Raw genomic sequence first — 144,179 nt, 5'->3', positions numbered from 1 at the left:
GTTATTCTGTCTAACCTGAAAAACCACTTACAGGATGTATTTTCTGACACAGTCTGGGACTGTTGGAGGAGTTTTCCAAGGCAGTGTCTAAATCAAGACCAGTTCCCTTTTTGTCTCATTGGTGTGCTTTCTATTTCCTATATATTTCAAATTATTGATATTCATAAGGGGATGGTAAAAAGTAAAACAAAAAAAAAAGACCCTGAAATTATACAATTGATATTGTATGAATATTGTGGGATTTCCTCTGAATGCAGTTGATTTTTAAAATTAAAGTGTGAGGAAAGCTTTTGTTTCAAATAGCTTGACAAATTCTCTTTGTTTCACATGTCTAAAGTCTCCTATTTTTTATTATCTCACCTAATACAAATCATCTGAACTAACCTGAGACTCTTGCCTAAGCTCCTTCTTAATATCTCAGGTAAAACAGGCGAAAATCCGGAAGACTTGGCATCCAAAAGGGTCCAAAATTAATAATCTAATCCAGGCAGAAAACCTAGTTTTTCTAGAGAGGTTTGTTTCCCTTCAGTAACTGCAGGAAAGACCTAAAAAAATCTATCTAATGGTTAGTTGAGTAGGATTGGGTCAGAGAAATGCCCCAAAGGAGCAGAAAACCCAAACTGCACCTCAAAGTGATAAACAACTCTGCCCGTCCAGATATTGGTTGCCTTTCACTGGAGTCAGGCAAATTTGATTAATTATAATTAATTCAATAACAGGCTGAGTCCTGCAGCTCATTAATAATTCCAGACCCTGCAGGATGGCAGGATCACTGCTCAGTGCTCCCTGGCCCCATGCTAGATATTTAAAACCATTTCCGTCAAAGGGTTATCGTGGAAAAGCATAAAAGTTTTCCTTCTGGAAGGCAGAACATTGTGGGATTTTAATTCCTTTTAACTCTGCTGCTGGGCTAGCTGGTTTCTCACTTTAGATCAACTCTTTCAGGCTGAAATCTTTGCAATACTTGTGGGTTTTGTTTGAAACTAACACTTTTCCATCTCCAAGGGTGTGAAGCAGCACTCGTGGAGGAAGAGCTTCATGTATTATTCACCTTTTTTGCATTCTATCAAACTGGTTTAAATCAGATGCTAAATGTTGCATGAGTATTGATCATGACTTTATCATCCATTATAAATACCCTTTCTGTTAGTTCACACTCCTTGGGCAGAATTATGGAGAGGGAGAAGAAATGGACATTAAATTTGGTTGATTAATTTGTGTGTTGTTTGAAAGGAATATAGGATGTGCTCAGTTCCCTACAATCTCTGTAGGTGCTGGAAAAGAATATCAGATCCTCACTCTCCAGGCCTGATCCCAAGATGAAAAAATGATATCCCATTCCACAAAGAAGTTAATTTACATTTATAAAAGGAAAAGCAAGCACTCCACTTAAAGTTAGAAGCATTTAATTATTGATGTTTGTCTAATTTTTTTGCTAAAGAACTGTATGTTCTTCTGGCTTTGGTAACTAATACATGTTCAACTACATGAGGCTCATGAGTTTATCTTTGTTAGCTCAAATAATATGAGTGAAATGTGACTAACAAAAATATCCAAAGAGCCAGTGCTATTCTGGGGGAAATGCATGGCTCTTGATTGTGAGTGAAAGACACTTATCAAGTCTACTCAGTGATTATAAATGAATGTAAATAGTTCTGCAGGATATATATAGCAAAGCCATTTTGCAGAAAACTGAAGTTCTATCACAGCAGAGGAATTTTTGAAGTAGGGAAGAGCGGAAAAAAAGCAGTGAAACTATAAAGCTAAGTCAAAAAAGATTAATATATTATTTGTGTTTCGATGAACTTTGGAGAAAATTATAATCCTGAGTCTCATCCGGTTTTAGCAGTGAAGATATTTTGTATCAGAGGCATTCTAGGGCTCAGAGCCAGATAAAATTCTCTCTATTTGAATTTGAACGTCAGATGAAACAAATCTGAACATGGTTTGTAAGATATCAAGCAGTTCAAACGGCAACAACTCTAAAGAAAAAGGTTATATTTTCAAGACAAAAGGATTAGGAGAAAGTCAAATCAATTCTGAAATAACAAAAAAAAAAAAAATAAAGAACAGAACCAACCAAAACCTACATTAGAATCTGTATATCTGCAACAAGACTTTTGCTCCACAGGGTTTTCAATTTCCTGTGTTCAGTATGTGACCTTATAAAAATGATAACAAGATTCAGCTTCTGAAAAATATACAAGCATCTTATCTGTTGTTTTCTGAAGGCAAACACCAGAATTGGGAGATGTGTTAAAAAAGTCACACAGTGTGGTTTTGTGCAGTTGGTTTTGTTTGAGGCAACAGGAAAATGTTCTGTTCTTGCTGAATTGTTTATGAGAAGTGATTTTATTCTCTTTGGCTCCTGAAAAGCACAAAAACTCAGTTTGCCCAGTGACTTCTCTTAGTTACTAGGCTGTGGATTGGCTAACTTTTAATAAACTAATGGCTCCTTATGAAAGAGTTTTTGTCAATTTACAAGAGTGAGATGGAAGAGAGTACCACACTTAAGGGAATTCTCCCTTTCACTCATCTCGTGGGTTTCTTGTTTCTGTCTGCAAACCAAATATCCCTGAATGTGTGCAGAATACTGTGAATCTGTGCTTGAATATTTCCAACATTTCCAAAATCATGTGTAAAACTCAACACCTTAGACTGTGTCACATCCCAATCCACTCCTTTTCTGCTTCTCCTTCCAGTCTGAGATGAGAACACTCATCAGCTGAGATAAAATCCTCCCTCATCTCCCCAAATATTATCCACATCCTCTGTGGCAACAGTGTTTTGCTTCCTTTCCTTTGGATGCAGAAGTGTTTTTCAGCTCAGTAGGAAATCAGGAGAGCCTTTCACGCCTTCCTCTCTTATTGAGAGTTTGACTTTGCCAGGCTGCAGTGGGGATGGAGATTCAGCTCCAACTCAGCTGGAAGTCACCTTTTTTAGCAAAATCAGACCCTAAAAGTGTGCCAGGAGTGCATCCACTGCCCCCTCACTGGTTGGGAACAGAAAAATCAAGAATTTGCAATGAACTGAAGAGCCAAGTGCTCTCCAGATATTCCTTAGGTATTTATTTGCAGGAACAAAACTGTAATTTCCCAGGAAAATGACTTCTGAACTTGAGATGTCTAGAGAGCTAATGTGCTGCTGAGCAAGGTTTTAAGGATTACAATTAAAATACCTAAAAGCAGACTAAGTCACACTTTAAATGCTTTAAGCTCTTTTATGGTTTTTTTTTTTCCACATGGGGAGTTGGGGATGAACAAGGATTTCAGCTTGGTTTTTTTACAACCTACATTATCTACCCAGTCAAGCCCAGAAAACAGAATAAGCCTAACATATTTTTAATTGTGATTTATTTTTTTAACGGGATGAATTGTTTTAAAATTGTCATGAATCCTGTGAACATTTCACAACCAGTAAGAAATCCTTTTTAAAAACTATCAGTCTGGTTAAACTTTGAGAAATCCCTGGCACATGCAGATAAAGGTTTCAAGTGTAGTTCTGTTGCCTTTGCTTCATACTGTGGAATTTTCTGTATTACAGCAGTTTGGTGTGTTATTCAGGGTAGCAGAGTGGATTGTCCATGCTGAAGTTGGTGATATTTAGGAGTTTGCTGGTGCAAAGAATTGTTCCAGCTGCTTCATCTTCTGTTCTCTTCCTCAGCTCAAGAACAATTTCCAAAACTTGCCCTTGCATATCTTGCATCAGAGGGGAAAAACCTTCAGCCATTCAGTTTTTTGCATTTTGTCAGCACTTTACATACAATTTTGTCTCTTTAACTACATTCAGCCATATCCAGTAGATAACAAGTTCTGAATAATTTGGGACATTTATTCAGGATGTCACTACCCAACAGAAATTGCCTGGTTTCAAATAACATTCCTTGTATGTTTTCTCTGGAATTTTTGGCCAACATGGGAAAGAAATCAAGGTACAATTACACTACTAATTACCTGTGCCTGTCTCCAAATAAAATGGGAAGCTATTAAAAATCTTCCCAGGGAAATGATGGTTTTAAACAGAAGATAATTAGTGCAAAGGTGAGAAGAGGTGATTCCATTTTCCCATTTGCCAAACTTGGTGCAGAATGGAGGTGAGTTTGAGATGTGTGACTCTCAAATACAATAAAATTCTGTACTGAATTCCAGCAACAACTAATTAAGTAATTTACAATTTTTATTACATTTTTAACAATGATGAAACATGAGCTGTCATGGAGAGGTACCAAATATAAGCAAGATACAGGCATAGAAATTCAGCTTTGATGAGTGGTTTTTCTGACAAGACTGAGGAAGATAGAGTTTCTAAAATAATAGAAAAATAGAAGAAAAAATAGCAAGGGAAGAAAGCAACTGTCAGGGTAAACATATACTTCTTTAGATGAAGCTTTGCTCTACTGAACCTCATCTGTCTACAGGCTTGTGTATTCCTGTTCTGAATTTTGTTGTACTTCTGGGGTTTAGTTTGGATTTGTTCTAACAGGGAATCTGCTATGTTGTAACTTGGTTTTCAAGATGCTTTTAAAAATAATTTTAAAGTGATTGAGGGTGCATTTGTCAGTTTATATTTTAGGTGAATCCATCTTCCAAAAAGATAAATCTGGGATATTTAAAACGATGTGGCCTTGTGTACAAGAATTCAATCTGGTTTTAAAATCACTGCATTAGCCTTTGAGAGCTCTAAACCAGCACATCAATAATGCTAGCAAAATACAATTTTTTCCTCAGAGTTCTGTACGTTTCAGGCAGACTAAATGCAGTAATTAATATTTGGTCATGTTGTACATTGATTGACCAAAGCTATTTGAGGCTCTCGGTGGTGCTAATGGCTGCTGCAGGTTCTGATGCAGAACATTAGGCAGCTGATCAGCTGGAAGGAGAGCCTGGGACCTTCTGTCAGGGAAAGAAGGACAAAATTAATTGGGGACACTCTCATCCTTCCAGCTCCTACAGGGCTCAGCAGGAAGAGATTATTGGTTGTTGTTGTCAGCATGGCTAAGTGAATTCCTACCTTACCTTTCCATGTGCTGCAGGGACACAGCTCTGCCTTGAGTGTCCTGGAATTCTGAATCCTGTTGGAATTTCGAATATCAATTTTTTATATTTCCTTTTAGAAACAAATCCATACAAGTTTCTCTTCATTTAAACACTTCAGTGCTCAGGTGGTGCTTTCATCTATTATTTAATATTTTACTTGCATGAACAGCAACATGCATGTACAACCTACATACTTTTTATTAATTTATTGTAATTCTTACTAAATGTTATTAAAAGAACTGTGTGGATATGCTGACCTTCCTTATGTTCACACATTGCTTTCCTTGGTGACTCACTCTGCCAGAAACTCCCCAACACAATGGAGGAGGAGAAGCTGTCGATAGGTCAGCTTAAAATTGTATGCTATTTTGCAAAGATCTGTGTAGGCAATTTTTGCTTTTGAAAAAGAAATTAAAAATCCATACAGCAATAGAGCTGGAGTTGATAACTTCTGACTTAAAAAAAAAAAGGTGCTGGCTGAGGATGAAGGTAGATCAAAGAGGCTCAGGCCAATAATCTGCACATGGACTTCAATCTAGGAGGCACAGTTTATTTTTCCAAAATATCACATTTTCCCAATTTGAGTTTTTAAAGAAATAAATAATACAGAGTTTTGTATAATGTGCTTCTGTAACAAATTACTGTATTTTTATAGTATCTACTTCTAAACTCTGATTCCCATTTCTATTCTTCTAAACATCATTTATTTACCAAAAGAAGCTCCCATAATGATCTTGGCTCAATCTTTGAAGCTGACATATCTCCTTACCATCTAATGAAACACAATATTCTCTTTATCACCCATTCTCTTTTCCTTGCTGCAGTTTTGTTTTATCAGAAATCAGTCAGCAACACGACTTGCAATGCACTCTGGAAAACCCTTAGTGACCCTAAGGAAAAGCAGGAGATCAATGGGCACTGGTGGAGATTCACTTCAAAGCAGCAATGGGTGTGCAAACCCAGCCTGTAAAAGCTGAGCCTGCTCAGAGCACAGGGTTTGAATGAAACAAAACAAATCCCTTCCCCTGAAGTTCAGCCTGATTAGCAGAGATGTCTGTGTCAGGGAGCCATTGTCCCACAAGGAGGTGTTCAGGAGTTTTTATTTGGGAAATGACATATGGAGCTTGCTGCTGCTTCTCTGGAGATGTTCAGTGAAATGTCTTGGAATAAGAGCAGAAAGAGTCCCCAGAAAATAAAGCTCAGAGTGAATGAAGTGATGAGAAATCACTCTGATTGGGGATGAATGTGGGATCTGCATTTAGGTTTTCCTTAACACATCAATAGCTATACAAGATTTAGCATCTAAGAAGTTGCCTCTTTGGGATTCCTTTAAAAGAGCATTGTGACAGGTTTCCAGGAAACTTTCCTAATTATAGATCACTAATTTGTCTTTGAGTGAGGATAAAAATAAAAAGATTTGAATACAGAACTCTGAATAGGGATGGATGTGTCCCAGCAGTTGGTACAATGTAGTTGCTTCTGATATGAATTAATGCAAAAGAAAGAATAACTTAGATAGGCAGTAAAGGCAGAAGAGAACACCGAAAAATCTAAAAGTCTCTTTGAGTATTTGATATAACTCTTTTTAGTGCAAAAATCGATTCCTGGAGTAAACTTTTCATTTTTTCTCATCTAATTTTCATCAAATTTCATAACTTCATTCAATTGTAATCTCGGTGTTACCACCATTATCAGAGCTCACTGTGACAGAAATGCACAAATAACCTCACATCCTTAAACCCAATGAGTTTATTTATGTGTTTTAGAAGATTCAAAGGGAGGATGGGTAGAGCAGAAAAAGGAGGAATTGTGCATAGAGAACCATTCATGTTTGGCTCAAAGGTTCCACTTCTCCCTGCTCTGTGCTGTGCTTGGTGTCTCTGTGCCTCAGTAGCCACAATTCTGCAGTGATGAATGCAGGAACAACTGGAAGAGAACAGATGGTGCCTCTGATCCTCTGGATTTCCTTCCAACCAGGACTGTGCACTCTTGTAGAAGATTCTGCTGCACATCTTTCCACCTTGAATCACTGAATTATATTCAACTCTAAAACTTGCATTGCATTTAATTCAGGGAAGCATTATCAGTATAAAAGTAAAAAAAATAATAAAATCGTAATTATTTCTACAATCTGTTGAGTTGTTCTTATAGATTTACTTTAGTTATTCTAATATTTTCTTCATCTACTGACTTCTCCCTTATATCTCTTGGTAAACAGCATGCAACTCCCAGCATCATTCATTGCTTTACTTAGTTTTGCCTGCTGTTTCAAAACTTCATGTCCAACTGGACTGTAAATGTAGCTTAAATAGAAATGCTGAAAACATTTTAGTTCAAAAGAACAGCTCTGCACTCTGATTATTTAAAACTCTCCCCAGTCTCCTAAGTTTCAAGAACATATGGCAATTCACCCATGATTATTTTTGCTAAAAATGATTTTAATTTAATGAGTCAATGAAATTAAAGATTTCTTTTTCTGGCAGCTGGCTCTCTCAAAATTCAAGGTCAATGCACAGTGTTGACATAATTGCACAGCCAGCTTGTCCACGTTCTACAGGTGTCAGTCACATTGAAAACCAACACTAATTAGATATTTTAATGTGGAGCAGAAGTCATATTCACAAGCAGAAGCTGTGGAAACAATGACAAGCTTATTCGAATTCACTTTTGGGATATCAAGTCCTTCTACTTTGAGGAAAGCACATTTTCCTTGTTATTACTCTGTGCATCTATTTGAATGTTGTGCTGCATCTTTCTGTTCATTAATTGCTTGACATCATTAAGACTTAAGTGATTCCTAATGATTCATAACTCAGCTTTCAGCTGGAATACTTTCAGGACATCAACAACAAGATGCAGAACTCAAATCCCAAAGCCTCCAAATAGCATTTAATTTGATAAATCTGGGGGTTATAGTGTGAAAGGAAAAGTCTAATAGCTCTAATGCAATCAAAGGAAGGAAAAGAAACTAATGCAGAGAAATGAGAAAACCAAGAGATTCAAACTTTACTTAGTTTAGAGTCTAAAGGTCAGCAAAATTGTATGATTTTTGGAGCTGGTGTTCTGCCAAGTGCCTGAGAGAAAAAAGAAATCACTAAGCAACCCAAAACCTGAGATAAAAGAAAAAAATATAAATATTTTTTTTAAAATCTGACAGTCCTGAAGGATGGAACAGCATTGCCCTGAGGTAGCTCTGCCACACTAAGCAGGAATTTATGGCATAAAAATGTCCTTGTAGTGCAAGCCAGCCCTGTTCTGTGCCACATCCCTCTAATCACATCAGCAGCACTGAACTCCTCCAGCAGCAGAAATCGAGGGCAAGAGCAGCATGAGAAATTAGAGCCAATGGCAAAGCTGGGGGATGATGGTTTGGATCTCACTCACCTGCACTCTGAGATATCCATAATGAGACAGGTCTGGGTCTGCTCTCCTCTCTGCCATTCCCAGCAAGGTTTGACAGAGGAAATAAACACCAGGAGGTAACTAGCAAAATATTCTGGATAACATCAGAAGTTCTGTCCTGGGCTGATTCCAATAACATACAATCATCTGTCAGAGAAAAAATCTTAGGTCTGGTTTTGAGTGCTCTTGTTGACCTTTTTTATGTATAGTGAAATATAAATCCTTGCAAACACAAGCCTGGAAAGAACTCGTGTGAAAATTCAAACAAAAGAGGGTGATCCTGGAACCGATAAAAAAAAGAAAAATTTAAACTTGAAAAGAGCTTTTCCTACAATGTTTTATACCAGAAAAAAAGTAGTTGTTTACTTTTTGTCCTCAGATGGTGAGATAGTTTTGTTTGTAAATAAGATGTCATTTTTTAACCAGAAAAACATAAATGCCGAATTTAATTGTAACAGCTGTCATTTTCCTCTGATATTCATCTTGTGAGCCATTCTGCTCACTACTAGAGTTATCTGTGCTCAGCTAACATGTTTCTCTTTCATGCATTCGAAATACATAATGTCAGAAAGGATTGATGAATTTATTTTTCACATCTGTTATTGGAAATTTCTTTTTTCTCTTTTGGGGTTGGGGATTCTCAGCTGTTTGAGTGCAGGGGGAGAGTGCAGGGTATGGAAAATGATCTTTTTCACCTTAGTGTCTCGGACTGGGTGGACTGAGACTAGAATTTGGCTCCACAATGTTCTCTGCTGACAACTGAGTATATTAAATAGTGGAATATTATTTAATTAATGGGCCTTTGCTGCTCCTTCCACAGTTAAAGTTCTGAGCCTTTGTGACAAATGGATAATGCACAGTAAGGACCTGGTATTGAATTTGGCTCCAGTTTCCAAAGTACTTCAACGTTTCTTTTTTTAAAATTATGTAATCTAATGTATATTTTATTAATGTAGCCTTTATTTGAAAGCTGAGCTTTTCAAAGGAATGATATGCTGTGTTGAGCTTCAGAGCTACTTAGAGGTCTCAGATAAACTGTGAATTATCTCTGTGGTAACACATTGAGCCTTTCACTTGAAGAGAATCTTTGATCCCATCCCCTTTCTTTTTTATTTTTTTTAAACACTATGTAACCATCTGAACTTCCAGAGACCTACAATCTAATAAATGCTAAATTCTCTGGTCAAAGTTTTGTTGGGAAAGAGATGCCATTGCAAATCACAGCCGTTTCATATTTGCATGAGTTATATTGCTTTAGCTTCAGCTATTGCACAATATTTTGCTGTGGAGCTCTGGGGATTGCATTTGTATTTGGCAAAATTTTCTGCTTTACAATCTCTATCAAAACTGGAGAGAGTTCACAGTGACAGACATTTCAGTCACTTGTATTTATTGGGGTTTAGGCAAAAGGTATCATCCTTTTCCAGACCACTGCAGTGACAGTTTGTATTTTATGTATATCCATAACCAGAACTATCCCCAAAGCCTGAGTCTTCTGTTGTTGGTGAGATTTTGTGTTGTTTGGGTTTTTTGAATTTTAAATTGTTCTGACTCACCTTTCTAGATGCAAGTGTAGTGTAGATATTTGGTGTGTGTAGCATTCCCAAAACAATCATTTGACTCCCACAAAACGTCTTTCCTCAGATTTCTGAATGCCATATAAGATCCAGAGCACTGAGGCTGGCAGAGTCCCAGGAGAGCTTGGGCAGCACTGTCAGGGACATGGTGGGGATTTTGGGATTGTCCTGGGCAGGGCCAGGAGATGGACTTTGATCCTGATTGGCCCCTTCAGTTCAGGATATTCTGTGAAATATCTGGGGGTTCTGTGGTATGAAAGGTCTGGTTTTATGGTTCGCTGCAAGGATTAAGTCTTTGTTGTAAGCCAGGCAATGCAGGTGAGTTTGGCTCTCCCCATGGCTGGTGACAGCAAACCCTGGAATTCCCTCTGTTTGTTCCTGATGCTCTCCAGAGTTTGAGTACAAACTCCCACATTTGCAGACTGATTGATCAGAGGACTAGGATCAGTAGTGAAGCAGCAAGAGGATCAGCTTGGTGAAATATTCACAGACAATACCATAGCTCTGAGCTTCACCTGAATCTGCCTGGAGCATCCAGTGCCACATCAGTGGAACCAGAGTTCCCAATGGCATCGTTGGGATTGGGACAGAGCAGCTCTGCCTGGCTCATCCTTACCCAGGCAGGGTCAAACAGACCCTAATCCCTCGTTAAAAAACCACTCCTAGGAAAACATCAAAGAGTAATTAAATATATAAATATATAGAGCAGATTTCATCAATCTCTTTTCTTTGGAAAGTGCAAACCTTATTTATTAGGAACACATTTCTCTGTTCTGTATTTGCACACAGCAGGCGTCTGTACCACATAAGGGCTTAGAGTGTAATTTTGTACTGCAAAGTAATTTAAGCAGGGACACAGAATTTGGTAGTTTCACACTTACAAAGGCAGCTAACAGCCTTGCAAAAGAATCTCATTGGCAAAACAATTGATTTCTAACTTCTGGAGCAGAGAACCTTCGCTGCCTAGATCATGTACAATAAAACTGACATCTGAGGGGAGAGCAAAAATATGCTCAGCTTTCCTAATCCCTTGGAGGCTTGTGAAATTACTGTCTGAAAACTATAATGAGAATGGGATAATTTGTGACATTTCCCACTGCTGTTAGAAGGTATTGATTTTATGACATTTTCATTTCTTATTATGTATTACGAGCGCAAGACATCCGAATGTTAATATCAGATGTGCAGAATAAACAAGGATGGTGCCAGGTAGCACTTTATTTATTTCAATTATTTTTCAGTTTTATGCTGTAGCTATTTTACCAAATCCCTGCAGGCTGTTAGCAGATAAACAACCATTCCTAAGCTCTGAGAATTCAGAATTAGAGCAGGCAGCCAATACATAAACTTATTTCTTCCATGAAGTCTACCAGCCAAGTAAGATAACTTATCATCACCATGCTGAGTTTTGACCTCCCCTGTTTTATGTAAGATATTCAATTTTTCAGCCACATTGTCTGTCTAATTTAGACTGTTAATGCCTTAGGGTGTTGTCATCTTCCTCCTCACATAGGAGAGACCTGCTGAAAATACTGATGCATTCAAATAGATCCAACAGTTTCTCTTGCATTCAGCCCTGCTGCATCTTCCCTGCCAGCTCTTTCTGAAGGTTAAATTCCCTTTCCTCGTGCTAAAACCACCAGGACAAGGTCATGGAGAAGAGATCTCATCAAAATTATCTTGGAATTCTTAATTCTTTTATTGACCTCTTAGCTGTAGAAGAATGCAGCCCCATAAGTAGCTTTGCTGACAGCAGTGTCTGGGATCACTGGAAATGTAGAAAGTTTATTTGCAGTTTCGGTTTGGTTTGGTTGGGATTTTTTTAAGTTTGCTGTAGGGGAATTCATAGGGAATGGATGGTATTGTACTAAAATAAGAACTAAGGAGTAAAGCAAAAGAAATGGCTATTTTTATGCCTTGTGAAGTTGACTAAGTTATAGATATTGTACATGAACTATATTTATATCAAATTTATAGAGAGCTTTCTCCCAGAACAGAGTAGTGAAGAGAAGGGAAAAACAATATCGTAATAAGGTCAGAGCATGAGAGAATAACTGAATTGTCCAGAAAATAAAGCCACACAGGGATCTCCAAAACTGGGATATTGAAAACATTCAAAATACCATTCACAAAGTATCAGTCCCTTGTGGAGAGTTTAAATGATCCAAGCTTACTTTGTCTGAAATACAGCTTTTATAAAGAAAATACTAGAACCGGGGAAAAACTTTCCTTGGATCCTTTAACAATAGGGTCTGAAATTTCAGTGTTATTGAAATCCCTTTTATGTGTACTTCAAAAACAAAATCAGTTTGGGTTTCTTTAAAGAAATGGATTGTGTCGATTTTATCTGATTTATACAGTGTAATCATATTTATATCATAATTTTCTGGGTTTTAACAGTACCCTTGTAAATATTCAGTTCTCTTTCAGTATAAATACTTCCATTTCTGGGGGTCACAATTCGATCTGAGTGCAAATTGCTTTAAGCAGCAGGGGGCCAAGCCATAGATATGTATTCAGATTTGGACTCAACCACTAAAATGGAAAATTTAAATGTTCAGAGAGAGTTTTCCTGCTGTTGTGGAGCTGGAGAACAAAAGCCATCAAACACACCCAAATTCCACACTGCGCTTTCAGAAAGAGACACCGAGAGAGAAACAGAAGGAAAGAGAGAGAAAGGAAAAGAAGAAATAATGTTGATGTGTATTTCTTAGCTGGAATTTCTCACTAAAACCACAGGACTCAGTTTGAGCTCGTCTTGCACAGGCTCAGCAAGGCATATTTGATTTTTATAATTTCAGCCTAATGCTGCTGTTTTCTCCCTGCATGGGGAATGTAAATATCCATTCTTTGGGTTGCCCCAAGCCCAGTGTGCTCAAGGTGTTTGCCTGCACATCCCTTGGGGTTCTCTCCACTGACTTTTGCAGAAATCTCAAAGAAAATAGAAAATCTCAAAGAAATCAAAAGAAATCTCAAAGAAAAAAATTGCCAGGAGTCCCATTAGGAAACATTACCAGGCCTGGGGGGATGAGGGAAGAACAGATGAGTTAGTTATCATTCCAGTGGAAAAAGAGCTAATGGGAATTCTTACTCCTTGGCCAATGGAGAATCCACAGAGGAAACTTGCATCTGCCTGGTGATGGGAAAAAACATTGATTAATTAATGCCCTTTTGCATTAATTGATATTGCAGCAATCCAGGCATCAATCATTTATATCTCCCTTCTGTGATATCTTTCTATATCAGATTTTTGTGCAGCTATATTCCCATGGATAGTGGGAAGTGCAGGAACTTCTGCCCTAACTCTGCTGGAAGATTCCCACATGCCCCCAAAATATATTCAGAGTAATTTTCACTCTTTAAAGATATTTATTCTGCATTTCTGGTATCTGGTTGGAATTACCAGGAGTGCCCCAGAGAATCCCTCTTCAGTGGTAAATTGATTGACCAGATCTCCTTTCACTTACTGTGAGACTCTAATGTGGAATTTAAAAGTTTTCAAAAACGGAGATACAAAGCAAAACTCAAATGGAAAAAAGTGCTTAATACAGGATAAAACCCAAATTCACAGATATGATCATAATAACTAATACTACTGAAGCATTGTCACTATTTCTCTAATCAGGAAGGAATGGAAGTAAATCCTGCAAAAGGAGCAGTCTGGGATCTCTGGGTATGGATCTCCAGCTCCATGGTGCAGTGAATATTTAAGAGGAGGCAAAGACAAAGGTTTTTATGAAAATAACACCTATTAGGAACATCAATGTGTCAAAGTAGAACAAAAGACTGGTTTCCTTTCATGGTAAAAGGAAAAAAAAATGCCTGAAAAAGTGTGAGAGAAAAGCGCCATGGGCTGGAAGAGAATGGATTTGGAAATTATTTGCCATCTTAGATGATTTCAGCAAACCAGCCTTTTAGCTCTGTCTGTCTTGAGTATTTGAAACTAAACATTTTGTGGAGGAAATGAAAATAGGTTGATTGAGCACATTCTCATCCTCCTGCCGTGCATCCTGTACCTCACTGTGACACCCTGGGATGGAGAGTGGCCACAGAGCAGAGGAAATAGATGGGAAATCATTTCAGGCCCTGATCTTTCTGGTGTGTGATTCTGATCCAGGTTAGCAATCACAGCAATTGCTGCTGGAAGTTGTCTGCAGCTCACCCATTCCCTAGGCTGCCAGCAGGAGTTGGGGATTTGTGTTCTCCAGCAAGGCTTATTTTATAAATCAGTTATTTATAATGAACTCCTGCAGATGAGTCTTGTTTCTCTAACTCCTTCATGTGCATCATGGTTGGTGGAGACAGGAGAGAAGAGCTTTCCTGTAAGCTCTGTCAGTCACTCTCTGCCCTGACGTTTGGCACAGTCTCTGGCTGGAAGCAGAAGCTCCCAGAGCTGGCAGAGACACTGCCAGTTGTGTGCTTACACTGCAGGCAGGGCAGAATCACCCACTTTACATCTCCTTTTACTCTATTTTGACAATTAGGAAGTTGAGCAAGAGGAGGTTCTGGAGGAGCTTTAGTGCTTCAGTTGGAATGCAGAGTTGAGAACTGAGGAGTTTGTGTTTCTTCACACCTTGTCTGAGTTCAATCTGAACTGAACTGGAACTGAACTAACAGGTTTTCATCAGAGATCTGCTGAAGTGTCTGCTGTAAATTGAACCAGGTTAAATCTATGAGAAATTAAGTAGCTATTTCCTTGGGAATGGCCATGTTCTTTCTGCAAAGTTTCATTTCAATAATTTAGAAAATATAGTATTATCAGTTTTGTGCAATATTTATGGTAGTATGGCATGTGAGTGAAGAAAGGAAAGAAATATTTCAAACCCTGAGAACATTATGGAAATTATTCTTTGCGATAGTTTGGTCTTTTCCTTCTATACCAAGCTCTATTTGCATGACCTAATATTATTATAATAATCAAAGCAAACCCTCCCCAGAGATGAAATGGCACAGAGCTCAGTCCCTCACTGAGGAGATTGGTAACTGAGAAGCTTTCACTGCACATATTTTCCATGTTAACATCCCAAACTCCAGCTCCTAATAAGCCATCCTTTTCATTATGTGATTTCCTCATTGTGCCTATATAGCATTTAATATCTTTAATTCCTATTTGTTTTCCAGCTGAAATGAAAGGTTACCTAGCAACTTAGAGAGTGATTGTCTACCTCCCCACTGACAGATGCAGTGACTAAATAAAGGGAATAAATCTTTTTTTCTAGTTCTTTAATTAAATGTTTACAGCTATTTGAACCTTGGGAAGCAACTAAAATGTTTCCCACAATGACAAACATTCAGCAAGACCTACTTCCCCTGACTTCGACAATTTCTGTTCTAATTCCTAAATCAAGTTATTGCAGCAGAAATCATTAATAGAAGAAATTAAAATTATGATTCTTTTAAGAAACCTTCTGGGTGACTTCCAGAGATTCAGTTGAGTTCAGGCTACAAAGGACTCCATCATTTGGCTTTCACAGAACATATTTAGCTACCACTCTAATTATTGACTTCAACTTGTTCAGGCCTGTTTCTGTAAATATGAATTCACAAATATTTGAAAGCAATATGTAATAAGGTGAAAGAAGTCAAAAATATCTTTATTCATGCCCCTTTCAGAAAAGATACAGCCGCTTCTTAGCATCCATAATTTGAGTTTTAATTTGAAATAGTTGAAAAATGTCCCCACTTAGTGATTTTTTTTTAAATACCCAGTGTGTGTTGTATTTTTGCATACCTTGTACCTTCCCCAGCACTTGGTGGAGGGAAGCTCTTTACAACCAGAGAGAGCAAACATCAGAGCTGTCATTTGTTAAATTGGGTATTGTCTCATTAAATGTCTGAGGCGTTGAGGAAGATTAGGAGGAGACTGACAGATTCAGCTGCACAATCCCACAGCAAACCTGAGCTGAGCTGCTGAGGGTGAAGGGACACTAATTTGTGACAGCCACATGGATTGGATGTCACTGAGCATCCCAGGCACAGAGCAAATGTCCTGAGCCTGTGCTGAAAGGAGGATGAGCAGATAAGCCAGGGAGGATGAGAGAAACTATTTTCCTTCATGACTTTGTCTCTTTCTGGGCTCAGGGATATTCTTATCAAACAAACCAGTCCAGTGAAATGAAATGTACCTCTAACACTCTGTCAAAATCTGAGTCTCAACCAAACACTTCTCAGGTTCAGAACTTTCCCTTTTTCCATTTTTTTGGCTGTCATATCACAGGGAATGGAACTATGGCACTGTTATTACCAAGGTGACCATCCTGGGCTCTAGAACCAGATCCTGCTGTGAGATATTCAGGTGGAATTCTAGGCCAGAGCAAGAATAGAACTGAAATGAACATTTGCCTGAAATCTGCGTCTTACTTGGACTATGTCATATATTTAAATATCTGCAAATATTTAAATAATCTGAATTTTTACTTTATCCAAATACAATTCTGTTTTTCATTCTGTTTTTCATTCCGTTTCTCAGGACGAGAAAAAAACAAACCAGCTACTTTAATATATTTCCCTTTTCTTTACCCTTTTCAGATGGCAGAGAAGGAGCAAAGAGAGCCATGCTTTTTCTTGGAAGATAACAACGTGCAGTGCAACTACTGTCAAATTTAGAGGTCAAGTGTTTAAAGTGCTGTGCCCTGTGGGAAAATGTGCTTGGTGCTGTTGGTAGGTGGAAGTAATTTGTTAGAGCTGGAATGTGGCCACAGTGGTATAAATCAGAGATAACCTGGTAGACCATAAACACCTTTATGGAGCTGTGGAGTGTATTTTTAATTTGGCACTGGTGGGCTGTGAACAGGCAGCTCAGTTGTCCTTTTGGGTGTTCCCAAAGGTGAGGGGGGAAAATGTGTGATTAAATGTTTATTTCACTGTTTAGGAAAATAAACTTGTTTATCCACAAGGAAGCTGCACTGGAAATTAGGGAAATGTGGAAATAGAGGAATTTCACCATAAGATTTGTAGGTTTTCAGCTTGTCACTGTATTTTAAGTGTAGCTGCACTGTCTCAGAACAGTTTGTATTTAATGTCCCAAATGAATTGGGGATTCAATGAGGATAGCTTTGCTTTGACACTAGTGGAGAAAAAAATTAGGCAAGCAATTAGTCACTTTTTCCTTTTTTTATTCTGCCTGGTTTTTGCTGCAACAGGAGCAGTCATGATCCATACAGATATTCTTTTTTGACTGAAGGCTGCTCTTGGTGTGAGGTCAGATTGCAGCTGGTTTTAAGAAATTATAGTTAATAGTTCAATTTAAACAAGATTCACAGTCATAAAACCAGGCAGCTGAACAATTGTTTTCTAATATATACAGTCTCTCTTGGTTCTCTATCAAAATGCCTAAACACTTCTTTTAAAAGAACTTCTGTAAACAAAATTTATTTAAACAAATTGTCCTTTGTGCTAATAGCTTTTAAAACAAATCTGTTTATGCGATTTGAGTGTGAAATGGCTTTTAAATAAGATATGTTTTATGGATTTCATAAAATGTGTGTTGGTTTTGGTTTTATGGGGCAAAATATTTTAGTCACCAATAGAGGAATGATCCTTGGCTGATAAAGAGCAGATAGGGATTATGATTTCATGTGGTTAGGAAGTGATAAGCAATAGTTCTGCTTTGCAGTAATAATGACAGTTGGATGCAGTGTGTAGAACTCAGAGCATTCTTCTTTTCAATCATTTCCAGGAATATGTATCAAATCTTTGCTAATTTCCTACTGCTAATTCTGCATCAGCTGAGTTAACCTGAAGTGCTTTTACTGCTCTGCCTGGCAGAAACTCCTTTTGTGTTATTGTTTCTAATGCAAAACAAGGGGAAGAAAATAAACACGGAGTAGTTGGACAAAGTTTCTCCATAGAAAAGAATATTTGTCAGAGTTGGGGTTATTTTATTAATGTCGTGAATTGTTTGACTGTTTTGCAATAATCATAAATGAAATTTAACTCTCTAAAGGCTAAATCCTCTGGAAAGGGCAATAAATAGTTAATTACTCACAAATCTGAGCATTTCAGGAACTCTAGGATTCTGATACTGCCACAGACCTGAAAAGAAGGAAAAAGTGGGAAAACCAGTATTTTTGACAAATTTGAAAGGTCCTTTGGCTAATTAATAATGGCTTGTTTGGCAAGATTCTTCACAATTTAAAAAAATAATTTCAATTGAAATTCCCATGAAGATTTGATTAAAAAGTTAGCTACAGCACGGGGGGAAAATCACTTTATGGAATTAATCTGTCCAATAATGACACTTACTCTAATTTAAAATACATTAATATTTTGATATATCTAGTTTTTGATGACATAATTTTCCCTCAAGTACTGATGATGTCTGAATCTATATTGTGAATGAAACCAACTTGTTAAAGGAAATAATATTGTTCAACAATGATATAACAATAATATATTAATAAATTAGATATTAAATAATCTGTACTCCTAGTGTAAGTCAAATAATGCACATGTTATTTAGGTGAAGAAAGAAAAGAAAAATAACTTAAGTCAGAATTAGTTGCTCCTTCTGTCAGTGATTTAGCATACATATGGAATAGTGTACTGTAATTCTACATATGCCTTAAGTTACAGAAACGAGAATCAAACAGCTCATAAGTGGAGTCATCCTGTAAGCAGAAGAACAATAAAAAGACGGGTGAGAAAATTAACTAGAAGAAAAGAATTTCCTACATTAAAGACAATATCCTGTACTTTTGTTGTACCAAAATCAAATGCTTACAAGAAATGAGCACAAAATGAAACATTCTAGTAGATAGATGTTGATCTTCACCAATAATTAGTTTTTAATTTGAAATGATATCTCAAATTTCCATCATAATGGTTTGTCTAGTGCAAGCTTGTGAAGATGGTGGAATGCATCAGTGTGAAAAAGGTATCTAAATATCCTCCTTTCTTCAATAAAAAAGTCATTTTAGTTGAGTTACTTGCAGGTCTTTAACTTCAGAGAGAATGGTGAATGATGATTTTCTTTGAAAAAGAGACAGACCACTTTTAAGTCCTTAAAATTTTCTTCTGAAATCAGATCTGTGTAGGGAGAGTCATATCAACACAAAATTTCATTATGCAACTGGAGCAGAAAATCACATGAAAGGATCATTATCATTAGTAGTAAGAATGGCTTGGCAAAAAATTTTACTCTGATAATCACAGAATTGGGTCAATTGTGTCTTGTAGATTTGTTGATTTCCTTTACTCCTTCTGGTCCCAAAGATAAAAAAGGAAATAAATGCTGTTTGCTGGTTAACACAATTCACACTGAATTTCAGTGGAGAAAGTCCATGCCATGCAAAAACAAATAGCTCTTAATCAAAAACAAAACATAAACTATATTATCTTTTGAGAGAATCTAAATAATGCTGTCCTGCTTCAGTGAAATGATGAGCTTTTGACTTTTCTGTTTACAATTAATGAAGGTTTTTGTCTCTCTTTTGAAATTTGGAGTTGCCTAATGGGGAAAGCCAGGTACTGTTATAGGAATATTTCCTATCCATTAAAGCAAATATTGTGTGAGATACTGGGGTTTTTAGCAAGGCTTTGTCCCTTCAGATAAAACCATGTCATCTGTTTTTGCAGGTCTCTTCATGATTAAAAATGTGTGTACATAGCACATACAGGTTTGTGTGTCTGTGAATACACACTTATAAATAAATAGTACATTTTCCTAATTGCTTTCCACTTGCAGATATATTTATCACTTCTCACCTGTGATACTGCGGAAATTTGCATCTTCTTACTAACAGTGGGACACAGAACAATCAGGTGAGAACTTTTTATCCTATTCTGCAGAATTAATCTAATTCTTTCTGCAAGCACCACACCCTGCATCCCTGCAGCAGTTTTTTGGCTTCTCATGTGCACCATGGAAGTTCATTTTTTGTTTTAAATCTGCACCATGCCAATTCTCCTGGCTTTGATTTTAGATGGAATGACTAAAAGTTCTCTGTTTGCCTCCCTGCATATAACCTGAGCACTTTATCAGGATTTTTGCACTTAAAAATATGTTATGTGTGCTTGTGAGTGGAAGTTTCTTCCTTAATAAGAACAGAAGAGAATTAACTTATTGGTGTTATCAAGAAGGAAATATTTTGATTTTGGGGCTTTTCTGTCACTGAGGCCAGTTCCAGAATTCATGTGGTGTTTAAAGCTGTGGCTCTGGGGATGCCTTCAGCCACAGGCAGACAGAACCTCCAGAACTGGCTTTGTGGTTCTGTTTTATATTTCCTTTATGGCTGTACTCTGCTCATGTGAATCCCCCAAACTCCTCATCTTGCTGACTGCTTCTCTGATGATGGATTGCTGCAACTTGTCATCAGTGTGCTGTGAGAACCTGTTACAGTGTTAGACATCACTGGGGACCCTTCTCTCACGACAGGTTACTATTATATATCATTAAAATGATGGCTGGTAGGAACAGGCATCCCAGAGAGGGAATCTTAGAATTTTATGTGGGGAAAAATCTCCTGGTTTATAGGTGAGTTGGGACAAAAAAACACAATAGGTGGGAGTTGTCATATAAATAATATTAAAAGTAAATGTTATTTTTTATATAAATTGTGTCTAAAAGGAGTGTCTAGATCATGAAAACAAACTCCTGCACAGCAGGAAATGTGTATAAGAGAGGTTTTTATGCATAAGACCTACAGTGCTGTAACTCACTGGATTCTGACAGGTATGGCCAGAATGTGCAGAGCCAAGTCTAAGAATCACTTTGAAATCAAAGGACACTGTAGAATCTTTCAGAATCTAAATAACTACAGAACTCCCATTATGAATCTGCCCATGATGTTATATTAATACAGCTGCAGAACTTGCCCAGTGTCTCAGAAATAATCAGTTCAGGTGATGACAATCTTGAGAAGCTGAGAGGAAGCTGTGGCTTCTGCTCGTCAGAGCTCCCAAACATATGGAAACTGTGCATGGAAATAGAATTCCCAAGGAAGCTGCCAAGAATTAGCTGGAGTCATCCAGGAATAGAGTTGGACATGATGTGTTTGTTATAACCTTGGTGTCTCTGCTACATCAGTCTCTGCTTTTCTTGCCAGGGAGGATTTTGTAATTACAGAACCATGACCACCTTTCTAATGCAAATGTATCTCCTGCTTTGTGTCAAAAAACTGGGTTGACCCTCAAAAATAAAAATAAAAATGAGGATTAGACACGAATAAGGCTGCAGATGTGGGATGGGATGGGATGAGTGTCTCTCCCCACCCCATGGGTGAGAGGATGCAGTGGGTGAGGCTGCTGGAAGCTCCTGTGCCCTCCTGCTCCCCAGGACAGCAAAATAAACCTTTTCCTCTGTAATTGCAACAGAAATATTTGCTTACAAGCCAAACGGTTAAAAACCAAGACAGCAACACTATTCCTTCCCTTAGAGATTGTTGTTTTATATCTGCTGAAACCATTAAGCCTCATTGCTTTCCTATTATCTCTATTAGAATTAGATATTGGTAGATCTGCTGCATACTTAGTATTGTGTGATTCTGAAGTGGATAATGCTGACATTAGAGAGCTGAGATTCCTTTTTGTTTGCTCTTGTGCATGATGATGATGATGATAGCATTTTAAATCTAAATCCAAATAAACGTGGCCTTGGATAATGCTGATTAAAGTGTTTCAAGTAGAAGACTTTAGATTATTTTCAGATTCACTTTAGATTTTTTGAGTTGTTTTGTGTTCTTCTTTTTCCTTAATTCAGTTTTTTATCTCACTCAAATGTACACATTCTTGCTAAAAATAACCCCAAACCACACAACTAAATCTTCATCCATAATAGCCTGGTTGGGTCAATCCCAGATTTTAAGTATTGCAGCCTTTAGGAAAATTCTGTTTATTCTGTACACATGTTCTGTGTCTACAATACACAAATAATGTACATATTGTTGCTAGTTTTGTGGAACAAATCTGTCATTTCTTCTTTTGGTGAATGTGTAATGATATTCATATTAATATTGATCTGAATTATTCTGGAAAGGATTATTTCATTCTGAATAAGATGGTTGTATTTACTAAAATATAACATTGCCTGTGCCATTTTCACTTTGGACAAAGATTGCTTTGCCTGATGAAATTAAAAAATCACCTTTATCTATCAAAGCCTCTTCCCTGGGGACATATGTGTTCTGAATGGAATACAAGGCAAGGTGAAGAGTTAGACGGTAAAATAATACAAATCATTTTATAATCAGATAGTTCAGATAATATGTTACTTACATGTGTTTCACACCAGGATGACATGAAAGCTTCAGTGTCAACTCAGAGTTTATAAACCAAAAATTGGTCCTTAGGAAGCACCATTCCTTCCAAATGCATTTCTTATATATTCATACCCTATAATTTCATGATCACTGAAGATATAACAGAGTGTTTCAAAATGTGGAAAGATGACCTCGAGTTCCCACAAAAATGGGGATTTTTTACAAGTTTCTCTCAAGTGTATAACTTTATGAATGTTTAAAATACTGTGGAGGGTTGGATACTCTGTAAGTAGAAAGAGATTTTCTAGTAATCTACGCAAGCCTGGACAATTATATAGTAAAATAATTATGGGATAAGAGTTCTTTCATTACTGTTATCTAATTTATTTTACATGCACTGACCTGTCTCTTTTTTATGCTAGATCTAATAATACGATGAGTTGCTTTTGAAAGTCACTGATAATGGCAAAGATAAATATTTTTTGAACAGTAGTTGGCAGTTTGGAAGATGAGTATCTTCAATTTACTGCTCTTTAGGGTGAATATTCTCACATTCCACTGGAGTATCTCACGTGTAAGTCTGGCTCACTTCTCTACCTTGAACTGGAGTATTTCCTAGGAGGGTTTCACAAACACTTTATTGTTGCTTAGTTCAGGATGAACAGGGATTCTGCTAATAGCTTCCCCTCTTAGAGCTGCTCTGCTCCTCATAAATGATTAAACCCTTTTTTAGCCCTGACTTAGGAATAAACTGCTCAGACTGTTTAGGAAGTTCAACCCTGTGCATGCCTAATGTGCTCAGGTCTGGTTCGTGGCACACGTGGATCTCACAGCAGAAAAACAAAATTGGGGAAGTCAGCAATGAGATTTGTCACTTCCCTGCTGTTGCACATTTAGTACATGTGAGCTGTGCACTTGTGGCTGTATTTTTTAAAAAAATTATGAGACATTAAACATCTTCATGGCAGTTTGCAGCACCTACCTGGCAATAAAAAGCCATGTGGTCCTTGAGCTTCACAGGCACGAGTGATTCAAAATTTTATTGCATAAAACTGCAATAGCTGAACAGCTGGAACTCATCTAAAGGTTCCTCTACCCTGAGCATCAGTTTAGGTTGATTTTCATCATTTTCTGTGTTGTTTGCCATCTGGATTAAAATTGATATTAAATATTTGGCTGTAGTCTCAAATCCTCCTACATTTTCTAAACACCATATTACATGACCTATCAATGCCACCACTGAATAGAATTACACTTGTATTCAGGCAATCTCAATGGCTTTATTTGCCTGTTGCAAGTGTTTGGCCTTTCGTCTGCTGACTTTATATAAACTGTGTCAATTTAGAGCTTTGACTCCAGCCAATATTGGAGAAAATGGGACAAATTTCTGAATTTTGAGCAACCTGGTCTAGTAGAAGGTGTCACTGCCCATGGCAGAGGGTGGAAACAAGATGCTCTTGAAGGTCCCTTCTAATCCAAACCATTCTGTGATTCTGTGAAACCTCCCTTTAAAAAAAAAAAAAAAGTCAGGTAATTTTTAACATCAGAAGAATAATTTACTGAAACCTCTTCTAGCAGTTATGTATATTGATCTTTTCACGCAGCAGCAATGCAATGTGAGTTTGAAGTAGGTAAAAATGAGGATGTTAATGCTGTAATCTTGATGGAAGCTGAGATATTGGAGTCAGGTCACTTTTGAACTCTGTGCAGAGTCTGGCAGAGTGGGATTCGCTGGGACTGTCAATACCACCGAGCTTGATCCTGGTTTGAAGCACTTTCAGAGATGCACCAGGGTTTATTAATAAGGATTCTCTTGTTCTTTTATTGATCAGTGGTGCAGATCACACCACCACCATGAATTTACTTGTTAAGCACTAAGCCACTGACATCTAAGCACTGCTTAATGAAAAGACTTTCCTGAGTCACAGATCTGCAGGGAAAAAGAAAAAAAAAGGAAGATTAAAAGGGTGAGGGACCAGGGATACAGATAAAACTGGTTGGACTTCCTGAAACTAAGAGTACTTGGATACTGAAATAGTATGATTCAGTGTCTGAAGGGAGGGAAAAATCAAGGGTTTAGGGGAAAAAGGTGTGAGTGACTTCCGTGCTGTGGCTTGGATGTAATGTCAGTACAATTATGTAAAACTGAAATACATGAATTCTACTGCAAGTGTCTCTCTGAACTCCTTGCTTGACCCCATGTACTTATCTCTGATCTTAAAATCATTTCTATGAGCTTGGCACTTGTGCAGGGACTAAATCGGAGAATATCTGTGGTGGGGGAGAGATAAAAATTGCTTTACACAGCTTCATCCCTGTGTTTAGCACTTAGAGGGGAATCCAAACTCCCATTTTGTGCCCATTTTCCAGCAGCTCATCATGGTTTAAGAGGCTTCCAAGAAGGGTAAAGCAGCAAGGCAGTTCTTTTTCTGACCTGTACAGCTGCAACTCTTTGTTGTGATGCTCTTTACTTGCAGAGTAAATGGTTTTCTTTCCTCTTGGAGGAGCTGAAGGTCAGGATTGAGCAGTTTGAGTGCTGAGTGCTGTTTATTTTGGGCTCCAGGTCCCAGTCTGCCCACAGTCCAAGGCTGCTGCTGGTGCCTCAGCACAGCTCTGCAGCTCTGAAACTCCTGCAGCACCCCTGAGCCATTGAGGTTATCATGGAAAGATGTGCTGAGCTTCAACACCACAGAGAAACCAGGGGGTGCTGCCTCACTTTGAGATTTTTGCATATTTTGGATAAAAATTTTACTCACCTGCCAGTATTGAGGAGACTGCACTGCTAAACATCTCATATTTAGCACAGCAAGTGGCATTGTGACTGAAAATGCAACCAGGACAAGGACAATGTGAAGAATCACAGCTTGTGGGTTTTTTAAGTTTAAAAAAACCAGTCAAACTTCCCCAATACTATTGCATCTCACACCACATCCTCATGCCATGATGAGGGGAGTGGAGAGAGTGAGGTGCTGTCAGTGATTTTAATTTCTGTTTTTAATTTAAATGACATACCCTGATTTTTGCTGATGTTGCACAAATAAGTAGGTTTTGGGACAGAATTAAAACTTTAAGTTGGGAATTTGAAAATACTATTAAGAGTATTTTGTAATTAATATTGTATCACCTTGGTGGAAACACAAGGCAGGAATTAGTGTCTCTTGAAGGGCAGACACCATTTCCACCTGCTGGCTTTTCCTCCCTGCTTTAAGCCATATCTGTTAACAGAAAATGTAATAACTTGGGATTTCTAGAAGAAAGTGTTGCCCATCTTTAGGCATTACCTGCTTGGACCACTGGAAACCTTTCCTCCCAATGCATTCTGCTAAAATTCCAATCTTTGGCCATCAGCTCTGGTATTTGCACAGCCCCACCAAAGCATGCTGGGGAATCCTTGTGACTCTGTTGTTTACAGACACCAGACTCACCACCTTTGCAAATGTAGATTCCAGCAGCAGCTATTTTCACAGTCACTGACTCCATGCCAGTGTCCAGAGAAAATCTAATCAAGGTGCAAATAAGGACTCAACATCACTTATGGGACTTGGCAAAACATCCAGCTAGAGATTTTTAGATCCAATAAGTGCACTGAGGCATAATAAAGAAATTGATTTTTTTTTTTTTTTAAACATAGCCTCTGATCAAAGAATGCCTGTGATAAAACAGATCCAGCAATCTTCCATCCCCTGTGTCAATGCTTTGATCTCCAATGAGAACATGCAAAGGAGAACCTGATGACACATCAGAAGTGCATCTGCTTGGCATCTTGGGCTGCAGAGCTCTGTCAGTCTGCTCAGAGGCTCTTCTCTGCTGCCTCCCTGCAATAGCCCCTGCTGGAGGTCAGCATTGAACAATTCACACTTTCCCTGAGTTCTCAGGCAGTTTCTGTGGTGAAAATCAAGGAGAATTTCCTCGGGATGTAGTTCTCCTGACAAACTCAAACCAGACATTCTCGTGTCTTTATGAACCAAAGTAGAGCTGGAATGGTTGGATATTCAGCCCATGGTCTCTAGATAAATCACTGATGTGTAACTCATTTAGATTTCCTCTCCAGTCAGTATAGAGAGAAGGACAATTTAGAAATCCTACATTATTCATATAATCTAAGTTAGACATTTAAACTCCCTGAAAAGTTAAAAAGTGCAATAGAATTTCTAAGAAATGTTAATATGCAGGAGCCAAGAGTTCTGCACTGCTGTGGTTTGAAAGTAACTGCAGTTTCTCTGTTGTAATTGGTACTTTCCAGGGGAGAAACTTTCCTTGAGACTGGGATTTAGTTAGCTAGAGAATAAAAATAACCTATAATGCCCCTTGTCCTCCTTTATCTTCCTTCCCCAGCAAGGAAACTTTTCCTGAGAGTTCTCTTTCTTCAGTATTTACACATAAGACAGTAAAAACTAACTGCAGCTCAAGTCTCTGAATGCATCTTCCCTTTATTGGACACATTACACTCCATTTCTGGGTGTAAAAATAGATCAGTTCCCAAAACCATGGCTGTGGTTAAACAGAATTGTGATTTTTTTGAACAATTTGAACTACTGTCATGGTTTAACAGTGTTTTGGTTTCCCCTGTCTGTCAGCACCTCACACTGCCAGAAGTCACCAGTTTTACTATGTTTTGGACTTGAATTTTCGGGGCAGAGAAATCAGATATTTACTTTCCTCCTGAGCCTGTTTACAGGCAAACTTTACAATGGTTTTGAGTCTATTTTCTCCTCACTTCTGAGGGCAGAAAGACTGCTGCAGAAATTGATGGAGGGTGTCAAAATCCTCTCAAAGACAAAGAAAATGGAGAGTTTACTTTATTGACCTTAATAGTATTTCTCCAGTTCACCTTGCATATTGGAAAATACTTAATCCATAGACTTGACAGGCTGCAAATTCCTACAAAGTACAGGGAAATAATGATGTTCAAGAAAGCACTCTTTGATAATTGTATTTTAAAATTCAAGCCACAGACTGTGATTCTGATATTTTTGGTCATTAGCGGAGCAGATTAAAAACAAAACAAAAACATGCATCTGGGAAAGGTAATGAAATATTCTGTTTGATGTAACAATTTCCTGTTTAACACCTCCACTTTGTGGTATTGATTTCTGTACATCACTGCCTGGATAATAATGTTATTGACTAAAACAATCCTAACAAAAGTATCAAACCAGTATTTGATGTTTCTGTGAATGTTAAAATGACAGCACCTTGCAAAAAAAAGAAAAAAAAAAAAAAAAAAAATCATGTCTTTGATAAGAAAGGTTAAAATCTGGTTTGATGTGTGCTCTGGGCTTTCCAGCACATTCTGTATTTCATATTGAAAATGAGTAGAACTCTGGAAAAATGATAATTTTTATAGAGTTTTGTATTTGACCAAAAATGCTGAGGAAAAAACCTCTAAATTCACAACCCCAAATCCTTTTTCTACAGCTCATAATTCTATTTATATAAAGAGACCCCCCAATTAAAACAAAGCACAGGGAGTTGAAGATGCTCCTGTCTTTTGGACTTTTCAGTGTTTCCCTGAGGTTTTTTGGCAGCTGAAAATGAGATTGCTGGAATGTGTGCCTTCCTTCCTGTACTTTTGTGTTAATCACAGGGGGGAAATATCTACTTTCGAGGAGACAGACTTTTAATATTTTCAGAGAATGAGAAGAGAAATGGTGTGAATGAGGCACTGGGTCTTCCTCATGCAGTCCTTATTCCAGCAGGGATTTCTCTGCTGAGGTTACATTTATCCCATCAGCCATCTGCTGTTTCTTGGTTTTCCTGTATTAAGATTTTGCCCTTTCCATCATAAAGACCATTCTTCCTTTATCACTGGAAGTTTGGTGATGCAGATCAACTTTAATTTCTTCTTTTTTTCTTTTTCTTTTTTTTTTTTCTTTCTTGCTTGAGGTCACTCAAAGATCACAGGATTTACTGCAAACTCTCCTCTCACAGCCGTGAATGTTTTCTGTGTTGATCACTAGTATCAAGTGAGAAATTCACCTCTGAGGCATCACTGTGCCATGGGTAGCTAAGATGAATTCTTTCTAACCAAAAAGCAATGAGGGTCATCCTTTCTCTACCCACAAATAGTAGAATTATTTACCAAATCCTAAGGTGCTGAATCGATTAAATATTAATACAAATGATGCCATTGGAATCTGAAAGTAGAACTTTTGTTTCACATCCTGACCTTGCCTTCCATCACAATTTTTCCCAATATTTGAGGAAACACTGGATCTGAGACAGAGGTCTTTTTCTCTTAGCATAAATTAAGAAGTAATCAGTGGATCTAAATCAGATTCCCAGATATCTGCAGGTATTTTAATTGAAATAATGTGGCTTAGCAGCACAGTTTAGGGTGAGAGAAAGCAGGAGACAGACTTAGTGACAGTTTTGCTGTTCAGTTTTTCCTCAGCAGATCAGTCAGCTTATATTAAATACTTATCACCAAACTGTTGAACTGGGTTAGCTGTAAAATACATTCTTATGGAGATTATCCTTCCTGTTGCTTGTATGATATCAGAAGTGAGGTTAAAAGAAAAAAGGCAAATGCAGTGTTTCTGCCAGGTTTGCTTCAGGTATTTTGGCTGCTGGAAAGGGGTTGGTGTAGAAGTAATGGAAGGACAGAATACAAAACAAGGCTTGAAAAAAATCACTGGAAAGAAATATAAAAAATTCCTGAAAATACTTCACCAAAAAAAAATTGGTTTTCACCATTTTTATAACAAGCTGACTTGTTCACCTGTGATTAAAAAGGTTTAGAAATTGGAAAAAGTGCAGCAGTCTTTGTCCTTCAGTGTTGGAGACCAGGAAACTTCCCCTGTTCTTTATAATCCTTTTGCATAAAGGGCTGCTTATTCCTCGTCCTCCAGCTGCTCAGTATTATGGACATTCCTGAATACTGGAAATTTTAACAAAATTCAGGCATGAAAGCAAGTCTATAAAACCTTTGGCTGAGAGACAGGCAGAGAATCTGATTGCTCAAAGGGATCCTGAAAGAACAGATCCAGAAAATCCCAAAAATTTAGTGCTGAAGATATTCCCATGTTCCACAGGTTTTTAGTGCTGATTGATAGAAGGAGTGGGGCACAGTGAGGTGGGGAATTAGATAAATGGGAGGGAATTCTGTTCTGCATGGCAGATTCCCACATACTCCTCATCTCCCAGGGGTAAAGGTACAAAGAACAATCAAAGCTGATTTTCATTCTGGGTTTCTTTCTACAGTCAATGGGAATTTAATGGGATAGGATTAGGGTTCTACATTTTGAAATATTGTAGAAGATACTGACTGGATGGCTGTATTTTGAACTCCTATGGTAAATGAAACAGTTTGTAATAATGCGACAAAATTTACAATAGAATTATAATAGAATCTAGCTAATTAAGATGTTTGTCTTGATATAATTTCTTATTATTCACTGTGTCTTTTTCCCATTAGACTGCAATAGAACAGCTCTGCAACATTTCATCAATAGGATGTAATTCTTTGTAATAGCTTAAGTGTTTCTAGATTTATCACTGAAATAAAAAAATACCACACTTCCAAACTGCAGACATTATAAAAGGAAATGAATGGAGATCCTTTCTCCTGCATCTTTCCTTTTACAAATCCACATTGTTATTAATGCCATGCATTAATTCCACATGACTACATCTTTTCTTCAATGAGGATGAGATGTTAAAAAGCATTGTGTAGTGGCTCTATAACCAGCATTTCCAATTTCCTCTGGTCTCTGTCCTCACTAAATAAATTTCATTTCAAAGGCAGAATGCAGTAGTGCTTTCATCTGTCTCTGTACTATCAGTGTAGCAGAGTTAGATACAGCAATTCTAAAATCGAAGTGTTCTAACATAGATATTTGCACAGAACAAGTAAGAAAAAGATTTTTCAACTTTTAGCACTGAATTGGGTCACATCTTTGGAGAGTTTGCTCATGACCATTACAAATCAGTATAATACGGAGGGCAAATTGCAATTTAGGTTTGTCCTCTGACTGTTGGGACAATAATCCCATTGTGTGGTTTTGTTTCAAGTCAGGGATGGTGCTCAGTTCTTAAACAGACTGACTGAGAAAGCCCTGTGATGTCTAGGCAACAGGAGGCACACAATTTGTGCTCCTGATGTGCCTCGAGGCAATCCATTTTGACCTTTTGTGTATTCTGCACAGAATAAAAATAAGACTAAACCTTCCCAAAGTGTTGCTCGCTGCTACACTTCATAAGTAGCAGCATTCTTTTACCAATTCTGCTGTCTTTGAGTTTCTTTTAAATTCATCTCGATAGGTGCAGAAAGCTTTAAACACCTTAATGGAATATACACCTTAATTAAACACCTTGATGAGAAAAATGTAAAGGAATAGTGCAATCTGTGGGTTTTGAGGTGACTTTAGGAACATAACCCCCACTCCCCTCCAAACATCAGAATGCATTGGTACTGCTCAGGAATCTTTTTCTTGGCTCTTCAGCTGCCAAGCAGCTTAAAACCCAAATAATTTGAAAGATTATAGATCATATTAGATACTATGAACAAGTGTCATTTGCCACTACTTTTCCAGTTTTGCAAGACTACAGCCAAAAAATAGAGGTTTTACAAATTCCTCTCTGTGAATTATGTTGGGCTTTGATTTCTCCTAAACTTTTAGCTCCTTTTCTTGTTTTCTTGGCTAAGTTTAAGCTCTGTTTAGAGTTCCAGTCAGACCCCAAAATACACTGATTTTGGTTCAAAGGTTGCAAAGGAGTGATGTGCTGCTGAGGAAAGCCAGCTCTCATTACCAAAGGTACATAATTCCTCTGCTTTTGCAATCTTTTGTCAGCATAAATGGAAAAAAGAGGCTTATCATATGATCAAATATCAGGGTTAATGCTAAAATAATAGGAGAATGAGGCATGATTCTAAAAAGAAAAAAGGCAAATATGTCAGCCTTACGTTTGATAATGAATGTGAAGGGAAAAAAGAGTGGGTTTTCCCTCAAATTTACATTGAGCCAGACCCACTGAAATTGGACTTTTTTTCCCCCTATTTATACACTTGAGCTAAAGAAGAATGGGCAAGGCTCAGCCCTTGATTTCACTGGTTTTGACCTTAAACAATGGGCTAAGGACTTCACTGTGCATTTGCACTACAAGGTGGTGAAAAAACTCTTTTTTTTGTTTTTTACCCACATCTGTCTCGGGATGAGCTTACACAAACAATGTAATCTTTAATTAATATTACAGTGCAATCAATGCACTCTCCACAATCAACTTTAATTTAGAGAAAGCTTTATTTCTTCATTTATTTCACACATATCTGAAGACAAAGACTTGAGAAATCAGGAATTCAATATTTGTCAACTGAAATAAGTATGTAAGCAGCAATTTCCAGCTTTAACAATTCCAGTTCCTGAGACAGAATTCCTGATGATATGTTGAGTGCATGAGCGGAATACTTTGGTGTCTCAAAGTGCAGATTGTGTGGAGCACATGACAAAATGGCCTTGAGAGGAAACTCCAGGTACCCCAAACCCTACAGTTTGTGGGGTGACAGGAACCAGGGCAAGGATTTGGATGGGCAGCAAATAGTTTGTGAGTTCCACATCTGTGCAACACTTTTTATTTCCAGAACAAAATCATATTTTAAATTAAAAAAGCCAAATGGCTTTGAGAGGAAATTCCAGGTACCCCAAAACGTACTGTTTGTGGGGTGAGTGACACCAACAGGAGCCAGGAAAGGGTTTGAATGGGAAAACCAGTGAGCTCCACATCTGTGCAAAGTTTTTTTTTTTTTTTTATTTCTAGAACACAATCATATTTTAAAGGAAAAAAGCCAAATGGCTTCGAGAGGGAGGACTCCAGGCACCCCACACCCTGCAGTTTTTGGGGTGACAGGAACCAGGGCAAGGATTTGGATTGGCAACAAATAGTTTGTGAGTTCCACATCTGTGCAAAGTTTTTTTTATTTCTAGAACACAATCATATTTTAAAGAAAAAAAAGCCAAATGGTTTTGAGAGGGAGGACTCCAGGTACCCCAATCCCTGCAGTTTGTGGGGTGGGTGACACCAGCAGGAGCCAGGAAAAGGATTTGGATGGGCAGCAAGCAGTTACTGAGTTCCACATCTGTGCAAAGGTTTTTTAAGTCTAGGCCATGGTAATATTTTAAAGAAAAAGCCCAAGTGAAACCCAAACCAAAGCCTGATTGGCTCAGGCAGCCCCAGCTGGCTCTGTAGGGTTAGTGTCCCCAAGCCACCTTGTCACCAGGCTGGGCAGTGATTCAGGGCAGAGGCACTGGGAAGAGAGGAGCTACTTTATCTCCATTCTTGCTGCCAGAAAACCCCTGCTCCTTGGAGGGCAACCATCCTGCTGCTGCCCCTGATTTATGGGGTGACAGCCAGGCTGGGGCTGCCAGGGCTGTTTGCAAATATTGACATTTTTGTCCCTCCATTTAGCTGCACTGGGCTGAGGTTATTTCTAGTCTGGTTGTGCTTTATTCCAATGACCTTCGGCTGAAAACTTTCTGAAACACACAATTCTGTAATCAGAGAATTAGCACTGGTCTCTTGCTCAAAATTCTTGCTTAAAACTCTTTCTGTGCTCATAAATAAAATTATTTAGGTGGTCCAGCTCACTCTTTAGTGGCACTAGTAAATATTATGAAATACCCACACACAGTTTTATGTAGCTTCAGCAAAGTCTGCAGGAGCATCCCAAGAGCAAAGAATGAACAACCTGGAATCCTTCAAAGTGGAACAATTGCTGTATATTATGTATTTTATCACATATTGCCTTAGTTCTTGTTTGGCCTGGGGAAGAAAGGCTTTTTTTCTCTGTGACAACAGTAACCTTTGAAAATCCAGCCCCAATAAAAGGAAGATGTGCTGTGTAGTTCCTTGAATTAGGACAGTAATTTCAAGGGATCAGAAACTGTACAATAAGAAAGTTTACTCTGCAAGTATTTTACTTAAAACACAACATCTTGTCAATTAAGAAAGTATAAGAAAATTGCATTTTTTCTGATCTAGGTGTTATGAACAATGGGCACTATAAGATTTTGACATTTCAAATTAGAATGTAGTTTTATTGAACTTACTAGTTTAGAACAGAATTTTATTGAAACAAACTTTTATCTTTTTGTTGTATATTCCAACAACTAGTTTGTAAAAAAATATGGAAATATGATGTAGAAATATTCTTGTGTATTTTTTTTTTCTTGGATATCAGTTAAAAAGAAGTTGGTTTGCTGTACTTTGTATGAATTTAGGGACAGGAGTGAGAAACCTGATTGGGTGAAGGAGTGGAGCTGTAGATATGTGATCCACTGCAGGATGTTTGTGCTTTAATGAGTCTAAATTTTGAGTCAGTGGAGTTCAAATGTCTGGGAGCCAAGTGAACACAGAGCTCAGCATTTCCTACAGTGGGTGAAGCTTTGGGTAAAATTAAAGCTATAAGATTTTTCACATGTGTAAATAAAATAGAATCAGTAATGGATAGAGGAGGGAGAAAACTTAAAAATGTAATATTTTGGAAGGAAAAAGTGAAATACTGAGGAAGTTTTCTTGAAAGTAATTTTTTTTTTAATTGCACCATGAATAGGTAAATACTTTTCCAGACCTGATTATCTTTTGTGGGTGTGGAAGATGGAAAAGCAGCTAACTGAAGCCAGGAGTGGCTCTGGCAGGATGCAGAGCTCATCCAGAGTCAGCAGTCCCAGAGCAGGGACAGTGGTGGCTCAGGGGGGATGACTCCCCTGCCTCTCACACAAAGCATTTCTTCACCTGGGCAGAAAAGCCTTTTTCTCCAGCTCTTGTATCTGAAAAAAACATGACATTGTCCTTCTGTAGCCTGGAAATTGCTGCTTTGAAAGCCCCAGCAATTTACTGCAGCAAATGTTTACCTCTATCACAGCAACTTGTCTTTTTGGCTCTCTTTTGTTCACATTTTTCTATTGAAATGATACATTGTGGAGGTTTATTTTTGCTGTTTTATGTTTGTCCTGCTCCCCAGCTCCAGGCTGGCTTTATCAGAAAGGAAAGGCATTGCTGGGCAATATTCAGAATCAGGATTTTGATGACAAAATTGAAATTAAATGCAAAGCAAGTATGTAATTCTTATCTTTATTAACATTCTCAGTTATTTCAGCCTGGCCTATTTGCAGTTCCTAGGACCTGTTCCGTCTCCTGGAATGAGGAGTTCAAAGCAATCCTTTGCTTCTCGGTGTTATCCCAAATTGCAACTTGGTTTTCTCACTCTGGGGCTAATTCATTTGGGGCAGAGTGCTCTGTTTCCATTTTCCTTTCTTTGTACCTGTGCTCGTTCCACTGGATTTTCCTTTTGGATTAGAAGTAGCAAATGTGTTTGATGGCTCCCAGTGGAGTTAAGAACTAAAAGGTCCTAATTAATGCAGATTTGATGGTGCTGAGTGACTTGTGCTTCCCTTTGAATCCAGTCAGGATTCAACTTTCAGCTGCTCTCCTTCCCAGAGGAAGTTTTTTTAGAGCATTGCTAATACATTTATTGCAAAAAGGAGCTTTGTACAAATGTATTTGGTGCTTTGATGTGGCACACAGTGATTTTTCTGGAGGGACAAGGATGCAGGTCAGAGGATTAGTTATTTTGCCTTTCTGGCTTTATGGGACCAAATTCCCTCAGTGTTGATTACATGCTAGTATCACATGGAATATTAATATCAGGAAATCAATTTTTTAATAAGATGTTGCAAAAAAACCTTACAGATATATTATTTTTCATGTTGTAACACTTTGGATTTCATTGTCTCTAGCTTCAATTCATTTTAACCTCAGGAGTGTTTGTTTTAAATAGACATTTGCTGTTCAGTTTCCATCTTCTGGAGCTCTACTGATGCAGCTGCTGATCAGAAAATTTAATTTGGGGGCATTATGTTGGTGTTTAGTAATTAACAGATATTGCAACACATATTCCAAGTGTGTACTGTGGGTTTCTGGCATGGACTATTTTGAGACCAAATACTTTTGTCTCTATGCCTAAGAAAAAAAAAAGTCTTTTGAAATAAAAGTTCCTGATCTTAATTTATACAATATGGTGACTAGCAGAAGCTATTTCTGGGCTTTTACAGAGGTACAGACACTGAGGAATTGCCTGGATAAATGTAGGTTTATATCTTTTATCTGTTCAATCAAAGATCAAAATGCAAGATTTAAAGCTCAAGGACACTCTGTGGATTCGTGACATTTCCTAAAGGAATGGTAGATAATAAACTGTGACTGGATTAGCACAATGAGCCCCATTGTAAATGCAGAATTTCCATGGGTGACACAGATAAAACCTTGCCCTCAGTATTTTTAGTGACACCTAAAAGAAACACCTTTGTTCAGTCTCCTTGTTTGAAAGCTCAGAAGGAATAAAACACATTTCCAACCATAATTCTTTGTGAAGAGTGTTCAGAGCTTGTCATGATATTGTTTAAAAATATCCCAAATATCTGCATGCACATAAAAACATATGTAGTGCTGTCCATACAGTTCCCTTCTGCCTCAGGGTGTTTTATGTAGTGACACTATTATTTATTGCTCTCCATAAAAACTATCTGTAAACACTTGTTGCAGTTATTAACTCGAAAGTTTGTGAGAATCTTCCTTTTTTCTCATTAGAGAAACTATGTCTGGCAGGAGAAGCCTATAAAACACATGGAAGAATATCTGTTAAATAGGTAAAAACCCATTAAAAATACAGGTGGAGATTGCCATGACTTAATGACTCGAAGGAAAAAAAATATATATTTGCATATTCTGCAAGTGAATGAGGAGTAAACTTTCCAAATGTCACAAAGCAGACTGTTATCAATATATATCAACATCCTCCAGCTACTCGCTGGCAATAAATGTCAGAAGAAATTTTTACAGCTTTTACAGCTTATCTGCAATTTGTAATAAGCTTTGTGCTTCGCCCATTATTTTATGAGGGAGAACAACTGTCAGCTGTATTTGGAATGTCAGGGATTTCATTATTTTCTTGTAACCCCTCCAGCCCTGGCCAGCCCTGCACACAAAGTCCGTGCAACTCGCTGCTCTCATCACTTATTCTTTACCTTTTTTAATTAATAATTGAACTTACGGTTCTGATAGCCTCATTATCACTGCTCTGTTTCATTAACTAATCATTACAGCAATGCAGTTTATGGCTTTTGCAGGCGAGGAGGAATCAGGAGCTTTGGGTTACCAAGCAAGAGCTCTGATTTGCAAGCAGAGCCTGCAGCACTGTGAATTTTTATGTCATTAGAAATCTTTTCATCTTTCTCGCTTTTTTTTTTTTTTTTTAATTTAAAACAGAAGAAAAAAAAATTTAATTCTTTCTCAGAATGATTCATATCCTGTGGATTTTTCCTATTAGGCAATGAAGCTGTGATATTAAGATTGAGTGTATAAATAATTCTCATAATTCACACAGAAGAAAGAGAAATAATTACCTCTGAACATTTCATTATGAATGGAATTCTGTCAAAAACTTTAAGAAGGGAGCATTAATACAAATTAAGGTCTTAGGGACTCATATTTTAAATACTTAATTCTGTATTTTATTTAACTTTTACCAGACCAATAAGAAATTTTTTTTTAATCAGCAAAATGAATTGCTGAGCTAGAAAAATATTAACTATAAAATGTAAAATTCCTATGATGAACAAATATTTTATATTTTATGATTTCTGTCACGGAAGAATGGCTGAACTCGTATGAGTTAGCAGCTTTGTAGAGCTGACCATAAACTCAAATGTCCTAAACACTTGCTTAGGAGCAGAATAAATCTAATTTTGAGTGATTTTGCATAGTCTCTGTCTGTGGTTTTGCTACATTACATACTGGAAGATGCAATTAGGCTGTGAGATTTTATTCCTGAGAAACTTTAAATCCAATGACAGCAGCTGGGAAAATGGAAATGGTCATTCTTGGAGGTGCTGATGTTTGTCTTGAACAGAAACCTTGGAGGTTCCAGAGCTGCTGTGGTAATTTCTGCTGACTGGGGAGCCTGAGCTGCTTTTCTGCTCTTCAAAAGCATTTCTGCAGTCCTACAGAATCCTATTTGTGCTTGTAAACAAATTTCTGAGCCTAAAGAGAGATGGAGAGGAATATTTCTGCTATTTACAATGTGATTTTTATCTCAAAGCATATCATAAAATTCAATCTTATCCTACCAATGAATTTGTTTATAGAATGAACAGCTAAAAGTTCTGAAATACCAGTGAGATTCCTACAGAAACTCATGCAATATCTTCTCATATATTTTGCTTAAATTCCCAATAATTTGAAAGCAACAGCATCTCACCTTTTGCTTCCCAAAACCATATTTTTATATTCAGAAATTGCTATTGACTGAGGAGCTGAGTTATTTACCTGGGTTTTCAAATTTGAAATTAAACACTCCCTAAACATCCTTGATCTCTTCATGGCAACGTTCACCTCTGCTGCAGTCAATCCCAATTTGGGAGTGACAAATCAAAACGAGAGCACATGTCCCTTGCAGAGCCATGGAGAAAAGCCAACCCCGAAGGTTTCTGGGCACCTTGCTCCTCTTTTTTCATGTGCAGAGGAAAAATTGCATGGTTTTGCCTCCCCACCTTGCAGAGGAGCTGTTGATCTGCTCCTGCTGGAGGCAAAGCAAGGTTAATGTGGTGTTTGGAGCTGCTCTGGGATCCAAGGGGTTAATTGAGAATTTGTCAGAACTGCCTGGAGAGAACTCTCCTGTGAGATGAGATGAGATGGGCTGAGCAGGAATGCTCAGGTTTTGGCAAGGTTTCTTCCCTGGCTGATCTTTATTTAAATGCAGGATTTAGAGGTGACTTTTTAGCTTTACCTAAGCTCCCAGCTCCTGAGCTTGTCATGGTTTCTGTCTGAGGCTGAGTTGGTTCATCCCAAATGCTGAATTTGGCTCTGGTAATGCAGAACAAGACAATTCTTCATCTTCCCTTCTGCTTCAGAGTATTTCTGTTCTAATATCTCATTATTTAGTAACCTGCACTGAAATCTGCATAATTTTTGCACGTTACTTGTGAGGTGGTGATTATTTACAAAAGATAATAATCACCTTAGGTTATAGTAGAGAATTTTTAACAGCTAAAAATCTATTTATTCCTTTTATTTTCCTACTGGTCCGTTGTGTTCTACTGATCCCTACAGTGTGCCATGTGGCTCTCCAAGCCTGAAAACCACTGCTTTTAGCACTGTGCAAAATCTTGTCACCCCCAAATTTACAGCACTGTGTGCAGGTTTGTTTGCCACTTTTCAAGAAAGTATGATCAAATTGGAAAAGGCAGGGATGAAAGCAATTAAAACAATTAAGGAGATGCTGCAGCAGCTTTCCAAGGAGAGCCTAAAAAAGTCCAGACTGATTTGTGGATTTTGGTTATGGAAACAAATGCTGGGATTGAGATGCAGCAAGATGAAGCAAGCAGGAGGTTGTTTTTAGAAAAACTAAAAGGCAATAATTTTCAGACAGTGGAAATCTCAGTTCTAAGCTCGCAGATCTTGCTTTTTCTGCAATTATAGTTGTAATTTTTCAGCAGTTTCAGGTATTTTGAACAAATTAAATAGAATCAATCTTGTTCTCCCAGCTAACTAAAATAATGAGATTTTCGTTTCCGCACTGCACTTGAAGTTGGTGTGGTTTTATTTGAAAAGTGAATTAGTATTGGTAATTAATTGTATTCGTAGGCATTCAAAATTGCTGCCTAGGTTCTGCAAAATTATGGTGTTCAATCTCCCCTATAAAATTGAAATTAGTGATTGAATGTAGGTAATGATAAGAGTACTTTAAAGAACCCCAAAAATTTAGTTTAATTGTTAAAAAAAAACCAAACCAACACTGTTTTGATTTTGAAAATATAAAGGAAAAAAAAGGTACAATGGAAATACCTACTGAGATATTAACAACATTGTCCTTATCGAAATACCACCCTAACTGGAGGAGAGGTTCAAGACAAGCCTTTTGCTCTTTTCTATATAACTGAATTCCAATTAAGAGGATGAACCATGATGATATTTGAATACAAAACTCTCTCATACAATTTTGAGAAAGATGCAGTGAAAAACAAATTTCTTATAAAACTTTGGTAGGTAAAGTTTTTGCAATCACCTCCCATAGCTCTTTGCTGATTTATCTCATCCTAGTGCTGTCTCCAACAAGTAAATGCAATTATGTAATTCAGGGAGACATTTTAAAGGTGGCAGTAAAGCCAAAATTCAGTGCTCTGAGGTGCAGTTGGTTTGAACACATTTTAGCTGTTAATATTTTCCTGAGGTTTTACACAGAACAATGGAGCTCCAGTATCTCACCAGATCCATTTTTGGTTATATTTAAATGCTCAACAGCTGTGTTTATAGCTGTATGCAAAATCTTACCTTGCTTATGATCTTTTTTTATTAAAGCAGAACCATTTTAAAAGAAAATAACATTTTAAAGCATCTCATGAAAATCCACTCATGAAAAAAGCATCTATGTAGTTTGCTTTTACAGTTCGGAATGTGACAGGAGGAATCTCCAAAGGCTTTGTTATTAGATTTTATACAAAAATTTAATCTGTCTCAGGCCTTTTCAGCCCATGGCTAAGCATTTCTCTGGACAGAATCGAGTTCAGCATGAGATGTCTACAAGTTCAAAGCATTTGAAGTTTATTCAGCATAACTGTATATTTGTATTGCCTTCTGGTTTTCACTTTTAGGGATGCAGATTTTCCTGCTTAATCAAATGATGTCATATTTCACAGTGATGTGCAGAACAAAGAAATGGCTTTTAATTCTTTTTGGTTTTGCTGTGGATGTTCACATTGAGGTATTCTCAGTCTAAATATTTATTTCTGTCCCTCAGCTGCTGCCAGACTCAGCTGAAATATTGGGAAATAGAGGAAATATTCACCCCTGGGATTGAAATTTTGCTATTTTTCTGTGTCCTTGGGTAATTTTTACAAACATTTGTGGCTGTGAAGACCTCCTGTTTTGCTTGGGTTTGTTATAGTTTGTATCATGAGTGGCAAGGCAAATATACACAAAATAATGATGAAATAAGTTAAAATAAAGCCAGGAGGGTGACTTCTCCCAGTCTGTCAGAGAAAAGGCCAAGAGTGGAAAGAGTGACAACCTGCAGCCACTTGGAGAGTGGATTTGAAATGAACCTAAACTCTACTTATTAATAAGCATATTGATTAATATTTAGGGCTATGAATTCTTAATTCCTTTTGTGTTCTTCAGAATGCAGCTTTGGATAAAAACTGTTTGTTTGCTTTTTTTTTTCCCCACATTCACATCTCTCTATTTTGCTCAAACAAGCAAAGCTGGAAAAAAACCCAGCCTGGGAAGGGTGGCAGAGTGCCAGCATGGCACACAGGGGGAAAACAAACTTAAAGTCATTGGGAAGCTGCAGGACTAATTCCACCAAAGAACAGACTTTTGAAGACATTCCAGATAAAATCCTGGAACAGATCATGATATTTTCATTTTTAATACGCGTAATAAAATAAAAATACAGACATCCATTTCCACGCTGCAAAGATTTACTCCAGCTCTAAATTAACAATAACTGAGCAAGGCTGGGGAGCACTATTCCTTTTCCCTGAGAAACAAGAGCATAATTTTGAAGTTATTAAAAGGAATGTCAGTGTGTGACAATGAAAGCTCACATCTGCAGCCTTGCAAATGGTACTGAAGTGAATATGGTGGGAAATCAATGATCTGAAAGCTTGGATCTGATGTTGGTCACAAAAGGGTTTTTTTCTGCCATACATCCCTTGCTTAACACTGCCTTAGTCCAGGAGGTGGCCTGGAATATCTGAAACGGAGCCCCAAGGCAGCTGAATGTGAGAAATCTGCCTGGGATGTTGTGAAAATATCTCATTTATTGATAGCAGCAGTCAGGTTTTGCTAAGGTGGGAGAAAAGTTGAAAGAACAAACTCTAAGAACTGCATGTTATTTCAAAATATGGAGGTTATATATTGATATTAATGTCGTTTTGAAGCCCAAATTTAAATTCTAACTACACAGATACATCTCATGTTAATTTGGGGGGGAACTGTAGACAAATATGCAGATAGATAGAGATATATCTATATATCTATATATATCTATATATATATATATATATATATATACACACACACAATCTGAAATCAAAAATGTTTCATAGACTTTCAGCATTTAAGTCCCATGGGAACTGTAAGAGAAAAGCACATTGGGGTTTCTTGGGTATTTTAGGAAAATTAACTCACTTGTATGAACTTTTTTTTTCATTAAAATAAACTCTTTGATGACTATTACCTTTTTTCTGAAAACTCCAGCCAGTTTGCTAGAAACCTTGCCTGACTTCATGATAGTCTGAATCTTTCCATTCATAATTGTACTTCAATTTTTGGGCTGCTGCAGCTTCTATAATCAAAGTATCTGAGCCCAGATTTGAAGAACAGAGGAAAGCCAGATTAAACCAAATGGAGGGAATGGTGAGCATCATTTGACCTACTGAGCATTTTGGTTAAAAAAAAAAAAAAAAAACCACCCTTGAACTAAAGTTTTCATATGAAAAGAAATTGAGTTACACAAGCCAAACAGTAATTTCATTAAATAATGGTGGTTGCATAGTGTAACTACTTTTAAAAGTTTAAATCCCATTAATCTTGGGATTGGAAGCCTCACAGCTGGGTAAATTCAGAGTAGATCTTTTTTGCATTGCTTGTCTACATAGAGCCATTCAGGAAAATATAACAACCTGCTGTGGTCGATGTGGATTCTCCTGCTCTGCCCTGGCTGTCTGGGAAGCAGCTGCCATACCAGAAAAATGAAATTCTCCACCTCTGGGAGCTTTTCACGAGCAGCTCAGAGAAATCCTAGAGCCATTTACACTCCATCCAGAGACTCCTCAAACTGCTCTTGCTGCCCGAGTGAAGGAAATTTGGAACATGCTGAGTTTGGGAGCACAAAGAGCAGCTGTGAGTTGTGCTTTCAAAACACAATCTGTATCATAAAGTTGTTCCCTTGAAGTGTTAGTAATGCAGCACGGTTTAGTGAAAAGTCAGAAATATATATTTTGTTCTGCAGCATGCTGGACCTTGTTTAAAACAGCACAGGGCTGTGGAATAAACTTGATTTCTCAGCTGTAGTCAGGAAAAAAAACCAAAACAACTGACAAATCATGAAGAGTGGTGTGAATTAGTGATAGAGGATGTGCTCAGTCAGGCTTTGAGAGGATCCTTCTGGAACATTATCTTACTACTGGAACTCCTGGAGAGAAGTCACTTGTGTATGATGTATTTGTAATCCATGAGAAATAGTTTAATAAATTAAAGGCTTCATAAGTCTTCCTTAGTCTTTAATAATTAAAAGAATTTTTAATTTTCTTAGGAAGTAATGGGAATAGACAAAGCAGGCAATGGATGGAATAAATCAACATGATGAATTAATTAATGGTTCACGAGGGATCTTAAATTAGGTCACCTCTTAAAATATGTCAGCTGGTTATTTGCTTAAAGCTCATATTGGCCATACCTGGGAGAACTTTTCAAGCCTCAAAATCTCTCCAGCAAAGGCCACCTAGAAACTGCTCAGGGGCATCATCTGGAAATAAGATTAATAAAAAGGCAAATTTGGTTAGATTTTGTTTAGAGAATTCACAATAAGCTGTGCACAATGTAGAATCCACACATAGTATTTGACTCTTGATTAGTCTCACTTGGAGAAAAAAGTTCTCTCCAATCTTACTTTTACCCCTGGACTTTCCAAGTGTACATCCATCATGGTTTTCCTGCCCTCCTGAGCCATTCCAGATCAAAAAATGCAGCTGGCAAGTGTTGCAATGGTATTTGTGAGGCTTTTAGCTGTTGTCAGCATGTGACTCCCTTTGGAGTTACGACATGAAACCAGTTCTTATTAACACAATGCAGGCATGGAAGTATGAAAGACTCCTTAATTATTAATTTAATAGGAACCTCTTCCACAGGAAAACTTGACTTAGCCTATTTTTTTAGTACCCTGGATATATTCATAAATGAACTCCTAGAGAATTGTATTTGTTACCTTATAATTGGATTTCTCAGGGGTTTTGATGATTTTCTGCTCAGTTTCAAATGTATTTTTAAAGCCAGCTGTCTCAGACAAGTGGGATGATGAGCATCATCCTGGGCATGGTCCTAGAAGTGCCATGGAGAAGCACAAAACTCCATTTTGGTGCTTGGTTATCTGTGTCAGGAGGTACTCAGTTTTACCTGGAATTCCTCTCATTGAAATGGAAAAGGATTTTTGTACCCTTGGCTTCTTGTATTCCAGTCTTATTCCAGGTGGTTCAGGAAGTGATTTTATACAGATGTGTATTTTTTGTCCTTATAAAATGCCAGCAGCAGTGTGCAAATAAGGGTTCTCTGGGATAAATTGGCAGTTTTAAAAGGGTTTTTTTGAAATTAAAAGAATTTGTTGAGGAGCCCAGGGTTTGTAGGGTCTGTAGTGACCCAGAACTGAAACTGAGAATCAGCATTGCAGTAATGTGATTATTGTCTTGCAAACAGAGGGGAGGAACTGTGGGATGCTAAATATTTGGTTTTGGAAAGCAGAAAGCAATTTTAAAAATTTTATCCTGGTTCAACTTAACAAGTAGAGCATTGGTGACTTAAATGGTGTTTTGGTACCAATTCCTCTGTGTGTTTTAAAACTAGAGAGTGCTGGTTCTTTGCTAGGATTTTGACCCATATGGGATATTGCTCTCTAACCTGCTTTCTAAAGGAAACTCTATTCTTGCCTCTCAAGTGTGGAACAACTTTGTGCTAGAAACATTCTCCCGAAAATCCTGTGCTTTTTATTACTGTAGCTTTCCTAGGAATTGTTTCCTGTTCTGAAACTTGATCTATTTCTTGCTGCATATTTAAAAGTACACAGTATTTCTGGTCCCTCAACAGATGTTCGTTTTCCTCTGATCTCTTTCAGACATCTGGAAATAATGTCATTATGAAATGTAACTAATTCTCCATACCCAAAGCCTGCTCTGAAATCCTGCAGAGATACATCTGCTACATCTGCACTGCATTAGAAGTGATTCATTGGAAGTCTTCTAGAGCTGGGCTGAGCTCTCAGCCAGGGTGAGTCGCCACAGCTTCCCTGGAGGTGCAGCTGAGTTTGCTCTGTGCTCTCAGACCTGCCCAGCACAAGGCTGCAGCTCCTGGGCAGTGCTGGTGCTGCAATATGCCACAAAGGAGTCCTTTGGGAAAGGAGTTCTGGCAATGCCTCCTCTGTCCCAGCCAGCAGAATCGAGGGACATCTCCACCTAAAGCCATTGATTCCTCATTCTTTTCTTTTTGCACTGTATTTTATAAAATCCATTCTTTTTTTCCTAATCAGCAGCTGTTTCACTATGTGTTGAGGGATCAACCCTGCCCAGAGCAGTCCTGGGGTCAGGGCTGAGTCAGACCTTCCCCTCCCTATTTAAAACAGCCTCACTCTCAGACCTTTCTTGTAGACATCACAGTCCCTTTGCCCATGGAGATGCAAATAAAAGGAGAACAAGTGTAGTGAGGAGAGAACAGAGTTCCCATCACAGCCCATCTCCTGCAGAGCTCTCCTGCTGCAGCTTCAGGAGAGCTTTGCTCACATCATTGTTTCTAAGCCATTGTCCCAAAAAATTGTTCCTCTATCCTGCTGGTGTTGGAGTTCTTTGGGGGCTTTTCTGACCGTGGGGTGGCTGAGGTCAGGAGGAGTCACCAAGCAGGAGCCTTTCTGGAGCAGAGGGAGCCAAAGCGATCAAATCTTCAACAGATAAATTTTTAATGCCTCTGAATTTAAAAATTCCAGTAAATTTTGGAGACCTTTGCCTCTACTCTCGTTTCATTCCTAAGACATTTTCTGAAGATATATTTGTGAAGCTGATGTTTTCAGGTAATTACTTGAAATCCAAAATTCTTTCTGCTTGATTTTTTGTCGTTTCATAAATCAATGGTAGTAGAAACAGGTTCATTAACTAGATTTTTAAAAAAATCACTGAATAGACTTAAAAACAATGTAGCAAAATTTCTTTAGCTAATCTTATGTAGTATTAATAGGAGAGTGCACAAAAGAATGTGGTTTAGTGTTTTGTTGGGGATTTTTAGTATCTTTTTTCATAGGTTTTTATAAAAGCCTAGGTAATTGCAGAAATAGAGCAGTAACACTTTATATCCTGGAAGACGGAACAGAAGAAATGTGCAAGCAGTGGATACAGGGCTTTGCAGGGCACAGGTGAGTTGTGTCTCTCCCACTTTTTTATGGGAACTTCTGCAAGCAGGTCTGTGCATGTGCCTCATGAGATGGTTGTAGGGCTGAAAATTGTGTTTCACAGATACAGGGAGGTTTTGTTTGGAGGATTAATAAGTACCCTTGAATAGAAGGTAGTGTGGATGGGTTTTTAATGGTATGTCTTGGTCATTCCTCAGAAAGGCTAGAATTAGCTGGAATGTCATAAGGGAATTGGCATAATTCATGGCAAAGTGCATTTTTATAAACTATGCTTTCACTTTCTAGAAAATATGTCAGACTGCTATTCTAAAAGACGCTTTTTGTCAGCAGCAGTGATGGCAAATGTGTGAATCTGCCTCACTGAATATACCATTTAAAGTATATTTAAATTTAAAAGTAGAGAGGAATTTATATGCAAAACGATCGCTTTCAATAACTTATAATCAGAACAAAACCGCCGCTGATTGCCGACATTCTGCAAAAGTAGTTCAAGGGCAGAAAGAGCAGAAATTTCTACCGCTCGCAGATTTATTTAGTACTTAATCATCTGGGATTCATTGGTAAACAGATTGTTTGGAAAGCAGTTGGTGGAGGAGCTCTCTTTGTTTGATGCAAACCCACAAATGTCACCTCTGCCTCGCAGCCCCCGGAAGGCGCAGGGAGCTTCAAGGGCGTCACTGGAGAAGTGACACCAAGCACAGCTCTGACAAGGAGCTGCCAGGAAATTGGGTTTGACAGCTCGTCACGAGGGCAAAGCCAGACAGAATGAGGCCTCAGCAAGGATGGCATGGAAGTCACTCACCGCGGTGCTTCTGAAGGTGACATCACCGGCGGTGACACCCAAATAGGATTTTGGAAATGAATTATTAATGGTTGTCACATCTTAAGGAAAACATAAATGGGGACCTGGGGATTACCTGTTGGCTGTGTAGCCTCTGGCTGGAGCAGGGATCTGGAATTAAACACAGATATTGCTCTCTTGTCACTGTTCCTGGAGTGGGAGAGGTCTGGAGGTTTTGCTGGGTGTTGCAGAGACTGCTCTGGCACAGATGTTTCTGTCACAGAAAACTATTTGGGAGGGTTTGTTGTTTTGGTTCGTTTTTTCTAGATTTTACCAATTTGCATAGAACCTCCCCCAAAATCATGTTTGCAGTGTAGTATAGCTCATCATTCTATACTCAGCCCATCTGCAAAACAGTAGTGAAAAAGAGCTGAGGAAAACAATAATAATTACTTAAAACTGAAGGAACGAGAGAGTGGAGAGACTACAAGAGAAGGAAGATTTTCTGACAATTTCAGATTTAATAATTCATATTTTAGAATTCCTGGATGACCAAGCACACCAGATTTGTGTGACATGTACTGTTTGTTCAAAAAGCCATCAATTGACAAAGCCAGGATAACTCAGGATCATGTAGAGCATCACAGAGCTGCAGGTCAGGACTGGAATGCTGTTTCTTTTCTCTTTTCTTTCTTCCAGAGTTAGTTTAGAGACTCTTAGACACTCACTTCCCTTCCCAGCATTTTCACAGTTCATTCATGTTATCATTTAGGACTTGTGCGGCTGCAATCTGACCACTGAATGAATGAGGTTTAAAATAGCCCTGCAAAAGTTAAAAATAACCCCAGAGGTGATTGGTGATATGTATAAATATGTAATAAAAAAACCCCAAAATATGGTTCAGTTGGCTGCTGGGTTGATGGACTACTCAGTCAACTCCTCAGTCCAATCTGTCATTGGAAAATAAAAATATTCCTTTCCCTTGTGATGTAAATCCCCATATTGTCATTCTGCCTATCTGAGATGAGTTATAGATTGCACTGATTGTTTTCCAGTTGGAATATTGAGTCTTACAAAAGCTGCTGTTTGATTAGAAAATGGAAAGAAACCAGGCTGGTGAAATGATGCCCTAATCATAAAAAACAATAAATGAACACTGATACTATAAATACATTTCAATACCAGATAAAAATTTTGCCAAATATAAAACTCTAACCACATTAAAAAAAAAAAAAAAAAGAAAAAAAAAAAGAGAGAGGTTAGAGGTGGAACAACAGAGGGGGAAAAAAGATAATTTGAGTACTTAATCTTTCTTCATAATTATTTTCCTGCAGATGAAGATACACTTGCTGTAGCCAAAGCACCTTGATGTTATGAATATTTTCCGATCGTGTGGCATAATGCCCTGAGATAAATGATTAATGTACATAGAGTGGTTGCCTCATTTGATATTGCCAACTTTCAGAAGACAAGTGAACTCTCTGCTTTAAATATGTTTCTGGTTCTATTTGTTAATGAAAAATAATGAGCAGTTTTATGGAAATAAGCAGGAAATACATATATAATAATTAGACGTGAAGGCAGTTCTGTGGATAATTCTGAACAAAATGGGTTTAGAATATATAAATGGTGAAATTTGACAAAACTACTTTTATTTCGTGTAAGCCTGAGTCTGGAAAGGATGCTTTACACACAGGTTTTCTTTTGCTCATTTATTTGTAGCATCTGCTTTGTGGTCATTGACCAGATTGCTGGCACCAGCTCTGCCTGGCAGCACCATGGTGGCAGGAAATAAAGGGATTAAATGCCCCATTGAGGATTTCCTGAGTGTGGCAGGAACTGGCAGACAACTCTTCACCTTTATCTGGAGAGGTCTCTGATCATGTTACCTTCAGCAGATTTTTTACTGAAAACTCAGTTCTGAACTCAGCTCAGTGTCTCTGTGCCATGGATGTCTCAAGGCCACATAATTCTGTACCAGAACTGCTCATTGCAAACTTTTTGTGGTACACATGGAAAATGAAGCAGAAATCTTTTTTGCATGTATTTGGTTATATTGGTTGAGACATCATGCCTTTCTGTAAAAATGGAAAGCTTGGAGGAGCATTATAGAATTAGATTTCTTTGTCAGGTGATTGGATGGATCTCAATCAGAAAGCTGGCAGGTCAAACAGGATGAATCTGGTAAATGGTAATTACTGATTGATTAGGAAACAGGAGAGGAAGGGAGTGGATCTGTTCAAATTAAAAGTAGTCCACTGGTCTGGGTTTTACCTAAGGGCTCATATTCTATGTAGGAAGTGTAGAAGCCTGTGCTTTAAATGCTCAGCAGTGAACCATTTTATTATAGATGGGGTGTACATATTTGCATAAAAATAAAATTACAGGGATCCTGTTAAATTTATCTGAGAGCATAAAAAGCGGTCTTCTTGCAATAAAATGTTTTGAGAATGAGTAATAGCGCTGTTTAGATGAGATTCTAAAAGCCTTTAGGATTATCCAACTTCCATTTAAATTATGTGGTAACTGATGAGGCTGCTCTCAGAATCAGATTTTTCTCTGCTTACTGATGCTAGACAGTTCTCCTCAGCATGGTGTCTTCAAGCTCTCACTTATTTAATGATTCATTGTTCCAGTCAAGAAGAAAAAAAACCCAAAGCACAAAATAATTACCTGACAGCTTTTTAAAATTAACTCACTTGGGACCTAAAGATTGCAGCAATAAATTACATATTGTAGATTCATCCTTCTCCATTTCTGCTCACGCCTTTGTCTGTTGTGATGTTGATGTCAGGAGGGATATCATCTGAAGGACTGAAGGTTGCCAGCAGAATTCCTCTGGATGAAGCCTTGATGAGATCCAACCCTGCACTTCATCTTTTGGCAGGAAGCTGAACTGCTTTGGAGCAGAGCAAGCAGTTCTCAATCAGCAAAGAACTGAGCTTTGTCTTGTGAGGAAAGCCCTGCCTTGCTCTAATTTAGCCAGCAGGAAAAATTCCTTTTTGTCCCCAAATAACTAATTTATTTGCTGATCACATCAAAAATAGGGAACACCAGGCCAGACCTCAGAGAATCACAGAATCAGAATTACAGAATATTTTGAGCTGGAAGAGACCCAGAAGGATCTTCAATCCAACTCTTTAGTGAATTGCACTTACAAGGACTGAATCACAACATTTTAACATCAAACTGTAACAAACTGAGGTGATCTCAGAGAGGCTGGATAAGGTTTGTAGAAACTTTACTGGAGGTGCTCACTGATCATGGAATTAGAGGAGCTTTGCCAGGACCCTGAGGGCACAGCTCTGCCAGCCTTCCTGACTCCCTCTAAACTGGCTAACTTCCCCTGCAGAGGAAAAGAAAAGCTGGATTGTGGGGGAAACATATAAAATAAAATATAAAAGCTGGTAAAAAAACAGTGGAGGCTTCCTCAAGATGCTCTTAGAACTGTCCAGAGGTCACTCTTTTCAAGTATCCATCTAGGGAAAGTACCAGAAAAAGGAAGTCTGCAGGAAATGTCTTTCCTTTCTGAGCTCTCCAGTGCAGAGGAAAGCAGATGTTCCCAGCAATGCATCAGTGCCACTCCTGGGTATCAATAATGCATTGCAGCAGGTGCTGCAGGCTAGGAGAGTTTCAATATATTTGAACAGTCAGCTCCTGCCTTTTCTGAAGGAAACTCTGAATTATGGATGGGAACAAACGATGCTTTCTGATGGCAACATTTCAATACAAGAACAAGTGCAGTTCTTCAGGAATACAGAGGCCATTGTGCAATATTTTCTGATGAAATACAAAAACTCAAATTTGGATAATGAAGTGATCATTTATGATGAACTAAGTGTGTTCCCCTGGTTTTCTGATTATGGCAGAAATACATGTCAATATTAATCTTCAGGTAACAACGTTTTTGCTCCCAAGTTGTTCTGCAGAATTCAAGCTGCCCACTTTATAAAATGGTCAGCAGCCAGTGAATCAATGCTGAGAAGCAATTCATAGCAGTCAGGATGGATTTGTATTACTGCTTAGCTGGGGGATGAGTTCCCTCAGAGGAAAAAGCTGCTCTTATTCTTTCAAGCCAGCTCCAGCCTGTACTAAAATAAACCTTTTCTCAAAGGAGAGGGTAGAGAAAATTCTTTAGAGAATCACTAATTCTGATCTACCTCAAGTCACTTCCATTTTCTTCCTGGAGCACACAGTGAATCATGTTCTGTGTGAGTCCTGTAACTACAGCATGCCAGGGCAAGGTGCCTGGGAATTGAGAGCACTGTCTGCCTTTTATTCTGTGCTTGTAGTTCTGAAGCTCTCAAATATTTCAGAAAAAGACATTTTTCTCAGCTGAAGAACTGCAGGAACCAAAGACGAAAAGCAGCACTTCAGAGTGATGTTAGGGATAACATCAATAAATAGTTTTTCTTCCCAGACGTTCCTAAATCACATGTTATGATATTTCAAATTAGTCAGGAAAAAAAAAAAAGACTAAATTAAGGGAATTTCTTTTAAGGGCTTTAGATCAGGACTGAGTATGAAACATCTCCTCTAATCAGGCATAAATAGGAATTGGGGTGGGTGGGGGAAAGATTGGAAAATGGCAACTAAAAACTCCACTGGGTTGTAGCTCTTGAAATATGGAAGATATCACAAAGATTAAAACAGCTACTTAATTTCTGTCAGCAACTGTTGCCTTCAGCACTTTGAAAGGAGCCCTATTTTTGGTAATAGCCAGCAATGCATTTGATGGATGCTAATTATCAGGCTGTCTGAGAGATATTGGGAGCAAACAGTACTACATGTAAAAAGATTAAATAGGAAAAATTCCAATTTTCAGTACTGCTGGTGGTTTTGAACACTAGACAAAGTGGCTGGGGTATGGCAGAGAAACATCCCAACACCTGTAATGCAGAACCATTGCTAAGGGACTTTGTATGCTGAAGTCAGGGGACTTGGGAAATTTATCACCTAAAATTCTAAGTATCTCCCAAATCCAAAGAGATTTGACCTATGAAATTGCTAATCCCATATCAAATTCGAGTACCAACAACTGGAAGATGGAAATACATAATGCAAATACATAAATGAGAAAAAGCACAAAATTGATGAGTTTACAAAGTTTATGTGTCCAGCTGGTGTTAGATTTCTTGGGTAAGAAAAGTGCCTTTTGAAGCGAATACAGAGATTTTATTTATGTGATTTTCTGAAATACAACTCAAGGTTATGGGTACAAAATGATTTGTTAAACTGAAGGAGGAAAAGTTTACATAAGTTAGGATTGATTATATGGTAGGCAAAAATGGCTTACATTAAAAATGCAGTTTCTTGGACTGCATTAAAAAGTTCCTTTTCAAAGATCTGTGTGTAATGTTTCCTTTATTAATTTGGCTTTACTTAAATGAAAACATACAAAATAAGGTTTTTAAAAACATAGTGTTTTGAAGCATAAGTACAAAGACAGTCCAGACTAAATGTTGGTAGTATTGAGGTAAAATTTAAAAACATTAAATGTGAGCTCTCCTGTTCCAAAGCTATGTCATAAGATCATTGCTAAAACTTTTGGTACACAATGAATTTTAGCCCACAGACTTGCTTTTTTTTTTTTTTTATTTATGTTTTTTATTCTAAAATCATCAGCAAATGAATTGAATCAAAACGATCTTACACAGCTTGAATATTGAAATTTTTACTGTTATCCCCGTTCCTCATTGTAACTTCACATAGCTCTCTTGGTTATCATTTTCATTAGCAGCAACTGCTGAGAGGAGTGAGGGTGAAAAATTGCTGAATTCTTTTCTTCAGGAGTGCCAAAGCTGCCCAGGGTGAGCAGGCAGGTGCTGCTCTGTTGGTGCTGCAAAGTCCTTCAAGCCTTTTGACACAAAGGCAAAGGTTGAGAACAATCAATTGTCACTAAAACACCAGCTGGGCTTCAAACTGCTGCTGCCTGAGCATTGCTAAAAATTACTGATGATTTAGTTTTCGATAGAGAATAGATGGCTGGGCTGAAGTTTCCTTTCCAGAGGTGTTGTTTGCAGTCAGAATCACTCCCTTGCATGCACTTTGCATTTGGAATATTGCTTTGCATTTAGGATATTGGAAGAGCTCAGGAGCTCCTCAGTGCAAGAGCAGAACAAACTGGAAGAAGCTTTCATTGGCAGAAACTCACTGGGTTTTCTTTCATGGGATTGAACTTCAGCCTTTGATGGTGTCAATTTGGATTTTCCTTTTCTTTTGGTTTATGCAAGTGAACAGTTTTGGTCAGAATGCTGGACAATTTTTGACTCACAAAATTGTACTTTTTCGTGAGCCTTAAAGCACAGGAAATGTGTGATACCTATAAATGAGGTGAACAGCCATGGCACAGCTGGAGGTAAAACAAATGGCACAAAAAGCTGATCCCAATCAGTGTGTTTGCAAATCAAAGGTATTTACACTTAGAACTTCCTACATTTGGCCATTGCTTGATAATGGAAACAGGAGAAACCCAAAGGACATGGATCCTATTGCATAGAGTGTTTTCTTGTGTAAGATGGTGCTCAGATTGTGAGACAGAGATTTATTTATTGTTTTCTAATTGTTAATCCAAGTTTAAGAATTCAATGAAAATATTAGTCTCCTGAAGGGTCCTTCTATTGGTTTATGAGATGTTATATCTTCTTCTTTCCCCACCCACAAACAAATAGAGGCATGGGGTGAAGCCTTTTAGATGTCTTGGAAAAATTGGGCTCAATACAGTTAATCCTTAAAGGAATGTAACAAATTGTGAAGATATTTGATAAATGCAGCCAGAATTCCACATCTTGATAGTATATTAAAAAAACCCAAAACCCAAAGGAAAACATTATCTTCACACGACTGTCATTTGTTTGAGCAGTGCTGATATGCTTTATTTTGACCTATTTTCTGATGTGCTCTCCGTATCAGAGTGCTGATAGTGAATATTTGTATTCATGCTTTGGCTGTATGACTAATTGAAGAAATTTGTAATCTTCCCGTCTCATGTTGGCATTACATTACATTGTTTCATATTAAATACTCTGCCTCTTTTAATCTGTGGGTTACAGATGCTTATTTCTTTCCACATTCATGGTAGTATTATCCTATTAAGGGTATTTGTGATTTATTATTGCCTTTGTGAGGCCGTCTCACAACAATATGCACTGCCACGTTTGCCTGGAAAAAGGAATTTGTTTGACTAATATAAAACATGTTTATGGACTGCTGGGCTAACTTATCAAAATGCCTGTTGGAGAGGCAGTTATTGGAGATTTTTCTGCCTGATGGAGATTTAATGGTAGCAAACCTAGGAGAGGATTCCCAAAGGCTCAGCAGTGACCTCAGTCCTTCCCTGAACTCCTTCTATCAGAACTTCTGGGTGTCTCAAAACTTAATTAAAAAAATAAATAAATTAAAAGAAACCTACCAATAACCAGAAGCCAATTTAAAAAATAAAAGGAGTTTTTATGATGGTTGGCCAAGAGGACATGCACAATTCCTTGTAAGTTTAGTAAGATCAGAACTGTTTCTTTTGCTTCTCAGTTAGTTCATGGCAGATCACAGTACTCTGGGATCTAATCAGTACAAGCAGGAATGGGTAAAAAGAATTAATTCCTTAATTATTTTTTGAACTCCTTAAAACATTTTTATTCTTGTGGATAAGGTGAAATTTTATCATTGAAAAACATAATTTTACTAAGGTGTTATTAACGCATAAAGGAAATATTTCCTTTAAAATTTATTTGAATTTTTTTTTTTCTCTTTAAAGTACCTTTTGAGTATAGAAAAAGACAATAGGTATAAAGGCGAGAAACTGAAATAATCTTAAATCCAGTCAAGCAACAAGCCACGAGGGTCTGGCCATTCTAGCTCTTTCTGAGCACAGAAAAGCAAGCAGTGTAAGGCAGAATAAATAATTTACAGCGCAGACTGTCCCCTAAGATGCAGTCAGTTTTCAGGAGGTGTCAGATAGCAGATACTTGTTCTGATTTAGAATAGAGCACAGCAGGATCCAGGCAAGCATTTGCTGCTGAATAATAATCACACAGGAGAGTACACAGTCCCAGGAGAGTTTCTGCTGTTATCTCCAACAAAGCACATTTAAAGTGATGTGAGAGACACGGCTGGTTCTGTTCTCAGAACTGCACAACTTGCTGTGGCTTTGCTTGGGAGGAAAAGCTGAGCTTTCTGCTCACAGTTCCTGGGTTCAGCCCTGGAAATGCCAAAGCCTGTGGCTAGCACAGGTCTTTCCCATGAGAATTTTCTCCTGTTTTTTTTTTTTAAACAAAGATAAAGTTTGGATGTTGTGAGAACAGTGTCTCAAGATTTGGACAGCTCAGGCCTGGCCGATCAGGCCTAGGGGGAGGTTTCTGGCTGACCAATCTGGGTGACCTCTGAAAAGTGTATATAAGTTGGAATCAAAATAATAAATTGCTTTTTTCTTGCCACGCTGAGAATCTGGGTCTTTTTCTCTGCTAGCGGCTCAACAGTGACAACAGCCTGTGCCACCTCACCCTGGGACAGAAACTCTGCAAGGGTTGGGTGAACTCCCCCTGCCCTCTGCACCTTTGCTGCAGCTAAAAACACACATTTGCTGTCAGAAATCCCAATATTGGCTTCTTCAGACCTCTGCCTGGGGATTGGCAGAGTAGATCTGAAACAGTACAACGAAAATGTAATTAATCAGCTTCATCACTTCCTGTTTGTGTCGAAATAATGGGATTTCCAAGAATTCTCACTCTTTTACTGCAGATAAATAAAACTGTCATGAAAGATAACTGAGCATTTTTGTGTCTTTAGCCTTAAGGATGATCTAGCAGAATAATTTTCACATCTGCCTTCTATGTTTCTCTAAATTTTATGCAAGATTTTGAATATTATAAATGGAGCTTTCTCAGCAGAAGAACAACAGGCACGGAAATATTTAGAGTTTGAAGATTCAGTGTGTAACAGATGCTTTGCAAAAATTAAGTGTTTGGGCATATTTCAGAATTGATCAAAATACTGTTCGTTTTCTACTAAATCTGAAATTTCAACAGGCTGTGATGCCAAGCATTTGTCAGTGAAATTAGCTCAGTGCAACCATTGGCTCTGTGGTTTTTTCTGTCAGAAAACAGTGAAGACCCACAAAATTTTAATTAGCATTCAAACTTAAATTTAGTCTGAATTAATGATCAGTGAGAGAAACAAATGTGCTTGTGGTCTATTTCAGTACATCACACAGAGGATTTTATTCATAATTTTCCATCAAAAGTATATTTTATCTGTTGCTTGGACTAGTTGAGGACTTTGCCATGTCAGAGTTGATCATGTTCATGAAGGGATTAGCAAGTCTAAAAATACACTTTGGAAATGATTGTGACACCAGTTTGCTATTAAATAAATAAGTAAAACCTGGCATGTCAAGTGAATTGCAGTTCGTTGGGTTTAGATCAATAAACACATAGGAAGTGCTATAGTCAGGCATTTAGTAGTTCTATGGCCTATTCATTCCTCCTAAAGGCAATTTTAATTTCTTCTCACACGGGAGTTAAGTATTATAACTGATAGTTTTCATAAGGCTCTGTGCAGCAATAATGCGAATATCCAACATTAGAATGCTAAAGATAGTTTCAAAGCAGGCAGGAATGACTCCTGAGCCATCACTCTCTGCAAACCTGGTGGGTAGGTTTGGAAATGGTGGTTTGAAGCTCTGGCCAAGGTACAGAGCAGTTCAGCAGTTTGTCAGGAGTTGTGTCTGTGATTTGTGCTCACCTGGACATCTCCAAGCACAGCAAAAAGAATTCACTCTGCAAACCTGGCCTGAGGAGTTCTGGAGATGCCCAATTTCCTTACCCTGCTGAGGATACTTGGAGAAGCTATCTGACCTTCAATTACCAATAATTTAAGTATATCCAAACAAATGAGAAAGGTATTGAATGTCATGGGGCTTTGCCTCTGCAGCAGGATTCATACTGCAGGAGCCTTGACTCCTAATTATCTGGAATTCCAGCTGCAATTCACTTCTTGGACAGCTTTGTGACTTCATTCCTTGGGGTTGTGTTGTTTTGTTCATCATATGCTGAAATAATTCTCTCCTGGCACTTAATATGCTGTGACATTTGAGGAGAAAACAGTCTTATTGAGACTGAGGAACAACTGGGAATATCCTACTCGGAATAACTTGCTTTGCAGCCTAGCCTCTTGCTTACTCTTTAATTAGGAGGCTAATTGTCATTGTCTCCCTGATTTTTATCTCTTGTTTTTCTTTAGAAGATGCTGGGGAGGTGGGGGAGGGATAGGACACACACCACACCTGTATCTCTCCTGTTTAGATAACTTTTAGACCTTCAAATAACTTAATTATTGTCTTTGCACAGCCAGGTCTTTATTTAAATAATGAACTTTTCTAAGTTCTGTCTTCATGAAATGTCAGATTGTCCTGGATACCCATATCCTGAGCAGATATGTATTTGGGGCTCTGAGATCTCATATTTTTCAGCTAGAGCCATGTAAGACAGACAGCTCCCTGTTGACTAAACATCTAGGAGGCTCATGTTTAATTGTTCTCTCCAGCTGTGATGAACAGCTCTGAGCAGCATTTCTGTTTCATCAAACTCCACTTAAAGGGAAATCAGAGCACTTGGGGCTCTCAGTTGCTGCTCCTCTACACAAAGCTCCCTTTTTTCCCCCCTCACTCTGATGCATTTTCTCCCTTCCCAGTGCAGAGCACCAGGTATTTTTCTTTGCACAAACCTTCCCACTGCTGCAGCTGCCAAGTGGCCAAGAGGAGAGAAAGAGGAGCAACCAGTGAGAGAAAGGGATGTGATGTATTATAGTCAGAGATCCAAGTTGTCCTGGCTTCAGCTGGGAGAGGTAATTCTCCTCCCAGTAGCTGTTACCATGTTGTATTTTGGATTTAGGATGGGGATAACATTGGTAGGACACTGATGTTTTAGGGGTTGCTGAGTAATTTTAGCTTTTTAGCTGTAGCTCTTCAATTTCCCAAGCTCTGCATGTGAGAAGAAACCCAGAGGGAGCCTGGCCAGGAGAGCTGATCCAGCCTGGCCAAAGGGATATTCCAGACCATGGAATGTGATGTCCAGAGCAGAAACTGGGGGGAGTTGGCCAGGAAGGGCTGATTGCTGCTCAGGGACTGCCTGGGCATGGATAAACAGGTGGTGAGCCCATGAGGAATACTACTTTGTGCCAAAAAGGTTTTAAATTTGTGTGCATGTTTTCTAGGCAATACCAGGATGGATGTGTCAAAAATGATCAAATTATTCTAAATGACCTGGTTGTTCTAGTACAGCAGGAGACAGGTTGACCAAATTTTAGGAGAGAATTTATATTCCACCAAAAATCAGAACACTGCAAATGTGCAATTGTATATATATATACACAATACAAATTATAAAATTTGTCCTTTTGTTGTAACCAAAACTCATTGTTTTATCTGTTATCTACTGGTGTGTGTTGGATGCAAAGGTTTACACATCTAAAGCAGACGATTTTTCTCTTTTTTAATACAATTTTGAAGTGGCTTGCTTCAGGTAGATAAGAGGTTGTGTTGTCATCCTGCCATCTTCATCCTAATTCAGGCTGATTTGTCTTGCTTCCTTCCCACTTGGGTGGGAATATTTTAAATAGAGTATTTATACAACCTGTCTATCCAGCTAGGATAAGCCTGAATATCTGCCTGTGTCTCCTCTTGCACTCATGATCAGAGGTGCACTTAATAGCTCTGAAAATCAGGCCTAAGGAACTCATTAGAATGCCAGTTCCCTTGAAGTATTCTCTGGGAAAGATGGTTTAGAGGAGGGCTTGAAAATATGACATTTCAAACTAGTCTCCCACTGAGCCATATTAGCATTAGCTTTAAGCACAATTGTGGTTTATTCCACGTGTGTCTGACAGGTCCCTGGAAGACAGGAGCTTGCCTGTGAAGCTGCACTTTGGCATGCTCTGGGTACTTCTCTGCATTTTTATATCCTCTCCCTGCTCCTCCTGTGCAGCCACTCCAAACACGAATTCAGCACTCATCATTGCAATGAAAATAATGCCTTTTGTCACCCCAGAGCTCCTGACAGGGATCAGCTCTTCCAGCAGCCTGGTGCATGGAGGAGCTGAGATGGAAAGACTTGGTGAGGAGTCTGGAGAGCATCAGCGTCAAATTACCCTCACAGTGTGCAAATCTGTGCCAAAATGAAAAGCAAATTCAGTTAGGAAATCCATAATTCCCTTTACCTGTGTTCATACCTCCAGCGATGCCAACTGATGCTGACCCTCTGCACCTTCTGCCAAGAGCAGAGCTCCCATGTTGGAGGACATTTGCCTCCAGCAGCCTGGGATGCACCTTGGGGTGTGCAGGAGGGTTGGATCCAGGAGTGAGAGGGGGAAAGAAATGCCAGATGAGCTTCTCTGCATTCCCTGATAAATCCAGTCTGGACTCATGGGCTGAGCAGCTGCACCTGAGTCAGACTGACAGAGGGATGGAGAGGTCCTTGTGACTGATCCCTCCTGATTCTTCTCACCCATCTGGGCTGTCCCTCAAGTGGCAAAGCACTCTGAGAGCAACAACTGTGGGGTTTTGGATGCAACAAACAGGGGATGTGATGCAGGAAAGGACTTGGTGTGTAAGAGTCACTGTCCAGTGATGATGAAATATTCCTGTGCTATCAACACTGCTCCCAGCACCAATCCAAAACACAGCCTCATAACAGCTATGGGAACAAAGCTAACTCCAGCCAAAACCAGCACAGTTAGTGGTGACAACAGAAATAATTTATAGCTGGTGTAGAAGAAAGGGGTTGTGGGGAATGAGAGAGTTTCTGGGAAATGCTAATCAGCTACATTGTCTTTAAACAATCCTAAAATCTGGATTGTGATTGACTAATCAGTAAAAATTAGGGGGAAGAAAAAGAAAGAAAATTTTTACTGAAAATAATTGATTCAGTTTTCATTTCCCACATGCTGAAAAGTTGTTAAACTCTCTGTATGTTTAAAGAGACTCATCAGATAGATAAATTGCATGGATGTGTTAATTGGAATCCCAGGTCACTTGTTCTATTTGATTTGTTAGAAGTGATATCATGGATATAATTTGTGCTGTGGTTGTTTTTACCTCTCCTAAGTTACCTTCATTTGGCCAGGATTAGCAAGAAATGATATCTGGTTATATTTCCCTCTGTTGTGTTTTCCTTTCCTTTCTTCACATGATTATATATTTCTCTCTTCTCCCATGGCCTCAACGTGTGTTGTCAATTAAGACCAGATAAAGAACTTAAACAGTGGGAAGAAACAGAAGAAGCAATGGAATGTAAAGCACTTAGGGAAAGTGGAGTCTCCCGTGTCCCTGAGAGGAGAGGTAAAGCTTAGAGCACAGACACTACAGAATATTTTGTCAGAAGTGTCTATTCCTTTGCCCACAACCAGAGAAGAAGAGCTGCAGAATGCTAGAATGACTCAACTGAAGAACAGAAATCACTTGTTGGTGAGGAAAAAAAGGATTTTTTTTTTTCTATTCTCCATGTAGAAATTTGCTTTTAGTTGAATGCTGAAAAAAAAAAAGAAAAAAAGCCTATTTTATCAGTGGGAGATTGATCCTTTGGTAACACAGATAAAAATATTAATGAATAGATTGTTTATAGAAACAGACTAATCTCAGAATCTTGAGTTTTAACCCTGTCATTTAGGGAGGATCTTGAAATTGAAATTGCAGAATAGGAGATGCTTTTTGAAAGGATTTCTCTTGTGAAGACATTGACAATGTTGCATCATCTCTCATATTTAGTGCTTTTGGAAAACAAAACTAAATGGCCCACAGAAAACAAAAAGCTGTTACTGCCAGCTGGTACAACTCTAGGACTGATATCATATGTTACACTTTCTTAAAACATAAATATTTTAAAATTTGATCCCAATTTGGCATCAGTGATTACACGGCAAATATTTAATTTCTAGACACAGAACCTGATGTGGGAACCTGGATCCTGGAAATTCCATACCAAATAGCTGTTGGAAGGTATCTTAGTTTGCATGCCATGAGTTTAGGGTTTTTCCTCCCTCCTTGCATTGCAAGAGGAGCATTTCCCCATGCTGGATCTTAATATGCAAAGAATGAGGCAACCTCTTGCAGAGCCTGATGGTTTCTGACCTGTCTCTAAGCTTTTAAACTCTGCGAGGGTTGGGTAGTACAGGAAACAAGTGTGAGGTAGGATTAGCAACCATTGAGAAGAAAAGGAATCTGAGTGATGAATTCAAAAGGTGGAATAGCTGCAGGGTCAGTTACTGTCAAACAGAATGAGAATTATGCCAAAGAACGAGTTTTTTAAGATCTAGGGGAATTAGTGAGAAGCAATAGACCTTCAGGTACCTTTCTGCTCCTATCAGTTTTAAAGCCCAGTTAATTTAGCATTCTTTTCTGATCCTGACAGCTCCACCGCAGGCAGCTTCACCACTGGCAGACTTCGTAGGTGTTCAAATAGCATCCTGAGGAAGGCTAGAGAAACACAGAAGTGACTGGATGGCACTTGCAGCCAACCAAAAAACTCCTTTCCCAGCACACTGTGTCTCAGCAAAGCTGCCCATGGCCAGGGTGTCCCCAGGCCAGGTGAAGCAACACGAGAAATGTTACATTTAATTTATCGTATTTCCCAAAAACTCAGCGCCTGGCGCTCTCAGCACCAGCTGCTGGTTGTCTGGCAGGGTGAGGAACAACCTGAGCCACCTTGCTGTGACATCCTGGGGACCCCAGAGCTGCTCAGCCCTTCTGGCTGCCAGCCCTGTGCTCCTGGCAGGAGAGTGTGGATTTGTCAGGGAATCACCTGAGCAACTGAAATAGCCTCGACCTGCGGGGCTCTCTGCACTCTCCCTGCGATTGTATTTCCTTGCCTTATTTAACTCTGTGGGGAAAAAAAAGAAAATTTGGAAGGCTTAGAGATTTTTTAGTTCAATAAGGATCTATATTTTTCTGGCAACATATGGGAAAAGAACACCTGGGGATTTTTCTGTCAGCATGATCCCAGGATTGTGTCAAAATTCCATCCTTGGAAGGAGAATGTTTACCTTCCCTCAATTTTAGGACTTTTTTTTTTCATTATTTTTTTATGACACAGACAAAGAAATGAATTATTGTTGATTAATGATACTAAAGTTTTGAACTTGTAGGATTACTGAAACTCACTACTGTGAATTGGACACAACTCTTCAATTTCTGGCTGGCTATTAGCTCCTTTACTTGAATTTCCTCTGTAACAAGTAGTGTAAATAAGCATGTTTTTATCAGAAAAAAAAAAAAATCTGTATTCTCAAAATCCCTTTGACTTAGCTATTTGGGCCACTGTTGCCTTGAAACTGTTATTATTCTATTCTAAAAAAATATCCAAGTTCTTGTTTGCTTGTATGGTTCAAACCTAGAACAAATATGGATTATTTGGTTTGATAAATGCATGGTAACTCTGATTCCCTCTGTAAACCACGGATGGAAACAATTCTTTTAGTTATAATTAGCACTCCTCAGAAGAATGATGATTTTCCCAGTTTTTGAGCACCTGTTATCCTATTTTCCCTTTATTATGATATTGTTCTGAAGACCTTATTTTCTGGTTATCTACAAATATATTTGTAAATATTATTAGGATAACATCAATTTCTGTAGTATTCACAAAATGAAACACAAAACAGGTGGACTTTGGATCTTCTGAAATCAGGGTGCAACATTAACATTCCATTTCACTGGGAGAAACACCCAGCACCTCGAGGGTTTTTTGGAACATTTTCTCCCATGGAAAATTTCTCTGTAAGTGATGGTGGAGTGCTGTAGCTGCTGCCTGGGACTGATCAGTCACAATGCTCTCCATAGCTGTGGCTGGGGGATCAGATGAAAATGTCCCATTGCTGAAAAATCCAAATATTTCCAGTGCTGATCATTTGTCACCAGCAGCAGATACCAGCAGCAGAATCCACCCTGATCAGTAATTTCAAATGTGCCTCACCTGGGGATTTCTGCAGGTCTTTGCTGCTGTGTAACAATCAAACTGCTGCTAGTAAATTAAAATTAATGACTCGTGCTCATCGCTCTAAACCCAATGACTCCAATGACATTTCCTACTGCCGTGGCCTCGTGACAAGATAACGACTATTGCTTTTAGAAATATGTATTTTCCCTCCATCTAGAATCATGCTGCTGCTGGCAGCCACCTCACCTCAGGGATTTTTGTTTTGAATGGCACTGTCTACCCTGACTCGTTCAGGGATGTCCCCTAAGCCACTCTGTACAGCTGCATATGTCACAAATGGCAGCAAAGCTCCGAGAAGTTGGCATATCATTTTCTCTCCTGATGCTAACTATCTCAGGGATCTTTGCCACGGTGACTTCAATTTCCTCTGCTTGACAGACCTTATCAACAGCTTAAGACATGTTTACCAACACAAGACAATCAGAGCTCTGTGCTTTGGATGCCAAATGATGCTGTAAGCCATTGATCTTTATTACAGATTTGCAGGGTGTTTCTAAATACATTAGTAATTATACATCTGGGCTGTCAGAGCATCTACTCTTGGGCAATGTCCTTTTATGTTGGATGTGATTGATAGTTAGTGATAGACTTGATTCAAAATAGATCTAAAAATCACAGTGCTGGAATACAAACCAGTTCAAGTTGCTTCAACTTTTCTGCCTAAACCAAGGTGGGAAGTTTGCTGCTACACCAAGGATTGTTTATTCATGTACCAAATGCAGGCCTAGCGTTCATTAATTATCTGTCCAGGGCAAGCAGAAATATCTGGATTTCTGGTAGATTGTCATGTCTCTGCTTCCAGGGGCACAGTGCCAGGGAACAGCTGTCTAACAACCAGAAAGCAGTCATAATTTTGTTGTTTGTTTGTCTTTACTTTCTTGGGAAAAGAGGAGGAATTCTTTCATGCTCCTTCGAAATATTAATAGACATTAACTTATTTCTATAAACATGATTAATTGTGTCAAATAACAAAGTATCAATATCAACTCATATTCAGTTAATCAAATCCCTTTACATGTGAGTGTATTTTTTGCTTTCTTGACAGAGGTGAGGAAGATTAGCTTTTAAGGTGCACAAGTCATGGAGCTGCAGAAGGTTTGCTTTGATTTAGGAGGGAGAAAGGACAGGAAATACAGGAATTATTGCTTGCATGAGAGGGGCAAAGATCTGTAAATCTGAACACCTCCTTTTTTCTCTATATTCTCCATATAAAGATTAATTTTATCCAATTAGGTATATACTGAAATGGAATGGTACACTCTGTTTTTAATAGCAAAGCTGCACGTCCCCCTACCCTTTATAAAATTCCTGCAGTAATTCCTGTACTCCTGCTTAAGTTTAAATGTAACTCAAGCCCTTTGTTCATGAAGCTGGAGAAAGCAATTGTTTCTCAATTGAATTTGAAAACTGAGTTTAAATTATTTTATATCTTACTTTCATCCATGTAGTAGATTTATTATCAGAAAACCCTAAACACAGCACCTTTTGTTTCTCTGAAGACAGGAGGCCATTAAAATTTTAACAGTTTAGAAACTAAATTCACCTGTAGAGAAGCACTGAATTGCTTTACAGAAAGGTACAAACCCTGTTAAAAGAGAGAATTCAAAAAGGTCATACCGTTGAAAATTTAAAACTTTAATGCATAGGTTTGCTTTTTTTATTAAAGTAGAAAAATTGTCTATTTCACGTCTGGAAAAGAAATTAATGTATTTTAAGTGTAAGAAGTTCACCAAAATTTTTGAACGCTCAGGTGTTTTAAAAGTTAGATCTTTATAGCAGCAGAATATTAAAGTTTATTTTATGGGAATCTAATGTTTATTTAGCAGTGTGAGTCCACTAAGGAATTCTTTTGGTTTTGCATCAACAGGGTAATTTTTTCTAGTAAACTAATTAAATTGTTGATAATTAGGGTCAAGCATTAGTAGTTTACTTCTGTTTGTTTGATTTCTTTACGTCTATTTTATGCTTATTTTATGACTGTTTTAGCAGCATGGGTGATGAAATAATGAAACTGAAATGGCAAAATAAAAATATTTAGGTCCTTTAAGGTAACTTCCAGCAGGTGCAATAAATCACTGCTCAGTCATGTTTTAGAGGAATAGGTGATTTCACCTCATTGCAGGTGAATTAAGCAGATCACAAGGGAATTGGAGAACTCCCTCCCTTTGAGAAAATCCACAAAGATGGGGAAGGATCTGGAGAGCCCATGAGGAAATATATGACTCTATATCCAATAAAGTGAACAAATAGATTTTTGATCGTTTTTCTTTGTTCACAGCAGAAACTCTCGGCAGAATCTGAAGCTCAGGCCTGTCTTACAGAAGTCAGTGTTTAGTAGTAGTTTACTATTTTGGAAGCTGAATTGCTGTGATTTCTCTTGATTTTAACTTTATCCAAATGTATAAAGCATAATGCTGCCAATATTTATAACTGCTTTTTGGAATTTTTGGATATCACAGCTCTGAAAGCAGTGGGTTTTCCTCCTGAAAATTGTGTAAATATTGATAACTAAAGCTGTCACTAAAAGATATCATCGATAAACTTCTTCCCACATTTTCTCTCCTCTTTAGTCTGTGTTTTCTTGGTGATAAGCAATGTTTCTGACACTTTTCAGAGACCCTATTTCTGTTTCAAACTCTTCCTTAAACACTTGTTCCCATGCTGGTATTCCTTCAGTTTTCCATCATAGAACAGGGATTTTATGGAGAATTCCAGAGGTTTTAGAACACTTCATCCTCTCATCCTGCAGCATCAGGGAAAGGAAAATCATGGAATGAGAAATCTTGAACAAAAGTGGATGTGTTCTCTTCTAAAGACCAGCTTCAGCCTCAGCTGCACAGAACTCCAAAGGAAGATATTGCTCTGAGGGTTTAGATCCAGGGAAAAAATTCAAAGTCAGACAGTTTGGAATTTTTCACGTTCTCTCATCTCCATTCCAAAGTGGAGAAAATCCCTGTGTGGTGCTTCCCTGTGGGTTTGTCTCTTGGCTCCTTTTTACATTATTGATAATCATTTTTCAGGATCTGACATTTATGTTCACATCAAGGCTTAAACCACAAGAATCTCTTCTGTGCCTTGAGACCTGAAAGGGTTTGAAATCTTGGGGTTTAACTGTGTTTATTCACTCTGGCAAACTGAGCTTCAAAGAGAAGGCATCATTGGTGTGAAGTTTTCTGTCTTGATGGGGTTTTGAGTCCCCTTCTTCATCTGAACCGTTTAGTAAGAACAAAAACTGCAAGTGAATTTAATTCATATCTGTTGCACAATCATATATACATTCTGAAATGTAAATGCAGAAATATGTTCCCTCATGGAAGGTCCATGTAAGCAATGTAGAACTCATTGACTTTGTTCTGCCTTTAAAAGGAGGATAAATTTAAGCTTTTCTTTCCTCTCTCGAAAGCACAAGCAGTTCACAGGCCCTTTCTGTAGGAATCTGAGCAGGCCTAGGGCAATGCAGTGAAATCTCTGACAGCCAGCAGGATAATGAAGGAGCAAATAACACAGATGAATAAGTTTCTCTTTTGTGAGTTGTTGTTGTTTGCAGATTACAGAGAAACGGGAGACAAACACGATGACCTTCCTGCTTAAAAATCTCAGTTTTGTAATTTGGTTTGGCTGCTTGTAGCCTTGTGCTTTTCCTCTTTTGTGCACACACAAATCAAAGCTCACCAGAGGCAATCTTGCATAAAGTGACAGCTGTTTATTTAAATTATCTTAGCCTCATTCTATTTCCATCTTTCTCTGACAGACATATGTTCAATGGGTGCATTAGAAATAGCTGCACATATTGTTTGCCATCCTGCAGGAATTGGGGACTGGACAATACCAGTTGCTCAGACAGTTGCATGATATTTGAGATCTATTTAACAAGTGTTGCTCCTATTTTTTATTTGAATCAATTCAGTGGCACATATGTTTGGGTAAACAGTTTGACTATTTTGTATTGGGAGATATGATTGATTAATTGATCATAGTAACACCAGAAAAATGTCAAGAGAATGCAGAGCCACAAGTTAAGTTTAAAACTGCCCTGAGTTAGCTAAAAGTGCAGCTTGCAGGGTAAATGAAGTTGGAATGATTTTTCCCCATTTGGAAGATAATTTGGATTTTACAGGGAAAAAATTTAATATAAGTCTGCCATCTTTTTTACTGAGTTGGAAAAACACTTTCTGAACCTCACCATCTTAAAGGGTTAATTTCTCACAGCAGGTTTGAAATTGTGCATCTTTATTTTTTCTGAGGGACTGAAAAGTGAACATACCTGAAGGGCACAAATGGAATATACAGTTATTTTTACCCATAGAAAAGAAATACAGGAAGTTTCACCACGACCTGTCCAGAGCAGGCACAGGGCAGCAGGAGTGACCCTGAGAGCAGAAAGTTCTCATTTTCAGTGTGGCTTAATTCATCCATGTTACTCAGCCACTGCTCTGCTTGACCCTCTTGCCAATAGATCTGTTAGACTTTTACTTTTTCTGTAATTCTGTTGCATGTGACATCAGAAATGCCCTGAGATTGCCACCATCATGAGTTTCCCAAGGGTGGTTTGGGCATCCTTTAAGCCTATAAAAATATACTTGTTTTCCTAAATCTGCCTGTGAGCCAGCTTTGAAAATAGTAATGAATGTTTTAACAGAGTTGTAATGTCCAAATCAGCATTATTTTTAATGAATATTTGCCTTTTCCTACATGGTGTTTTAGCACTCTAAAGATCACTTATTTGCAGTTTTGCTTGAGAGCAAAGGGCAAACCAAGCTGATCTCAAATCTTCCACTCTAAATTTAAAAAAGTTCTTAATTTATCCTTGAATTATTATTAAAATACCTGTGGCATAAACACAACTTGGTAAATCTTACATATCACACTTAGTTTCAAGGTCAGTTTTTAAAAAAAACTTTTCTTATGTGGAAACAATATTTTTTAAAGTTCCTATAAAGAAAAGTCAATCCTTTTTTTGGGGTAGCATGAGATACCTGAGGAGCATGGAAAACTAGTTTAAGGAGCTAGAATGGCACAGAGAAGCTCTGAGAGAGAAGCTGAGGGCTGAGTTATTCCTAGAATCAAACCAACTGTTGCCAGCAAGATGTGAATATCCTGACCCTCAACATTGCCATGATGCAAACATGAAACATTCATTCTCAGCTCTGTTTTCCCTCCAGAAGTCCTCCAAGTGCTAATTGTTCATCAGCACCAACCCAGCCACAGTCACTAATTGCAAACAACCTCTCCTTCCTTGTTCATTACTCATAAAAAACATTGTTCCCCAGCAATTCCGTTTCATTTTTGTTTGTTTTTCCCCTCTTATGTTTGTTTTTCCCCACTTCTCGTGGCTGTCTAGAGATGGTCCATGAACCTGGGGAAAGGAAAGGCTCGGGGGGAGTGGAATGAGGAGTTCTGGGAAGTTTGCCCAGTAACATCAGTGCTCAGCAGTTTCTCATTTAGCTTTATAGTTCCCAATAAGAAAAGATCTTTTCTGAACGGTGAAATGAATTCTGTACCTGTCATTTTCCCCTGATTTCTTTATACTAGGTTGTCCTGAATATTTATCGATTGCTATATTACCAGTTTGAGACCCTTTCATGCCTATTATCTATACCCTCTGCAATCTGATTTCCAAAAATCAATATACTGTAACTAAATAGATGTTTCTGCTTACAAAACAAAAGCAGAACCCCAGCAAAGTTACAATCTAAAATGAAAAAATACTGAAGAAAGGCTCAAGTGCATATCAGTGTGAATGTTTTCTTACAACATAGTTTGAGGTCAAGGTAGAGAATTGGCTCTATAATAAATACACAACTGGAAAGTTGTTAGAATTCCCTTTTTGATCATGAAGTGTATACTTCCAAGTAAAAATATTATAAAGTATCAGTAAAACTATACTGATTTTTCCCCAAAGATTAATTTCTAAGGAAAAAATTGAAATACCAACACTTAAAATACTTCTGAAACCAACCATTTTGCTATTTTTACTTGGTATTTTTAGCACTACATGCTTGCATGTTATAAAATAAACCAAAATCATCCATTTGGAATGACTTCCTCTAAATTTCCACATTTACTCCTATGTAGAGCCTGAGGGAGTTACTCTGGTTTCAGTTCTTTCACACTTTTAACCTTGAGTGATGGAAGGAAAAAGTAAACTTCCCAAATCTGTGGATGACAATGACCTGGAAGGGTCTGCAAATAATTTGGAGGACAAGGTTACAATTTAAATTAACCTCCACAAATTGGAGAAACGATCCGGATCACACCGATAGCTCTCAGTAAATACAAGTTTGAGGTACCAAGCTGGGCAAGGAGAAATGAAAATCATAAATACATCAGGAGGGGAATGGAGTGAGCTCTGCTGGGTGTAGGGAGGGATGGAGGAGTCAGGGAATCCTGAAATGAGGAATTTGGTGTTCAGCTGCACCTGGAGGAGATACAGAGCTCTGCAAGTAGAGGTTTGTGTAAAATGGGTGGATTTAGGGAAGGAAACACAAGGCAGGAGTAGGATGGGAAGTGTTCCAGAAATAAGGGTTTTAATGAAGAGGGGAAATCCAATGTGGTTCATGGTGTTCCAGACTAGGATTAATTTGTGCTTTAGGATGTTCAGAGCAGTGCTTCTGGAAGGCAGAGGTCATGAGTGTCAGTATTCCCTCAGACACCAGGAGGGTTGGAAGTTCCTTAGGAGAAGTTGTAGGTTTGCTGTCAGTGTGTTTCTAAGAACCAATATGGTATAATAGCAAGAAAACAGAAAAATTACCTTTTCTATTCCTTTCTGAGCCTGTATCTCTTCTTATAAAGTTTTAAAATCTTGAAGACAATTCAGAATGTGGAAAATTAAAATATTTAAGACAATTCAGAATGTGGAAAACATTGTGTAGCCCTTTGTTCTTCTGCACCTGTTTAGTCCTCAGCATTTGTAAGAAGGCTTACAAATTGTGCTGATAATTTGAAATAACTCATTTATTAAAACTTCCACGTGTTCAGTGTTAAAGCCCTCCATGCAAAATGAGGCTCAGCTCAGCAGAGAATAAAGCCTCCAAATTGACCCACCAAATCTCCTTATATTATTTGTTCTATTTAATTGATTACAGTCAATGAAAGTAAATTATGCTAAAGAAATTGCCACTCAGTTGTGACAGGCACAAGTTGTCCTCATTAATCAGGCTTTTGCAGAGGAAAATAAATAAATCTAATCAAAACAAAATGAAATTTAACATTAATAATGAATCATGAGGATGTTAATTATAAATTTAACTGATTCTCTGATTCTGCTACTGGAAACAGGGAAAATGGGATCAGTTAGCCTTTCTAAGTGGTGATGTGGAGAGAAAAGAAGCTTTTATGGGAACTGTTGTGGCTTCAAGAGCAAAGTTTTAGCAAGCAGCATTTACTGCCATGTTCTTTAATTCTGCTTTTTGCTGCAGGCTCAAACTTGTAAGAGTAAACAGATTCTCATTTTTGAAGTCAATGGGCAAATTCTTTTCTCCTGCTGAAAGCAAGGAGTAGTGAGACCACAAAGAGCTTTGTGACTCCAGGAAACTGATTTCAGATTGAACCACAGGACTGTCAGATATTGGGGTTGTAAGAAGGAATCTATGTACAGTTTTGGTCTAAAACTGTCTTGTATCTTAAGGGTTCTGTCTGGGGTGTGTTTGTTTTGTTTTAAGAAGCAGCCCCCTAAATGTGACTTTTTGAAGGTCTTCAAAGTGGCAAAAATGATTATTTAAAAGAGAGAGAGAATACTTTTTTGCTTGGAATTATTTATCAGTATGATACCTACCATATGAAAAGTGGAAATGGCAATTATAAAGGTCATTTTAATTAAATTTAGCACTATCTCCAGGCTAGCATCTCTTTAATTCCCTGGTGACTCAGATTAAATATAGAGCGATCCAGGCCAGTGTTTCACACACAGTGAAGATAAGAATCATTAATGTGTGCTGCTGTCTGAGCTTTATTGATACAAGGGTGAAGCTTCACGTTTAACTCTCTCATTTTATTTCTAAATTTTTCATTTCTTTGTTTTCACCCTGGAGCTTCTCCCAGGCCATATCCTGGGTTTTACCCCAAGCAGATGTGTTTGCACCCAGAGAAACACTCAAAACCCATGGGCTCCAGGTACTTCATTTGCACTTGTTCTGTGCCTTATTCCTTTCCTTAAAATATCCTGTTGGATGTTCTCTTGCTTTCAAGGTAAAAAGTTTCAGAATTAACACAGCTGCCAAGATAAAGTTCTGCACAACCTGGACGTCTCCTTTTTAGCAAAGCTCAGAGCACTCCCCCCATAAATGATGAAAAAATGAACTATTTCATCATCTATAGCAGCAATATATTTCTGAGATACTGCTGGCATTCTGTGACTTTCTTTTCAGTGTGTATCTTTGAGTTTGTACATGTTACAGGTGCCTCCACCAGAACAGATGCTGTTAAAACTAGTTGTAGTTATTATAATAATAATTATTATTACTACTACTATTATGATAAAATTACTAAGGATTTTTTTTGTGTGCTAGAAGTGCAATAGCATCAAGCAGAATTTCCTTTCCTTTCCTTTCCTTTCCTTTCCTTTCCTTTCCTTTCCTTTCCTTTCCTTTCCTTTCCTTTCCTTTCCTTTCCTTTCCTTCCCACCCCTACCAGTCTCAGTCTCTCTTTCTGAGCTGAATCTCCTCAGCAGGTTGCAGACAACTGACTGCACTGTTGAGCAGGGCAGCTTTGGATCATTCAATTCCCATTCCTCATGACCTTCTCAGGCTCACTTGGAGAAAGATAACATTCTGCACTGACCAGACCTTGCCTTCAGGAATAAAATCTCAGAGTATTTCTCACCCCCAAGCCCGGTGGCAATGAGATTCCTTTTTGTTTTTCCTCAGCAAGCCCAGCTGCACACGTGTGTTGTGTTAATGAGAATATGCAGGTGGAGAATTCCAGATCTGCAGCCCCTCCAGAAAACCCAGCAGCTGCTCAGGGACACACAGCATGGGGCCATGAAAAGCTTAACTTTTCAATTTTAACAAATAAAATTCCACTCCAGGAAAATAAAATAGCTTGTATTTTGCTTAAGCTGCCAGCCTCTCATGATGTGTTTTCAATCCTGTATCTCCTCCTTATTTTTTGACCCATGCAGTTTTTTTTTTAAATTTAGCTTTGTTCTGCTAAAACTTTTCAATCAAATTGCTCATACAGTTTCTTTAAAAAACAGACTGGTTAATTTTCAAACTTCTTCATTTGTTTTGCTTACTTTTGAGAATGCTTCCATAATTCTGATGATTTCGATCACAAAGGTTTCCAATATTGAATCAAATCCTGGATGGGGTCAAAATCAGCATGTAGAGGATCAGGAGGGAGAGCTGGTGGGGTTTAGTTCTCTCTGAGGTAGAACAGTAATATTAGATGGATTGATGATAAGGAATTGTGATGTCTGGAAGCAGAATAGACTCTAGGCTCAAGACCAAACTCACATGGCAAAGTAAGAACATCAAAGCAGAATTAACTGAGTAAAACACAGGGAAGGAAAAGACATAATTAAGTCATTTCAAATAGTCTGAACTACCCTTGCTTTCCCTCTGTTAATGAATACAAACCTTTCAGGTGGTGTGGAACTGCTTTTTACCCCATTTATCATCCATCTGCTATTTCACAGAGGTTCATGTCATAAAGACAAGCTCACCATGTAAGTAAGGCAGGAAATCATCCAGAAGTTATTTCAAGCATAGTAGTCCTTGCTATTTTATATCAAGCTCAAATGTTCAGCTGTATTTCTCATTCTCAGGAATTAAAATAAATTAATTAATAAATTGCATCCCTCCCTATTACCATTATCTGCATGTGGTCTTTACAGCTGGGCTGAAACTTTTGATGGCACAGCAAACCTTCATTCCTGGACTATTATTCTTAGCTTTTAACACTCTTTGAGTTATTTGGTTATATTCTATAGAATAAATAAATGAATAAATAAACAGCACTAATAATAAATAGCTTAAGCAATTGCATAAAACATCTCTATGAAACCTCGAGAATGTTTGGCTGATGTTAATAAAGTGTGGGGAAAATAAGTATATTTGGCGATATTTGTATATTTCCACAACAAAACCTGCTGTGCAAGGACTTGCAGCAACTACTTTTGAGTGTGTTCTGAGTTAACTTGGGGCTCTGCAGCAATTCTCATTGAAATAACAGGAGATCAAAGGCTGCTGCAGCAAAAATATTTACCTCTGTAAACAGATCTCAGTTGGAAAATTTCTACAGGCTTGAAACCTATAATTGAAAAAGTTTTTCAAACACGGAAAAGAGATTTAAAGAAATATTTCTCTTTGTAGTGTTTTGTCTTCTGTATAAAGCTTGTGATTTACTAATACACCAAAGGGAACTTCAGGTGCACCTGGCTAGCTTTGGGAAACACAATATTTCAAGGGATTTTGGCCCCTAAACAATTAATTATTCAACCACCGCTAATAGGAATTTAAAAATCAGGGCTATGGAATTAGCACAGCACTGTTTGGCACACATTGGATTGCATATTGAATGACATGCTCTGTAAATTAACTTATCCTTTACATTAATTGGTGCTAATTGCTGCGGATCTGTTTAATATTAATGTGTTAATCTGTACATCAGTGACTGGAATTGCACATTAAATTCAGAATGTCAGTCGCACGTTCAATGCAGAAAGTCACTGATAATGTAATTTGTGGTTTATGTTATCATTATAGAGTTAGAAAACATGAAAAAGTTGGGTATTTTACAAGGCTGATTACCCTGTGTGTCTGTGGGAGGGTAAAGGGGAAAATGTTCTTTAATCTGCGTGAGGAGTGAGCAGATTTATCAGAATTGGGCTGTTGGTTTCTGATTTCTGTCCCTCTGAGATTGGCCAATGCCATAAAGAACTCTGAAGCATCTGAAAGTTTATGATGTTTCCTTCTAAGAACACAAATACAGATTTTCAGTTTTTCTTCTGAAAATTATATAATTATTAATTAAGGGGGAAAAAAGAAAAACCCATCAACTTTAAAGTTTGTTTTGAGTTCGTACCATTGAATTCTTGAAAGAGGTTTTCCATAAAAACATGCAAATCTGAAAATAAAACGCGGTAAAAATGGTTATTTGACCTGTCCTAGTTTAGAGAAGGTGTGACTTTTGGGTGGGTGTATTTGTCAGTTCCTCAGATATCTACAATTTTTCATACTTTAAAATGAATACTTAAGCAGAGCTTAAACTGTTTATCTACCTTATCCTGATGTTTAGTTAAACCCTGAAGATCCTTCAGTTGGGAGTATCCAGAATTCCTTATTTCTATGAACTACAGAGTTTCCATTTTATTCAAATGTACCCTTAGTGAAATTGAAGCACATGCAGAAAACTGTTGGTCCAGAAACACACAAAATGCAGATATTCTATAAAGAGATTTTAGGTGACTACAGAGAGCTGTATAACATTTGAATTCCCTTCCCCTCCACCCCAGATGATTTGAGAGGAGCAAACATTTGAAACTCAATTTCTAGAGGTATCTTCCCAGAGATAGTGCTTGTAATGCAACTGTAAATTATGGCACACAATGTTCAAGAAATATTAAAATAACAGTTGGTATAATTACATTGTATGCCCTGCATTCTAATATCTAATTTTTCTACTTTTACCCAAAACCTCATAAAATAAGCTGTTAAAGTTAACTGAGGCAATAAAATAACTGTGATAAATTTACATTTACAACACTGTTGCAAAGACGTTTAAATCATGATGCATAAACCAAGGGACAATCAATAAACATCTATGGAAAATTTGCATTTAAAATTTGGAAGGGCAATCTTTATGGACTGCTCAAAAATAAGGTGTTTCTGTCATTTGAACTCTGTCCCAATATAATATTAGAAAGCACTGGCCAGTCACAGATTGGGGAAAAAAAAAACAAACCTGGATAATATTTAGTTTAATATTTTTTGTTTATTTATTTATTAATACACAGGGAAAAAAATGAGTCGGAGTTATTTCCAAATAAGTTAATATTTTTATATTTAGGGTTCTTTTCCTTTATAAAGGATCCTTAAAATAGATAGGAAACTTCCTTGCACCTTGAAATCTTCCAGTATGTTTTGGGCTGGACTCAGGTTGTATTTCTTCCCTGGATGTTGTGTGTGCTCAGCATTTCCCAATGTCTGCCCAGGATTCATTTTTCACTCCATTTTTGCCCTCTGAGTTGTAAATACATAAACACACAGAGAAAAACTTCACATTAACATGTCGATTTTATTACAGGTATCACTGTGTAAGTTATTTAGATATTTAAGTTATAAAACCCCTTTTTTCTCTTTTATGTTTTCTCAAAATATGAAGAAACAAGGAAACAAAAAATATACAAACTCGGAGTTTGCAAATAATCTTTTTCATAGTGTCTTTCTTATAAATGAAGGCAGAGAAAAAGTATGAAACTTTCTTGGTGTATTCTTCAGTGAGATTGGTGCATCAGTGATAGAAAATTATTCATAGCAAGTCATTGGTTTAAAGGCCTGGTCAGATTTTTAAAATAATATTTTTCTACATAAAGGTTTCTAAATAAACTCCATAAAGTTACAATTTACATTCCCCTGAAAAGTAGAAATTACCTTCTGGGTTAACATTGTTTGTAGAAAAAGATGATAAAACTTCTAGGAAAAAAGTGGGGGTTTGAGTAAATCAAATGCAAAACTTAGTGTTGTGAAAGTGAAAATTTAAATCTCCTGCAATGGGGTATCTAATTTGTTGATTTAATATTTAAAATAATTTCACTCACCATAAAGTTATCTGGTTTATGGGTTAGAAAGCTCTTTATGGGTTAAGAGCTGTTTTATGAGTTAGACACATTCTTCAGTTTAACTCTATAAAAGTGATTTGCTAAAAATAACAAGAAAGATCTTATTTGGGCAATTTTGCTTGAAAGCAAAATCAATAAAGAAAAGTGAATTGTCAACAATGGCTGGCGATTCATAAATCTTTCTTTTATTTATTATTGAAAAACATCATGCTGATCCAACACATCTGTGATGTCAACTTTCCCTTGATTTAGTTCCAGCACAGGATTGCTTTGGTCAGAAAAAACCATCATGGTTTTGTAAAGTGGAGGTGCAGGTTTTGTCTTCCAGGTTAATTCTAAATCAGGGTTTTTATGGGTCTGCTTTAGCATCTGAAATAAAATGTTCTTAGGACTTCATGATGAATGGGGAATTAAATCTTTTACCATTTTTTAACAAGTAGGAAAAACACTAATTCTGTGCCAGCGGTTTAAAAACTGATTTTTTCTATTATTTTTCTATAGATACAGCACCTGAATGAATTTGTAGCATCCAGAATAAATACTCAAAAGCTCCTGGTTATGGTAGAAATCTGCCCAAAAGTCACATTGTTTTCCTTTGAATGGATGCTTGCATGTTGCACTTTGCTCAAAGAGGATGTGTCAGCTTTCCCAAATGGGGTATGAGGGTGGAACTGGAGTTGTAAATGTGATTTGAGGCAGAAAATCAGGTTGGTGCTGTGGTTCTGACTGGGGAGTCAGTGGTGTCAGGTGTGGGAATGAGAAGCACAGACATCCCAAACCTGGAGCTGCACCTTGAATCCAAGGCTGGTTTTCTTGTGGGAACATCATCCTGGTGGAGGTACAGCAAGGAGGAGCAGCTGGCACTGCTGTGCCTCTCTCAGAAATGTGTGCCAGTGCTTCACAGGGCTGTTAAACAAAGGGTTGAGTATATTTGTTATCTCAGTCTTCCTTTTGATTTTTTTTACCTTTGATATATTTCCAATTCTAGTGCCAATCCGGTGGTGTGACAATTACACAAATATTGGTGTGAGGCTGGAAGGAATTGCTGATATGTCTAACTGAGCATAACATCAAAATGCTCAAATAATTCTGAATTAGTTCATCATCTGAATTCCTTCATACCTCCACCTTTCTCCCTAGAAACTTTTCTTTAGTGAATCTGCCTTTTGGACAAATGCATTTTCCATAGCCTGGTCCCACACACAAGGAGATTTTTTGGCTTTGCAGGCAATAGACTGTTCCTAAAATTCCTAAAGGTAGGGGGGAAAAAAGCCAAACCAAACAAACCACCAGGTAAAAAAAATTCAATTTAGCACTTCAAGTATATGAAAATTGAAATTTCAGGGTTGTCAGCATCACTGCAAAACTCAGGGAGTGCATAAATCCAAGTGCTGGGGACTTGGATCCTGCTTCTCTTGGACGACTGCAGGGAGATTTAAATGAACTTGTGCTTGGCCAAAACCCAAATTAGGCCAAAGTTTACAGTTCATTGTTTGCCTTGGACTAAAATATTTGGCTGTTACAGGAGGTTAAATGTGCCTGGCCTGATATATTATGTTTTTTAAAGCAATCCATAGCAAGAGGGTGTTAAAAATCTGACCATGGTGTTGTGCTGGCACTACAGCCAGCCAGGAATCACCATGTTGAGCTGCCATGCATCAGAAACCCCTGAGTTCAGATTAGGGCACCTTTTGGATTAAACTTTGTTTAGACTAAATCAGTAATACATTATATAACATATCTGATGGAAAAAATATAACAGTCCCATGTTTTTGATAATTGCTGCTTTTGCTAGAATTCCTTTTCCTGTCTTTTCCTAGGAAATCATATTTGACGAATTTTTCCTCATCAAAATATAGGAGCTATACTTGTATTTCCACACACCCTATTGGAACAGAGTTGTCTTTAATCCAGCTGAGTCTAAAGGTCTATTTAATTCCCTTGGGTTTGGCTGTGGCCAAAAGGGAACACCAGGGGACATCTGAGAGGGTGTGGAGCAGGGACTTCCCAAGGCAGAGGCGGTTTTGGTGGATTTCCCTGCCGTCCCTGGGGCTGCAGGTAGAGCTGGAGGCTGATGTGGGATGTCCATCATGCTCTGGATGTCCATCATGCTCTGGGACAGAGCACAGCCAGGCCATACATCAAGGGAATTTTGTCTGCTCAGGATCTGCTCTCCCCTGACATCTTTGCCAACACAATCTCCTGCTGTCTCCAGCCGTGATGAGCAATGGCTCCTGGCTCAGCCCTGCCAGTCACTTGGAATGTTTTATGGACATGGAATTACCCCAGAGGGTTAGAGGACAGCACATTCTGATGGTCCTTCAGATCCTCTCTTCAATCACACACAGCTCTCCCATTCAGCTCTTCCTCATCCTCTTTTTATGCTGCAGGGAATTTCATTCATGGGTAACTCAGCTTTATCTCTGATAGAAATATATCCAAATTATTTTTTCATTCCTCACCATTACACATAAATGGTAAAGGTGCATTAAAAAGTAAACTAATATTTTTTCTTTTGAACTGATCTATAATTGCCAGGCTAAAGGGGAAACGTGAATGGCCTGGCTAGAAATTAGGATTAATTATGCTGAAACTAATCATAAGTTGAACATTCTTTATGAAGAATTCTTGTACTTCACAATGTCTGTTTGAAAACAAAAGCAGACACAAAAAGCTACAGTCACAACACCCAAGGATGACTATGAGATATTTATTAATGACTGATCAGCAAAATACAAATAGCCCACAGACATTTCTACAGAGGCTTCATAGGCTGTAGGTTCTCATTCTGAAGCATTAATACGTTGTTATGTTGGCTTAGAAGACACCAGATATTTCTATAGAAAAGACAAAAGAGGATCATTGGAAGAGCTAGAAGGAAGAATACATTTGTCAGTTATAGGATTTTTTATGAAATAAGGCAGCAGGTAGTGTTAAAGGTCTGTAAAGTTTCTCATAAACAGAACCAATCCCCTGATCCATGGTGCTTGCACGTAAAAAAAGAGTTAAATTAGTCAGACTTCATTTTCTTCCCTGTCATTGAAGAGCAATATTCTACTTTCTCTCCAGACAGCAGTAGGGCTGATGAATCTTCCCTTAGTGAGAAAACACCTATTTTTTTTTTTTTCCAGCTCAGTTCTGAAAGTTTGTTGACCTTGTTTCTTATCTAACATGGCAGAAGCTGCTGATCAGGACTGCTGCTGCTGATTTCCCAAACTATGTGTGTTATCTCCTTTGATCTTTCTGTATAAAGCCAGTCAAATAATTGATCTTTTTGGCTTGATAAGCCAAAGAAGACTAACAATGAAACACAAACCAGAAAAAATATTTTGCAGTAACATGAAATATTTATTTGAAACATAACAGATTGTGTTTACTTTTCAAGACCTTAGTTTTTAAAACCAATTTAAATGCAAGTTGCCTCTCACTGTCAGAGAATGAAAATAGAGATATATACAGAGAATAAGGGTTTATTCAAAATTGCCTTAACTTTGCAATTTTTGATTATTTCTAAATCTGTATGTTTACTTCACTTGGTATTTCACCACCATTGTGCCCCACTCATTTTTTAAATGGTGAGTTAGGGGGTTCTGGGGAGCCCAGATATTTAGTATTAAAGATGGTCTCTCTTCACACTAATTTCCAATTAGAGGCTGAGAGTCTCCAGGAGAGTGAGAAGTGAATTTGATGTTGAGAATTCTGCATCACCTCTGCCTGAAGAAGGGTGAACCTGCAGCCAGCCTGAATAAAGGGATTTTCACCCTCTGCTAATGGGCTGAGGAATTCTCCATGTGCACTTAGCAGGGGCAGAAATGAAAGTGAAGCCCTGGAGGACAAACCTCATGGCTGCACCTGAAGCAGATGTCTAATTTTCTCCTTATTATGTTGTTTTCATGCTATTAACTGATCCACTCAAAGAAGTCAGGAGAAACTTGGCCTCATGCCCTGAATTCTTGTCAGCAGACTTTGAAGCTTTTGTGTTTTATCTGGCAAACCTAAATCTTTATTGATTTTCTTATTTAATCACATTTCCCAGAGAAAGCATGGGGAATAAGCCACTAGACTGGGGCTTAAGAAATTTCAGCTTAAGCCTTTTTTTTCACCAGTATTTTCTCTAAGTCATTTAGGTTTTAGTACCTCAGTTACTCCAATGGAATTGAATAACACTTCACAGTGTTACAGGATGTTTGTAAGGGTAATTTCATTAAAGATTTAAAAACTGGTGCTACAGTAAAAAGCCATCTGACTACAATTTCCTGCTATGCAATATTGGTGGGAAAATAACTTTTTTCTTTTTTTTTTTGCCATACTGATATCAGAGTCCCTTGTTAACTTGGCTGAAATAAAACTCACTCAGACAAAGGCAGTGCAGCCCCTGCTTGATGAAGTTCCTGCATTATCCTGCAAAGAAAATTTGATGTTTTTGTGATGTTTGGGCAAAGTTCTTGAAAATGGGAAGGTTGACTCTCTACTGAATGCTGTGGCTTTATAAACAGGAAATTAGAACAGCATGTATGGTCAGGAATACTTTTCACATGAGATGAGTTTTCATTCACTGTTTGACTCCTTTTCTACCTTGCCTTATTTTCTTAGAATTTTGTTTTTTCAGGGTGCCTTTTGAACAGTGGAACGAGGCAATATAAAATGGTCCAAATCTGTTTCAAGCTGTTCATGTTTTGTGATAATTCTTGTGTTCCAGGAGTATCTCATTCTTTGGACTAAGTAAAGATTTAATGAAAAAACCCTAAACTGAGCATGTAAATCATGAGCTTTTAGACTTCCCTGGGGTGACTGTGCCTCTGACTTCATTGCAGAGCCAGAGGGCCACGTTCAATAGACTTATAACTCCAACCAAGACCTCAGAGCAGATGTAATTACCACTTGTATCATAATTTATAAACCTGCTGGAATTTATAGTCATCTTAAGATACTGTTTTCTTGCCTTTATTTTTAATTAAGCCAGTCCCTGCTTAATGGTTTATTTTTTTAAATTCTAACCATAAAAAGCTACCAGACACAAAATACATAAATGCAATATAGAGGGGGAAAATACATATGCTGCCTGTGGCAAGAGGGGGATTAAAAACTAAAGTGCCTCCATTATAATTGCAGTCATTAAGCTGTGACAAATGCATGAACATCATGCAATCAACCTGGAACTGAACTGAAACATTAAATAAATTTAAAATAAAATAACAGGGAAAAAAAAAAAAAACCAGAAGAGGTTGCTCAGAGTTCCATCCAGCCTTGAGTTTTCTCTCTCCATATATTGACAGCAACCCAGATATTTGATATTCCTTACAGCTCTGGGATGTATTTAGGTGGAGCCATCAGGTGAACAGGGCTGGTGCCTTGCTCATGTTCTCTGGGCATCTCTTTTACACAGAAAAAAAAAAAAAAAAAAAAAAAAAAGCAGCACACACCTTTCTTCCCCAGTGAAATGGGAGAAAATGGTATTGTTAGCAGAAATTTAGACTGCAAGGATACCCCAAACTAAGCGAGTGATGCTTGCAAGCATGTTGGCATAGAATAAATGAATAACAGATAATCAGGTAGTTCATTATGGAAACCACCTGTTTCTACCTTGCTTGATCTCAAGCATGGAATTTTCAGATAAATTCATATCTCCCAAGACCACCTTTCTGTAGAGATCAATGTTTTCCAACTACAAAGTGGTTGTTAACACCATGTTTTACTGCAATTGAAGTATCTGGTGGTTGTTTCTCAGTCAGAATGACTCGACTCACCAAAATAAAAAATAAAAAAGTAAAGGATGTCACATCTTCCTTACTTTTAAATTTTTGCTTCTTGATGCAATTAATCAATTATCCCTTGGTGAGTGTAAATGCATGCCTGAAATGCTAAGGAGAAATTCCACACTAGACAGGTTTATTCCATCAGGAATTCAGTCTTTTTCTCTGTGTGTAAGCAAATAAAATTTATAATTTACATTTTATAAATGTTATCTTGTATTCCAGGGGTATTTCATTTTATTTGTTTTTCAAACAAATGATGTTATTCTACTCGAAATATTTGTGTCCTTATTGATCATTTGATCAGGAGAGAAATACATTAAAGGTAAATGCTGGGAGAAAGAAAAGTGATTCCCACTGGGTGCCTAGGCTGGGTAGGTTTTAGAAAACTTCCAAACAACATAAATAATGTATTGGAATTACCTTAAAATGACATAAATATGAAGTCTGCAAAGAGAGCCCAAGGCAAGCAGGGTGGTCCCAGCAGGTCCATGATGTTCTCCAGTGAAAGTTGCATTGCCAGCAAAGGTTTGGATATTAAAATTGTCTCTATGATCTTAACTTGGCCTTCACTTGTTGGACACACATTCACTGATGATTTGCAAAAAATTGTTTGAATCCTGTGGGATAAAACTTTGGAGCATTCAGCCCTGGTGCTTTCTCTGGGCTCTGGTTTGGAGCTGAGGCATTAGTGCTGCTTCTTCCATTCAGAAATTTCATTTTTCTCAGAGGGAAATGGAAGCCGGGCTTGGGTGCACAAAGGTAAGTTACTGTGGCAAATGTTATCAGCTGCTATTGGCAATTAGCTTACAGAGGATTATTGGGGTTTTTAAATGCTTAACTAGAAAGGTGATAGATTGGGTGTTAATGAGAGGGAAATTTTTAACGAATGTAGGTCATCTTGGAGCAACATTAGCATTCAACAGAAGTTGCCTGCTGTGTCTCAACTTCAGGAAGCCAAGCCTATGGACTTTAAACCATGGGAGGATGCTGCCCTCTTCTGATGATTTAAATTCAGTTTTTCCTCTACACTGCAGTGACTGGGAGTGATTTTTGTTCTGTACAAACACCGTGGTTGTTCTTAAAAGCAAAAAAGAAATAAAAGTTTGCAAGTGCACACAAAGAAGTGTATATTTAGGGCTGACAATGAAAAGCACACAGGATGTTTTAGAAGGTATCTCAGGTATTTGATGTATTATTTTAATTAGGTTAAATAAAGCAAAATTCCTGCATCTCAACTCTCTTCTCTCTTCCAAATGCAATATATGAGAATTAAATGATAAAGCTGGACTTTGAGCTGTACAAGGACACCTGTCTGTTTGTCAGGAAATGAATTTATTACCCATGGCCTGTTTTGTCCTCTTGGCAAACCTCGTGGAGCAGCACAGATCTGCAAACAAATGCTAAAAACTGAGCAGGTTTGTGCTCTGAGTTGTAGCTTCTCTAGGTATAAATAAACACACTGCTTGCATTCATGGCATTCACAGGGAGTTCTAAGGATCTGCGTTCAGATTTTTGTCATTTAGAGAAGAGAGAGCTACCTTCATTTTCATAGCAGAAATAATGGCTTTGTGGCTTAACACTGCCCTTTAGCAGAGTTAAGATAGAAATAGAAAGATTCTCGTGCATTTAGTTCCTCTCTTGTGATCACACATTGAAAATTTTGGGAATGAAGGCAAGGGAAGTGATGAAATAAATTCATTTGTTACTTTGTCCCTGCATTGCAAATTCAGGTATTTGAATCTCTTAGCTATTCTGCAATTCAGATATAGTTCTAATAAGGATTTCTGTGTGCTGTGATGTAATGGACATGGAAATGTGGGGCTGTATGAAAGTGTGTTTTCAGTTATCAGGAACACCTTTTTTGAAGAAAACCTTTTCACAGCAAATTTCAAAATAAAAATCTGGCCTTGGGGAAGACTCTTTCACTACCTACCTTCAGAGACACTTCAGGCTGCAAAGATAAGGAGGTTTTCCCAGGACACAGGGAATCTGCTTTTATTGTATTTTTGCTACTTTATCAAGTTGCATTGTTTTCATCTTAACCAAATATCTAATTAAACTAAAGTGAAAGAGTCACACAAAAAATTATTAACGTTTAAATCCATCTTTGAAGCTGACACCACCTTTCTCCTGCAGTTCCTCAACAGAAGGGTTGTGATGCTCAATCCAGTCAGGGTGGCTTTTGTAAACAGAGCATTTCTCCATATTCTGTGACATTTCTGTGATGAATCATAAGGCATGAAAAATGTCCACTGTCCCAGGAAACAGAGGGAGAAATCCCTAAAGGAACAGGCTGGGGCTGTGATTGCCATGAAATGGAGCTGTTAGATGACTCCATGGTTCAGGATAATGCTGATTTGTACACAGATTATCATATGGTATTTCCAGGGTGTGGATTCACTAGCCTGGGGAAATCCATAGGAAGTGTGATACTTATGGCTTGGTTGAAATTTAGTTGTAAAAACTTTCTTCAGTGACTATTCCTGTAATGACACAGCCTCTCTGACTGCACTTAGGATATCCATACCAGCTCTCAGCACTACTTAAACGATGAATTTCTCAGCACTACTTAAAAGATGAATCAGCCTCAATTTTAAATCAAGCTGCCCCTTGCAGACTAACAGAAGTGTTTTGGCAGCTATAGCTGCCAGTGCTGAGTTACAAACAGGAGAGAAGTGGGAAAGGACAAGTGCTGACAACAATGAAATTCTTTGGGGAAGAATGGAAATAATGGAAACGCTTCACAACTCATTTGCTCAGTACTGAAGTGTTACCTTTTCATATCTATGATTTAACAAGCAGTTACCTTAAAAATGGCTGACCTTTGGGTGGTGTGTTTGGTGTTCCAGTAGAGGGGGTTTAAGTGGTCAATTTACAACCACATTAGTCGGACTTAAGTGGGATTTTTGAATTGTAAATTGCTACAGAGGGATGTAATGGGATTGATAGAATAGTCCTTATCGGTCCTTGTTTATCTGAATTCTGTAAAGCTATGAGTTAAAATGGAAAGCTGTCCTGATACAAGAGATGAAATAACAGGCAGATTGCTAGTAGGTTTAGGTGTGCACTCAACAATTGCTCAATGGGAAATTACTGAACTGAGACGTGAAGAGGAATGAGATGCTGCACAGAGCAACAGATTGAGTGGGGATCACTAATGAACTCAGCAATAGGAAGTTATTTATACTGGGAACTCCAGGATATCAGATATTTCATTATGTCCAGAGCAGGTAAGAGTGCTCCATCATACACACAATAAACAGGCAGATGTTTCTTACCTTGCTGCTGGGACTGAATCCCTTTTAATTCTGTTCTCTGCTCCCCTGAAAGGGAGCACAGAGGATACTGAACTCAGTTGGAACATTTGACTGTGTTTCTCTGTGTATGACAAAAATCCCAGAACTTATTTCCTGCAGGAGTTAGTTCTGATTATCTATTAGGGGCAGCTACATTTCACTCTAACCAAGATTTTATCAACTCTTTCCAGCCCTGATGCCTATCCTGCATTCAAATCAGTTATCATAAAGGATTCTATCTTCATGGGGTGTAAATATTTTCATTTATTTTACATAGAAGCAGTGATGGAAAAGAGGAAACCTCTCCGTTTTTGGTGGCTGCAGAGGCACCTCAGGCAGGCAGGAGAGGAATTCCCTTTCTCTTGCTGCCATGAAAAGTTACCCAGAGCTCCCTGAGCTCTCAGCTGAGCCCTTCCTTCCCTTTCCAGGTGGCAGCCAGGGATTGTCACTGCTGGGGAACTCTGCTGGCTGGGCAGCTTTTCATCACACTCCTCCCCTAGCTAATGCCTAATGCCCACTGATGTTTGAAAATTCTAGATGTAGCTAAAATAATTTTAGATAAATGTGCTGAAAATTTAGAGTGTATCTCTGTATCATCCTCCAATCACCACTAGAAATGGGACATTGTTCTGCCTTTTGGACTGATAGAAAATTCATCTCAACCAGCTCTTTACCTGTCAGTGAGGCTCACAGTGGGGACTTTTCAGGCTCTGAATTCAGGGATGAAATGTTTAAGCAGAGGAAATCAGCAGTACTTTGAGTGATGATGCTGTTGGGGAGTGTCTTTTGGGACAAGGCTGTCTTTCCCAAGGCCTCCAAGGGAAGGGAAGGAAATGTTTCAGAGTATTTTTGGCCTGTGGCTACTCCATATTTCAAACACTCAGGACATGACCACAGAAAATATGGAGGCAAGAGCTGTGCTAATGATCTGCAGAGAATCTGCACCCCCTGATACACTGGGGAGAGTAAAAAGAGGCTGATATCTCTGAGAAATGAAAATATAATAGTTTTAATAACTGCTTTGAGGCTTAATATCTCTGGGGCTTTATCACATGTAGTGTATTTTTCATTGTTATTTTTGTTATTGTTGCTAAGGTCAAATGCATCACTGTATAATTACCATGCAAAGCTGAAAAATTGCTCACATGGGTAAAGCTTAAGATAAAACATTTGCAAATAAGAAAAGACTGTTTATTTTATTCTTAGTAAATATGAAGTTTTATCTATCCCAATATCAGTTCCTTGATCTCATTATTGTAGAGCAGAGAAATATGGATGTACATATATATGTGGAAATGATGCTCTAAGAGCAGAGCAAATATGTACTTTTTCCTTTCATTAGGAGACTCGGGCAATTGACTTGGAATTCAATCTTAATTTTCAGCCTGTTAGTGTGAAATACATCATTTCATACACAATGAGTCACAAGGACACTGAACTTTCCAGACTGCCCTGGGAGTGTTGGTTCATTCTCTCTGTTGGTGAAAACACCAAGCTGGTTTAATCCTGTGCTCCTGTTGAGCTCCAGAAGAGCTGCAAACATCACAGCTCCTGATGACATCATAAATATTTGCACTATAAATACATTTTCTTTATAAATACATTTGGAGTCTGAAGATGGGAGACTTGAGTTTGGTTGAGGCTTTGTAGATGTGTTTTAAAGTGAGTTGAAAGATGCCAAAGAATATAAAATTCAAAGAAAAAAAATTCAAAATTTGTGGTGATGTAGAAAGTTTGTGCCATTTTCCTTAGCCCAGAAAACTGCCACGAAGTTTAATGTTACCATTTTGCCAGCATTTTCAATTCCCTAAAACTGGGAAGCGATAATTTCATTTTAGTTTTTAATGCATTGTAATGAAGTCCTCACAAAACACATAATTAGAGCATAACTCCAAACATAAAACACAAACTTTCATTTTGAATGGTAATTAAAGATACATGAAATTTCTGGAAGTCAGACACCATAATTGGAAAGGAATGTCAGCCAGGGAAGCTATGCTGGGCCTAAGAAACTCTAAATGTGATGCAGAGCCAAATTTCCAATGCCAAACTACAAAATATCTTTTTTTGCAAAAACAAAATTAAATAGGATAAGTAATTTGGGGCAAGAGGAGGTAGCAGGTTGGAAAGCTGGATGACATAAAATTATAGAGGAGATTGGTGGGACAGATTCAGTTCCAGCTGTGGGTGCAGTAAGGGCAGGCAGGAGTCTCACTCCTCATGTGTTTCTCTATTTTGTTTTGGTTTTTTTATGTCCTGACTTTTAATATCTATTTAATGTAGAATTATCCTTGAAAATTACTTCAGGTTCAAATAGAAATTTTGACAGAACTTGGAATCTGAACAGCACTTAAAGTGAGCAAATTGGCATGAATTCACGTCTCTGCTGTTCAGAATTTTGCACATAATTAGTGGCAATGCTAGAACATTTTGGTTTGCCTTTAAACAGTGGGGAAAACACCAAGGAACTTGATTGAAAAGCAACGTGTAGTTATAAAATCTCTTTAAATAACCCAATAAGTATCATTTGTTTGACAAACTTTCTGCTAAAATATTGTTTTCCCCCTCCTTGAAAAAGATCTGTTTAGTGGTGTTACAAGGATCTGCAAAAAATAAGTCAGAAAGTGCAGATTGAACTCCTTCAATGGGGAGAGATGATCCAAGGGGAGGAGCAGCTGAATTATTCTGTGATTTGGTGTGTAACTTGTCCTGAAACCTGGCAAAGGGGATGGTGACAGCATCACTCAGGTTGTCTCTCTACCCTCTCGTGTCCTCTGGCAGGTGTGTGTGAAATCTCCAAAATCCAAGCAGAGTGACACCTGACCCTTCATTTCCCCACTGTTTCACCTGACCCTGAGTTTTTGGACAGCAAAGTGCATTCAGTGCCTTTTGTTTGCCTTGGTGATGGACATGAGGTGTGATTTAAGGCTGGAACAGCTCAGGTTTGCACTTATTTCTGCAGCAGCCTTTCAGAAGGAGCAGTGGGGCTGTGATGTGGCACAGAAGGAGCACAGGGATGCTGCAGTTGTGCTCTGGCTTGTTTCCAGCAGTTGGTTCTGATGAATGAGCTTGCTCTTGTTCTTTAGCTCTGTCACTAAAGCAGCAAGCTGAGAGCTTGGGTTGGATGATTTGTCTTGCTCTACATTCCTCAATAAATGCTGGTAAAAAGGCCTAAGAACAAAGGGAGGGTTGCAGGAAATTATCCAGGCCACCTCCTTTGCCATTCTTCCCTCTGCTTGGAGGGTGAGAGAACACAAAGCATTATTATGTTATCTCTCTGTTCATTATGAACGTATGAATAGAGCAATTTCCTTATTCACACATCTTTACAAATTGCTAGCTTGACTTCCTGTCATTTAAAACTACAAATGTGTTTAACAAAGAAGGTAATAGAATCATAACAATTATTACAGGCATGAGGGTAATATGAAAAACTCATTGGCTTAATTAAAAGCTGATTACAAAAGCAGAGGTCTAGGTTGCATCCACTGAAAAGCATAAGGAGAAAGTAACAGCAGCTTCACAAGATCAATTATAATTATAGAAATGTACGAAGGCTCTTATTATTTTTAGTATGGTCTTACTGTTATGATATTCTTTATTTCATTTATTTTCCTTATTGACGCCAAAACACCCATCCAAAAAAAAAAAAAAAAATAGAAAAAGAAAAAGAAGTACCCCTAGGAAAAGGTGGATTTTCAAAGCACTCAGCCCTGTCCCTGTAAAATCCTGCACAGCACTGAAGCAGCCACTGATGTTAAACACTTCCACAGACCCATCAAACTCAGGAGAATTAAGTGCTCAAAAATAAAGCATCTGTTTAAGTGCTTGGCCGATTTGGGCTACAATTAAAGATTTAGCTCAGCAAGCATAGGTACAAACTTAAAAGTTATATATATTATATTAGTCTTCCAGGAGCTATAAAATTAATGAAAATTTGCCTTAGACTGAAATTTTATTAGGTTGTAGTCAAATGATGACAGATCCCAGTGGCACAGTTGCCTGAGGTCATTTTCCAGCACTTCTTTGCCAGGGGCAATTCAGGCTAGAAAGGATTATACAGGTTTTATAGAGACAGCCTGCCTGACAGGACATATTTGCTGAGCAGCACCATTCTACCCATAAAAGATAATTCCAGGGGGAGCCAGACCTCTTTGAGATGACTTTGTTTGTTTATTTTCCTGTTGAGGAGGTGCCGTTAAGAGTTCACGTCCAGTAAGAGAGCACAGATTGTTTTGGACTGTGAACACCAATTGCACAGAATTCTAGATGGTTTTCCCTCCCAGATTCAGTTCTAGAGGTTGTCTTTGAGTCATTGTGGGCATTCTCTTGCTGAAGATGGAATTCTGAATTGGGTAGTAGCTTTTCTTGCAAATTAGGCATGAGGGAGGTCAATTTGTGTGCCTCTAACAACTCGTGTGTTACTTTTCTGGACACATGGATTATGTGTGAGTGTTTCTGCTTCCTCTGAAAATTAATTGGAACAGGTTAAATTACCCTCAGTAGTGGCTTATGTTACATATTCTGTTTCCTGATAAAATGGACTATGACCACTGGCAGCATTAATATGGAAGGGTCTTAGCAAGAGAGAGTCAGGGAATGACTGTCTGAAAGGTTTCAGCTTTGGCTGGCAAAATGTGAATTTTAAGGTAACAAAATTCTTGCAGCAAAGGGAACTGGATCAGTAGGAATCTTAGAGCACCTATTTCCAGCCCAGAGCTGCTGTCTGTAATTATTGCATGTTCAGATCTGCTCACCCCTGGAACCTCACAGGTCTGGGGAGCTTTGCACTGCAGCAATTAGTGGGGAATGGAAAAGGATGAGCAAAGTCACAGCTCGGCCTGGCTGATGCTCCAAATCTTAGATCACACAAAGTAATTTCCTTTGAAAGCACTTAGGAAGGAGTAGTCAGATACTCCTCAGTGGGCTGAGAGTTTCCCCAGGTTCTGCAGGACTTTCCCTGGTTCAGTGCAGGAAAAAAAGGGTCAAAAATGGTTGGTGTGTTCTTTGTCTCCTGAATTCCCCCAAACTCAGAATCACACAGAGGCCATTCCTGGGTTCTTAAACTGGACTCCAGAAATTAAAAAATCTTGGCTGTTCCATCAACAGAAAAAAATTTCAGTGCCTAAAATCTTTCAAGCTAAGATTGAGAATATTCTTTCTTTTCTTTAGGTAATCTTTCCTGATAAACAATTTGATTTGGAAAGGAGAACAAAGGCTTTCAGTCAGAAAATACAGCAAGCTTTCAGGTGAAGTCTTCCTTCAGATCTTGAATAAAAGGAGCAAACTTCAAAGATGAAGATAAGTTGAATTTAGCTGTATTGGTTTATAAATGATTTAGCTTTACAAACTTTAGTAGGTCATTTAAAGAACAATATCTACCTCCTGTGTTTATAAAGTAGTCTTAAAATTCATTTAGTAACTTCATGATGACAGCCTAATTAGGATTTCTTCAATTTTTATTCTATAGATATAATTTGTTTTAAAGTTTCCTAAGGAGATAAGAATTGCTAAAACTAAACAAAGTATTTAAAATAGTTGGGTTTTTGTTCCATTAACAAAGACTGCAGGAATGACAAGTGGGTTGTTCATGTCTATCAGTGGAATGCCAAAATCCTGAGGATCATTCCTGATGGAGAACACTTCAGCTAAACCTGCAAAAAGATCTTTGATCCCTGAGATAAATCTGATTATACTTTGGCATAAAAAAAAGCTTCATAATAAACCTGCCCTCTCAAACTCATTGAAGGGAGAGTAACAGTGAGGCTTTTGAAAGCCTTTTAAAATGTTTTAAAAGCATCTGTGTGAAAAGAAATTTTGTTAATTTTTCTAAGCAGTTATGATTCAGACAAAAATTTATTTTTTTTTCTTCTGGTGGCCTAACTTTTCCCAGGGAGTTAAATCTGACTATCATTGATTTTAATATAATATGGGTTAAATTCCCCAATTATTCCTTCCCTTATATTTATGTAGACTTAAAAAAAATAGAGTTTTAAATAATCCATTGTAAATGATTATATTTAAATGCAGACATTCTGTGTTTCATTGTAAAGGTAATAAAATCTTTCTCAAACAATTCATAGTCCATTAGAAAAAAAAAATTAATAACGGAAGAGAAAAAAACTTATTAAATCCAGGTGAAGGTGTCCTCTGGACACTTAGACATTTTTAATATCTAATAGTTCCCTTGGAAATTCTTAATGAAATTTCTGAAAATGCTTTTTCAAAGAAAATGGGCACTGCTATTCTGCTGATTTAATTTCTTTTGAGGAACTCTGGCTTTTGTAGATGGGGTTTCAGAGGAGGCACAGCCAGGTTGGACAGGGATTTCAGCACCCTGGACAGAGGAAGGTTCCCCCATGGCAGGACAAGGAACTGGATGAACCTTCAGCTCCTTCCAACCCAAACCAGTGGAAAGTCCAATAAATCTAAACCATCTCTTCTTGCCAAACAAGCAGCCTCCATGCTCAGAATTTGAACTCAATCTTGAGAATAAATCTTTGGATTTTGGTGTCAGAGTTAACAACAATCTCATTCTCTTTCGTACCTGTTGTGAATGCAAAGTGTCCTCATGGAGAATTTAGCTCCAGATAACCCAAATGAGAAACAGAATCTTCCTCAATCTCAGTAAATTTTAGCTCTTTAGGCCCTTTACCTCAATAAAAGTCTCTGCCTCTTGCAGTTCAGGTTGCAATGGTCTATGTTTGTGTCTATTAATCTTTGGCAGAACAACACTTGAAGCCATTGCAAAGTTCCTGTGTCACTTTGGCAGATTAGAGAAAATCCAAATTAATCAATTGGATGATATGAACTTCTCCAGGGGAGGTTTAATGAACTGCTGTATTCTAAATCCAAGTTTCCATGGAAGTAGATCAGCATCATTACATTTTTACTGAATTCTAGATTTAAATGCACAAAATTTGAAAGACTAGATTTATATCCTTTTGGTTATCATTGTATTTCTTACTTATATATAGCTGAATTAGAGTGAAGTGGGGGACAAATATAAAATATATAATTATACAAAAAAACCACAATCCTTTTGTCTCAGACAAATGCCCAACATTTTTGATTCCAGGCACTCTAGTGAAGCTAACTGTAAACTGTGTTTAATGCCTTAGGAAATAAAATGTTTAAATATTATGGTGGTAAAATCTATCTAGATTATTATGAGAAATAAACCAGCTATACTTTGGGCAGTAATTTTATTTTAGGAATTCAGTAAAAATAAATGAGAATACAGAAATAATAAATGAGCAAGCAGAGCTTTAATCACTGAGTGAGCTGCTAGAATGGTCTTTGAATAAAGATAATTTCCCTAATTCAGCTGTCTCAGCTATCACAGGGAAACTGGTGTTGCTGATGGAGCAGTTCTAACATCCCTCCCACTCCTCCTGGAATGGGAAATCATCCCAATGTCTTCCCATTACCTGCAGAACCTTTTGAACAAGTGGCACTTTTTCTCTTGGGTGTCAGCATTAGACACTGCTGGACAGGCTGAAATTATTCCATGATAGTGGAATATTCCATGAAATTATTCCAAAGGGCTCCAGTGGTGTTGGGGTTGGGAAGGATGAGGGATTGGGGGAATCATGGGGAAGAACTCATGGATAACACGTGTGAGGAATTAGGAGTTCAAGCAGTAAAAATCCATCCTCAGGAAAAAAACCTGAACTATATTTGTTACAAGGCCAGCTCTGGAGCTTTGGGGGAAAGCAAAAGGATGTGTGCTGTAATTTTGCAAGGCTACATGAGCACTACTCTGCCATCTGGGAAATGAAACAGTCCCACAGAACAGCAATGTGCCTGCAGCAAGTGGTCACCCCATCCGAGGCACTGCTGCAGACAGCAAAGAGGGAAATGGGGAAAATCACACTCTTCCTGCTTTGAGAACAGCCCTGGTGGCAAGGATTGCTCCTCACCAAAGTCCCCTGTGTCATTTCTGTTCCCTGAGACATGCAAGGGTGGGTGTGCAGTGATTGGGGTTGACAGGAGGGATTTCCTTGAGCTGCAGAGGATGCTCTGCTGGGAGAGCTGGGGTGCAGGAGTGTGCCTGGAAGGGATCACATTCCTGGGCTGTCCCAGGACACCCTCAGCTCAGCTCAGGGGGCACAAAGGGCTGAACTGCCCCAGGGTTGGTGTCAGGTGGATATTTCCCAGTGAGGTTGGCTGCTTTATTAGCTGGTGAGATGCTGTAAATCACTCAGTGCAGCTCTGCCAGCCCTGAGCCTTTCCTGGGTGATGGCAGAACTTCTCCTTGTGGAGTGGATCTGTCTTTGTCAGGAACAAAGGCCTGTAAAATATATATTTGGAAAAAAAAACCAAACTCAAACAACAGAACACCCTCCTGGGAAAAGAAGCAAGCAAACCCAACTCCCCTTCCTTCAAAACAAACCAGGGAAAGGCTCAGGACAGCCTGCAGTTCCTGTGGGCAGGACAGGAATCTGAGATGAGAATGTCCAGGGGAGATCCCTTTCCCTGCCTCCAAATGGAATTGGGTTATGTCCCATCTGGAGATATTTCAGGGGAACTTGAAAACTACTTTTTCTTATTGATGCCTCATTGTTTTCATGGAAAAGAAGGGCTGGATAGAATTATTCAGATTATCTGTATATAATAAAATTGTTTAGGTTGAAAAAGCCTTAAAGACCATCCTGTTCCACCTCTTCCACCATCCCAGGCTGCTCCAAGTCCTGTCCAACCTGGCCTTGGACACTTCCAGGGATCCAGGGGCAGCACAGCTTCTAAGGACAACCTGTGCCAGTGCCTACCCACCCTCACAGGGAGGAATTTATTTCTAATATCTAATTTAACATTATTCTCTTCCAGTTTGAAGCCATTGTCCCCTGGCCTGTCACTGCAGGCTCCTGTAAACAGTCTCTCTCCATCTTTAGGTTCTCTTCAAGTCCTGGAAAGGAGGTCACTCCAAAGTCACATATATATATAATATATATAGATATATATGTAGTTTGTCTCACTTTTGAAGGAATTAATTTTCTTTTATTACAAGGATGGTATATCTTTATTAATCTGTTGCTTTCTCTGTAACACCAATATTATTAGAATAAGAATTCTGTCTATCAATCATAATTATTTACCCCAATATGCAATATTACATGACATGGATATGCCACAGTTTGGTATTTACTTCCTCTGGGCTTTTCATAATAACTTTTCTAAAAGTTTGACAAACGAGTTAACAGAAGGAATTCTGAGCTGCAGGGAGTCTTTCAGTTCAGTACTTAGTGTGCAGAGGAGTGCACATTTCGTACTGGTTTTCACAGCAGAGATGTCAAAATGTCTTTAAAAGCACAGTATTTAATTTTCAAGGTTGGTAGTGCACTAACAATAGCTTATTAAAAATTCACACTCTGTATTTTGCAAAAATATTTTAATTATACTGAGAAAGGCGTTCTCTCATGAATTTTAAGTTACTCCTTTGCACGCCTTCGTAACGCTGTGCATCCTTATTTTAAGAAAGATTATTATTAAACAAAAAAAATATGACTTCTGTTTCTTAACAAGTGCTAATAACATGTGTTTCAATCACACTTTTAGGGATTTTTTTATTTTTAGAGAGAAATAATTGCATATTTATGACTGCATTTTGTGGGATGATGAAGCAGCTCAGTCCCCAGCAGACATTCCTGATTCACTGAAGGAATCAAATACTGAAAAAGAGATTTTCACCTGTCTTAGCTAGGTAAATAGAAGCAGAGGGCTGGAAATCACAAGTTCATAAGGAGGAATATGAAACAATTCCCTCTCCCTGCAATATTTGTTTATGTTTTTTTCTCAGTAAATCCTTAATTATTTGGGGATAAACATCCAACCTGTATGGCAACCCTATTAGACAGGAGGAAATAATGTAAGTGGTTTCAGAGAGCTCAATTTCTTAACTGTTTCATAGTTTTTAGTCAATGGAATAGCATAAAATAATTTCATTTTTTGCTAGAGTTCTATAAATAACTCCTTAATGGCTTCAGTTCACATGCAGCACCACATGAAAGGCCCTTTAGGCTTCATGTAAAATACATGGCCTAGGAGAAAAACAATCCATGTGCTCAATGGAAAATAAAATAGGAGGTTTAATGTAAAATTCTGCTCTCACAAGGACAAAGAAAAAGAAAAAAAAATTGCATTTTCCTTACCGAAGCTTAATTTTTGTGGCCAATTTTGATTTTGTGACAAGTCAAAACTGCTCCATCTACAGAACATATTGAGAGACAATCAAATGGCAGGTTAATGTTTGAGGGAAAATGTCATCCATATAAAACAGAGCGTGCAAATGGGAACTATCACATCTGAGCCTTTAGTAAATCAAATTCTTGAAAGGTCATATTGTAGAAATTTGGAATACAGATCTGTAGCTCATCAGACTCTCAGCATAAAATTAGGAGTGAATATGAAATAAAAGGTGACACTTTCCTGACATGAGTCATCCATGTAGAGTTCAGTGAAAAAACCTGAATATTGGCAATTTAGAAGAGGAAAATTTTTGACCACTTGGGGAGGGTCCAGAGTGTAATTTCCAAAATCAAGGCTTGTATAAACCAATAAACCTTGAACAACCAGGGCTGTTCAAGACTAGGTAAGTTCTTAGTTTGTAAATTTGGTACACATGAATTCTGCTGTCTGCCCTAAAGATTTGGGCTGCATTTTCCAGGAATATAATCTCAACATATTAAAAATGTGGATAGGAGAAACTCCTTTTACCTTGGCATGAGGTGGAGCAGAGAGACACTTGAGTTGGTTTATGGAAACTCCTTTAAAACCCCAAGGGAGGAGCCTGAAAATTCAGGGCTTCAAAATTTTTACTCACATACTGGAGAAACATCTAAAATTTAGATTGCACTTGTCCTCATTAAAAATATTTCTTTCTACATAAAGGGTTATTTAGTTATTATTATATTATTCACCGCATTCAATTTTTAATCTACAGGAAATTAAAATTAAGAGGAGGAGGAAAAATAAAGTTAGAATGGAGAAATAAAAGCATTAACCACAAGCTGAAACAATGTCATTAATTCTTTACTTTCGCAATTAGAATAAATCCAGTAATGTAAAATACCAGAGTCATAATTTTAGTTAATTGTATAGCTGTGGAAAGACTTCACTTCCACATTTTTTTTATTGTGAATTGGCAATCATTTAAGGAATAAGTGGCACTTAAGATATGAACAGCTGGAGCTGTCACCACCTCCTTCCCATGTCAGCTGTCACCTGGTCAAATCCTTCATCCTGTTTCTCCATTTCTTAACATGCACAATGTGCTGCTCAACAAAAACTAATTATATATATTTATATATCAAAGTATGGCATTGCAGTAGGAATTAATGGCTTTAGCACCTTGCAGTGGGTGAAGGAAATGTGTCCTGAATGTGGATGAACTATAAAATGCTTGGTCCTTCAGGCCAGGTCTGGTCATTCCCATCTCCATGGAAAAGGTGCCAGAATTTGCTATATTACACCAGGAAATACTGAGGGGATGATTGTGAATTTGTGACATTTGTCTCCTGCATATGATTTACTCCTGCAGAACCTTGGTGTAGCTCAAAGGCTTTATCTACTGTGGGTATTTTTTCCTTTTTCCAGTTGTAATCAGGTTAGTTTTCTGTGAATTGTGAGACTTTGCATATTTTGTAGCTATGGAGTTTCAATTTGAAATCTGCTGTGAATTAAACAAGACCTTTCTTTCATTAATTCAAAAAATATTTTTTGAACAAAAAAGTACCTCAGGAATAATAAGCTGGCTGTTAGTGGGAGGAGAGCTTCCCGATACTGGTCTTAGGTTTTTGAAGTAAACCACAGTGAAAATACAGTAGAGGAGGAATTCTGTAATGCCAAACTAAATAAACTAATGTGTAAGTGAATCTATTCAGTGCCAATTCTGACAAGTGCATTAAAATCCATTGTTACTCCTATTGCTTCTCCCAACCCTGGATCCATTTATTGCTCAAAAAAACCTCAGGGCACTGCAGAGCAGCTGAGGCAATGGTGGGATTGCTTTTGTTCAGTGGGGGCTGTGAGGACCTTTTCAAGCCTAAAATGATGATACATTTTATTAAGTGTTTTAATTATCATTAATCCATTCATTTTTTTTCCATACCTTCTACACTGGTAATTTATATCTTGATATAAAAGCTGAATGAGACACTGCAAGCAGTAGCAGAGTTTTTGGGTGGATTTAATTGATATTGAGTGGACAAGAAGGAGGCAGAAAAGGGATTTGGGTTAATTCCTATGCAATTAATTGCTGTGAGCACAGGGTGATGTTCAGGACACACTGCCAAAGTTTGAGGTGGCAGAGTGAGGTTCAGCTGGCCATCCCTGATCTGGGCTGTGGATGAGCCTATTCTCTGTGTGTGTACATCATTTTAAATGTATAATTACCCAGTAATCAGTCTAGAGGCAAACAAGGTTGGGTGGCAGTGGTATTGCTAAAATATTTCCACCAGAATTCCAACTTTCACCTGCTGCTGTGTAAAGGGGAAAGAAAATGCTGTGTGCTGAGACTCTGCAGTAAAATACTGTCCAGGACAATCCTTTGGGCATTTCTCATCTGTGTGAGGAGCTGATTGAACTGAAGCAGGTCTGCAATTTATGTGGAGACCTCAAACTCCTCCTGGTGTAGATTTTCCATCCAAAACCAACCTGCACATCAATATGCTCTGTGTGTGCTGCTTGAATCCAGTGCAGACTCAGTTTTCCAGTTCCTCTGGAATGCTTGGGTACTTACTGAAGAGCCCAGAATTACATTTTGAACATATTCCATATAATTACCCTATTCATATTGCATCAGGAGGCACAACCACAGCAACCACAGGGAAATGCAAAACATGCATTTCTTTGTACCTCCCGAAGCTGCCTGGAGTTGCATAAAAGCTGTTTAAAATAAAATAGTTGTATTTTTTAAACTTATAAAGAACTAGAGCTGTGATTTCCCTGGACACCCATAAACTACACAGATTTCCATTACTTTTTTTTAACCTTCCTTTGGGCCCTTTGTACTTCTCCACGTTCAGGCTGTTGATGCTCAGCTCCTTTAAAAGGCTATATCCGAATAAATACAAGTTAATAAAGGACAGAGGGTGCAGTGGGACTTGCTGGGTCACAGAACTCACTTCCCTGCAATTGAGGCAGCCAGATCATGGAAACACACTCATAAATTCTGCTTGTTTTCAAGTATTTGCCTGTTATTTTTTGCCACTGCTGCTCCTGTTATGAAGCTGTTAACTTTCTGATGATCTTTACAGCTTGGAACTGTTTAGCAATTTCCATTAGGAGGCAGCCAGTTTTGTACATGAGTTTTTCTTTTTCCATTTACTTGAAGTTAAGCTAAAAGTCAAGTAAATATATTCAGTTTCCAGCCTTTTCTTTTTTTTTTTTGGGGCGGGGGGAGGAGAGGAAGATGCACTTCTTTAAAAATATATATTTAAGATAGAAAACCACATGTAGCTATCTGCTGTGGTTAAAAATCACTTCATTTTGATGACTAGTGCTGTAATCACAAGGTCTGATCAGTGCTTTTCCAAGAGGGAACAATTCTTAGGATTGTCTCTGTGAGGTTCAGATTTCCCAGAAAGTAGTGTGAAAGTTACTACAGGAAAACTGTTTCTAGACAAAAGTTTTAGAATATTCCCTCTTCACCCCATGGGTCACACATTCAAGTTTCTGTAAATAGTGATTTTTATATACAATTTCCTCTGTTATCTCCCTTGACTGAGTTGAACTGCTTTGCTTTAACCAGGAACTCTTCTTTCCAGTCTGTATCTTTTTGTACCACAATAAGTGACTTTTAGGCCACACAGTAATTTATTCAGCGTTAAATTCACATTTGGGTGCAACATGAGTGATTTCAACCCACCTTTTTACCCCACAGAAGAAAACAAAATTCTTAAATAATAGTTGAGTAGGAATATAATGTGAAAACAGATGAGTTTTATGTCTGGCTAGAAAGTTTAGCAGAGTGTTTTTCTTAATTGTTATACAGCCCTAATAATTGCAACGAAGAAAAGAGAAATATTCTTGTGAAAATTACTTTCAAGATTGTAAACCTTCAGGGATTCAATATTTCCACCTCAAAACTTCACTACTCCAAAGGCATCAACTTTGTAAAGAGTTTGCTGTGCAAAAGAGTTACCATTCTGACAAAGAACCTTGAAAAACTTCCAAGAATTTCTGATGAAAGCATGTGTAACCATTTGATGTAGATAAATAACACACATGCATATTCATGTTTAAAGTTATTTCAAAAGTTTGATAAGACAGCAGTGAAAACAAATAATTAGTTCAAGCTAAGATTAATTTGTCAAAAGAAAAGTAAACTTCAAGATGAAGTAATTGCAGTAACAGATAATAATATCAAAAATCGAGTTTTTTGGGGAAGAGGGTTAATGGCATAAATATTATTTATTTCTCAGTCTGCCCAGGGTGATTTATTGAGATTTTTGACCATACTTAAGTTGATTTACAGCTTTTTACCTGCATTTTGCCATCATGGCTGAGGAGGTGCTGTCTTTGAAGAAAACAATACATATCAAAGTGAAAGATGCCAACAGTTGTTGTCATTATCCTCTTGACAGCCTTGTCATCATGCCCTCTCAGAAAACACGCTTTTTTTGCTCCTCTTAATTACAGTCAAGATGCAAATTCTTCATAAACTCTCACAGTGAGAATCTTTTCAAGAAGGAATCAGGGTGGTTTTCTGTGTTTGCAGTCAGACTAGGAGTTGTGGGTATTTCATCTGCATCTCCTGAATAGAAAACACAAACATTTCCTCATCCTTTATCAAGGGAATCACCTGCTGATTGAGTAGTGTCTAAAGTAATAATGTCTATCTTCAGTTCACATTCTTATCTCCTGTATTATTAGCTTGTTTTAAGATAGAGCCTTAAAAATTGCTTTTAGATGATGCAGAAGATGCTTTTGGGGAACAGTGGATGGAAGTGGAAAGGGTCAATATTACTAAATGTTTCAATTAGGAAGTTCTACCATGTACTCCATTCCTTTCAGTGTCTCACCTGCTCTTGCTACCTGTAAATAAAAGGAGTTAAATTACTGCAATTTAAAGTAGACATTAATCAAATAAGGACCTTTTTAAAGTAGAGAAGTCATCAGCTTTATGCTGATGTTTTTAAATAATGTAATCCCAGATAGCTTTTTACAAAAGGAATTTGCAATGTGAGATGCAGCAGAAGCAGTTAAACCTAGCAGGGAGGTCAGCATGGATCCAAATCTTTGTATGGAGTATTACTGCTTTGGGTATCAGTCCTGCACTCGTCAGGACAGGTCAGAATTGGTGAAGGAGAAGTAAATGCAGTGGAGGATGCACTGATCACACACATGGCTAACCCCAGGGATCTTCCTCTGCATGGAATTTCATATATTGCAGTGCCAGTTTGGCATTTGGCACAAACCCTGGATTTCATTTGGAGATCTGTGCTTGCTGGAGCTGTGCAGTGTGTTGTTTAAAACTATTGAATGTCTGACTGGCTGTGGTCCCTAAAAATAATTTTCTTTGTTCAATATTTACATTTGATTCAAATGAACCATTCCCTATAATTACGCCTTTACTTGCCTAAAGAGACACCCTAAACTGGCATAAAAATACAACAGCTTTTTATACTCCTGGATATGTGATATTTGGGCTTGAAGGGGGAGGGAAAAGACAATTAAAGTACAGGTTTCAAAACTCAATGGCTTCATATAAAACCATTGCCATTTTTCAAATGCATATCTTTTTTTGTTTAAAAATTACCCTCTAATAATCTGTTATTTTAGAATGGATGCAATACCACACAGTGCTCTGACTGTTGGGCACAATCCAGTTCTACTGAAGAAATATTTTAGCTGCCATTGCAGTAAGATGTGCTTTTTTACAAAAGCCAGTTTTAAATATCTCACAGGAAACTCTGTGATTTATCACTCTCTTCATTTACTAGAATCAAATGGTTCAGCTGTAGAACAAGTGTCACAGACAAGTGGAAACATTCCTTGCTTTTGGTAGCTGAAAACCACAAAACTCTATTTTCCCTTACAAAAATTTACAGACAATTTATTCCATATAGAAACATATTTAGTAAAACTTAATTTGATTCCTCTGTCTAGGTTAAAAAGCCTATGAAATGGATTATCTAGAACACGTAAAGATTGTAAAGATATTTGTTACATTACCTAGGATATTTGTAATATCAACCCCTGGGTTGATTTTAAATTTTCACTGGAGTTGAACTCAGCCCCATGACTGATAAACAACATTTGAGAGCAAAACCTGCCTTTGAGTTTATTCTATTGTTAGGAAATTGGTAAAATCGTGTCTGAGAGTGGCATGGAAACAGTTATTTTCTCTTGGAAAAGTTTCTAAATTGCTTTTAATAAGTTTCACCCATCTCTGGAATGACACCAGAGGGCAATTCCAAAGGTCTCTCCCTCAGGAAGAGCTTGTTTAAATAGGAATATTATCTTTTTTTGTACAATGCTGCACTCATTTACTCCTAAGGACACTTAGCCTGACAGTGTTTCATATTTCATTGCAAAAATCCTGCTCTGTGTCACTAACCTTTTCTCTGATGAAAAGGAACGAGATGGTTTTGACAAAGATTTTTTGTGTTGATCAGGTTGATTTCAATGAATATCACGTGCCTTGTAAAAAAGGAAACTTTAAAAAGCATATTTCACACAATTCCACCAGTGTACTCATGTAATTACGGATTATGTCGCCAAAGATTTTCTTCTTCTTTTGGCATTTCTTCAGGTTAGTCTGAACAGTAACATTTCTGAAGTAGAATTTACCCTTAAACAATTAATCTTCCAAGAGCTGTTCTGTGCACAATTTTCTCTCTTGCAGTTCTTTACTTCTAGAAAAGGAAAATAATGTTGTCTGCAGGTATTTGGGAATGGAAAAGGATTTGAGTTAATTCAGTTCACCGAGATTTAATTTTATCATTTACTGCCTTTTTCAGTGAGTCATTTGCTGGACAATCAAAATTACTCTGGTATTTAGCACATAGACTGCTTTTCTCCTTGTCATGGCCAAATTAAATCAGACTTTCTGCAGCCCTGATTTACTGTTGCTTTCGTTAGATATGTGGATTTTAGCCAGCTGAATTATGAATGGAGTTTCAACAGACTCCTGAGTGTTTAAAAATAAATTCTAGTCATAAATTTCAAGGAAAACATAATATTTCCATTACTTTTTCCTTGTAACATTTAATTTGGGTGTTCCTTTTTTATTTCTGAGGTATAAGGTAAACGAGCTCTGTTTTGCCCATTCGTTTGGCCTGTGGGTTTGTAATTTTAATGTCAAAAAAATCATCATAAAATCATCATAAAACATTGGTTATCTCCAGCTTCAGTCCACATACCTTTTCTAGAAGAAAAGAATTTTTCTGAAATATTGATAGTAACTATAAACCAATAGAATAAAATAGAGGCAAACCCCCCACATCAGTTTTTTGATAGATGTTTTTAAAGTAATCATATTCTAACATATTTTTTCTGTCCCTTTTCAATCATTGATGAAATGACTGAGAAAATATCCCAGATTTTTGAGATAATGCTTAATGGAAAGTTGTATATACAAATAGCTAAACTCCTACAGGAAAATTCAGTACTTTCAAGACTTCTAATTTTTTGCCCATGTTTTTCGTTCTTGTTAAGGATTTGTATATTTGTTTACAAGGATTCTAGCTCTTTGTTTTCCATATGAAAGACATTGATTATAAATAGAACTCATTGATATATAGACTCTGAGTCACTAGGAAGATGTTCTTGTGTTCTCTTCTCTATTTTAAACAAACACAACGTGTCAATCACCCCATTGGACCACTTCATCCACTCTTAAAGGTTCCAAAATTCAAATTATCTTCTAATTTGCAATCATAAAAAGCATTTTACTGTTTCACTTACCTGCCCTAGGAACATTTATCCCCATATTGGATTATGTGACCTTTAGATTCCATCAGAAATAGTGAAGTGGCTCTCTATTTAACTCAGGCTTTTAGTCAAATCTAGCTCATCTGCCTGTCTGTGTTCCTGAAATCCAGTCTTGTTGCTGACTGAACCTGCTGCTGTCACTGATTTAACAATGTAAATCTTAAAAAGAATATGAATTTAACTGCATAAATAAAATATTGACAAGAAGATACATCCCATTCTCTATCCATCTGCCTGGGAATTTGATTGAAGAAAATGCAATTCTGAATTAGAGGCAAATCCAAGACAGCTTTTATCATTCAAATGCCAAATATATTTTTGAAAGCAAGTGTGCTTAAAGACAGACATATGTTGAGCTGGAATGTTTTCCATCTTCCTCCTGAATTCCAAATTCTCATTCCCCTTCCCACATTTCTGGTGAGAGCACAGTTCTGTTAACAGCACCAGTGACCCCTGGGCGAGAAATCCCAGAGCAGTGTGTCCAACTAAACCAAGTTATTCCCACAAATGCTGCTCCCATATTGAGTCCCACTGTTTCCAATGGTGCTAAAATCCTCAGGGATTGATGATGTGCAGAGCTGGCCCTGGAGTTCTTGAGGTGACCTCAGGAAAGATTGTACAGCTTGGAAGAATGAACTGATGTAGCCAGGGATTGTTTTTCTGGAGCACTCTCAGTCATCTCATGGCCTTAAGTCAGGCGTACAGCACAAGGTGGTGTGCTCTAACAGAATAATATTCAATGGCCAAAGGGCATTTGAGGCTAATTTGGAAGCTCTGAAAGCCTTGTTACATTTACAGAAAAGACAGAAGCCAAGCTGTAGCAATTTAGATGAAGCACTTTGGTACTGAGTCAGCTCAGTGGCACTGCAGCACATTTCCCTGAGAGGGAGAACAATTGTGAATGAAGTGGGGTGGAAATCTCAAACCCATCTTTATCTTTTTTGCCTTTCCAGTTTTTCTGTTCATTTTTTTGTTCAATTTTTTCAAGCTTCTTGTCATCTCTCCTGTCTATGAAAGAGCTCAAGTATTGGATTGTACTCTGGATTTTATTCATGTATTTTGCAGCAAAAATTCCCTTAATTTTAAGAAATACAGTAGGTGACCAAAGTAAGTGACAACATTGCAGCCACAGCTTTCCTCAGTAAAAACTCCACCAAAATAGTTTTTCCCCAAATATTTCAATTCAAATTTCCTCTATCCAGTTTGATTAATTAATGAATGTCTCCATGCAATAGTTGAGCTCAGCTGTGCTGCCTGAAACAGAATCTGTCCCCAAGTATTCATGTTTTCCATGCAATTTCCCTCACTTTACAAGGGAAACAAAGGTGTTCTGTGCATGTAATGTAGGAAAAGATTTGTTACCTGGTGTAGTAACTCTGTGGACTGAGTGACTTCACAGGTACAGCGAAATTCACCTCTTGCAGACAACTTCCAGGATGAATTGATGTGGTTGGAGGATTTCTTTCTAAAGATGCTCATTTTTCTAAATGTTTTCTTGACATTTCTTTTCTCATTTCTAACTCTGGGTTTTCAAAATATTGGTAATATTTTGATGGTGTGTTGCATTTGTTTATTTTCTTATGAAAGTAGATACCTTTTCCTTTTCCAAAAATGTCTGTATGTTTCAAAACTTGTTTATATATCAAAAAACCAGCATCCTTCTTAGATTTTTGCCTAACTTTCATTATTATATGTTTCCTGGTAAAGTTTCTAATTTACCTGTAAACATCACTGTGTTTCCTCTCTTTCCTTCTCTTCTCCCACCTTCAAATTAGGTAGCAAATTTTTAATTAAACTTGCCTTGACATTTTAAGGACACTGAATATCTTTGTCATTTACACAACAGATAACAAAGTAATCCAATCTTCTGGCCTCCCACAAATTATCCCTTCAAAGAATACAGCTCTTGCTTCTGTGTTTAAAATAAGCATTACCCTTAGCCTGGCAACCACTGTCAATTACTAATCTTTTATTATTGGCTCCAGGGAAGATTAAAGGAAAAGCTGAAACATAGCTGACAGTTTGGTTATCACATCTGGAGTAAATGAAAAGCATGGCCTGAATCCATCAGGGGAGATTAGGAAAATGTGAGAAAATTACTGATGTCCTTTTACACGTGTAAAATTCCAACTCATTCAGGAATGGAGGTCTCTAACTTTTGACAGATCTCTCCTATGGCTGCTCCCACCAGGGGTGGTGATGGCAGAGATGGAGAGGAAATGTGTTCTCCTGGTGAAACACACTGGATTGTTTCCCTGAGGGTCCCAGGGGAGAGGAGAACTCAGCAGCAGCACACAAACCAGCCAAGCTGACAGCAGGCATGGTCTGGAGGAACTCTTCTTCTCTGTCCTTAACAAACTGATCAATTAAATATTAATTGTTAGCACTGAGAGGAAAACATAAACCATTTCCTTGCAGAGTCTTGATGAAAGCAATCAGCTCTCTACAAAGATTGAATAAAATTGCAAAGCTTATTGTTAATGGGTGAAAAAAAATTGTTGTTTCAGAATATGCTAAGCTCATAACTTTCTCTATCTATCTTTCTATCATAACTTCCTATACATTAAATGGTATTTTTTTTTTCAGGTTATGGCATAAATAGTATCTGATTTTGGGGCTGCATATCCTGTGATGGGATGGGACACTCCTGACCCAAATTTAGGGAATATTGGAATAATCCTTTGGGAGGAGTTGTTGCTCTGTAGAGTAGATAACATCTGCTCAGGGGCAACAGTAGATGGAAAGCTAAATGCTTTCTTTTGGAGTTGAGATTTTCTGTCTTATCAATGGATCTTTCTCTCTTTGATGGGTTGAGCTGCAGGTTTAACCCTGCAATGTGCACAGAAACCCACAGGAGGTAACACTGCTGTTGAATGAGCAAAGCACTTTCAGTGGATGTTCTGGGCCAGGTGGGCACAACAAAACCACCAAAGGAACGCAGATAAATTCAGAAAGAAGATAAAATTAGCTCTTTTGTAGCGTTTAGATTTTATGGATGGCAGAATAGAAAAGTTCTATTCCAAATCGTGTGTGCTTTAGGTGATAATCTTAGGTTATCTCCTAATTTAATATACTTAACAAGTTTAAATGCCATGATTTTAGTTATGCTTAAAAGGGACACACTAGCTCAGTCTGAGCATTGGACCTGACTAGGAATGAAAACTGCCTGGAAGAAACTTTGATCTGAGCAGATTCAGAGTCCAGAAACTCCCCAAATTGATTTATTCCCGTCAGGACAGCTTACCTTGCTGACTCTTTTCCAAGAACTTTAAGGAGCTGTAAGATGATAATAAGACCCGGATTACATCTGTCAGAGATAAATGTGGCTCAGAAAACCTGCCCAGCCTCAGCTCAGGGGTTACTTTAACAGGCCTTGGCATCAGAAGTCATTGCATTCTGAGCAGTTTCCAAATTCCATGCATTCATCATAAATCAAATAAAGCTCTCATGCAGTTACTGGTGATGCTTTCAGTAAATACTAATTATTTGACTGCAGATGTTTTTTGGTTTTTTTAAATTTTATTTTAGCGTGCATTTTGTGTTTTTTAATTATTTCAGAAAGATCTTTATCTCCCAGGGAACAATAAACCCTTAAACCAGCATTCTGCTCTCCTTAAAGTTTTCTACTGGACTGAATTTTCCAGGAGCCTGAATTGCACAGAAAACCAAAACTGCCAAACTTGTCCTTATTACCTGGAGGTCTCAGGAGGTCCTAATACAGAAATACTCACTGATGTTTCAGTTTTCTTGATCTGCCCCTAACATAAAGATGACAGGTACAAGACTTTAAAAGTGTACAATGGTGAGCAGAAATGGATTGACTCTGATATTAAAAATGGTCTATTCCTTTAAGAAAACTTGTCAGGCAAAAGGATTGAGTGAAAATAATGGGAATTAGACACCCTTTAGTCCTTGCTTTTCCAAAACTCAACAAATGTTGCATTCATTCCAGTCCAGGTTGCTCCCAAGAGCTACCAAATTCCCAGAAATCCAGAAATTACCACACTGAGAGCAATGTGCTCCTTTTACTTTAAAAACTTAGTTATACATGTGAACTACATGTAACTTTCTTGGTTGATCTTTTTAATATTTGAATTTATATTTCCTTTCACCATGGCATCATGACCTTATCTGGGTTTAATTATAAAATTCCCATTATTAAAAAGCAAGCATAGTGTAATTCAGGGAATATCTTTAATATCCTTGGAAAATCTTGCAAATTTTATGATCCCCTCAAAAATCTTGCAAATATTAAAATTTTCCCTATGTTATCTTTGCTGACAAGACTTGGGGATCTTTTGCAATAAATTCATATGAAGATGAAGGTCTGTTTTCTTCCCATAATTTCAGTATTTCAACTGAAAAGGACTACACAGATTTATTTGGTTTCTATTTATAAGGATCTCTTCTCTCACCAGACATAGACCTCTCAATCATCTTTCAGGGAAGCAAACCAATTTTTTCACACCAAAATGTGCACATTTGGAGCAGCCTCTTCTGTTGAATCTGTAAAACCCCAGTTTCTTTTTAATTCTAATTTTCCTACATTTAACTGCATTGATATTAAATTTCAGAAACCTTCTGGGAAGCTTTCCAAGCTCTGCACTGTCTCTCTCTCAGATGTGTTGCAGGTCTGAAAGTTGACAGAATAATGGTTCATTCACATCTCAGACTAGTGATTCCAGGCAGTTCTTCAAGGGATGCAAACTGATCCCTGGCTGACTTTCACTGCAAGCACACACAATTTAAATTGAGCTGGTAATTAGGCACTCAGGTTTTATTTGCCAAATTTAAATAATCACCCACCACTTACTTCTGTTAAAGCAGACACCAGCATCTTCATTTATTAATTTTTTGCTTCAAAATATTTCTGAATATTTTGCAACGTGAGATGATGAATACAGAAGTCACGACAGCTCTTGCATATATTTTTTTTTCCATCTTCCTGAATGCTTCTCTTTCTTTATTTCTGTCTTCCTAATGGGTTGAATTTTCAGCAGTTTAAGTCTGAGGACTCATCCAGAATGTTTCAGGGGTCAAACCTCCCTGTTCTGCCCAGGTGGGCATTGGGCACAGGTTGGACTCAATGGTCTTGGAGGTTTCTTCCAACCCTAGTTGTTCCATGAGAAGAAAAATGAGTTCCATGTAGAAGAATAAATGTCAACACCTGAATCCTTCCCTCTCCATGGCGTCCAATTTTGTTAGGTTTCTGTACACTAGAATTAAATGTGATTTTTTTTGTTAACAGATGCTGTGCTTTGCACTGTTAATCTGGGCAGCCCCAGGGTGAGATCACTGTGCTGGAAGCTTTGCCCAGCTGAGGAAGCTTTCCCTGGTGGGAAGCAGAAGGAATTTTTATTTGTCCTTCACCCTCCTCTCAGCATTTTGTCAGAGAGATTCTGATAACCTTTTTTGAATCTCCAAGTTGTCCTCCAGGGCAGTTTGTCATGAGAAGCTTGTCACCCAAACAGGAGCCACTTAGCAACTCTCAGTGCCTTATATTCCCTGCCTGGAAGAGTTTCTTAAATACTCAAATTTTCTTTGGCTTGGCTGAAACATTATCTGACAGCTTTGCAGGCAGAATGCATGGTTTTCCTTCTCACAGAAGGGAAATAAAAGCTTCTGTTAAGAAATATCTATTTAAGTGGCTTTGTCTATGAATAAATGATATTTCTCAAAAAAAAAAAAAAAAAAGGGAAAAGAAATATTTAATATTCTGCCTGAGGGCATCATGTTTCTGACTTCTCCATTGCATATTTCTTCTCTGGGTCTGTGCTTGTGGTTTTAAAGAGATCTCCACAGCAGTGACATTAAAACAGAGGAGGCAGAGGCTGAACTGGGAGATGTTGAGAGAAATAAAAGATAACATATGTCAGTACTCATTCACCTCTGGTTTTGCTTTGCCTTAGTTTGAGGTCTGCATTTTGAAAACCAAAGATCAATAAGTAAATAATAGTGCAGAGTCTGAGGAGAGAGAGGCGAGAGCAATTACAGCCAGAGAGCTGGACAAGGATGCAGGAAATTCAAAAAGGGGCAGGCAAAGGGATATTAAAACACAAAGATAAATCTGAATATGCTACAGAACCACCATGCCCTGTAATTAGTGTCCCAGTGCAATCACTCTGTGCTTTATTTCCTACAACAGTTATTGCAAAGGACACCATTTTTAAACTCTGATTTCCCTGGATGTGAATGATGCCCTTTTCCTGAGCAGTGCTGCTGGCTGTGCTGCCATGGCTGCAGTGAGCTCCTTCCTGCCCTGGCTGTGTGCATCCTGCACTCGGAGTAGGGATGGAAACACTCGGAGTAGGGATGGAAACACTCTGAGTAGGGATGGAAACACTCTGAGTAGGGATGGAAACACTCAGAGTAGGGATGGATGGCAGCATTCAGGGTAGGGATGGAAACACTCAGAGTAGGGATGGATGGCAGCACTCAGGGTAGGGATGGCAATGCGATGTCGCTGTTGAGCAGCTAGCAGAGTAAAGAGGTCAGTTCTCAGTGGCAAGAAGGAAAGACCTTTATTGTTTTGATTTCATCATATATATAGAGTTTTCAAAGGTCACCCAGATTGGTCGGCCAGAAGCCTCCCCCTAGGCCTGATTGGCCAGGCCTGCACCGTCCAGATCTTGGGACACTGTTTTTAATAACATCCAAACTTTATCTTTATTTATAAAACACAAAAAGAATTCTCATGGGAAAAGCCTGTGCTAGCCACAATGCTCAGAGTAGGGATGAAAAAACTGAGTAGGGATGCCTACACTCTGAGTAGGGATGGAAAAACTCAGAGTAGGGATGGAAAAACTCAGAGTAGGGATGGAAAAACTCAGAGCAGGGATGGCTACACTCTGAGTAGGGGTGGCAGCACTTGGAGCAGGGATGGCCATGCTCAGAGTAGGGATGGCAGCAATAGGAGTAGGGATGGAAAAACTGAGTAGGGATGGCAGCACTCGGAGTTGGGATGGAAAAATTCAGAGCAAGGATGGAAAAACTCAGAGCAGGGATGGAAATGGCAGCACTCAGAGTAAGGATGGCAATGCTCAGAGTAGGGATGGAAACACTCAGAATAGGGATGGAAAAACTCAGAGCAGAGATGGAAAAACTCAGAGCAGAGATGGAAAAACTCAGAGCAGGAATGGATGGCAGCACTTAGATCAGGGATGGCAGCTGCTCTGTGGGCTGAGTCTCTGGGCTCCAATAACATTTTAATCTGTGAAAAGGGAGGGATTCTTTCACGAGGCCCTTCTGAGACAGAAATTTGACACCAAATCTGCTCCAGTCAGTCTGATTTCAGAATTATTGCAGCCCTGTGTCACTTGGTCCCTTGCCAAGCTGATCTGTGTGGATGGATCCTCCTCGCCCTAGGGGATTCCTGTTCCCTGCAGGAACCCAGACCCCCAGCCTTGCCAATCCCCCTTGTTCTGACACATGGCTGGGGAGCTGCTGCCAATTCCCAGAGCTATCACCAACTTGGTTTCTCTTTGCTCCTTTGCTCTGTGTGAAATCATCTTCACCAAGTCTGCAGGATGTCAGAAGAGGTTCAAGGATTCCACTCCCAGTTGTTTTCTGGTTGGTCTCTTCCTGATCCAAGCTGCTCTCCAGCACTCATATTCAGGGAATGTGGGCAGGTCATCTTGTTTCAGTGCCTTGATTTGGGTAAGCTAAAGGCAACAGAGGTGTTTTCTGACATTAATCTCAGTTAAAATCACCTAAAAAATTCCAGAGTCTCTAGGACTTATCCCATCCTGTGTCTTTAGCAGAATAAATGCTGTTTATATGTCTGAAATAGGAGGATTTGGGGAATTATTTTGATACTTTCTTTCATAAAGGCATTTAAAATTATTTCTACACTAATGGCCTGAGACCAGACATGCAGTTAACACTTTTTAACTGGGAAAAAGCAAAAACAAGGCATCTTTTCCTCATCTTTAATAATAAATAAAAGTGAACAGGTGTCTTAGAAGGGAAAGGATGGATGTCCCATATCTATTACCCTTCTCAGCAGGTTTCCTGCTAATTAATTGCTGCAACACTCTTGGGAATTCTGACTACATAAATAATCATAATTTTGGTTTAGGCAAAAAACTTTTTCTCATCGTATTTGTTATAGTACCTGAAGGGGGCTCAGGGTTTAGCTGAAAAAGTTTGAAAGATAGAAGGGCAGTCACACATTCTTTTTAAGTCTGTGGGTAAAACCAGCATAAAAATAAGAAATACAGTAGTTGATGAAATATCTCATGGCCCAAATTAAGGTGTAATAATGATCTTATAGAAATAGAAACTTCATTTTCCTTGATCTTACTGAGGTATGAATTTATTTATGAATAACATGACACAGTACTGATAAATTAGGTATGGGACATTGAGTTTTTCATGCCAGGTGAATATCATATATATAATATATAGTGAGGGATGCCAACCACTGGTTCTGCACACCTTAATTATCAGCTTTCAACATCCCCACGTGCTTTGCTCTCATTCTTTAGGTAAATAATATTAACGAGAGCAGATTCTAACTTGAGGGATTTTTTTGTAGTTTTATAGTTGTCTTATTCTTTACTAAAATTAATTGAGTATATCAGAGGGATTTTATATAAAACATTAATAAAAATTCCACTGGGTAGTAGAATTAATATTTATATCTTGCTCTTGTAAATACAAAGGGTTTTTTATTTATTTATAATTTGAGGATATCAGTAGCAGTGAGCATTACTCAGGAAAAAAACCCAAACATTCTTTTGACTAGTTTCCTTGAAATTTAATGTTGCTTCAGTTATAAAACATTACCACAAAAAAAAAGAAAAAGTTATAAAATATTACCACATTACCACATTACCACATTAACAAAAGCAGACAATATGTGACTTCTGTGCTTTATGAGAATATTGTAATTACAAAAGGAATATTATCTTTCTTTTGCTGAACTCTACTCCAGACCCACCAGTGTAATGCAGAATTTTTGTTCAGGAGAGATGTAGAAGTTTCACAATTAGCTCCATATGAGGGTTTGGGATCTAAAGAGCAGAAACTCTGATCTATTTTCCAAAGGAACTTTGTTCCTCCTTTAACCAGAGCAAGTCCAGCCCATGGAAACCTTAGGAACTCTTTAATGAGAGGATTAGACAGACAGATAGGAACAGCAGGCAGGAGACTCTCTAGTGATGCTTTTTTTATGGAGGAGAAGACCTGGGAAGCATCAAAGTAGGGAGAGCAGCTCTGCACATGATTTACCTTGATTTTTTAGAAGCAGAAATTGATTTTCATACCTTTTGAAACCCTACTTGTAAGAAGTCAGCACATTCCTATTTTTATTATATAAAAGGGATGTGGAAACAACTAACATCTGAAGGAGGCAGAACATTTTTTTCTTTGTGAAATTGACGTATTTTAATATAAATTTTGAATTTGATTTTTATGAAAGGTGAATCGCTGTAACTTAACCCACTGCAAGGTAACAGGTGTAGCCAATGAAAAGCTGAGCTGGTGCATTTATTTTGTGTTTGCAGTTTGCATTGCTGGTTGTGCCAGCAGACCAAAGGTAGAGCTTGCAGAGCAGGTGTGTATGCAGAGCTTTCACTTAAATCAGATCATTTTCTGAGTTACCAATTATGTTATGATATTATCAGAGGGTTTTTTCTGTTTGTTCATTTCTCTCCCTAGCATGACTGACAGGTTTCTAGCATTACAGGTAGAGAAATTAGATACCAGAAAAACACTGCTGAAGAATAGGCTATGGAAAAATCTAAGGGACTTTTCACATTATTAAAAAATTTCCTTTATAATAAATTTTATAAAAGCAAAGGCAGGAAGATTTTTGTTTGCCTTCCATCTTTTTGCCTTTCATCTTCTAGCTGTATCTTTACATACTCATTAAAATAAATTGCTGACAATTTATCTCAATTTCTCACCCAAATTCCTCAATATTCCTGTTGGGATCTCATGGTTCCCACCTGGGTTTGGGCTAAGATGGGGATGATCTGTTCTGCCATAGACAGGGACATCATTCTGAGGTGACCTGAAAAGTTTGTGCTTTAAATACCTGTGAAGTGACAGAATTTGACTCTATTAACCACACTTTTTATTATTATCTCAAATGGAGAGGAGCAGTTGGGGGACAACCAGCAGCTCTTTCTGCTGGAGAAGGTGTGTCCTTAACCACCCCAGAGAAATGTAAGAGAGTTAAAGATGATGGCATATTGAGAAGTATTAATTTCTACCTTTTAAACAATATTTGGAAGCTCAGACAGGCCTGTACAGATAGTTTTATTAGGGTCCCTGAGATAAAATCTCATTTTCACTCTTGACACTCTGAATCACCACCCACAGTCTGCAGTGAGAAATTACCACAAGGAAAATCTTTTGAAAATTTATCTTCCCATGCTTTTGTTTTCTACAATGAGAAAAGTTAAAACATAAAGGTATGGCTTCAGATTTTCCTCAGAAAATTAAATATGCTTTTAAAAGATGTGGGGGAAATGACATTTTTCTACCAATAACTAGATTTGCTTTAGTCTGTGCAAGAAATCACTTTAAAGAATGTGTTACATCATGTTGCATTACCAGCTGGTGTCACATACTATTAATAATCCTTAATAAAGAAAAAGGGAAAATGTAAAACGTACAGTTTAGTTTTGATGCTTTCAGAGGCACATTGCCAGTTAACAGGGGAGAAAACAAAGTCACAAGATTCGAGGCTCTGTGACATTGTTTGAGAGAAGCATTTACATTTATGAAATTTGTTAAGCTGCTGTTCCCATATGTCATGCTCTATTCTGAAAACTATTATGTATAAAATTGGCATATAAAAATTCTTTCTGAGCGAAGTGAAACTTGCTAGCAAGGTAAAAAGCAGTTGTGTGGATGGCAAAGCATCCTTGGCTGCCAAGCAAAGCTCCTGGGCTGAGCTGAGGGTCTGGGGGTACATCCTGGGTTTTTCTGATGTGGATCTGTCGCTGTTGAGCAGCTAGCAGAGTAATGAATGCATCGGTTCTCAGTGGCAAGAAGGAATGACCTTTATTGTTTTGATTTCATCACATATATAGAGTTCTCAAAAGTCACCCAGATTGGTCAGTCAGAAGTTCCAGGCCTGATTGGCCAGGCCTGCACTGCCCAAGTTCTGGGACACTGTTCCAACAACATCCAAACTTTATCTTTATTTATAAAACACAAGAAAAATTCTCATGGGAAAAACCTGTGCTAGCCACATGGATCCAGAGCAGTTCCTCTGGCAGGAAATCAGGATTTATTCCCAGGTCTGAGCTGGACACAGCATGCAGTGGCTCCTGCAATCTTTGGCTGGATCAGCTTTTCTTCTGAGGAGAGAGAAACACAAGAAATGCTTGATGGGTGTCAATGGACTTTGTTTATTGTCCCTAAAGAGGCTAAGAAACTTCACCTGTGGAGAACTAGGAGAATATTGGCATCTATAAAGACATATGAACTAATTATATAGCAGATATATGCAGTGCAGGTGGAGATATTTAAGTTTCAAATAAGTTACTTCTGCAAATCTCATTTACTGTTAATGGCAGTTGGGGGTTGAGTATATTTTCTGCCCTTGGTGCTTTCTCTCATTAAGGGAAATGAAAGAGTAGAAATTATGGATCTGTAATTGCTCTTCAGGTAAGGATTATTCATTGTCTGACGAAGAACATGATGTGGAATAGGGCACTGGCACACCAAAAATGATTCTGCAGCAAAACAACTGCACTGAGCATCCCTAAAGGTGCTGCACATGATTAATCCACCTCAGAACAGCAATATCCCTCCTCTGCAGGGTGGTGTAACTCAGGAAGTGTTGCTGCTTTTTTTGGATCAAGTTTTAATAAAGTGTTTAAGCTGCTAAAATTACCTGAAAGTTCAGCTCTTCACCACTCAGAGCATTTGCAGCACATTTCCATTCCTTCGTGGAAAGGATTGTCAAACATTGGCACAGCTGCCCAGGGCAGTGATGGAGTCCTAATCCCTAGAAATGTTCCCAAATGTGTGGATGTGGCACTTGAGGACACAGATCATTGGTGAACACGGAGGTGGTGCTGGGTGGGATCTGTGATCCTCAGTCTGGGAGTTTGTGGGCATCCTAAAGTAATAAATGAAAAAAAAATATATATAAATGCAGCATTTTCCCAGTTCAGAGCAGCAGCTCCAAGGTAATTATGTTTACAGAGAATTTGTAGAGCTGTTCAAAATGCACCATTTCTGGACAGCACCAGGATCCCTTGGTGAAAAGAAGGATAAACTGGCATGGAACCACAAAGGTCTCACTGGGGTTTGTGCATTGCTGACTTTGGAGCAGAATCAGCCTTTTTCAGACACAGATCTGTTTGCTTTCTAAAGTTGCTGGCATTGTCTGGGGAGGAGGATTAAGGCTTAGACTTTTTATGTTTGATCTGTCTGTGTCCAGGAGGTATTATTTATATGGCATGGGATTTAGTACACGATTCACATTTCCAGCAGGAATAAAATCATTTGTTTTCAGGAGGAAGGTTCAGCCTGGGAAGAGGCAGAGTATAAAATTTTGATGCAATTTTTTGAAGGGAAAAACTATATGTAAGAGCTTGTAGCTAGGCTTGACAAGCTAATTAGATGCTGCCCAACTCTTAATTGCTGGTCCTCTGGTACAAAAGGAATATATTCATATTTTTTAAATCCATATTTGAACAAGCAATTTTATTTTTATGGTTAAACCTATTTTGGAAGGGTTTTGTTTGTTTTTATTATTAGAAATACCTCAGGAACAAAGCAAAATTTTTGTTCACAAAAGGGAAGAATACTTTCCGTTGATGAAATCAAGAGGCAAAATATTTGAAGCAAAGTAATATAATGAAGTATGGCTCAGTTAATCTTAGCACTAATAAAAGCTTAAAATCTTAGAAAAATTCTATAAAATGAAATTATAGCCTTGCAGTAACATCCTTTCTAGCCAGCACTATTTCCCATTTATCAGGTTTCTGCTAATGGCCTTAGAGATTTAGAGAAAATAATCTGAGTGGTTTGCTTCCAAGGGAACTCAGTTAAGTCTGCCTTTTGGATTATTGTTTTGGGATCTGTATGATTTAAAAAGAATAAAACCTCCCTGTATAGCCGTGATAAAGATTACATGGCTAGCAGAGTATCTTTCAACATTCAGCATTTAGGGGAATCTCAGAGTGTAAATTCCTCCTACATTTGTCATGAAATGCCACAAGGATTTGGATCTGGTCATAATGGAAAAAAAAAATCAGCTTCTGAAAAAATTTTAATAAAGAAAAGCATTTTGTGCTCTTGCCCACGCTGTAAATGAGTTACATTGTATGTTTCTGTCAACCCAACATGCTCACATTTGTCCTGAGAAAATAGAAATATTACATTGAAAAAAATACTTCTGATTTTCATTTTCCAAATTTCAGTATAGGAAAAGGCAAAGCTTTTCTATCTGGCTCCAAATTGCTTCAGCAGTAGGTGACAATTTTTGTGTTGTGCCAACTGTGGGGAGAACTCAGCGGTCAGTTCAGTCAGAGCCATGGGAACAGAGTAGCCAAGCAGAGCTGAGCTAAGGCAGGAGCTGCACACTGTGGAAATGGAGAAATCAGTGGGAAATTCACTGCTCTTTACTGAGCAGGTAGATATAGAACTTCCTTAATCAGGTTACTTTTGGGAATATCTATTTTTCTTATATGTATTATTCTGCTTCCCTTGATGTCAGCCTGGGCTTTGTATTTGATATTTTAGAATATATAACACATTTTAGAGGTATATACCATGTTTTAAACATAATATTTTACTGCCAACAAGTGAGATTATATAGTGATATATTTTACTGCCCAGTTTACTGCAATGTGCAGCTTTTAAATGGTGAAAGTTCTGAGGATAATGAGTAACACCTTTTTTTTCCCCTAGATTATTTATCAGAGGAAATTACTAGGTTTGTGCAGGCTAATACATTTTTTCAAATATTTAACAAGTCACACGTTCTTGGGGCTGAGACAATTCAATCATTTTTTCCAGGATAGCAAGAGAATTAAAAGCAATAAACTAGAAAATCCAGCAGTAACTTTACTCAACATGGCTGTTGTCATACAACACACTTTCCACAGTCATTCCACTATTTTGCTGTTTACATAAATGTTTCTATCCCCTGTAAGTGTTGTAAACTATTCCCAGCAAATAACATTATTTTTTGTTAGGTAACACAACTAACAGCTTCCCCTTTTGAAGTGCTTAGAGTGCCATTGTTTGTGCTACAAAGCAATCTCTAAATATATTTACAAACCACAAAAGCAACTTGAAAGTTTTCTTTTGATCCATTTGAAGTTTCTACTCAAAGCCGCGTGAAAATTATCATATATGACGCTTGCTTTGGCTGCTATGACAATATATCATGGAAAAGCTTGAAATGCTATGAAAGGCTGTCTCATCATGTTTTTGTACTACAAAAGGCTCTCATTTCAAGCTCAGTCTCTGAAAGTTTGCCTCATCCTGTGCTTCGACAAATTAAAGCTCACCTTTCTTTCCCTGCAATTATTTTGTAATACTTTAGGTATACAGCCTCTTGTAAAAATATATATAATCTCATTTCAAGCTTAGTTTGCTTCTAATTATCTGTTTATCAGCAACTGAGAATTTTTTTTTTTCTCTTTACTCATAAATTTTAGGCTTTTGGAGGAAAAGAACATCTGGTATTGAGATCGGAATGCATTAATTATCTAGTCTCTAATTTACTATTTAATTTAATTTTGCCTTATTTTAATTATTAACATTGAATTTTTCCTTATTTTAATAACAGTCAGAAGATAGTTTTTTCAGAGACTGCTGTTTCCAGCTTTCAATTTGCTCTCAAAAAGTAGGTTCTGAAATGGATGGAAGCTTTACATGTTCGTTGGTGTATCAGAAATCAATTTCTAGATAGAAGTTATGACTAATTCTTTCCTTAGCAAGCTAAGCCTCTTGGTGTTGGTGTGGAGGGTTTTATTTGATCCTTCTGGTGTGCTGCTCATAGGCAATGGTGCTGAATTCAGGAGATGCTGGGATTTGGGATTTTTTCTCTTTTTTCTTCTTGTTTTTAAGTTTTTTTGTTTTGTTTTTGTTGTGGTTTTTTGGTGAGTGGATGGCACAGTGTGAACAAAAATACAATAACTCATTGCAATATTTTCCAATGTTATTAGACACTTGGATTCCTCTATTCCTGAACTGAATTTCCCCACTAAAAGTGAGCCATGAGAGGGTTGAGTGACCAAATTTCCCACCAGTCTCGTTTTGCAAAGATTAAATTGTTTCTCCTGTCAAATCTTCATCATGAGCTCTGCTTTGGAAGAAAGGTAAGAAGTCTGTGCTCAAATATTCTCTCCTTTCTTATCTTGGCAGTACAAAAGGAAATTGCTTTGTTATATTAGTGAGGAATCATATCAAAATTTTAGATTTTGGAAAGTAAATTCAATTCTGCTAGTGAGAAAGAAAAGAGAAAAAGATATAGTAAAAAATTCCAAAATATGAGAGTGAAAATCATATATAGGTAATCAGGACCTGAAAAATACTAGGCCAGTTTAAAGACTGTATGGTCTGTTTTACTGAATTAAATAAAAAAACTTGGTTCTAAATTCCTTGAGATTTCAGATTTTATCACTTTAGGTGTTTTTAGTGACCACAGTTAAAAATTAAAATATCTTTTCTATTTTAGCCTTAGACTCAATTAAATGGAGAGACTTACAGTTCAACAGGCCAATGTTTAAACAAGATTTGAATGTCAATTAAAGTTACAGACCAATTATCACAGATAGACTTCTCGGATTTTCTGCCATTATCCAGTGCATGTCTTATGATCCACTTTACCAAATATTACCTCCAAGTTATTATTTTAATAAAGATAATGAAGAATTATAATTTTAATGAGTATAATTAAGAATTTAGATCTTTTAATAATCTAAAAGTTAGATTCTTTAATTTTTAACCATTGAAACAATTTAATTTATCTTTAGCTGATATGCTTGTCACTGTCAAAATCATGCTGATCCTTTCCCCTCTGCCTTTAGAAAGCTCACTGAAAAGCAAAGCACAAAGCACATGAACTCACCTGGACAAAGAGTTATCACTTTCAGCAAGAAATTCCCTCTGAATATAAGTTTATTTCATGGTCTGCATGAACAATAATGCCTTCAAGACCTGTTTTGGGTGAGAATGGGTGATGAAGGAGAGCAGAGCTTGAGTGGCACTTGAGCTGCAATGTGCCAGGCAATTTCAGTTTATTCAGAACTGCATTATATGAGGCAGAAATCAGAGTAGAAGAAAAATGTTAATGTAGTAAAATGGCTTTATGGAAAGAGAGGAAACAAACAGAAATAATAAATGACAGAAGCAAAGGAGGTGACAGCAATGGTGACTTTTGATGCATTACTGGAATCTGATGTGCTGGTTCATGTAGATGGAATATTAATGAAGATGTGTAACTCAAGGAGCCATGTAAAGGTGAGATTATGTCAAAGGAGTTTTGGTTTTTGGCATGTAAAATGAAACTCCAGGGAAAACAGCAGTGAAATCTTTGGGATGTGGAAAAGAATGCACTGGGAAAAAAGCTGGGGTGTCATTTACCTGTGACTGCTAATGCTGATGGAGACAGAAAGTGAAATTGGAGGAGGTATCTGAAAATTTATGAAGCTGTGCTTGGAATTGACCTTGTAAAATAACTAAGATCAAAGGAGGGAACATACAGAGAAGAAATTAATACTCATTTCTGAAAGTCCAGATTATGAGCATCCTTTGGGTATTAAGGAAATTAGCTAGAAATACCCTGCTGTCCAACTGAGAATTTCCTCCTGAAAAGTCACGTTTAACTGGGAAGGTAAGCAAATATTAGAACAAAGAAAATGAAGTGACAATTTTCTGAGGACAGAGGAGTGAACCTGGTAATTAAAGATAATTAATTTTAAAAGACCCAGGCTTAGTTCACAAAAGGCATTGAAAGTATAACTAGGGCAGAACTTAGGCATTTAGTGTCAAGAAGTGTAATCCTAATTTCTGCCTGGATGGGAAGAGACAGCAATCAGGCAGTACTTCCAAGTTCTCCAGGAGGATTTACCTAAATTCTGGTCTGTTTTCACACACAGCATTGCTGCTCCTGCATCCCAGCTTGGTCTCAGCTTCACACCTTGCCCCAGGTGAGATTTCTCTCCGGTTATTGAGATTTCTCTCCGGTTATTCCAGTTCCTCCTACCCCAAAGGGAAGAGCAGCTGTGCTCACACTGTCCCTGATGCCCAAAGCCCTTGTCCCCAGAATCACAGGAAATAGATATATGGATCTGTGAGTGACCAAAGTATCAACACTCCTGAAAGGATTCAAAGTAATGTGGCTATAGGGAAAATAAATATATATACACGGAAAACTGTGTCAAAAATCCTAAGAAAAGCACGTTGGTTTTTTACCCCCAGGGAAGTTGTTCAGGCTGAGAGAGTTCAGATGATTCTGTGGTTTCAAAAGAATTGGGAATGGATAGGGGGAAAAGAATAGGAATATGGAGCACAGCAGAATTCAGGGTTTATTAATGAAGGGAAAGGAAAACCATAACCAGCCAGACAGGTCAGGATGTTCTCAACTAAGGAAAGAAAGCAAAGGAATGAGTTCTGCTCAGAGCCACAGGCTCTGTTTGGTTGCTCTCTATGGTTCCTAATAATGATGGCTGTGAATACAAGAATGAAATTATGCATATGTTCATGGGATTTTGACAGCAGCAACCTCTGCATTAGCTCTTGACTGAAATGACTGATTTAGCCTGTGAGAAAGCTTGCCTTGTGCCCAGGTTTCAGAGCTGTCTTGGGTGAGACAGTTATTTCCCTGGCTAGGAAAGGGTGAGCAGCCAGGATTCCTCACTTCTGCATCTCCACTCATTTTCAGAAATAATGATCATACTCTGCCTACTTGTGATTTTTGAGATCTTCATTGTTTCGTATCATACTTTCAATAGGAAGATTTTTAGGGTGGTGTAAAGTGGCAGCAGGAATGTGCATTTAAATCAGGTTTGAACCTGCCTGCTGCACCTAATGTGTTGTGACTACAACATTCTATATAGAAAGGAAACTCCATTATTATACTTAGACTTTTTCAGGTACATTACCATAATCATTCATTCTAAATAAAGATTACTAATTGTCTAAAGAAAATTACTCTAGTGCTGGTTATAAATTGTGAATCCTGACAGGAACTCCTTGAAGGTGTTAGCAGTACAGACTTGCTTTCCTTCATTCAGATAGAACCATTTTGTGTTTTTTTCGTAGGCAATACCACAGAAGTTGTAAATACCCCTTTGGAGCTGTGTTACCCCTCTAGACACAGTCATTGACATGGAGGATGTGGATTTCAGTGAGAAAAAACTTTCAGTTTTAAAAAAAAACAACCACAAAAAAAAATTTTTAAAAAAATCATACATTAAACTCCAGTTAAGTTGTGGTCATGGCCAAAGTCATGAATTTTCTCTGTTGTAGTAATTCTGGGGTTAATCTAAGAGTAATTAATCATGTGACCTTTAATCATGTGATAACTTTCACTGAAATATTCTGAACCTTGAATTGTCCCAGTTTAACAAACTGTGAAGAGCAAAGAGTAGCCACCAGGAAAATGGCATCAAGCAAAAGCAGATGAATCCAGCCTTGAACCAACCTGGCAAGAGACATCTGAGAATTTCATTTCAACATACCAGATTTGCATCCTGAGGTCCTAAACTGTTGTGTCTGTATGGATGGCAGTAACAAGCTGACGAGTGTTCCTAAAGTATATTCAAATTACAGCATTTCAGGAGCAAAAGAACAAACTGATTGCAGTGTCTGAACAAGGTTCAGAGCATGGAGGTTGGGCAAAATGTCATCCAGGAACTCGGATAAAACAGGAGGTTTATTTTCTGATTCACAAAATGCAGCATGATTTCCTTCACAAAATATTCATGATTTCTTGGAATTACTCATAAAGGGGAGCTCGAAAGACTTCAAAATTATGTATCATTCATGTAAATTTTCCAGCTATTATATTTAGGTCATAAAGCACAGTGCCAGAATGAAATCTAATAGCAGTAAATATCAGAGGCATTTGTTAGACCATCTCGATAATTAGAGAATGTATTCCCAGGGGAGCAAAATTCCAGTAATGGATGCAAGCAGGATGTTTGAAAACAACCCTCTTAATAAATGGAGTTGACAGAAAATACACTGCAAAAGGATTATTGGCAAAGGCATGGGAAGTGAGAGATTTGGCAGCAACTTTAAGAACACAAATGTGCATCACTCAAGGGAGAAGATTTCCATCCAGGGAACAAGCTGGCTTTGTAAACAGGATTATGGCCATAGCAAGCATCTGAAAAACATATAGGGATGCCATCAAATAAAAAACATGCATCCAGCAGAAATAAGGAGTATCTCAGTGGCAGCTTCTTCAGCTGGTCACTGTAAATAGTTAAATTTGTAAAATCAGGTTTTTATAATTTTTTACTTTAATTGTTTATTTAATTGTTGCATTAACCAGTCATTTTGCTCCTCTCTGCCCATAACAGATGTTCATTATAAAAACTGAATACATTAAGATGATTACATTATTCAAACTCTTTGATAATTCATTTGTATTAAAACCATAAGACTCTGTTGACATTTCCCTAGGGTATATTTGCTGAGGTTAAGCAGGATAAATGTCACAGTTAGTAATGCTGTTAAGATAAAAACCTTGCAAAGGAACTACATATTATTTTTCTGCTTCATGGTCCTTAACAGCAACTTTTTGAGCTATATTTCCTTTTTAAATGATGCATTATACCTCGAAAAGTAAAATAAAAAGACCTGAAATTATGATTCTTGCTCATTTCCTCAAGAATAAATGAATAGAGGAGGAGAAATCTTAAAGAAGTAGGCATGATTTTTAACAAAAAAATTGAAAATAAATGCTCTCTTTGAATATAATGGCCCTGGTGAGATGTGGTATGGAAGAAAGTATCTTACAAAGAATGGAAGACGTCCATTAATTTCAATGAAAATGCCCAAAAAAAGAGAAGTGAGCCATAAAATCTCAAATACAGCACAGACATCAATATTTTAGAAATACCTCAAAATAGAGCATTATGTGGCTGGAACTAGTTTTCCCACTAGAGAATGGCTGTTCCTGTGAGTATCCTCCAATATTAACTTGGATTTTACCTTTTCATTAATCTCAAGGCTGTTGCTCAACCCCCAGTGAAATGTGATCATTGTAACATTTAATTGTTTGTGTTTCAGGTGCTGAAAGTTTTTCTCCAGTCTTTTTTCAAATGCATAAAAAGGTAATTAAGTATAACTTATGAAAGGAATAATTGCAGCAGCTCCAGTTGGCAATAACATTAGATGGATATAGAGGAATATAAAATGTTTTGCTTATTTTTTAATTTGGAAAAATTAATGAGAAGCTGCTTAATAATGAAACTTAATTTGATACTGTTCAGCTATTATGTGAGGTTTTTAGGTTTGATTTGATTTTTGTGTCTGGGTCATGTCTAATAACTGAATAAAAAATTAATTCTAAATATTACTGATTATAAAACCAGTGACAATTTTGCAGTTGTCTTTAACATCTTTTACTATACTGAGGAGAAACAAAGTTGGTCTTGAAAAAAACTATAATTATTAGTAAAAATTACTCATAATGCATTCTTTTTGTGAAAAGTGAGCCACAATGGCTAAAAAAATGATCAACCAGAAAGTCAAAAAGTGAAGTAGAATGGCTGAATGGAAAACTCCAGCAGAGAGAGACTGAGAAACTTTTGTAGCTCCATACAAACTCTCTTCAATTAGTACTTTGTACTTTGAAAAGTGTTGCTGGCAAATTTGAGCTCGAACACACTGGTAATGTAAACCCAAATTATTCTCTGCTGTAAAAAATGCACTTTGCTGGTATTTGGCAGTTTTATTCCTGCTCTATCAGTTTTGGAAATGGATTTCTTTTTTTATGTTCGGAGCATGCAGATGTTCAGGGATACTGGGGAAACCTAACACGCTGCAAAGGTAGTGGAGGAAGAAACTTATGATAAAAAATCTTTCACACATGGCTTTTTCGAGGATATGGGGAATGCTTTATTTTGATATTTTCAGGGTCTTAATTTAAAAGTCCTTGACAAAATCTGTAGTAACCATGATGGGAAGCAACGAACTAAGTAATTTAGGTCAGAGAAAGTGATCACTGGGAAACAACTGCAGCATCTGTTCTTACAGCAATAGAGCACAGCAGCTCAGGTTGGGAGGAACAACTTATTCAGTATTGTGAAAAACTCATCAATACTAGGGAAAAAGGTAGTTCATTCCTTTTCATTTGTAAAACTTTCTCTCTTTTAGTTTTTTTTTTTCCCCAAAATTGGGTTTTTTTGTTTCATATAGTGAAGTGAGACCTGGGATTTACTTTATTTTAGAAAGGCACTAACTGTGTAAGAGAAGAGATTTGCCAATGGTGTGGTCCAATATTAAGAAGTGTTGTGTTCTTCAAAATCAAGGAACCTGGTGATGTGTTTAAATGACCCACCAAAAAAAATAGCTCTGAATTACTTGCTATGTTTTAATTAGAGTGGAGGAATTTTTCAAAATTGTTCTCCAAAATACCTATATACTGCAGATGGGTTTCTAATAGATATAAAAATGAAAGTGTTTGAGATATTCCAATGCTTCCCATAGTATTTCCATTGAGAACTCTAACTCTAATTTGAAGGAAATCAGTGTTTGAAAAAAAGAAGGTTTGCAGAAGACTTAATGATATTTTAGGAGTTAAATCAAATTTACATTGTAAATAAAAACATGTGGTCATCTGGGGGGCACTGCAATCCAAGGTGGGTTTTACAATTTGATGAGCTGCACAACAAAGAATTACAGTGGAGACTTTTTTGATTCTGCTCAGTCTTTTGTTTCACCACACAGAGAAATACCATCTTGGGAAGGAAAAAAAGGAGAAGGTGATATCTGCCTGCTCAGTGAGGCCTGGAAATATGAGGTTTCACTCCAGCTAAAACCCAGTTTGTTATAAAGAGATTTCTCTGCATAAGAATATTTTCCTTTCATTTGGGGAAAGCAGGTACAGAGTGTATACAAAAGGTTCAGTTATAGGGGTTTATCTTCTGTGTTGAATGCACAAAGCTGCTCTGATTAAGTCTGATTTCAGTGGAGTTGTGTAATCATTAACATGATTAAATTATCAGCTTGTTTAAGGAACTGCTGTGGAAATGTTGAGAGCATGTTACAGACGATTGTTAAAACCTTAGCAACCTGCAGAAAACCTTCCAAGCACTAAACCATGAGTGCAACTATTTATTGCTTTTCACTTTGCAGCATGTTTTCAAAAAAATTACCAGGAAGTTTGTAAAAATGCCTCATGGATGTAGATTATCAGCAAATTATTTTAATTACACAACGAGCCTTCGTGGTAAGTAAAATGAACATTGCCTTTGAAATACACTCATGCTTGGTTGCTGTTCATAACAATGGTGGATGGAGGTTTATCTTGCAAAGAATAAAGGATTTCCCAGTGTGCATTACACAGCTTTTTATCAAAACCTTTTAGCCCACAGGCAAACCTGTCCAGGGCAGTTTTTTGATGTATAGTTTGGATAGCATAGTGGGTTACAGCAAAAAAAATAATGCAATGATAACTTCTCAACCCCCCAACCCTACATATACCTTGTGCTTACAGGTTGTTTCATTTTAAATCTTCTTTCAGCATAAAAGCACTGCAAGTTTATCACTAACTTCTGCCTCTCTTAATAATTCATCTGCTTTGCAGTTGTTTGGGTTTAATTAGCTGCTTCTGCTTCGGTGTTCTCGTGTCATGTTGTCTTTTTCATTAGATCTCTCTCCTTCATCCGTGTTAGATGTTTGCACATTTCCTAGCTCTGAGCAATGTGGGCTATAATTGGAATCTAAAGTTGGAACATGTCTTCAGTTACCATGTTGTTAATTCCTTTTATTTTCCTGTCAAAACCGTATGCTATCATGTATTGCCAATGAAGTGAAAGAGAAGTCAAAGGTAATCCACGTCAGCTTTCTTGCTTCTGGCAAAGGTTTGTGTCTTTGGACTTGTTTTCTGTTATAAATGTTCTGTGGAAGCATCCATACCATTTTCACTTCAGTCTTTCCATAGAGACTATGCACAAGCATATTACAGAATGCTGGAGGCTTTTAATGCAAAATCAAATGAATCAATGATACAATTTTCTCACATTATAACATTTTGTCACTCTCTTTGTTGTCACATATAAACGTAATTTCAAACTTTTTAAAGAATATTAAGGTGGGATCATACTGGTGAGAACAACCAAGTTGAAATCTTCTTAAGTTAATGGGAGGAAAAGAGAAAATAGAAGGGAGAAGCAGCAGTCTGGAAGATGGAGAAGGTGAAGGAACACAGGAAGGCCAATCTCAGCATGCACAGAGTTTGTCAGGTGATTGGAATGGGCTTTGTTTTTCTATATAGCATTTGTAATGGCTGTGGGGCTGCTTTGATTTTGAACAGTAACACTTTGGGGTGAAAAGATGTGGAGACATCAGTCTTCTGCAAAGCTCTGGTCTTAAGATGCTGAAATTTTGGAAGATTTAAATGAAAGAAGCAATGGAGATGACACTGTTGTGTCCTAACTTCAGGGTAAACTGACATTCTGCTCTGAAACAATTGGTTTCATCAGCTTTTCAGGTAAGGTCTGGACTCCTGTGAGTATTCTTGAGGTTGAACATAACTACAGGTGATTATTCTGTTCATCCAAAATTCAAGCTACTTGTGGAAGTAAATTAGAAACATTTTGATATCCTTGTTCTATTCTGTGCTGTTTTTCATATAGAAACAAACAATAAAAATCTATGAATTTTTTTCTTAATCCTCTAGTAACTCTAGGATTTGAGCACATTTCTGTCACGGTGACATATACTTGGCTTCCAAAAATGCTCAATTTCCTTGTGTGAATAAGTGTTTTTCCAGCATAATGAAGGACAAGTTTGGACATTTACTGCCATGAATTTATCCAGGTGCAGTGAACTTTATACGTGAACTTGCTTTTTACATTCAAACATATGATCCATTGCTCTGTGTAAAAGATTTTGTGTATGACACTTATTTGTTATGCATTGTAGACTGTAATGAAATAAAACCCACAGTTCAAAATATGGAAAGATTCATGAAAATTTCTGCTGCTCTCATGGGGATAACATGACCTTATAGTTGAGAACTGAGAATGAAATGGCTGCAATAATGGAAGGCACATTTTCTGTTTTGTGAAGGGTTGCACAGGTCTTCTGGTACAGAAAATTAACAACCAGCTGATGTTCTGCAGTGCTGCTTAAAAGGGCCATGTTTGATTTTTTAAAAGTGATTTTTTTTTGTCTGGAACAGCCATTAAAATGAAATTTATTGCAATGACATGCTTGCCATTGGATGGGAACTCAATCTCAGCAAGTGTTTGAGGATTCATTTGGAGTTGAAAAGGACCTGAGCAATCAAAGTCAGATCCAGCTCCCCAGTGCCTTTGTTTGTGCACCACAATCCCACACCAGGACTTTCTCATTCTGACCAAAGCTCATTACCACAATAATTCTTTTTCTATGCTTTCCAACTTTGTCTTCTTCCAAGGCTGAGACAATTCCTACGTTATATATGATTCTAAATCTTCTCAGTAACGAGTCCTATATTGCCAAAAAAAATCACCCTGAAGAGTGAATTCCTTATATTTTTGTGGTTTGCTTCAGCTCTGTGTCCCCTTGTTGTTCTGCACACTGTCCTTCACCTTGTTTCAGAATCAATACAGTTGTATCATAGAATTAATGAAGAACTTTCACCATCAGTTTCTGCCTGCAAACTGTGAACTTGCGCAAGGCTTGATTTCTATTTTTTTTTTTTTTTTTTTTGAGAAGTTACTAGAATTAAGACTATGGGAAAGACTTATAGGCTAAAGAGGCTGCGTAGGATGTGTAGGAATTTTTTAATTTCTTAAAAAGTAAATCTAGAATTGATTCTGGTCGAACTGACTGTTTCATCCTAAGATATTTATAGATCAATTACATGAAGTAAGTTTTTGGTTCAATACTAGAATGCAAAAGGATAAAATAGGCTGAAGCTTATATATTTTAAACTGTGATATGCATGCTCTCGATTAGTAGTTTATCTCAGATGGACAGTAACCTAGCCTGGAGCCAGCACTGAGGTCCAAGATAAAAAAAAAATAAAAAATCTTAGTACAGAACTAAGTCAGAATGCCAGTAAATAATTCTATGCAAAATGCTTTTTCATTATTTAATCAGTTGCTCTCCAGATTCAAAATCCCACAGGAAACAAATGTAACATAAGTTATGTTAATATATATTGCCCCATTAATGTGCTTTAAATAACAACGAGACAGCTCTTTTATAGGCTATCTATGAATAAAATTAATATGAGATACTCTGTAGAAGGGAGAATTAATCTGTTGGTGAATCAAACAAAAGACTAGAAAAAAAAGCACAGTTGTTTGTTGAATACAAATACAAAGAAAATGATGTGAGAAATAACAAAGGCTTATCTGTCTTTGTTATATATTAAAGAACACCAGATTGAATAAGGTTTTTACTTTTCAAAGCAGAAACTTGCAGAAAAAAAGGTGGAGCAGAGATGAAGTTTTGAAACATAAATAATTAATGTTATAGTTAAAATGAGGCTTTATAAAACACATTTAATGGTTGGGCAGTTTGGATGATTCCTCCTCCTTTTTATTCATAAAACAGAAAGAATTTAAATGTATTTAAGCTATACTTTTTTCAATTTTCTCATATAAATGCTCACAGAATACATAAACAAGAAAGTACCTCAAATCTATTGACAGAGCATATGTTATAGGTTATAAATATATCTTTTTATATATATATAAATATATATATTAAAAAAAAGTAAATATATGTTATAAATATATCTTGGATATCATATGATGTGCACAAAGACCCTTCTCCTGTTTGTACCATGACAGGAGACTTGCACAAATCTTTTGAATATGGTTTCAAATTTCACCTTTTTGGGGAATATTTTTACTAATATTACAAAACACTTAAGCCACAACACTGCATGAATGCTATTCTGAATGTTCTAAGTACAGCCAGAGCTCAAGTTTCATGGAGTGAAGTGAAGATGTGTTCATGCTGCTGTGCAGCAATATCTGAATCAAACAGGTTTGAGTTGTTATTTTTTCCCGTCTATCAAATAAGTTTTTCTTTTAAAAACATCATCTGGAAAATAATAAAAGTATTTTAAGAAGTGTTTAATAGGAGAAGTTTAAGGAGTATCACAGCTGGAACAGAGGGATTGAAGAGTCCTTGCTTTTCAAGCAGTTGGGTTTGAAAGGAAGAAAAAGAGGCAATGCCAGACTGGTTTAGAAAGAAAACAACCCAATAGAAGTTAGAATCAGAAAACCAATTTTGGGAAAGATTGTGAAAGAATGTTCTCTAAGCCAGTGTTTTGTTCTGCTCCACTTTCCATGGACAGATTTAAATAGACGCCGAGATTGTTAATGCTCTGGAGAGAGGAATTCTACCAGGCTCAGTGTCATTACAGCAGACATTACATCTGCACATCTCGACTGGAGAAAATGCTGCCAATAACCCCAGAAACTTCAGGATGTCTGGTGGATCTCATTCCTTCTCTCTGGGCAGCCTCTGAACCCACAGGAGGGTGAACCATCAGCTGGCCAAAGAGAATAACCTAGCAGTGAAAAGCACAGACTGATGCATTTGCAGTGCAATAGAAAGATAAACAAAACCAGGTTGGTTACTCAAGGTTTCTCATTCCAAAAGAGCAGACTGAGAAATTACAGAAACTAATTAGTGAAGTCACCGTGATTGAAGTGCCTGGGGACCAAGTGGGAAGGAGCTTTGGAATCTCAAGTCAAGGCTTCAAAATCTGTTTGAAGTGCACCACAAACAAGGCAGCAGCAATTCACAGGAAATGGAAGTGGCTCTTCAACATTTGCTTAAAACCCAAATGATCTAGAAGATGGCAGGCATCAAAAGGTGAGATGGAACTAATTTTCAGAGAGGTCTTTCTTAAAGGTAGAACGGTAAAAATGTAGTAGTTCTCTCCCCAAATCAGGTCAAATTATTCCATACAAAGGGCACTTTGGTCAGGGGATATCAGCCATAAAAAAGTGCAATGAAAGAAATTTTAGTACCTAGTTTGGTGAGGCAGATATATTCATAAATATGATTTTCCAAATGCAGCCCCCCAAATTGTTACATTTTGAACTTAATTTCAGTGAGAATAATGAGATTATCCAAGGCTTGCTAGTGGCAGGTTGGAGTGAGCTGTGCCTTTGTGGCCTCAGAACAGCCTTAAGTCTCTCTTTCTGCCTCCCATGAATGCAGAGCTGTAACAGTCACAGAAACAAATTCCTGAATAGTGAGAGAAAACAAAACAAATTCAGATATATAATTTCTACAGATTATTTTTACTGTAAAAGAACAGCTGTTGGAGAGATTTTTGATGTGTTTCACATATTCATATATGATTATTAGATTACAATTTTTTTGTTTACCACTCAATCATTTATAAAGAGTTTTTAAATTTAATTACACACAGTTTAACAAGTATTTCTTTTCGAGGGTCCCCTTTCTTAAATTTTTCTCTGATATCTCCATAAGTGTAAAGCTTGATGGATTTGGAAGTTACCATGTTAGAAATAAGGCAGCTTAACCATAAATACTGTGTTGTAACTTGGGATGTGATTTCCCATTGTACTTACCTCGTCTTTACAACATGTCATGAGTAATATGTATTTTGGCATACATATCTTAATCGTAAAAGTAAACTTTTAGCATCTATTTTAGTATCTTCAAACAATTTGGTGGGTTTTCCCTTGTGTAACCAGCTGGTTTTTAGGGGTACATTTTCTCCAGATTTACAGCCAGTGCAGTGCAGTTGTCAGGATCAGCAATTCCAAGCAGCTGTCATTGCAGCTCTAATGGAAGCTGCTGAAACATCCTCGTACATCAGGCACAAGAGGAACCGTTCATAATTTCCAGTTTTAATATTTTAAAGCAGTATATTAGGTCAGGCATTATTTAAAGTGCTCAGATTTATTACATTCGCGCATTTTCTTCTGCTGCTTCCACTTCCCCAAATATTGCAGCTGCTGATGGCAAACTGAGCTCAGCAGAGCAAACCCTTCCTGCTCCCCAACACATTGGGCTTGGCTGCCTCACCTCGAGCTCAGAGCTCACAAAAAGCCTTCATTCCTTCCAAAGAACCTTCTGTGCAGAGACAGAAAAAACGCCAACCCTGTGATTAATTGAAGAAACTGTAATGTGATTAAATCCAAGAATTCTCCAGCAAGGTAAAAGCAGATTCTGATGCTGCAGTTCAGCCTGAGATGCAAACATTCCGCTCCAGTTCTGGTGCAGATGAACTTTCTGGCCTTGCTTAACAGCAATGCTTATTAACATATTTAAGCAGTAATTATTATTTGGGGAAGTGCTTTGGGGTGATGAGGTAAAGGCAACCAAGAACTTCAACTCATATCAGCAGTATTCTTTTTCACTACTATTTCCTGTTATTCTTCAAGCTGTATTTGGATAGGACCCTGTGGATCCCTTCAGAAACAGAACATTTTCCCTTCTGTGATGGATGCAAAATCCAAGTAAATAAAGGTCCAACTTTTCAAATGTTCAACAAATCAGGTGTAGATCCTACAATTAAATTGAGTTTATTTTTGTCATTTAAACTCACAAGGTAAGAATTTTTCAGAAAGAAATAAATGCTCCATTTAGAGAAATTACCTTGAGTCCTCACATAAGCCAACACCCTGTGGCCTCCAAATTTAGTGCAAATGTTTCCAGCCAAGTGAATATTTTTCTTAGAATATTGATTGAGCTCCTCCTCTATAAAAGGCTGATTTATTAAGGCTTACTCGTCTTCTTAGATTTCTTGACATGTCTTAACATAAAATTTAAAATAAAGAATGTATTCGCTCATGTTTGCAGAATGATAATCACATGTGTTTGGCTAATTTTCAGTCTCTCTGTCCTGGTCTAACAAAAGCCCTTTAATTAATATTTCATTAACATTTGAAAGAATATTGGTCTATAGAGGGGGAAGAAAATCAAGGCTGGACAGTGGCTTTAGCCCTTATTAATCAAATTATTATTTATTGCTTTAATTAGGAGAGAATAAAAAGGTGGAGAACTGTAGTTTTTGAAAATGGGATTATTGTCCTCCTTGCTGCTGGGGCAGGAGTTAAACACCACAGGACTGTAGTGTTGCTGTTATTCTAACTGTAGGTTTTGTTTTAATGGTGGTACTGAGTGCTTTATGGGCTGCAATGCAATCTTCCTCTGAATAATAAATCACTGTTTTTCAGTGCCAGCTCTGACCTTCTCTGACTGAAATTGTAACACATCATCATAAAATAATGTTGATGTGATGGAGAATCACCTGCCCTGGGAAAAGTGGTTCTACATCCAGATCCTTAAAGAGCTGGATGGCTCTGATCACATACAAAATGGTGACACCAACCTGACAAACTGTCCTGAAAAAAACAACAATATTCTGTCCTAGAATAAATAAATTCAACAGTTCTACTTCTGGAGATCTCTCAAGATACAAAAGAGGTAAGTGTGTGCTGAGCATTCTCACTTGTGATGGGAATTCTCCAAGAAAACCCACCAAGTTCTCCTCAAAGAGGTGCTGATGCCATTGATAGGAGTCAGTACAAATATTGAAATGAAGTCTTTCTTGAAAGATATTGGTGTTTCTTATAGATCAACCTGTTTTGAAGGCTCTCCACTGCTCTGCTCACAGCAGACTTTTTATTAAGTGAAATGTATTCTGGGTGGTCTTGATTTCATTCTTCTCTCTGAAAAAATATTAGATTTTTATACAATTTTTATCCACTTTGAACAGGTAATGAGTATGTGAAGAATTTCTTTGGACTGGATTTCTTATTGTGGAATAGTTTATTCTCTTCCTGAAGTATTTTGGTGTACGGATTTTCTACAAAGTAGTGACTGTAGCTGTTTTATTTATTACAAATTTCACATAATGATAGAAATTCAAAGAAGGTACTTGAATTTAAAAAAAAAAATAAGAATTAGTACATATCTCTTTTGGACTCCCAGACTTATTCTATGGTATTTCCACTTGCCCTTCCACTCATGTGTGTACATATACATGTATCTAAAAATATTGTATCTAGTATGGAAAAAAGTTCTGCCTTTCTTTCATGTGTGTTTATTAGTAATTTCAGTCATTTAAACCACAGTCACTCCGTTCTCTGGGCATTTGCCCAGCATTGCAGAACACTGATATATATGATTTGCACAAACTATCTATGACTTGGAGAACTTGTATGAGTTATGAAAAAAAAGCACATTTTTCCTTTCCCTTTTCCCTTGCTCTATCATGTCATGCTTGCACTTAACCTTTACTTCTTTAATCCTACTTTAGTCATAATTGCACACTCTCTGCTCCATTCATTTGGCATCATTCAATTTTTGTGTGATCTTCCCATTTTTGCTGCACTGGAAAGTAATCTAAGCAAAGTTTCAAATGTTTCTTCGACTTGTATTATGACACAAGAATAAAAAATATCACCAAGGAAACGGTAGACTTCAGAGACAATTTATTCTTTTAAGTCAGACCAAAGTTTAATTTAGATGAAAATCCTGGAAGACATAATTCCTCACAAAGTCAGTAATGTTCTTCTCATTACCTGGTAATGATAGTCTAATTCTATCAAAAGGAATTTTTAATAATCTAGCTGCATGTCTGAAACTTAACAATTGAGAATGAAGATGACACTATCCAAAAGCTTAAGAAAACACATTAACTGAAGCTAGAATAAATCACCAACAAAGAACATTGTCATTTTCTCAGCTAATATTTCACCCTTCTAGCCTCATCCCAATATAGCTTTTACATCTTTAGGTAGTGGCATATAACTGATTGGCACATCCAATACCACAGAAGGGCAGTGGAGGTCACATTTAGAAGTTTTCTTTAACTTCTAATGTTCTTCCTTGTTTTCTTTGGAGTCATCCAGGGCCATTCTGTGTTTCTGTGCAGCTTTGCCACATTAAATTCCATGTTATTAAGAATAAGATCCAATTTCTGGAGGTGGACGCAGCAACATTTATACATTTTTCATCCTCCCATGTCTCACAGGTCACTGCAACTGGTTGGTGACTGATTAAACCACCTAAGGATGATCATAGCTCACCTTCTGCAGAGGAGACTGCAGGGGCAACCATTTAAAAAAGCTTTACTCTGAATTTGTGTTTAGGTTAGTGATCCTTATCTCTTCACTGAACATGGGAATGCTTTAAAAAGGAACCTAAAATTTAGTCTTGCGAATTCTTTCGCAGCTCAAAAATGTCTGGATTTCAATTTTTTTATTGTTTGTACTTCAGTTTATTAATTTATATTATTAATTGCATTCATACAGTATAAAATTTCAGCCTTTGTTTTAAAAAACTTATTACTCTTCTCTAAGTGCTTAACTACACCTAGAAAAATAGGGAAATATATTAAATCTTCCATCTTCAGGCTATTAAAGTAGCATTTGTATTTTAGAATTTTCCCCCTCACTATTATTTCTCCTTCCTTGCAAGCAAAATACAGCGAGAAAGTTATTGTACTTATATGCTTTTTGATTATTCTTCCATACCTTGGGTTAATAGGAAAAAGGCTGAAAGTTAACTTTTCATTTTACATTCTTCTAATAAAGAAAATAAATTTTGTGATTCGTTTTATGGGCCCTTAATAGTGTTACTCATATTGGCTGCAGCTCAGAATGAGATGAATTTTCTGTAGAATCACAGAAGTTAAACCTTAGAATTTAACCCATGATAAGCAGATCCTTACAATATTTATTCCAAAGACTGACTTTGCATCCTAATTTTACACAATACCACGCAGCAATATTAAATGTAAATTTCTGGCAAGTCATTTGACCTTTTTTTCCAACCTGTTATCTTGACCATGTTAATCTCAACTTTTCTTTGCCAGTAATGCAGTCTGCATCCATCCATCCATCCATCATCCATCTGTCATCCATCCATCATCGCTCCACCCATCCACCCATCCATCCATCCATCCCTCCATCCATCCATCTATCTGTCCATCCATCCATCTAGCTATCCATCCACCCATCAATCCATCTAGCTATCCATCCATCCATCCATCCATCCATCCATCCATCCATATCCATCCATCCATATCTATCCATCCATATCTATCCATCCTTCCATCCATCCCTGTCCATCCATCCATCCCTGTCCATCCATTCATCTATCCATCATCCATCCATCCATCCATCCATCCATCCATCCATCCATCCCTCCATTCCTGTCCATCCATCCATCCATCATCCATCCATCATCCATCCATCCATCCCTCCATCCATCCCTCCATCCCTTCATCCATCCATCCCTCCATCCATCCATCCCTGTCCATCCATCCATTCATCCACCCATCCCTCCCCTGCATGATTTAAACAACTCACAGACATCTGTTCACAAAATGTCTGTATCTCCTTGCAAATGGAATACTCAGCCTGTTGAGAATGTTTGTCCCTTGCTTTCAGAATGGCATAATCAGTAGTAATAGGAACAAAAAAGGATCTATTACAATAATGGCTGCACTTCTTAATAAGTGTTTTGCAGAATTGTAGATTTTTGTGATCATGATAGCTCTTCTCATATTCATGTCTCAAGAATGCTTTGCTTGATCACAGAATAATTCATGAAAGAACTTGTGAGAGACCAGCTATACATCTCTGAAAGGCTGCAACCTGAACATCTGCTGAAGCCTGGAAATTTGAGTAAAACCCGCAGAAGTGATCCTGTAATCCTTTCCCTTTGTAAATTCTTATTTTCAATGAGTTTTGAGATCATGACTGAAACGGTGCATGTGTACTTACACAGAAAATACCTTGGATGTCTGGCACATCTCCAAGTGTTTAGGAGGAGCTCTGCTTGGAGGAAGATGTAAAATATGACCTGGTGAAAGGAATGATGGCTGAGAGCAGTTTATGTACAAGTTTTCAAGAGGTGAAATTCTAAACCCTATGTTGTATGGTGAAGCATGATCCATTTGTGTTGTGATTTTAATGTTCACTGATGCTTTTATGAAGCAATTATCTGTGATATAATATTTATACAAATATAAGAGAACAAGAAAATATAATTAGAAAAAACCCTGAAATTCACTGAAAATCCCAACACTGCACAATTTTTGTTACATGTTGTTCATCCTAATATTGAGTGGTCTATCCTAGTTCTAAGTTAGGAACAACAGGTGAGGTTTATCAGTTATTTTGTTCTTTTCAACGGGAAAAGTGTGTGTTTATATTGGAGGGCAAATCCCAAAGAACAATGTCTCACACTTGTAGTTTGGGGTTGATTTTAACCAACCTGCAGTTCCTCAAAAGTTCATTACCCTGTCTCAAATCAGCTCCTAAGTGAGGTGCCTTGATGGAGGAGCTTTTACAGCTCCTACACAAGAGATCTGTTTCCTCACATATAAAAACAACAGTTTTGACACTGTTTGCTGACATACACAGTGCAAGGTCCTCTGGTGCTATCAAATATTTATTCTGGTTTACATCTAACAAATAATACACAGACTAAAATATCGAGCTGTAGAAATAATTCAAGCAGTGACCTGGAAAGAGGCTTAGCTCTCCATCTCACTGTCCTTTCCTTTGCTTGAGCAGAAGTGATTCTAACTTGCAAACTATCACTTGTTTAAAGCTGTGAAAGTAGCATTAGGAGCACGAAAACTTTTTGTGGCAAAACTGGGCCATATTTTATCCCTGCATCACTACAAATGTCTGAGAGAGTTGAACCAAACAGGGTTATCTGAGGGGAGAGTCGAGATGACGATCACGGGGAAAGCAATCAGAGAGATTTCCAAACATCCTTGATTAGTAGAGGGCAAATACATCTTAGAGGACATAAATCTTAGAGGAAGTTGTTGTGAAATGGAAAACTGCCTTGGTAGCAAGAGGTTTGGAAAATCAACTTTGGATTTGTTGTAGTGAAAAGCCCTGAGGCTCTCTGCCTTGCACACATATGATATGGAGAAACATAACAGATGCTTCACTGAGGGACTGGAATATAAATCAGTTGAGGAGCATTAATCTGTGCAGAGCTGAGAGTAGTGTTTTTTTCTGAAAAAAAAACTTCTGAATTAGAGGAGTTAAACAAATGTGATTTTCCACTCATTCCACTGTGAACTGCGTAAGGTTTTATAATAAAAACAGTTTCAGGAGGAAGTTATCTTTGCAAACATTAAATCAGGGTTTGGATAGCATTGATTCAGCACATTCCTACTGGATACAACTACGTTTTTGTAAACATCTAATTCTCCACTATTTGCTTCATCAGCAAATCTTTTCCCCTTCTGTGAATGTAAGAAATAGAAATATATCATTTTAATGTCATGATTGTCATCATATCAGTAATGGTTACTAACACACCTAAACACCATTTCCTTGTAAAATTGTAGTGAAATTTTAGGCAAAATTATCTTAATTATTAAATTCTGAAAGTAGTATAAAAAATGAAACAATGAATTTCTATTTTGTCACTCTTCAGCCATTTGAGGAATCCTACCTGCTGCCGTCTTTACTCTGTTTTCTTTTTAAATTGCTAGCAAAATAATAACACCTATCATTCCCACCACCCTTGAAGTCCAGATGTGTTACAAGAATTTGGACTTGCATCTCTTCTATTTTGAAGCCTGTTATTGGTTTTGGTAGCATCTCCAAGGAATTTTACTGCTCTTTTCACCCATTGTTGGGAAATCTGCATTTATTCTCAGCATCATCAGTTCAGCGTCTCTTCCTTTTCATTTAAGTTAGTTTATCTTCCTTAAACTAGTTTTATAAATTAGATTATAAAAAGCAGTGTGTGTTTAGTTTAGTTTTAGTCTTGCTTTCAGAAATGTACATTAATTCCCAAATGCGAGTAGAGTTTGTAGATTTAAAAATGGTGCTGTTTAGTTTCAAAATTTTTCATAAAGTTAGAAAATAGTGGGATGAGAAACTTGTGATGTTTCTGGGGTTTAGGCTTTTTCATCTTTTATTTGATTGCTTTGAATTGCTTGTTGAGCACAATATTCTGTCGCACAAAATATTTAAAAATTGGCCACAGTGAGTCATTTTGAGGTATAATAGCATTAGAAATGGGAGATTAATGGATAAAATAATATGCATTATACACTTTTGCTTAAGGGTGCAATGACATGAGGAAAGGTTAAGATGGAAGAATCTAAATGAAAATGCATGAGTTTTACAGCTTCCTGGAAAAGAATGCCAACAGAATACTAAAAGCTGCTACTTCTTTTTTTCTTTTTTTTCCTTTTTTTTTTTTTTTTTTTCTTAAGGATCATGTGTGTTTCTATTCCAATTTATTTCAATATTTTAGAATTAGGAAAAGCCTTTATAAAAATTGGGGTTTTTTTCTTGCTTGAGGTTAGAATTGGAATCTTTTGCTCTGACCTTTTAAAATGTGTTTCTCTTTATGTTTATGTTTAGATTTAATATTCTCTGGAGCAATAACTAAAATATATCCACTCAACTAAAATATATCCATCATGAATCCACACCTTATTAGCAGTTCTTATCTTTCTCACATCTTATCAGTAGAATTAGCTTATAAGATGTTTGACTGAGGGCTGAAGAATTCAATTTGTAGAAAGGTGGTTTCTTTTAATAATCAAATTAGCGACATGATAAAAGATTGTGAAATGAAATATGAATTTCAGACTAGATTTTGTGTTTTAAAAAAGGCTGGGTAGGAAGAAATGTCAGAGCAGAACACCAGACATTTTTAGAAGGAGAGGAAAATCTAGGTTGGGAAGCATCTCTGGAGACCATCTGGTGCAACCTTCTGTTGAAAGGTTATCCCTGTCAGGCTGAGGCAGGAATAGTTCCAGCAAGGAAGATTCCACCACTTCTCTGTAACTCATTCCAGCACTGTTGGTTTTACTTGCAATGAACTGGTTTCTTTTTCCAGACCAATATTTCCCCTGAAGCAACTGAAGTCCTTTTTCTTTTTTCCTCCATCACTTCTGCAGTTATCTTTTAGGTCCTGGAAGTTTGGGATTGGATTTTCCATGGCCCTTCTCTGGTCATTTTCATCGTTCAAAAAAATCCCAAACTCAAACCAAATTCCCATAATAATGACCTCTTAGTTTCTCATATCCTAAGAGGTGCCTTCAGACCTGCCTTTGGAGACAAAACATTTCCCTCTCTATGAAAATAAATCCAATTTATCTTTGTAAACCCATCTGAAGGCTTTTATTGAAACAACCAATACATTTCAGAATATGGTATTTATATAGTCCCTTCACTTAGACTTGATAATTAATACTCCACACCATTGGATTTTTTTTTTTTTTGGTGATGATTTTAAGTCTCCTTCAGTTGGCCAAAGAAAATGAAGATTTATTGATATAGTCTATTTACCTCCTATTGCATGTAACCTTCACACAATAATCAATCCTGTTAGGACTATGGATCCTGAATCTACTACTCAAAGGTCAAAAGTGAGAAAAATTGATCATCTGTTGTATACCTGTATATCAAGATATATAGTCTTTCTTCTACATGCCTCTCATTAACATTTCTAGAATAATGTTCTTTTAATAGAGTTTTGTCAGCCGAAGTCTAGCTTCCAAACTTTTTTACCAGAATTATACCAGAATTTAAAAATTCCAGCTGGAAATCACAGCAAGCTATTTTTACTATGAGAGGAACCTGTTAGTTACAGAAAGAGAAATCAACCATTATGTCATTTGGAAGTTTTTACAATTAAAAGTTTTATTCCTAGAGGAACCGAAAGACAATTAAATGAAATGCTAACAACAAATTAAATGCTTTATAGGTCAGTCATCCCATTAGGTCTCTTTAGGGAAGCTGTTCTCATATAAAGCATGCCATAACCTATTTGCATAATGATTCTATCTTAACTGTGCCTTCTGCTCTTTTATGGTGTGTTGTTTATCCTAGTGCAGGGCTGATATAGTGCAATTGCAAAGGAAGGAAAAGCTGCTATTTATGGCAGACAAAACACTGCACCGTTCAGATCTATTATGCAGGACAGGACCCAAACTGCAAATATGATTTAGCACACTGAGGCATTATTCTCCCCTCATTGCAGTGGCTTAATTGTTTGAATTATACATACTGTTGCCATCATTGTTTCGATAAGATTATACACACAAAAGCAGTTCCAGTACAGTGTGGGGAAGCTTGTGAAAGAAAACACAAGGTTGTGAAAGACACTGCTAATGGTCTGAGCTTCTTTGAAAAGGCAAAACCCTTTCCTAGGGGAAAAAACCACTTCTGAGAAATGCTCATCCCTGAATCACAGTGAGGCAAACATTCTTTCAAAATTTTGAGGGAGAGAAATGTAATGAAATGAGTCTTGATTTCTGGCTTTGAATTATAGCCTAGTTGTTTACAGGATTGGTTTTGTCTCCATGGGCAGAAGTGAATAGCTAAAAACCTTGGTATGTAGTTGGAAAGCTTTGTCCTTTTTTTTAATTATTATTTTATTTTTTATTTTTAACTATAATAGTCTCAAAATATAGGGAAGAAATATCAACAATTCTATTAGTAACACTTGAACTCACGACAGTTTCAATTTACTTGACCTGCTGTGGGGAGTTTCTAAACCTTATTTTCCTCAAACCTAATCTTGTCCCTCTGGCTTTTGTACATCCTCAGAAAACTCACACAGAGTATGAAAGTGCAAAATGTCTTTGTTTGACTGTCTAACCAGGACTGCTTGTATCCTAACAGTGTCAGTTGCATGTGTTAGGCACTGGAGGCCTATTTTGCAGGCTGCAGGAGGAATTGCTGTGATAAAGCCCTGGGATCAAAAGCCCTTAGGGACACAGACAACAGCTCCTTGCAGTTTGCCATCTTTAGCCAATTAGCTGCAGAGTCAGTCAATTGTCAGCTCTAACACAAGGGGAGAATTCGAGAGCAGTGCTGAACCTCTCCTTTCAGAGGCACATAACCATCAGATTTATTTTATTTATTTTATTTATTTCTCATCCGGATGTACATCCTTTGTAGCAAACTGTCCTAACAAGCTCCCAGTGCTATGGACTGCACTGCACCACAACTGCCATGGAGGTTTTCACAGATGTTCAGCTCTTTTAAGTGTCTGACTAATTCCTGAGAAAGTGCTGCCATTCTCTTTGGGAACTCAAAGGGAGTGGTGGAGTTTTTAAAAAGACCATATACTCAAGAGTTCACAGCAGTTTCAAAAGGAGATATCAAATAATAACTATTTATGAGTGGCTTTACCCAGGAGAAGACTCTCAGATCTCTAAGAAAGAGGATATTAATTCTTAACTTCTTCTTGCATCATACTGTGGTTAGCCTTTCTGCTCTTATGTTGATGCAATGGAATCTAGACTGCCTTAAAGAAAGACAGTTTTAAACTCTCTTCTGGCATATGCTGCAAAAATTTTATCTCAAGTATCTTGGCCTGCAGTTGGTGCTACTGAGATATGTCAATTTTGTCAACCTGCCTGGATTCTGTGCCTGAACCAATGATTAAACTGCTCCTACTGCTTTTACTGATGAGGACTCTGGATTTTGTTCCTTAGCAAAGTCTTTCCCTGGATATGAACCTCTCCTGCCATTGGCACGAAGTTTTGTTTCTCTTTCCCAGGCTTTCTTGGGAGAATGTGGTCCACACTACAGCCAAGCATAAGTCACTATCAGTTCCAGTTGGAAAACCTCAAGACTGGATGCAGAAGTACCAGACACAGCCAATAGCTTTGTTGCTGTTAGCCAAAACACAAATCTATATATATTTTGCCTGAGAATTACCAGGATTTAGATTTCTCTCTGTACAAAAACTCTGGAAGTTGAGAATTACATTACACACTTTGCTTTAATGAATTATTTCCTTCCAAGGAAATGTGTATTTCTCAGCAGGAGTGTGACACTAAATGTCATGAAAATGAATTAAGCAATTTCCTCCAGAGACCTGAAATAACTTCCTTCTGTTACTACAGAATTTCAAGGAACATCCTCTGGTGGACTTAAGCAAATTAAAAAGATCACATCTGCTGTTCTGGATGTCTCAGACCTTCTTCCTTTCAGCATATAATCACTATTTACTTTTCCTTCTTATACTGTGCAGGTGCTTGCTATAATTTTTGCTTTGAAAGAAAATAAATCTTGACTCTGTAGAATCAAAAAATATGATTTCTGGATGAGGTTAGTGGATATATCTAAGGTGAAATGAGGGGGGATTCAATCTCCTGTAGACAATGAACTGCACTTCAAGTGCATCAAAATTAGGCTTCCCTTATTTCTTTATCTCTGGCATTCCTGAAATAGGTCTTTGGGTTTACAGGTTCCTCCCTGCTGTGGTCCAAACTGTTAAGTAATGAGTGGAACATCTAACTTGCTTTTAAATGTCTCCAGAGATGGAAAGTCCTGCAACCTGTAACCCTTCTGTCTGCCAGGACTGATGGGGGGATTGTCTTCCCAATTTTCTCTAGAATTCTAGAACATGACCCATTAGGTTCTATTTTCCTGGGTGGAGCTGAGTGTCCAGATGTTTAATTTTAGAAACTTAGAATTTCTAGGGCATACTCAATGCTACATTTTACACGCTTTCTGTCAGAGGATTTCATGTGGGGCTGCTTATGAAAGGAAATTGTGGAAATCTGGGGGAATCTCACAAGACCAGGAGGTTAAGTTATATTTATCAGACTGCCATGTTTCATCCTCAGCCTGTCCCAGTAAGCCTGAAGCTTGTGATTCAACACTTTCGCTCTGATCATGGAAATTTGTGGAGGAAACTCTCCTTGTAGCCCAGCAAATTACAAACATTATCAAAGAATGTTCTTTGTGGTCACCTACTTGTGCTATTCAAGGTAGACAAGAAATATCAGAGAGAAAATACTAAGAAATAAATTCGAAGCATAGTTTCAAAAAGCCTCTTTGAGTTATCTAATATCTAATTGTTCAGCATTCACTTATCTTCCCTAAATCCAGCATCCTGTATTCTACTGAATTCTTGCATATTTATTGAACTACTTTTGATTTTATTTTTTTCAATGTGAGCTCTCAGATACAAAACACTTGATCTTCCTGCAGCAAGAAATAAAGGGCAAAAGAGGAAAACAAATTTACATATAAAGCACAGTCTGGGGCACATTCTGCTGGACTATGTATCTTCAAAGACTTTCTCTGGAACTGTATTACAAACAAGATTTCTTCCACGTTAAAGTATTTACATAAATTTTCTACAGTGAATTTAAAACAAGAGTTGCTCATTGAAGCTGCATTTTGTCTACAATAGGCTACATATTTTAGACAATTATTATTGTAGAAAACATATTGTAGAAAACAACAGATTGATATAACTAGCCAATAGATTTAGAAATGGATTTTTTAGCAATTAATTATTTCCAGGCAATCTCTGTATCAGTACATGACACTGAACAGAGTTCATGCATGAGATACCATTCTAGAATTGTGTATAAATGCCTGAATTTACTTCATTTGAAGACAGAAATCTGTCTTGACACCTTAAAAGTTTGCCCTGCTCCGGCTGCTACTACAAAAAGCACATTCTGCCAGGTTTTGATTCATTGTTATGAACACTTAGCACTCAGAGCAGCCCATAAAAACACCAGGCCAAATGCTCCAGATTCTCAGTGTTTGCCTCTGTCGATATCAGCAATGTCTTCCCAGTTTTAACACACTTCATTAATGAGCACCCCATGCCAGATGTGTCCCTGTTTAAAGGCCTAAAAATAACTCTTAAGTTGTTCCCTGGCAAATGCTAAGCTGACATAAAGATGAGCTTATGGCAATAATTGCATTGCTGCCTTTAAGGTTTATGTTGCGCTTGTAACGGAGCACACAATTTGGGATTTTTACACGGGGAATGGTCTTGAGGCTACTACCTAGGAATGGGAGAGAAAAGTGTGATATAAAGAAAGGAAGGCATATAATTAATTTTGTCTGAGAGTTATACTTAAAGCAGTGAACAGACGGACAGTTTTCAAATCTGAAAATCCCATCGCTTGCCAGCTGCAGTGTGTCACATAGAACATGTCTGCCTCAAACACAGAAAAATTCCTCTGGAAATGTTGGCTGCTACCAGGAATGTTTTGCCAGTTCTTTTAATGTTACAGAGACAGTAATTGCTGTTTCTCACAAAATAGTATGTAGGATGAGGGAGAAGCTGATATTTAATATTTTAGTCAGAGGAGGAGAGAGAAACATGACAAGGAATAAAATAAAACCTTATAGAAACTTCCTCCTGATGATTCATTTAACACATGAAAAATCTCTTATTTTGATGTATATGTGTATAATATATATTCATCCCTGGAGGTGTTCCAGGCCGGGTTGGACAGGGAAGTTGCTCCAGCCTAAGGCAGGAGTGTTGGAATAAAATGATCTTTAAGATCTCTTCTGACCCAAACCATTCTGGGATTCTGGGATTTAACCAGTTCTGTTCTCTTGAAATATTTCTTGAAATGTAGGTCTGTTTGTCCATGTGCCTTTCAAACCATGGATGGCATGCACAGAGGTTATCTGAGGAATGACAAGTGTTACCCCACCATAAAACATTCTCTCTTCTAGGTAGTTCCTTCTGTATTTATAACTTTATTCTAGAATGTTCTGATGATACCATTCAGTGTGTAATGCAAGGAAGGTTTGCATTGCTGCTCTTTGGATTCCTCTGCCAGCAAAGACCTTTATTGGTTTCCAAATATCAGTTTACAAGGCCAAGGAAAGTAGCAAAAGGAATAATAATCAAATATTATTGGCTTGTCTTTGGTTATGCTTTCATTATTCCTCAGAGAAAATAATGTAAGACCTTGTTGACATCAATCCATTGGCTCATTCTCTGAAGAAAATATTAGTTTAAATGCCAGAGATCTTCATTCATTGTTGTCCAGAACAATTCTGAGGATTTATTATGACAAAGCATAGTTGCAGAGATAATCCAGGCTGTCGTCTCTTTGAAATAAGAATGAGAAAACAAGTGTTAAAAAGAAAATATTTTTCTCCATGTCTTTCATTAGATGAGAAAATGGGAAGAAACATCTGGAGCTGAGTGTGAATTCAAAGGTACAACCTGCAAATTCCCCAGTTGGCTCATTACACCCATTATCTGTCTTCATTTGCTGCCCTTTTTCAGCTGCATCATCCACTATTTCCTTCTGGACTGCTGTTATTCTCTGCTTCATTGGCTGCTAATGAGTTGAGATACAGAACAGCATGTCTTCTTTCTTTATTCTTTCCTAACATTTACTG

Source organism: Lichenostomus cassidix, chromosome 4A, assembly GCF_008360975.1.
Source record: "Lichenostomus cassidix isolate B80296 chromosome 4A, HeHo_3.0, whole genome shotgun sequence".
NCBI classification, from domain to species: domain Eukaryota; kingdom Metazoa; phylum Chordata; class Aves; order Passeriformes; family Meliphagidae; genus Lichenostomus; species Lichenostomus cassidix.
Note: the sequence above shows the minus strand (reverse complement) of the source record.